The following is a 121,896-nucleotide window of genomic DNA, read 5'->3' as shown; positions in this document are numbered from 1 at the left end:
AAGTTCCTCAATCAGGGCACCGAGGAGGTTTGTAGTGCTGCCAGCTGCCAAGGTACCAGCTGACCCCAAAGTCTGAGTGTGAGCTCTGTGAGAAGCCTTCTAAGGACATATGCCATCAGTAAAGAGCCTGCAGCTTTGGGACAGTGTCTCTCCATCTGCTACGGATTGCCAGAGGCTGCCAGCTGAGGATGGCACATTAAAACGTGTTGCAGGGGCGCGTGCAGTGTTCAGGATGAGCGGTATCCGGTGGTCACACTGAGGATATGGCACAGTGCACCTGTCTCCTCAGAAGCATCCTGAGCTAATGCAAGGCCTGTGATACTTTCTCCGCAAGTGACGGCAAAATCCTGACACTGTCAGGTCGATCTCGCAGGAGAATCACGAGCCCACCTTTCCCCATGTGCCTCCGGGCACAGAGTCGGGGACCCACCTGCAGCGGCGACGGTGCCGGTGAATGGCGCACGTCGGCCCGGCTGGGCCGTCTCCGAAGCCCAGAGTAGCGGAGAGGCACTCGCGTATCTTGCTGTGGTTGCGGAGGGGCCCGCCACAGCACCAGGAGAAACCCTCGCTGCCCACGGGAGGTTGCGCCCAGGGGCCGGGCACGGCCGCGGGCCCGATGACCCCGGGCAGGCTCTCGGGAGCTCCACGGGGCCAGCGGCAGCCCCCGGTGCCCGCCGGCACCTCCCGGCTGCGGGGCGCGGCGCGGGGGCGGGCCGGGGCGGGGACCGCGGGCGGGCCGGGCCGGGCCGGCGCGGCGCGGCTCCCGTGCGCACGTCCAGACCCCCGCCGCCAGCGGCAAGGTACGAGAGCGCGGGTGGTGGTGCGGGGCGTGGGGCCGGGACACGCGCGGGGCAGGGCCGGCTCGGGCACCTGCCGCAGCCCGGGGCCTGCGGAGCCCGGCGGTGCCGGGGAGCGGCGGGGGAAGCCCGCTCTGCCCGCCTTGCGCCGGGGGTGCCGCAGCTCCCTCCTGCCCCACCCCGCTTTGTGCGGGGCCGGGGCCGCCGCCCGCAGCCGCGGGGGCACCGACGGCCGGGGGATGGCTTGGCCGCCCGGTGACGCGGGCCTCGGGCATCCCCCGGTGCGTGCGGCGGGAGCGGGGCGTTCCCGCCGGCTGCGGTCGGGGCGGCCGGTGCTGGTCGCGCCCTCGGCGGGCAAGATTCTCTCGCTCGCCGGCAGCGCCAGGGCTGTTCCTGCGGGGAGCTGCCGGCGGGGTTTTCTGCGCGGGGTGTGGCGGACCGGCAGCCGGCTTGCGGCGGGAGCCCTCCGACCCGGGGCAGCCCTCCGACCCGGGGGTCGGCAGGCAGCGGTGCGCGGAGCAACAGGGCTTCTTGTCGACCCGAGCCGTCCTGCTGCCTGGTGGGGAAGGCTGCGCCTCCTGCCAGCCCTGCTGGCCGGCGGCACGGTTTGGCATCTGTATACCTTTGCTTATTATTTATAGTGAAGCCCCACCTATGGCTGTGTGTGACGGGTTAAATTTGGCCTTTTTTTCCTGGAGTCGTGGGGAAATCGGATGCTTGATGTCAGGGTAGATCACTTCTTGCACAGAGCATGATGACAGCCACATAAATGACTCTCTGGCACCACGATCTCCGGGTGCCACTTCCCTCTGAAGGGGGATCTGGCACCTTGAAGGGGGTTTATTTTCAGGCAGCACAAGACTGCTTCTTCCGTGGGTCTGGCTTTGATGCCGCGGCTCTGTCAAGGGCCAAGAAAGGCTGTTGCAAAGGGATGTGTAATAGACAGCACTTTGCAGACCAATGGCCCGGTGAGGCCAGATATGTGCAATGTCTGAACACATTGTTCAGTTTGCAGGGAGTGGTGCCCTCCTTGTCGTGCGCTGGAGCATCCTGTCTGTTCCTGATTCCCACGCCACCCTGCCCCAGCCCTTTTCATTTATACTTTCTAAGAAGACACTGTGCTGCAGTCCTTGTAAACGGTGTTTGCTTGGACAGGCTTAGCCTCTTCTGGCCCCTTGGGTGCTCAAGGGAACTGATTTCTGCAGAGGATTCAGGGAACATTTGGGAGAAGGTTGGCTGATGGTTGCTTTTAAGCTTCCCCAGTGCAGGCTCCCCAGTGGATTAACAAAGGAGCAGCCTGTGTAGCCCTGCTGTTCCCTTTGTTCTTCCTCTGGCCGTGCCCTCTTTGGAGAGCTCTGATCTCTCCTGGTTTGATCAGCAATAGGGAGTGACTGATGGAGACACCAGGGAGTTCATGTTTTGGTTGTGAGCATTTCAGGAAACTCTACAGCTTGGGGAGGCAGGATAAGGGAGACCTGGTTGCTTCTTAGAGACAAGGAAAAAAGAGGTGTTTTCGTCTGTGCTGCTGTTGTTCAGTGAATTATCATTATGACATCTATTATTACATCTTCGATGAGAAGTATTTAAAATTCAATCTGTTACTCTGTAGCAACAAATCAAAGCCCATTATCTCAGCAGAGCTGCCATAGACCTAGGAAATGTGAGACCCAGGTACTGGTGTTGTTTGGACAAAGAGCCAGACAATTCTGCTGCCTGCACCCCAACTAAGCCCTAAGCTCCTCCTGGTCCCTCTCCCTCTAGGGAAAGCACCTAAGCGTGAGCGTGCCTGTTTTGCAAGTCCAGGGTGAGGGAGTCCACTGTCCCCTGTGTGGCAGCTGCGCCTGCCTGCCTGACCCGCAGCACTGGTCTCCTTCATCCCATTGATCCAACTGGCTGCTGGCTGTGCCTGTGCAGCAGGTGGATTTCCTGCTAGCAGGTCAGGGTATCTCCAGATGTTGTATGTTTCTCATTCTCCTTTTCTGCCTGGCTAATTTCTGCCTGTCTTTCAAGTATGCTGGTTTGTCCCCTCTGAGCAAATTTCTTGCCCTGAAAATGCCACTAATGGATAATATTTTCACATTTCTGTGTCTGCTACATTTGTTAGTATCTGGATAATGACAGGATTTTCAGTTGCCTGAGTCTGTGGCAGGTTTCTATGAGTCTCTTTCTAGGTGGGTTTGCACCGGGTAGGCTGCTGTCTCTGGAACAGGTTCATGATGCCTCTGCAAGGGCAGTTTTCTCTTGCCTGTGGGCTGTCTGGACTTCCGGATGCCTAAATATGGTGTGAGCTGTGTTTTGGGATGAATAGCTGAGTACAGAGCAGGTTCCTGTGCTGTGAACTTCAGGTGCCAGGTGCACACCATTACAGAGGCTTAGGGAGAGAACAGAAGGCTTTGGCATATCCCAGAAAAAAGGTGATGGTTTGAGAGATGGTTGTCTTGGGGCAGGCTAAGCTATATTTTATGCATGACCTTGCAGGCTCCTCATAAATTGTGGTCACTTTGCTGCCTCTGGCTTTTTTGCATTCCTTGATCCACAGTGGCTGCATAGCATGAAGTCTTCATGTCACCTTGCTAGGACACAATTTCCCTGGCAGGGATTTTGATGGGAAAACTGTTGGGGAGTGGGCTGTGACAGGGTATGACAGAGACTCTGTGAAGAAACAGTGTGGAGGGAAATTGTCCCAGGTAATTTCCTCACCATCCACTCTTGGCTGGTTCAAGGGGGCTCAGCAGGTCCTTAACAGCCACACCCTGTTCTCCACTCATGTAGGAAAGTTTCTTTGGAGTGTTTGCTTCAACAAAAAAGCCCCACAAAACCCCAGCACCTTATCTGAATATTCCTGACTTCCAGTTATAAACACCAGCAATCTTACAAGTTGGCCAGTGGGCTGTCTGGGTGGCTGCTGGACCTTGCTACCAAAGTGCTGCTCAGAGCCAAGGGCATCCCTGGTGAGGCTGGACAGCAGCTGTGCTTTGAAACAGCTGTGTCCGGTGCTCTTGATTCACAGCAGGAGCACAGGCGGTCTGGTCTCTTGCTCCCGTGGCAAGAAGGCACCAAAGCAATGGTGTGGTGAGGTGTTTCACATGTAGTCATTACGTGGCTTCCCGTAAGTGCATGTTAAGCTGCTCTGGCTGCGGAGCTGACTGAGGCAAGCAGCCTGCAGCACACTGCAATTATGCTGACGCGCCTCCTGCCTCTCCTCAGGAGAAACAGGAAAGACCTTTACATCTTCCAGGAGCTGTATTGGCTGAGAGATTATGATACTCACAGGGTTATACTGGCTTGTAAGTAGAAGCTAGACTGGCCTAGTGTTTCCAGGGATTTCCCCTCTGTGGTATTACAGGCTTGCCAGCAATTCCCCATTTTGAAAATACACCCTGCAGGGCTCTATTTGTGTAATGCTGGTGCTTACTATTTCTAAAGCACTTTGAAATTCACAAATAGGACTTTCTGACCATCAGTCAAGCAAAACCCTTTCTAAAGCTTGGACACATGCCACTGCCAAGGGTAGGACCAATGATAGCGTACAGCTCCAAGCCCTATTCTCTCTTCCCTTGTTGACCTCTTCCCTGCTCTGCTTCACACAGTTTCAAATTTTCCAGAGCAGTGCCCAAAGTTTGGCTCCTCTCTCCCTCTTTCTTCTGAGCATTCTTCAGGGCTTTGGTTTATTGAAGAGTTTCCTTCCAGTCTTGTGAATCGCTTGCTCTTTATCTCTGTGCCAAGAAACATGGACCTACCTGCAGAGGGAAGGTTGCAACTGATGACTCTGCACTGCCTCTCTGCCTCTGTGAGACAAAATCACCTAGTAAAATGATAAGGAAGACAAAGCATAAGAAAATCCCAGCAGCTGTGGTATTTTTATCACTGAGATGAAGACAAAGTTCATGAAAGCTGATAAGATAACTTCCAGGAAACCAGCAGAGGCCAAACTCCATCTTTTTCTTCCTCCTGCAGTTCTGGAAGCTGTGCTTAAAGAGGAGAGGAGGCAATGCTGGGGGAGAGCTCCTCCCAGAAAAAGGTGACTGGGCAAGGCTGTCCATGTCAGGGTTGCATTAATGAAGGAAACATGAGCCTCATGGCTTGAGCTTGTACATAAAGTTGAGCAGGGGCACTCAGAAAAAAAGGTGCAGGGAGGGGCCAAGGCAAATACTGGGCTTACTACCAAGAGCCGAAATTAATCAGTTGTTGCTCTACAAATACCATGATTTAAACTTGCTTTGCAGAGTGCATGTGAAGAGGGCTGAAATCCTCCTTGAGAGAGTCTGAAATTTCTGGATTCCATCCTAGGTTTTCTGGGAATCAATGATAGGGTGCATGAGAAGTGCTTGGTGGGCAGGTGTGTTTTCCTCAGATGTGTCTCCCTCTGTGGACTGGGATATGGACTGATAGAGCAGGCGAACGAGAGCATGCACAGGTCTGGGAGCAGCGGATCTCTCCTGATACTGTCTGTTCTACTCCACCCTCGCCTTGTTTAGCCAGGAAGTGTTAGCATGTAGGGTGTTTTCCAATCTGCCAAAAGGACCCCTGAAGGGCTGCCCCTGAATGCCCCCAGTGTCATTGTCACACCATTGATCTGTGCTGAATCCTGCAGGACCACAGCTACCCTGTCAGGTATCTATGCAGTTTTGCTTTCTGGGCTGCAGCAAATTTGACAAATCTGCCAGTGCTGTTCACCAGCCACCTTTCACACGGTTACATTGAGGTTATTTCAAATCGGTTATTTAAACCAGTGTGTCGCAGTGTTTTCCCTAAGCAAGAATACACAAAAAAATATAAACCATATTGCCTTAGAAAAGCATAGCTACCATTTTGCCTGAATTGCTGGCACAGTTGCAGTGCTTGTTTCTAGGAAGCCTAACACTGACGTTTTAAGGAACACCGCCTGTAACGTGAATGATGCCAGGGAGGACCAATCTTCCTTGTGATCCTTGGTTTCTTCTATTCTATCTGCTCTTTAAAAGGAGCCTGTGCTGGCAAGAAAATTGCAGGGTAATAGGCACAGAGAATCCAGACAGCTCTTTAATTGCAAGAGACAAGTAGAAGTCATAGACTGTCTTGCTAACATCTACTTAAATTTAATTAGTTCACATTATTTTTCTCTGCCATTTTCTCTAATTTAATTTGAATACCAAAATGCACACATAGAGGAACAAAAACAAAATCAGAATAGCATTGCTCCAAGTTCCTGCTCTTGTAATGTTCATCTTCTTCTACATACAGAGGCTCTTTTCCTTGCAGTCAGGGAGGAGCAGAGTCTGTCTTCTGGCCCCTCCTGTGGGTGGCTGTGGTCATGGCTGTTTCGCTTTGAATTTGCAAAAGGTCTTTATGTCAGTGACTGATGCTTGAGTCTTAATTGAAAAGATTGATTTTGCTAACGATAGCCCGGCATCTGACATCTTCCATAGAAATCAATTGGAATTCAGTGTCTCACAGTTTTAAAAATCATGGCATTTATTTAAAGGGTTAATAGGGATTGAAGGGTTTGACTTTACATGCCCTTGCATTTATTTGGGGCTCATGCCCTTGCCGTACATTAATCTCCTGTGCAGTGGTTCTGGATGTGATGCACCCTGCCAGGCAGCACAAGTCTTGGAACAGAAAAACCCAACCCCTCTATGAGATTTTATAGATAAAAGCTCAAGTAGAAAGTTAATGCTTTTGTCTTTCTTGGTCTCCTGGTTGTATTTTGGTAAATTCTTGGTTTCTGTGGAATTGAAAAGATCAAAATTTGCTTCTATCTTTATAGATAATGGATTCTTCAGTTGGGCCGACAAACCACAATGAGAGCCAGTAGCTGGAAGCAGAAGTTATTACTTGGCAAAATAATAAGGCAGTTGTGTTTTTAGCAACAAAGAGGTGGAATCGTGGGAAGAGCTTCCCAGGATGATGCATTACTAGAAACTTGAACAGGATGATCACCTGAATAAAGTCACTCAGTGCAGACAGCAGTGTTCTCTGGAAGTAGGTGACATCTCTCAGTCTGCCATTAGCCAAACAGCAGCTACCGGGCCTCCTGCAGGAATTTCTTTTCTCCACCTTGTCACCGCTAGAGCATCTCATCTCACAGAAGAAACCACACATGTCTCTCTCCAAGCTCTCAGCATGTTCTTGGGCTTTGCCCTTACGGTCCTATGATAGTATTCTTGTTCCCTAACACAACAGCTAGCTTTCTCTCCTCACTTAACGTTTTATGGTTGCTGGAGGGATGACAAATTGAAGGCAGAAGTCCTCTGAGCCAGTTTGAACACTGACTGTAAATGGAGAAGGACTTAATTTGCTGTGTCACCTTGAGATTTGAAGAGGGAGGGGAGGTGATCTCATGGAGGCAGAGCACTGTGTAGGACCAATCAATATCTGCTTTTGTGATTGGTGTGTAATGACCGAGTTTGTATTTCCCCAGACAGGAGCTTAGCAGGATGGTTTTCTTGCCTTCAGTACCTCCATCCCTGGAGATTTTCAGAATTCACATGAACAAGGCCATGAAAAACCTGGCTTGACTTAAAGGCTGATCCTATTTTGTTTGGAATTTTGTGCTGTGGACCATCAGAGGTCCCTCCCAGCCTAAATTTGCCTGTGATTTGGTTGGGATGTTAGAAGCAAAAACTTAGTAATGATATTAGGAGTAGAAGTTTCCATAAGTTAAAGCAAGGAAACCCACAGCTAAAATCCACCTAGAAAGTCTGCCTTGGTCCTTGTGTTCCATGTTTCTTTCCCAGTATTCATGATCCATGTTGAACTTGGATGAGTGGTTAAGAATTCCTAATTTTCTCTGCAGCACATATATCTGCTTTATAGGCTGATCCACTGAATTAACAAAAATTATCAAAGGATAACCTTGAGAATATTGTGGTCATCCTTGAGATTTCAAAAAGCCCTATTTCACTAGAGCTCATCTTGGTCTTAGCTTGGGGAATATCTTTGTTTCAAGACCTTTGATTTGGTGTCCAATTGTCTGTGGGCTGTTACTAGAACAGGGCTTCTTAAGCCTGACTGAGAGAACGCATTTAATGTGTAAAGAGAGAACTGAAGTGACAATTTCTCTACCTTCTTTTTCTTTCAATTTTGAGAAACCAGTCATTATTTTATGTATGGTTTTGTATATTTCAGAAGAGTTTTAGAGTATCTTGCCTATACTTCCTTCACTGACATGACTTGCAACATGAACTTCTCTGTGACTTCATGACAGCTTATCTTTTATATATAAAAGAAAATAGCAGCATTTGTACTCTAATTTCTACCTGTCTTGCAGTCAAGCTTAGTTGTGTGAGCTTGGAAGACTAAAGGCACAGACACTACACATGGCACTAGAAGTGTTTCACACACCTTTTGTTGTTGTGGGGTTCTGCTTCCAGTGGTGCCACTGGCCACTGCCAGTACAGGCAGATGTGGAGCACAGTGGTTTTAGTCTATTAGTCTGGAAATCTGCAAGTGTCTTCAACTCCTGCAGAAAAGCAAGACTTTCCCAGGAAATCCAGATTGTTTATTTTGAGCTGTTTCTAAACTAACCCCTTCTTTACTTTCATATCTATTTGTGTCATTAGCTGCTGTCCTTCCTATACCTGGAGTTCCCTGACATGACAGTGTCATGCAGGGCAGTGGTAGCACTCACCTGCAGTCCTTGAGCTGGCTCAGGGAGCCCTCTGTGGGACTGTTCCCACTTTCTGTCAACTCTGGCTAAGCTAGGAGCACAGTGTGGACACTCTGCTGTCTCTGACCAGTCTTCAGAAGTTTCCTGGAGCCTGAAGGCTCTCTGCCACTGGAAAACCCTAGATACAAATGAATGCGTATAAGATATCCACAGAAAACTGCACAGCTGCATGTTAAGATAGCTGCAGTTAGGCCCAGTGTGTCCTACTCAATGCTTTACTTCTCACTCTTCTTCACACGGAAAATCTTTGTTTTTGCTGCCTAAGGCATGAAAATAGCATCCCAAGCTTCCTGGCCTGCATTATGTCAGGAAATCAGAATTCTGCTTTAATTCACAGCCAGATTTTAAAGGCTATGCTACTTTTTTTTTTTTATAAATTATTTTTTATTTTATTTTAATTTTTTTTTCTTCCTTTCTACTGCACTGATTTAAAAAAAAGCAAAACTGTCTGGCTACATCTGTAGTGCAACTTGGTCTTCAATGCCTCATGCAAAACTAGCTTTCTGCAGCTCCTTGAGGAGCTGGTAGTGCAGAAGGGAATGCAGAGAAGGACAAGTGTTTAGCTTGGAAGAGGTATGTCTGAAAAGGGATATGACGTATGGCTTTTCACATATGGTGGGATGATGGGATGGAGAGTTCAGACAGGGAGTGATTGTTCCTCTGTTTATCATTGCCCAGGAACTACAGGATACAGATAAACAGTGGAACATACTGACACAGGATGTTGGGGAAGTGGTTCAAGAAAAGCCATTAGATGAATCTGCAGGCGGAAAATCAATTAGGGCTGGCTAAACAGACGGATAAGCCTTTGGCTCAAAAAGTCAGTGAGGCACAGATGCCCAGAGCTGACTCAAAGACGTAGAAGAGATCAGTTTGTTGGTGTGAATATCAGCTATGCTGGAGAAATAAGCTGTCATAGAAGGCAGCAGTGGTAGAAGGAGAGAGAGCCTGTAGCAGGGAGGTCTGCTGGGATGTGGAGGCACTTCCAGGGGTGCTCCCTGGCTGGAAAGTTTGAAGAGGAGGCTGATGTGGTGGGACAAAGCTGGAAGATGATCAAAACTCATATCAAAACTCATACTGAGGAGATACATGAAGAGGCTGGCAGGAATGAAGTATACAGTAATTAAACTACTGCTGTGTGGGAGGAGAGGCTGAACTTCATTGCTGGGACGAGTGAAGGTGGAGAGGTGTGAAGAATGAGACTGGTCACAGAGGAGAGCAGTGGTGGTGAATCAAATGATCAGAGATTGAACACCTAAAAGCAGTATAAGAGCGTAGTACTTGGAGGAAAGGAAGTAAAGAAGATAGTCTATATGAAGACAGGTAAGGCTGAAGGCCAGAGAAGGACATCTATGCACAGTGACTTACCTCTCTACTAACTGTAACATCTACAGTTCAAGAAAAGTAGATTTGCAGAGTGAAAGAGGTCATACCAGGACTTTTTATATCCACAGGCATTCTGGATGTTTTAGTTTGACTCAGCTGGTTCCATTAGCAGATGGAGCATACTGGGTCCTGATCCTGGAATGATTTTAATTTCAGCTGGAGGGAATCCTGTCTGCATGTTCCAAGATGTCTTTGCAATGCAAACTAGAGTGTAGTGAATGGTGGCCATAAAGAGATTGGCTCCAAACCCATGCTCCAAGTCTGAACCAAACAATACTTTTGTACTTGCACAGATGGAATCGTTTCAGAGTGATGACAGTGGTTTCCAGAAGCTGTATGTTTGCCAAGCCCAGCAGGTGAATGAATTGGCACAGAATCTCATTTCCCTGGCAGGGAAAGCATGGGTAGTCTTCCCACTTAGTCAGCATCAATCAAAGCCAGACTAAAAACCAAAAAGCAAAACTCAATCTACTACTGCTGCTCTAAATGATAAATTTTAAAATTTATGGTGTAGAGGGTACCATACTCACAATGGGGTGACATCAAACTGGAAACCTGTCCTTAGTGGGCTTCCACAGGGCTCCATCCTTGGCCCTGTGCTCTTAAATATCTTTGTTAACAGCTTGGGTGCAGGACTGAAAGGGCTACTAAGCAAGTTTGCCAATGACGCTAAATTGGCAGGAACTGTCGACTCCCTTGAGGACAGAGAGGCCCTGTGGAGAAACTCTGATAAAATAGAGGACTAGGCAACCACCAACAGTATGGAGTTTAACAAGGGGAAGTGCTGGATTCTGCAGCTGGGATGGGGCAAACCTGGATGAGTGTACAGACTGGGGAACAAGAGAATGGAAAGCAGCTCCATGGAATGGGACCTGGGGGTCTTGGTTGATGGCAAGTTCAATGAGTCAGCAGTGCCCTGGCAGCTAGGAGGGCCACCCATACCCTGGGGTGCAGCCAGGCAAGGAAAGGGATTGTCCTGCTCTGCTCTGCACTGGGGTGGCCTCACCTCGAATGCTGGGGCCAGTTCTGGTGACACAGTGGAAAAAAGACATTGAGCTGTTAGAGAGCGTTCAAAGGAGGCCAATGAAGATGGTGAAGGGCCTTGAGGGGAAGCCGTATAAAGAGCAGATGAAGTCACTTGGTCTGTTCAGCCTAGAGGAAGCTGAGGGGAGACATCACTGCAGTTACAACTTCTTTGTGAGGGGAGGAGGAGGGTCAGACACTGGCATCTAGACTCCTGTGACCGGTGACAGGACTTGAGGAAAGAGCCTGAAATTGATTTAGGGAAGGTTTAGGTTGGATATCAGGAAAAAGTTCTTTACCCTGAGGGTGGCTGGGCGCTGGAAGATGCTCTGCAGGGAAGTGGTCACAGCACCAGGTCTGACAGAGTTCAAGAAGTGTTTGGATAATACTCTCACATGGAGTGACTCTTGGGGATATCCTTTGCAGGGACGGGAATTATATTTTGATGATCTGGATGGGTCCCTTCCAACTCAGCATATTCTATGATTCTGTGATGTGGTGGAAGAAAGCATTGACTGTTGTGCCTGTGACACCTGCCTTTGCCATACTCTCTTGCTGGTTCATACTTCAAATAAGTGGCACCTGCTGTTAAAGAGCTCAAAAGTGTCTTAGGAATTTTCTGGAGAACAGGGAGATGTCAATTCTGATTTAATCAGCCACTCAAAGAGAAAAGCCTCAACTGGAATCATAATTCCACAGGCACTTCATGGGTGTGGGAGTTTCCCACACTTCTCTTTTGTGTGGGCCTCTCACTATTTTTTGCATGCAGATAATGCTGTAAAGGGAGGTAGAAGAACTCTGCAGCTATTGGTTTCAGAGAATATATCTGATGCTGCCTGCTGCCTTTCAAGGAACAAGGTCCTTTGTCATTGCTGTCATTGCCCCCAGAAAGATGAGGACCATTTCCCTCTAATTATGGCTCATGAGGGAAACTCTCAGCTGGTTCTTCTCTGGTCTATGGTAGTAGGTATCTGTGTCCTTTGCTGCCAAATCTATTTGCTAACAGAAGGATACAACTTCTGGGAGGGCAGTTAGAGAGCCAGACTCGCTTTGGCACTGACAATGTAATAAGGAGACCAAGAAGGCAAGCTGCGGCTCGAGAGAAGTAGGTCAGACATTAGAGAAAATGGCATCCTCAGGAGGGCAGCGGGACCAGGCAGGTGGAGGCCATCATCCTTACGGATTTTGAAGGCTCCACATCTGTCCTGATTTAGAGCTATGGGTAGATTGACTGTGAGGCTTAACTGGAGACCACAGAGATGGGGTCTCTTATGCTGTGCCCTTACATATGTGGTTGTGTGGTTGTGCTTTCCTTCCCAGACAAGCAGGAGCCTGGTTAGTGTCCCCCACTCCTAGCTCTTTAGCAGTTTTCATTTCCCCAGGCAGTTTCAGAGATGAGATACAGTCTTGGTGTCACTGGCCGGGATCTCATCACATTCAAGCCTGTGTACAGAGCTTCAGTCTTGGGGAAGTACAGTGAAATGACATCACATTAGATATAAGGGCTGTATATTGAGACATTCAAGTGATCTGTGTAACCTCCAAACCTTGACAGAACTCAGGAGAAACATCTGCACTTGGTGTGTGTTTCCATTGCCTCGCCATCCTGCTGGGCACTTCATGTTTTCTCATCTATCTGTGTTCTGGTGGTAGCCGCAGCTGCTCAGGTAGGCAGAAGAGATCTGAGAAGAAATCTGGCTAGCTCAGTGGATCCCACTTGGACTCCGGTGGGTAAGCAACCAAGATATTGGGATTCCTGGTAGGTGAACAGTCTTGAACCCTTGAACCAATGTTGCTGAAGGAAAGCCTTTGCTGCAAGGAAAGCCTTCTGTACAGCAGCCTTTAGAGGAGATACCCACTCTGCCAGATGTCTGCAGGCATGGTTAGACCTCACAATAAGACAGGGACCTAGTGTCCTTGTCTTCCCAAAGAACATGGCAGGTTACCGAGACCCAGCTGCATCATTTTGCTGGCAAGCTGAACCTTGGTTTCTGAAACTCAGAAGCCAGTTTGGCCTTGAATTGCAGGAAATTCCCTTCTGTGAAACAGGAGAGTGAAAGTATGGTAATCTAATTTCAGGAGAAGCTGCTGAGCTTGCAGAGTGTCTGATGATGCGTTTTTCAAGGCTGCCTTTCTGACAAGAAACATAGCAATGTCCATGAAAGTTCCTGATTTCCTTTTTAATCTGAGTTTTTGCAGGTGGTGGGAGGGGGGTAGAAGAGGCTTCCAGTTTTTATTGCTCTTTGAACCAGGATTGTTTTATTTGCTTTTCTTTTGTAATAAAGCAGGATCTTGCCAGCATATAAAAGGTCTCTAAGGTGGAATTTGCCCTCTTGTTGAATTCAGGAGCACATTAGTACTCACAAGGAAGTTGATAAGCAATAATATTTTCTTTGCTGCCCAGGTAACCAGCAAAGTGAAAGAGGGTATTGTGTCTGGAGAATGCTGCAAGTCAGCTTTATCTTTCTGTACACAGGCTATCTTGGAAAGCTAAAGGTGAATCAGAGGAAGGTGGGGCTTACCCTCCAAAGAGGCATCCTCTGCTTCGGTAATACTGCCTCCTGCCCTTCCTGAGAGCTCTGATAAACCTGATGAAACTGAGCTGAGGTCTGGGGTTATTTTGAGGTTTGGGTTTTGCTACTCTCCATGCTCCCGTGATCTGCTATGGTATCCTGTAAAGGCTGAAGACTGACAACATTAATGTCCTCAACTCACCATGTTTCTGTCAGAGCCAGCAGAGTGTGGCACCATATGAGGCAGAAAAGGGTGTGGTGGAAGGGAGAGGTTGAACTGCCAAAAAAAGGTTTTACTGATGAGTGTGTGGAATCATCCCTGGAGAATTCCCCTGGTGCCTCCTGGGATGCACAAACTGACTTTCCACTGAGCACAAGTGTCTTCCCACGCACTGAAGGGTGGTCTGTGTGCTTCAGCTTGAATTTCTAGCTGACGTTGGCTTAAAAATAAAGAAGAAACTTCTCCCATGACCAGGAGTGATTCATGATGTTTTACTCCCTGTGCCTGAGTGAGTGGTGTGAGCTTTCAAGAAGCAGAGCTCCAGGTGCTGTTGGCAGTGGAGTAAGAGTGATGGTGCCTCAGGCTCCCTTGCTCCATGGTGAACCACTCCAGTAGCTTATAGGAAGAATGATGCTTGTCAGGCCACTGCAGGGAAGTCCAGTGTCTGGCAACAGACCCTCCATGGGCATTTGCCACCTCCTGGGCTTTCTAAGCAAGCTGGAGGCTCCAGGCTGTTTTATGCCTATAACCAGGGTAAAACCAGCCCACCATGAAATTTAAAAAAGATAAAAGTCAACCTCTGCACCTGATGTGCAGCCCCTCCCTGCAGTGAAAGGAGCAGCTCTTGTGAAGGCTGTGAGCGTCCTGGTGGGCAGCAAGTTTGACCAGAGTCATCTGAGTTACTCTGCAGGGCAACTGCAGCCTGAGCTTCTCCATAAGGCTCCAGAGAGGCACATTTCCCGAGGAGGTCAATGGGATCTCCATCCTCGACAGTCTTTCAAACAGCGGGACAGTCTAAGTGGCCTGACCTGCCTTGCTGTGGGCTGAGGACAGGACAGACTCAGGATCTCCAGGAGTGCCTTCTGGCATATTTTCATGTGGTTCTGTGTGCTTTTCTGTTGTAATTTCTCTTTGCTTCTCTCACTTGTCTCAGGGAGGGTCAAGTACATATTTGGTGTCAAGATTGGAAGTGACCACAGCAATAAAATAAAGAACAGGTGACAATTCAGGCAGTACTTCATGATGTGCACTTCAAAATGTTCTGGGGGGGGTTCTACCCAAAATATAGTCTTGAATTCCTCACCAGATCAGGTGACAGGAGAGTTTGAGCCTCTTCAGAGCTGTCTGAGGCTGTGTTCTCTGCCAGTTTTTCTTTTTGCTCTCTTCGCTGCTCCCATTGTTGCTGACTGTGCTGGGATGAGTTAAAAATAACCTGGCTGAGCTATTTTTAAGAGGCACATGTGCTCTGTTGTCCATCTCCCTGCTTTGCTAGGATGGCAGAAGAGCACAGAAGAGAAGTACTGGGCAGTGAGGATGTGGCAACAACATGGACAGGTGTCATCATGAGGGCATTATTATGCTGGATGCCATTTGGCATTGCTACCTGCCTTGGGGAGTGCATTGTGGTTTAAACTTGTGACTGATCACAAGTGCAGCTGGAAGACTCACCAAGGAAGGCCACAGGATTTTTGCTGTCTCAGCCTTGTCTTGTCAAGAGTGGTCTTGTTTCACTCACTCCTGGCAGCCCTTGCCTGCCCTGGACATATGTGCTTAAAATTATTTTGAGGTTCACAACACTTGGTGTATCTTCTAAAGTTAAAAAAAAAAAAAAAAAAAAAAAAATTATGATGTGCATTTTGCCAAGCTTGGGGCCTTGGCATGAATCTGGCCCCAGATGGGCAGCCTTGAGTTCCATCATTAGGAAGATGCTCTGAGACAAACCATGTGGTACCGACTGGTGATGTTTGTGGGGTGCATGGCTGCAGTGGGCTTCTGGAGCCTTTCTCTTGAGTGTAGGCTGGGTCTCTGTGCAATGTTTGCCTTCCTTGGCCTAAGCCAATAACTGGGGGACGCAAAAGTACTGAAATATCCTTCTGCTTATGGTCTGAGCAGAAGATGCCTGTGTCAGTGGAGTAGCCACTGTCTCACCTCTCCTGAGGCTCTGTCCGTGTGGTATCCTCTGTAAGCTTGGACCTACTGCCAGCGTGGGGGAAGGCCTGACATGTCTCCTTGCAAGGACTCACATGAGACCTTATGTCCTGCCCTGGCCACTGTGCACCAAAAATAATGGGCAAGAGGGGCTGCAGTGAGAACTCAAGAGAAAGCTATTGACCTTCCTGTTTTGTGGATGAGGAAATCAACTCATTATTTTAGTTCTGAGTGACTCCTTCACCTTCCTACTTCATGGCCTCTCTGCTTATGCAATGTTTACTCTACAGGCAGAGCTGTTTGTTTTCTACAACCAGCTTACCAGGGCACCATGTTTAAGTATCTGTGGCATCCCGGAGAGCTGCAAATATTTTGGAGTGTTATTTAGAGCTGGGTTTTCTTATGAAAGACAACATCACTAGAATATGTTGTTCTTTGAGATCTTGCTTGCTGCTGTAATTTTGTCCCGCACCACTTCTGCGGACCCTGTCCATCTGCAGTGGTGGCATGCTCTTCCTCAGGCAGTAGCCTGCATGACGTGTGGTGACAGCAGTTCCCAAAACTCCGGGTGGGCTGCCCAGGAGAAGGGACCTTTGTGCTTCTGCAGAGGAGCAATGCTCAGACCTTCACTGGTGATGGACATGGACAAAGCGCCTCTTTCCATCACCTCTCCTGCTTCTGAAAATACGGCATCTGGCTGATGCTTGGTTTGGTGCAGGCTCTTTGCCCGTACTTCATTATGAGGCTGGTTTATAGGTGCAGGAGAAGGATGTGGTGTGTATGCCGTGTGTCCGGTGAAGCCACCGTGTCCCTCTTGGGAAGGGCCGGCTGCAGGCTCTGAGCTGCTTTTGGGAAGAGACACGTGTCTGTTTCTGAAAACCGACTGAAACCTTAGTCTGAGCTCCGTTAATCCGAGCCCCGGAACGGTGGGTGTGGATTCTTAGGGAACAAAAGACAAAGAAAGGCAATTGATAAAATCGAGGCCCATCGCAGGATGGCTGGTTTAAAAGGCTGGTTCCCAGCTGGCTGTTTTAAAAGCTTCCAGCTTTAGTTGCAGATAGGGTTGTTTTTCCAAGGATATGCCTCTGAGCAGCTGTAAAAAGGTCCTGCTGCCCGATAGAAAGGCGTGCTGAAAGGTTTTTATTTGCTACTGTGGATTGATTGGAGTACAGATGCTCTGGAAGACGTGCTGCATTATTCATGTGGTAGATACCGTTGCTAAAAGCTAATGTACAGCCCGGAGGCTGTGAGGAGTGGTAGGGTCTTTTGTGTGGTTTCGTTGATTCACGAGAGAGCCTGGACTGCTCTTAAGCTTTTTTTTCTGAATACTGAGATTGATAAAGCAAATCGAGGAAGGTGAGATCACTTAGGTAATGGCTCTCCACCTCCTTTCTTGTTTACAAAAACTATTCGGAGCTTTTTTTTTTTTTTTTTTTTTTTTTTTTTTTTTTTTTTTTCCCTCAATGCATTATTCATACAAAACTGCTTGCTAGGCTGGCCCTGTTTGCAAGACTTCATCAGTAACTCAGTTTTCTTGTGGCACCAGCTTAATGGCTACCCTATCCCGGCTCAAGTGTCTGCAGTAAGCGTCCCACTTTGGATTCTCCATTAGTGCATATTCAATAGTCTTACCCACTGCTGCACACGGATGCTGGGGCACCCAGCAGCAGCAGCAGCAGGGTCATGGTACACAGGTCCTGTATTTCTGCACACTGGCTGCGGCGGGAAAACCTCATGCAGGGTTCAACATGCAGTGCTGTGATACACGGGCCCTGTTTTTTGTGAAGAGGTGAAACTGCAGCATGTGGGGGCAAAACTACAGTGTATGTGCTTGTGACTGGACTGACTGAGATCCTGTTCTGGAGACTGAATACACAGAAGCCAGCCTGGGAACATGTCTTTTTCTGTAGCTCTCTCTGCTGACCGTTAGCAGCTGGCAGTCAAGTGACATGGTCAAGACCATGATCTGGTGGTTAGCTTCTCCATCTGGGGACTCTGAACTGATAAATCTCACCTCCAAGGCAATGTTTGCTTCTCGAGGATTTTGCTTCTCAGACCACAGTTGTGGAAGAGACATGGATGTATGTCTCCACCTGCCCTGCATTAGGTGCAACCAAGTCATGAACCAAGAGGTGAAAGCCACTGTATCAGTTGTTTATTTCTCTTGTAACAATAAACCTGTAGCCTCTGAGCTTGTAGTACTGTTTGAGATGACACGTGCAGATGGTATTTAAACCTCTGGGTTGCTGTATAATTATATGGTCTGGTTGACTTTGGTTCCAAAGGAATTTATTACTGGTAATTTCCCCTTGATAGTGTTGTGGCACAGAAGTGGAATTTGGATGGCAAGGTGCATCTAGGGATGTGTCATCTACAGTATCGCAGATATGCCTAGGAGAGTGTCCGTGGCTTTGAGGGGAACCCAGCTTAAGCTGAGAGGCTCACAAACAATTTGGTGTGATAAGTTTGTGTAAAGCAAGTCCAGAAATGAAATGGTCTGTTCTTATTTGGCAACTGAGCCAGCAGGCTGGTGTCTGGTGGTGAAATTCTGGGGTCTCTGATTTTGTCTTGAAGCAGCAACTCAACACATACTGTGATAAAACAGGAAACTGTTTCTCATATGTGTGTCTTACAAATTGTAGATAACACTGACATTCCTCTGTTTGCCTTCAGGGCTACCTTTTTTAAGGGTGTACTTGTATTCCATCATTGAAGATGGAAGCCACGTGTGGGTGGCTTTTTGTAAAAAAAAAAAAAAAAGCAAAAAAAAGCAAAAAAAAGAAAAAAAAAAGATAAAAAGAGCAAACTGAAAAATGTAACCCTGAGAGCATTAAATTAAATTAAAAATGGGTGGGAGCCAGCAAACTAGTCTGCAACATGAATCTGGCAAATGGACACACTATGGCAAATGGATTGCCTAGTGTACCCCAGCACACGGCACAGCTTCTGTGTGCCTATGGCCATGCTCTGACTTGTGCCGCTGAGTGCAGGGAAGTGCCTGGCAAAGGACAACTGTCAGACGTGCTAGAATTAAGAGGTGTATGACTGATTACTTGCAAAGGTAATGCATAAATGTCCTGAAGAGTGTTTTCAGGGAGTAATTCCCCCTGAATTTTCTGGGCAGGAAAAGACAATTTCTATTTTGAAATTGAAGAGGTATGGATAGAATAAAAAGAAGAATAGTTAGTGTCATCTGCTGAGCTGTAAGGTGTGGGCTGTAGTTGCTCTATGGATTTTTAGAGTTGTTCTAGACCTGTTGCTTTTCATGTACTGTAAAACACAGGCACCTTTGCTTATCCTGTTACTACCACTGGGCTTTCCAGACCTGTTTATCTGGGAATACATTTTCAGCAGAAGCTAAAGCCTGTAATTATATTAATACAATCACACCAGTATTGCTGGTACTCCTTGGCATGGAGAAACTAATTCAAAAGAGGTACTTCTCCTGGTGGAAAAGGAGAAGATGCTTTCATCCCCATCTTGCCTTTAGAGAACCATGGCTGCACCAGGGACGTTTGTTGGTGTGCAGAGCAAAACCCAGTGTAGGCAGAAGTGTGAGACTGCCTGTCCTGCAGAGAGCTGTGAGGTTGCACAGGCCTGACTTTCCGCAGTAGGAGCAGCAAGACTTTGTGCAGCCTGAGAAGGCAGGCTGTGACAGGAGGTATTCTCTGTCTCACTGATTCTGAATCTGGGCTCCTGTGTGTTGCTATAGATGTCCAGTCACAGGTGAGACAGGAGGTCTTCTCTGGCTGCAGATGAGACTTTCTTGAGTGATCTGCTAATGATACAGATGCTTGCTGTGCTGGACATGGAGCTTTCCAACCTTGTGTGTTGGAAAAACCTGCTCCCAGAGCCCCAGGAGAACAAAAGCCTGGCGATCCTGATGAACTTGCACCCCTGGTAGGCTGTGAACAACAAGCACTTTAATGTCCTGCATGCAGCCCAGTCTGGGGATCATGGTGGTTGCTTAGCCAGTGAGTTGCTGCTTAAGGGATACTCTGTTATCACCTCAGCAGTGCAGTCCAGTCACAGCTTCCAACCACACTGGATTCTCCTAGGGACAAATGCAGAGCTCTCCCCAAGCCTGGCTAAATTCCCCTGTAACAGCAAGAAAGGATGAGTGGTACTTCAGACTACAGTGTGGCAGGTGATATTGGACTGTGCTCATGGAAGAAGTGTGGGGACCCCAGTCAGCGTGAGCTGCAGCACACATGAAGAGCTGTCTGAAATTAACTCAGAGCGAGTAACAAGTTTTCTTTGAGGACTCTCCAGAGGAGGGAGGAGATTGCTGAACTCAAGACGTGTGGGAGCTTGAGCCTCTTTATAAGGAGGACATCAGAACAAGAAAAAGTGGAACACATGGAAGGAATAATGAGATAAAAAAGGCAGCATGAGCATGGCGAAACCAATTGTGTCAACACTCTGATTTCATCTTCCAGAGAGTGGTAAGCTCAGTGGATGTGGGATCATTTATCTTGACTTTAGAAAAATGTTATCCCACATAATTAAGATAAGGGAATATGCACTATGTACGTCTGTCTGTTGTCAGATATATGTAAATCTGTTGAGAGAATTATAAAGGAGAGCTTACATGACAGTTTGGTATCAGAATGTGAGGATTTATGGAGAAGAATTTTGCAGGGTTCTTCCTGACATCCGATGCTTTTTGTATTTTTATTAGCAATTAGGAAAAAAGAATAAACAATAAACAGGAGGAGCAGGAAGCTTGCAGAATGAGAGGACTCTGGTTTGAAACTGCTTTGATGAGCTGAAATAATGGCATGGGAAAATTGAGATGTGGTTCAGCAGAGAGGTTCGGGTCTTCAAATAGTGCAGTACCATCAGACCCAGTGCAGTTCTGCAGAAAAGCATCCCAGGGCTGAATTTAATTCCAACACAACCTAGTGACATGCTGTAGAAACAAAATAATATATATGAACTGGAGGATATCCTTTTACAGGAAGCCTTGGATGATTCTGTCCATCCATGTTAGTAGAATAGATGGATTCTGCCAGTTTTAGGTGCAGCTGCTCCGGTAAAATGCAGATGAACCAAAGAGAGTGGAAGCAAGGAGGACAAATTCGTCCATATTCAGAAAACATAGTTAACAGAAGGAGAACAAGGTAAAAACCAGGCAACACCGGGAAGCTGTGTGTAAGCTGTAGAGGAAAGCTTGCTGCAGTAATAGGGGTCAAGTCTTTTGCCTGTGATCTGGCTAAATAGAATAAGAAGCAAGGGACATTGCTTGCACCAAAGTAGATCAAATTTTGACACCAGAGAAGAGCTACATAATTGTAAAGGCATCTGTCTGCTGGGTTAAGTTTAGCAGGATGATGATAGTCTTTCCATTAGTTAAGAATTTTGGAAAAAAAGGTCCTTAGGGGAGAATGTAGAAAAATTAATTAGAAGGACAGGAGAAAGTAAGGACTCACAAGACCTGTGATGATCTGCTTTTGTTCCACGAATTTATGCTTCCTGGAGGACATGTAGCTGTGTAAGTAGGGTGGTAAAAGTCTATTTTGAACTTAAGCCTGCAGCACTCAAATGTAAGTGTTTCCCATTTTTCACAAAGCACTTACCCATTTGAGGACCTTCTTGCTAGCCTCATGCTGTGGTGAGGAACTGTCATAGTACTGGAATCCAAATATACCATGTCATAGTGATTTGGGGTTTTGTTAATGCAGTTTGGTTTGTGAAGCCTGGCAAGGGTTTACAAAAGCTGGGCTGACTTTCTCACTTTTATCTGCGTATCTACCACGTTCCACTTTTTATACTTTGATGTCATTCTCCTTTTCCCAGCCTCCCCAGAAAACCTTCTCATCTGCCTGTTCCTTATCTAGTTGCTCTTGAATGAGAGAGTTTACACTGAGGTCCAGCTATTTTTGTTGCTTTACGTCACTTCTTTGAGCTGCTGTTTGTTTTCCTTCCCCTTACCATGGCCCATATGACGAGTCCCTCACAGGCAGTGTTGTGTAACAGGGATATCTCCCATCTTCTTCACACTGAAAGTTCTGGTCTGCTTTCACGGTACCTGGTCAGGATCTTCACCCAAGACATCAGTGCAGATTTCACAGGGTCACAGCATGGCTGAGGGGGGAGGCACCTCTGGAGTTCACCTGCCATCTCAGAGCAGGTTCAGGGTGTTGTCTAGTTGGGTTTTGAGTGTCTCTAAGACTCCACAGCCTCTCTCAGCAATGCGTGTCTGAGACAGGCAGAGTGTGTGACCACCATCAGAGTCTAAAAGTTCATTTTTACATTTAACTCTCAAGCTCAGGCTGAACTGCCTGTGGTTCCCCAGATCCTCTGTCTTGCCCTTTTGAAGGTAAGGGTGACACATTCTTCCAGTCCTCAGGGACGATACCCCATTGCCATGAGCTTTCAAACAAAAACCAGAAATGACCTTGCAACAACAAGGGCCAGCTTCCTCAGCTCCTGTGGGTCCATTCCGTCAGACCCTTGTTCATATCCAATCTGTTTAAATGTTCGCTGACCTGATCTTCCTCCAACAAGAGTCAGTCTTCCTTGCTTTGGGTTTTCTGGATCCCTCAGGGCTCCAGGGTGCCTGAAGGCTGAACTTAGCAGTAAAGACTGAGGTGAAGAAGGCATTCAGTGCCTCAGTCTCAGTGTCCCTCCTGCTTTTCCTAGTGCTCCTTTGCAACGAACTTCCTCATTTGTGCTTGGAACTACTTTGAGACACAACAGAGTTACAGAGTTACGCATCAGGGCAAAGTAAAACCTTCACATTTCTTTAGGAAAGGAGCTGAAAAGCTGGAGATCTGTTGTGATACCTGCATATTCCTAGTGCACCAGTGAGCAGCCTCCTCAGTACCAGAAGACGGGAAGGTGGTCCATGGTGTTCCATTGCCAGGTGTTGGAACAGATAATTTGTTAAATGCTTGTCTCCAGGAGCAGTTCTTAGCAATATTTTCTCCATAGGGACAGCAGTGTATTTCATACAGCCTTACCCAAAAGCTTTCACAACCCAAGAAAAGAAATGCTTAAAATGAGAAGGGACAGCATGACCCTTTCAGCACAAAATTTGGATGGCTGTATTGAGGGCTTGGCCTTGATTTGTTGATGTACATTCTCATGGAAAGTTCTAACAAGTTGTCACCGAGCAGGAGGGGATGGGAGAGAGGAGCATTTGCCTTTATGATAAAGACTTCCCTCAGAGGGAAGCAAGAGATGCTAGTAGGTTGAGGTGAGTGTTGTGTCAGACCAACGAAGCAAAAGGATGTCTTGTCAAAGCCTCCACCCACTCTTCTACCAGCCTGGCAGTGCAGTAATTCCCTCGGTGTTTTGAGGGGTGTCCTCTAGTATCTTAGCAGGCTGCAAACCAGGGACTGCCTCCCCACCTGCCTGGTGGCGCATAGGACTTGGTATTTTGGAGTACACTCACGTAATTAGTAACTCTGTGATTGAGAGAGTCACAAGCCCAATGCCACTGTCTTCCTTCTGGCTGCTAGCGAGTCCTATCAGGAAACAAGAGACAGTACTCCCTGCTCCTGAAAGTACTCCCTGCTCTGCTGGTTCTCCAGGTCATGCATGGAGAGTGTGGGTAGAACTCCGTGAGGACAGGTCAACCCAGGGAAGGTGGTGCAGGGCATCAGGAGAGAGAGGGAGTCTTCTGGGAGTTTGCAAGGTGCACCTGGAGAAAGCTACAGCCATACTGGTATAATACTGAGAATGGCGTTTCTCTTAGCCACAGAATTAACTTGTATGTGTGATAAAGTTGTCCCTTACTGCTGCTTCAGATGGAAGGGAAAAGAGGAGAATGGGATCAAGATGAGGTCTGGTTAAATCACCTGGGACTGATATTGGTGTGGGGGTGAACAAATGATGACTGGACTGTTCTTCCAGTGGGCTGACTGCTCACGACTGAGCCTGGTCCTGTTTGCATGAGTCTGTCCTGTCTTCCAAAATCGTTTTGGGATGAGCGCATGCTACTTGGAGAAAACTACACCTTACTACAATAATTTATTTAGCAAGAGTGATGTGTTTCCCACTCTGCTGTTTCTAATGAAGCCCTTTTCATTTCCATGATAGCTGGTGGCAAATGAGGATGCATGGGATGGGAAATTGCACTGATTGCTTTTACTAAAGAGTGACACCTGCAGACTAGCACAACAAACAGACACCTTTCTCACTGCTCGCTTGCTTTGTGATCACTGTGCTCCTATCATGGTGGCAGCCAGCAGCCCTTTCTCTGCATAAGACAAGTAGAAAGGGTGAGGAATGCATTTGGAAAGGTGTGAGGTTGAAGGTTTTAAAGCTGTCTGGAAGCAAGAAGTATTTCTGCACACTGTTTTTTCAATGCCTGTTTCTTTGAATGCTCTTGCATTTCAAAGAATGCCCACAGGGGCAGGGTTGCAGTACCAGGTCCTGGGGAGAGAGATCATTGCCCTGTGAAAGAAGCATTAATAGGATTATGCAGAGTAATTACAATTATGTGATGTATTGTGTTTGCCAAAGCTGTCCCAATCCAGGTGTGTGGACCTGGGACTTAGCTGTCTTAGTTGATTAGTTAGCTGCTAAAAGCAGCTGTGTCCCAGTGAAGGTGCTTGTATGTGAGTCTTGCTAGTGTGTCCCATGCAGGTGATAGATGTCTTCTGCAGGACGTGTAAGACACATTAACCTTGCTAGTGTGAGGTATGTACTGCACTGCACTGCGTCCCTGATCAGAGCTGTGCCCTGATGCTGGCTAGGTAAGAGCAGAAACTTTGGGAGCAGCCTGCTTAGCAGACGTTCCTCTGCCAAGATTCATCAGGAAGCAAGATGCAGCAAGAATCACACCTCTCTGATCAGTAAGGGGGACAATAGTCTGCTTAAAGCAGAGAGACACTGAAACCAGGACCCTGTGACTGTGTGAAGAAAGCAGAAGCCTGGTTTGGGAGCAAGTAGCACGTCTTCCTGCTTCAACATAAATCTGTTGCGGGAAAAGAAGAGTGAGGACAGGGAAGTACATTTTACGAAGCTCCCTGGTACAGTTTGCTCTGTATGGAGCCATGTGATGTAATTTACAGTGCATGTAGCTGGCTCTCAGGCAGAAAACAAGCAGTATTTCATAATATATTAATTGCCTTATTTAAAATGATGTGTTTAACTGTTTCCTTTTCACAAATCCTGGATTGGAAAGGAAATAGGAATGGACATGTATCTCCTATTTCCAATGCATAGCTTGGTTTTCAGTGTGAGGCAGCACTGAAGCTGCTTCGTATACATCTTTTTCTTGTCGTCTGGATGTAAACATTGTCTGATTGTCATTGGCAGAGACAAGATAGCTGAAAGGACTTTTTGAGTCTCCCAGAGTGCCTCTTACCTTTTGGCATCAAGTTACCCTACTCATTTTTGGACGGGGAGGAATGGATTTTGAGAGGATAAGTGGTGTGGAAGAAAAGTGGAGGGGAGGAGAGAGATATCAGCAGAACAGAAGGATAAGATGGATGAAATGATGGATGATTTCAAGAAAGAAGGAGAGAAGGGGCCAGAGAAGATAATGGATCTAAGCAGATTCTGGGAATGACAGTGATTCTTATTTCTGTTTCAATTTATTACTTGGAGCTGAGTGCAGGTAAAGATTTTATTTCATGGACTGGTGGTTAAGAACTGAGAAGACAATGTGTGTCTTCCATGAGTTTTCTAGCTGTATATCCTTGCGCCACTTTCCATCTGCTTTTTTTGCCTGAGGTTGGAAGTTTGAATCTCTTGTGTCTTCTCCTTGGATACTTGCAAACTCTTTCTTTCAAAAGACTTGCAAGACTGCCCCTATGAGTTTTTTAGCCATAGAAACATCACTTGTAAATGATTAGGCTGAAAGGGAAGAAGCACTACCAATGCAATGCAAGTTTAGCATTCCAAAGGAGAAGGTAAAAAGGGAAATGAAGTTTTAATGGCATTTGAGATTGAAATGCTCATTGTAACTTTCAAAATCCCCCTTATTAGCATTTGCATTCCTTCTTTTCTCCCCTTTTTATCTCTTTTGATCCTGCATACAAGAGAAGGAATGAAGGCAGAGTGTATTTTTTCCTCTATTGGTCGCTCTCCTTTTCAAATTACTTCTACTTTTCAAGGGATTGAGACCCCTGAAAAGTCTTTCAGAACTTTAAATTCTCTTGATTCCCTGGCAGTAAAGACACAGGAGAAAGAGAGTCCAACTTGTCAGGCTAGATCATGTGAACATCTGAAGATGTTTTCAGATGGCAGAGTTTGGAAACATGCCTATGAACAGTTTAAAACAATACTTAAAAGATTTTTTTGTAAATAACTGTCATGTTATGTTCTTTCCCCTGGAGTGCACTGGGACTAGGTCTCCAGAGGTTTGGCTGGATTTCAGCCTGCATCTCCCGATGCCAGGGCAGCTTTCATGCAGGTGTACACCGGCCACGTGGAGAACAGATCTCCAGGAGAAGGGAGACTTCTTGCACAAAGCTGGAGGAGCGTGAAGCACACACAACCATTATTGATTCATTGGCACATGTTTCTACTATGCTCAGAGGTGTGCAGCTCAAGAGAACAGAAAACAATTATTTGGCATGGGGCGCGTACCATACACATGATGGATCTCTGCAGTGGAACCGTTGTGCACTATGTACTGGAAGGCTCTGAGCCCAGGTGTTCTGAAGAGTGTGAGCATATTATTGTGGGTTTGGATGGGGAAAGGGTACAAGTTTATCTCGTCAGGAGATGTTGTGCTCTTGAAGAGCTCTGTCTGTTCTTTGATTGCTGCAATAGTATTTCACAGATTTCACAGAATATTCTGAGTTGCAAGGCACCCACAGGGGTCATCAAATCCAACTCTTCAGTGAATGGCCCATATGATCCAGAGATCAAGAGCAGAGAGAGGCAGTTTGTCCCTCTGTTGCTTACTTGAAGGCAGACAGAGCTGGAGAGATTTGTGTTACAAATTCACAAACTGTTATTTAGACTAAAAATACTGCATTGTCTTGAGTGCTGCTTCTGTAAACCACACAGCCTTTATGTGCTCTGCTTCCATTTCAAGACAGTCTTGTGAGAGACTCAAAAGACTCAACTAATGTGATGCTCTACAGGCAGTAATCTTGTGGTTGCACAGGCTTAGTTTGTACGAAACTTGTAAAAAAGGCTTTGAATGTCTTACAGGTGATGGAGTAGAACCTGTAAGTTTGACCTGATTGAGTAGGACCAGTTTGTGTCACTGGGGTCAGCGGTGGACCTCCACCCTTCACAGCCTTAAATCAGTGAAACAGTGACAAGTGTTGGCACGGGGGACAGAAGGGGTCAAAGACTTGTGCCTTGATGGATGCATGTTGGGTGGATACATGCTGGGTGCTGCCAGGACCCTGCTGTGGAAGGGCTGCGGAGAGGGTGTAGTTCTTGTCTGGAGCCAGGTCCCACTGGAGATGGGTGCTGGGATGGGCCATAGGCAGCTCCAGTCACGGAGAACAGCTCTCTGCCATCAAGACAGTGATTTCCAGCCTGGTTAGCTTGAAAACCTTTTTGGTGCCAGAGAGCTCAGACACCTTCCTGAAGGAGCTCTATGTGGCCTTGCCAAGAGCAGAAATTTCTTGAGCCTGCTGGACTTGTTCATCTCCTGTGGGTTCTCTAGGTGGTGTTTTGTACCACTTTGAATGCTTTTACATATCCATTTCCTTCCTTTACCATGATGTCATGCGGTCTTTGCTTTTGAAAGTGCCACCCCTTTTATCACCATTATCTTCAGGTCTGTATCTGGATGTGTGTTCTTGGCCCTCTACAAGTCCTTTTTGCAGTCTCACCGAGTTGCCGAGATTAACCTCAAGGAAATAGGGCCTACTTGTTTTTACAATGCAATGGAGAAGGTTTCAGCTCAAACTCTGCATCCAACAGACTGAAGTGAAACTTTTGGCTTTCTTCTACCATTATATTGGCTTTCATCTACCATTATACCACTCTTAATAGTAACCCTAAAGAGCTACTCTGGACAGTTAATGGTTGGAATCATGGCCATTGCTAAACAGCTTTAATTGCAATTTAGCTCTTGGTTCCAGAATGAAGCAGATTGTTCTCAAGTAGCTATTGAGTAGCCAAAATTTCAATTTTTCTCAAGTAACCAAAAATTCAATTTTTAATATCCAGGCACAAAGCAGCATTCATCTGCTGAATGCTTCTTTGTCCCTGGATGTTAACAATTGAAATTTTGGCATTAAGTACTGCAACTGAAAATTGCTTAAAATGGAGATACGAGGTGCACTTCTGAGTGGCTTAGTGCAGCCAGGATGAGTGGGTGTATAGCCCTGCCACACTCCGGACATAGCAGACTTACTGCACATGAAATTAAAATTATTATCTGATTTCTCTTCCATCTCTGTGAGGTCTGTTTTCTGTCCAAATCAGGAGCAGCTGTAGCCCTGCTGTCATTGCTAGGCTTTTATTGAATCTGCCTGGGAAATGCCAGGAGAGATTTATGCCATTCTCTCTCCCACTCCTATGACTGATAAAAGTTTTGCTGCTGCCTAGTTGGAAACTTCTTTGATGCAGTTATAACCCATGCCTTTTGACTCTCTTGTCTTCCCTAGACTTTGAAAGCAGATGATTTATATCCTCCTTGTACCAACTTTTTCTGTGTTTGAAGCCTACTGTCATGGCTTCCCTCCTTCATCGCCACCCAAAGTTTTTAAGATTTCTTAGCAGATCTCACACCTCTGATCACTGGTCCATCCAGCTCTGCTCTGAATTCTCCTCTAACTCTCTGGCACATCCTCAAGAGCAGTGCCCAGAGCTGAGGTCTAGTGTTCATGTTGCTGGTGATGGCAGCACAAGCTCAACATAAATCCCAGTGCAGGCTAGTGGAGCGGAGCACAAGCACATACAGCATCCTCTTGTCTGCACACCTGTGGCATGCCATTTGTCTCCTGGAAATACAGACAACTCATGCTCTGACTTGGCAGTTCAGCGCAAAGCCAGTCTACCTCATTTCTTGCTTGTATTTTCAGAATAGGGAATATGCCTGGAAGGAAAGAAAATACTTGGACAACATCCAAGTTGGTAAATGGGGTTGTTCAGCCTTTCCCCTTGTATAAAGTCAGTGAGAAATTGTCACCAACAGAAGGTCGTTGTTGAATTGGGATAGGTGGCAGCAGACACTCTTGGGTCTGAAAGAGTCATGATGCTGAGCTCTTGGGGTTCATTTGGTAGGTTGGGGCCCAGTACCTGACAGTCCTGCTCTGTGCACCTGCGAAGTAGAAAATGAGTAACTTCCTGGCAATCAGCAGCAGGATGTATGGAAGTCCTGGCTCCCAAGTCTTCTGATGCCATCATAGCTGGAGATGTGCATGTCTATTCACAGGGGAGTGAGGCAAGCTCTGCTTCCTAGCTGCATCTTTCCTGGGTCGACATGGTCACACTGCCTGGCTGTACTTCCCCAGGTGAGCAAAGTGAGAGATCTCATTGCTGCCAAAACACTCCAATTCCCCTCCTTCCAGATGTGATGTGACCCTGATCATTATGTTCTTTATAACCCACATCAGATACTTTTTATAATCTGATTCTGCTCAAGTGCCTTGTCCTGGTTTTAGTATTGGTTTTGCGATTGGTTGTTGTTGTCTTTTGCTTGTTTGTTTACTTGTGTTTTCATAATTCCTAGCCTCCCCTGACATTGTTTTCTGCTCAGAGTAAGAGAAATCAGCTTGTGGATGGTGCTGAAGGTGCCAGACCACAAGCAGTCCAGGACTGTATGCTGGAGAGGTCACCTCCTAGCAGTGAGTGGAGCCACACCCAAGAACTGGTATTTGTAGGAGATAAGGTGCCCATCAATCTTCTTTCAGGCCTTTCCCAGGATGTAAGGAAAATAATTTCCTGGTCTGCTCCCTGCCAGGGATATAAAAAACACTTAGGATATCAAAGATGAGAAATGATAGAATGAAGTGTTGACAAAGATTTGAGTTTTTACACTGTTGGGGCTGACTCTACTGCTGGGAGTCTTTCACAAAATACTGTGGTGCCAGAGTAGAGGGTAGTTTCAGTTTGATCTGGATTAAGCTGCCATATATCTGGGTTTCCTCAAACATATTTCACTTTTTCCATGTGGTAATTTTGTCCAGGACCAAGATAAATTCATCCAGAATTCACAAATGTCATGCATGTTTGTAGTGGTTTGACCCAGGCCGGATGCCAGGAACCCACAAAAACTGCTGCTCGCTCAGTCCTCTCTGCAGCTGGATGGGAAAGAGAATTTAATGAAAGGTTCCCAAATTGTGATTAAGGAACTGGGAGTGGTCATTCATCAAATAGCATTGGGGCAAAACAGGCTCAACTTAGAGATACAAAATGAATTTCTTACTAACAAAATCAGAGAAGGATAATAAGAAGTGTAATAAACCTTTAAGAATACCTTCCCCACACCTCCCTCCTTCCAGCTCTACCTCCTACCCCAGCAGTGCAAGGAGACAGGGAATGGGGATTATGGTCAGCTCATCACATGAGCATGCTCCCACTGCTCAAGGAAAGGTGTCCCTCTCCTGCTGCACCATGGGGTCCTCCCACAGGATACAGTTCTCCATGAGCTTCTCTAACATTGCTCCATCTCATGGGCACCAGTCCCCCTCAGACTGCTGCAGGGGGGGTCACTCTTCCACGGGGTCTGGTTCTCCAGGCCCCAGCCTGGGAGCAGGGCCCTTCTCTCCATGGGTCTCCCACGGGGCCACAGCCTCCTCCAGGCGCCCACCTGCTCCAGCACGGGGCTCCTCCATGGGCTGTGGGTGGATCTCTGCATCCCCCATGGATCCCCATGGGCTGCAGGGGCACAGCTGCTGCACCATGGTCTGCACCACGGGCTACAGGGGAATCTCAGCTCCGGAGCCTGCCCCTCCTTCTCCATTGACCTTGATGTTTGCAGACCTGTTCTCCCATGTTCTCCCTCTGCTCTTCTCTGGTTGCAGTTACAACTGCACAATCCCTTTTGGGTTTGAATTCTTCTTAAGTATGTTATCACAGAGGAGTTACCATCATTTCTAATTGACCTAGTGTCAGCACATCCATCTTTGGAGCCACCAGGGATTGGCCCTGATGGGCATGGAAGAAGCTTCCAGCAGCTCCTCACAGAAGCCACTCCTCTAGCCCCTTGCTACCGGGCCATACAAAACCAATACAACAGTGCAGGCAAATCTAATCCTAGGGTGAGTGGGATGCAGTAGGAAAACTGGGAAGATGCTGGCCTGTGGTGAAGCACATGTTCAGTCAGTTGTACAGGCATGTGCCTGTTTGTTTGGCTCGACATTTCCTCAGGAGTAGTAAATATGCCATAGCATGGCTCTCCTAAGAATGCATTGAAGTGCTGCAGACATTCCTAAGCTTCACAATCCTTCTAGGAGCTCACTCCTTTGACAAGGGCTATGACATTTGCAGCCATGTTTTGCAGGTGAGTCATGAAAAGCTAACTTTTCATAAGCAGCCATGTAAAAGAGTAAGAGCTAAAGCAGAGCCAAGTTCCTTCAGTGCTACTGCACTGTATTTCTAAAGACAAGTGGTGGAACCAGAGCCTGTCTTTAGCTCCCTGTTCTCTAGAGGTCACACAATCATTTTGATGGTCATGTTTGGTAGGCACCAAAGAGCTGAGTAGGCTGTGCTTGAGGGTTTCAAAATACCTCAGTGGTTTTCTAGGCACTCTTTCAGGTGCCAGAAAGAAAATTCCCACCTGTTCTGAGCACTGGGCTGAGATTTTGCTATGGCTTTGCATTTTGATCCCGTAATTTCAGACCCAACTCCTGAGCTCTGACTGAAAAGAAAAGAAAAAGAAAAAAGATAACCAAGCAACAGATTCTTTGTTGATTCCTTCCTGCTCTTCCGTCCATGGCCTCTTGCTGACGGCACTTGCTGCATCAAGCTTTCATGAAGTTTCCTCTGCTCTGTAGTTGAGACTCTCCTCACAATCAGACCTGCCTCTCAAAGTAGTCCATGTTACATCATTATTTCAGAGTCAAGACCCAGGAATGCATACTGTGAGAGGCTACAGAAATAATTTTAAACTGTGTTTAATGCAACTCCTATAGTTGCATTATCCTGTTTACAGAGAGAGAGGAGTTACCTGCTTTCTTTATGCCAGCAGTGAGGAATTCCAAAGCAAATGGATATATTGTACTCTATTTTGCATGAAGTACTACATATTTTTTCATGAAATAGTGTTTCCAGTGCTAGTGATGCCTTAAGCTTTAGCTTTCGTATTTGCAGATTCTGTACTGCCTAGGGATGTAGTTTCTGAGCCTCATATTAAGTGCCAGTAAGCTCTCTTCACAGAGCAGGTACACAAAAGAAATCCTTTTTCTGCTGAGGACCAGGGACAACTTTCAGCCCAAGAGCTTAAACAAGGATGAGTTGAAGAGAGAAAACAGGAAGGATAAGACGTCACAACCCAAAGCTGTAATTGGGCAATTAAACTCCAATATGCAAATGAACCAAAACTTATAAAAATATAAGGTCTTGTAACAGGTCAGCCATTTTGTGACCATTCTTGATCCACCCTGGGTGCAGCCTTGGTCTGGCTCTTGTCCTGCCCAAGGTGGATCCTGGAGGCACTTTTGATAAATATCTGCTTTGTTCTCTAGCTCTGTCCATTCTCTGTTTCAGGTCAGCCTTCTTAGGCATCACTAGGGTTGCCCATCTTAACAGGCAGAAGCTGTCTGGAAACACTGTCCAGCCTGAAAAGGCTGGTATCCAACCTGGTAAGCAGAGATCTGAGAAGAGCTTTGTATCGTTCTCCAGGAACTCCTGTCAGCTTCAGGAAAAGATGTACTTAATGCTCTTTACTGGGAGAGGTGGTACTGAAAACCACAAGGTCCCAGGATTTGGTCCCTGAGAGCTGAGCGAGACAGTCTTTACATCAGCTGTATGGTTAGAAATACATGAATGGTAGTATAAGCTGCACTATCTCCCTCCATTGCAGTTCCCCCCTCCCCCATGGGGAGGCTGGAAATACTGGGAATTAAGTGAAGATGATGAGGAGGGAAGGCAGGAAGCTGATTCCTGGATTGCAAAGGCTGTGCTGGCCTTCCTTCTTTCTCCAGGATGCAAAAGACTCTGTGCTACCGTGGCAGAGGGTCAGTGATCCCTTCATCAGTCACTTTTATCCTTTTGTCAGTTCAGGACCAGTCTATGTGGTAGCATCAGAGGCCTGAGCAGCACGTGAGGGAGGTCTTCTGCCTCTTTGACCAGAGAGAGGACTCAGACCTCAGTTCCAGCAGCCTCTCAAAATATCCTGTCCATGTGTGCTGCCCAATGTGCTTGGGTGATCTGCATGCCTCTGCTGTGGGCACCCTGGCATCTTGCTGTCTCACAAGCAGTGAGGTGAGCTGGAGATCCCTCAGGTCTGGCTTCAGGCCTTACCCAGTGCTGCACACACAGGATTTTCAGGTCCTTGAGCTCTGCCCATATGGGCTCACACAGCTCAAATACGGCTATGCAAGGAGAGACCCTCTACACGGGGCCAGCCCTCCAGTGCAGGGAGAAAGCTAATGCTGGTAGTCCAAAAAACATTCAGGGAAAGCATATTGTTAAGGGACTGTGCAAAACATTTAATTTTCAGACATTATAAAATGCACAAATATGCCTTTTAATGATTTGGAGATGATAGTGCCAGTTCTTGCAATGTAAAAGCAATCCTGTCTTACTGACAAAATATTGGTATATTTTTCATCACTCTCTTCCCCGCCCCCCCCATTCCTTATACCAGTTGCTCTTTGCACTTTTTTGAAAATGGCTTCCTCTCCAAACAGCAGTTTTTATGAATGAGGAAGAAATGTGTTGTCATTACTTCCTGTCAGAGGAACAGGTGAGAAAGCTGGGCCCGCAAGGCACACTTCAGGTTTATTGGGTTGAAAGTCTGCCTGGATGGGTGTGCATCTTGGTATGTTGGCAGCGGCATTTTTAGGGCAGTACAAGATACACATGGCTGTGATCTAGAGGCCCTAAAATCACAGGATCACAAAACAGTTGAGGTTGGAAGTGATCCCTTGAGATCATCTAGTCCAATCCTTTTCAAAGCAGAGTCAACTAGAAAAGTTGCTCAGGACCATAGCTCCAAGGATGGAGACTCTATAATGTTTTGGGTAACCTGTGCCAGTGTTGGACAACCCTCATAGAGAAAGTGTTTCATTGCAAATAAATGGAGTTTTCTGAGTTTCGGTTTGTACCCATTGCTTCTTGTCCAGTTGCCTGGCATTGGTGAGGGAGTCTAACTCTGTGTTCTCTACTACCTCTTCTGAGGTATTGGTATGCATTGATAAGATCCCTCTGAGCTTTTCTGCGTGAAGAGTCCTGGCTTTCTCAATAATTTTTCCTGTGTGCTTGGTGACTCCTTTCTCCAGAAGAGGCTTGAAACTTCAGACCACATACTCTCTCCCAACTCAAGGGCAGTGTAGCTAGAATTCTATAATTTCCTTCATTTTTGTTTGGCACAGGTAGTTCTCACTATTTAAAAGAGCCTTTGCACCTAATGTATTCTCCAGAAGAGATTTATTCAGCTAAAAATATGGACAAATCAGAGTTAACATAGGTAAAACATGCTAAGGTAAAAGAGCAACAAAGACGACTCTGAAGGCAACTGGTGATCTGCCAGGACTCTTACAGGCATGTATATTTGTCCAAGGTGGGGCTGGCTCTGAGCTGTGTCAGTAGAATTGGGAGGAGGCAGGAAGTAGGATAGAACTTGTGTCCTAGTACTAGTCACAGCCCAAATCTTCTAGTGAGACCCCACCTGGAACAATGCACACAGTTTTGGTGCCCCCACCAAAATGATGACATGGAACTGCTGGAGCAAGTCCAGAGGAGGCCACGAAATTGATAAGAGGACTGAAGCACCGCCCCTACGAAGACAGGCTGAGAAAGTTGGGGCTGCTCAGCCTGGAGAAGGCTGTGGGGAAACCTCACAGCAGCCTTCCAGTATCTGAAGGGTTCTACAGGGAAGGTGGAGAATGACTCTTCATCAGAAGTGTAGTAGTAGGACAAGGACTAATGCATACAAACTGAAAGAGGGGACACTTAGATTAGATATTAGGAAAAAAATCTTTACTGTGAGGGGGGGTGAGATATTGGAACAGGATTCCCCATCCCTGACAGTATTTGAGGCTGGTTTGGACAAGGCCTTGAGCAACCTGGTCTAGTGGGAAGTGTCCCTGTGCATGTCAGGAGAGTAAGAATGAGATGGTCTTCAAGGTCCCTTACACCCCAAACCGTTCTATGACTCTCTGACTCTATGATTTTATGAAATCAGTTACATCAGTTCCATTAAGCCTCACTGCTCTCTGTGAGAAGGGATTATTGTGTTTAGCACACTTTACGTGTCATTTAAACACCATTTAAAATGCTGTCTGTCAGAGGGCTGTAGTGCAGTTATAAACCAGACATGCAGAACGTAATTGTCTGTGGAAAAAAACATCAACAGGTGACTGTAACTATTCCTATGATCTGCCAGGCTACTTTTTTTCCGTTCATATGAGCAAAATTTAGAATAAGTTTTGGTCCTAAACCACTTGAGGGCTAAACAAAGCATGCATCCAGACTGGCTTGTTCTCGTGCTTTCCTTACCCAAGATGTTGTTTTTTTCATGCTTTCTGAACTCTGTCATGTCAGAAATCATCTCCTCTTAAACTTCTTGCCATATGGCCCTGCCCCAGCGATAGGAACTGGTGGCACACCCACAGCCCAGCTGGCTGGTGATGCTGAGAGCTGCCATTTCTTCTCCGAACTCTTCTCTCTCCATCAGAGATCTGTAACAAGGTTATGGCAAAGGGCTGAACACCAGAGAAAACTGTGTCTATGGCTTGCTGGCTGAGGCTTGGTGTGAGCAGCCCAAGTGCGGAGGGTGAGCCTGTGGTGGGGAGAGGGGAGTGGGGTTCTGCAAGCTTTGCCAGGATGGCCTGTCCTTATGCCTTGGGATGTTGTGTTTCTCTCCTTGCAGATGTCGTGGCACCCACAGTACCGCAGCTCCAAGTTCCGCCACGTGTATGGCAAAGCCGCCAGCAAGGACAAGTGCTATGACTGCGTGCCCATCACCCGCAACGTCCACGACAACCACTTCTGCGCCGTGAACCCCAGCTTCATCGCGGTGGTGACCGAGTGCGCGGGCGGCGGCGCCTTCCTCGTCATTCCCATCAAGCAGGTGAGCTCCCCAACGCGGGCTGGCTTTTGAGAGAACATCAAGAGGCTGGAGGAGGAACAGGCTTTCTAGAGAGATACATCACAGAGGATATTCAGTTAATTTCATGGCCCAAATTGCAAAATGATGGAAGAGGCCCCAGTTGCCCTAGCAGGCGACTCCTGGCATGCGTATTTATATGTCTTGCATTGCTGCTTGCAGATTTTTAACACCTTGCTTAATTTTACAACTCATTTGCCTTTCTTGTATAATCAGCGTAATGTGCTGTTCAGGTGTTTGTCTCCTGAGAGAAGCTGCAAATTAAAAAGTATTTAGTGGAAACAGAGGGCAAAACTAGAAAGATGCTTTAGCAACATGGATTCAGCTGTGACCAAAGGAGAATATGGTATGTTTTGTTCTACCGTCTCCTTTGTGAAAGAATGGAGACACAGTTGTGAGGCAATGAAGCTCTTAAACTTCAAGCATTGATGCTGTGAAGTCTTCCCTTTCAGAAACAAATTCCATGCATATGAGTTTTGATGACTTGGATCTGATGAGAGGAAGAAGGTGGCCATCTGATGTTTATTGCTTCAGTAAAATTAGGCATGCACTGATGTAGATTAACTTCAGTATGAGATTATGATCTCTCTGGAATCTGGACAGAACAGATGAAAGGCAAAAGTTCAGCCTTTAATTAAAAGTTAATTGATGGTGTTATTGCAATGCCACTTTTTCAATATATATTTGCTAAGGATGAAAGTGAACTGGTTGTGCTTGAAGAACCTAGCACTGTTTCCGGCCCTTCTGGACTTTGTTAATTCATTCCTTCAATGCTGGTGTTGTTTAGAGATTGTCCTTCTAAAATTAAACCACTACCCTGTTTTTCTGACTGAGTCACTTCTGCCCCCGCAATGATGGTCTGTTGAGGCTCAACAACTTTTCTTTATCACAAAACTGCATCTGTGGGCAGACAGCTGTTGGCTGTGGGGTGTGGTGGCAAAAGTGGCTGAAGGTGCTTGCACTGCTTACTATTAATTTTTCTGTCTTCTCACCTCTTCTCAGTTTGGCTTGTCTTTGTAGTGATTTTTCCTTCTTACACCTGCTTAGATTCTCCACCCAGTTCTGAAATACTGCATGCAGAAATCAAAGGCATGGTAGAACTAAAAAGATAACAGAAAACCATAATTAAAGTTTGTCAGTGAAAATGTGAAAGTACTTTCATGTGAGGAAAGACTTTGCAGTTCGGGACTCAATCAGTCTGGGGAAAAAAAAAGGCAAATGAGCAACATGTATAAAGCTGTGAGAAGAAGTTGTTTAAGGAGCAGCTCTTCTTGATTTGTTTGGTGAAGGGGATTCTGGAGACCAGGGAGGAGACTCTTAGCAGCAGATGTCAATGCTGCCGCAGGTCAGATGTGGGGCTCACTGTTCTGGATGCTGATGAATCTGGAAGAATTAATGGCTTCAAAATTGAGCTATGGAGAGGAGTTGGTCCCTTGAGCGTTAACCTTTGGTTGTGGATCAGAGAAATTAGGTGCTTCACACAGCTGTTCTCTGAATACGTATTGGACCCATGCTGGGGGTGAAACAGCCTCAGCCATCCAAAGAAAGGGATTCCCGGAGTCAGGATCTTTGATACCAGCTACTTAGTTTTGTTTGATACACTTCCAAAATGGTACTATCCGGTGCAAAGCAGACACTTTTGACTTGTGCTTCTGATGGTGTGGTTTTTTTGTGACTGCCATCTCCCCCTGTGGAGGTGAGCCATGGCAGACCGTGTACTGGACACTTGGCTTGTGCCCTCGTCTGCCAGGGCATCAAAGGCAGCCTGTTCTGGAGACGTGCCTGGGACAGTAGTGCCCTCTTACAATGGACAGCTGACTGTGGTTACTTTTGACTGGATTCACATGAAGAAAGCATGGAGAAGAGCCCAAGAGCCCAAGAGCCAGCATGTCACACATTTGGTCAAAGCAAGAGATAATAGCCAGGATAGGGAGAGTGCACTTGCTGAAGAGGATGAGCAACCTGTTTCAGGGAGCTGTTCTTGTCCTTTTTTTAGTTCATTCTGCATGTGTTGCTACTAGAGGGGCTGTCTGTTTAAGGAATGAAGCCTCAGCTTTGCTCTGTTTAACTGCGTCTCCTTGCTTGTTTGTTGTACTCCTCTCCAGCTGAGTCAGGCACCAAGCTCTCTCATCTCTCCTTGAGTAAATACCACTTCTTTCCTTCTGAACCACTCTTCTTCTCCGGGAGCCTGGGGGTGAGGTAGGGCTGGGGACAGTGGAGGTTATGTAGAGGATGAGTTTTTTGCCCTAGATACCATCCTTTCAGCAGGCCTTTGCATTCAACCTTATAAGAATGAATAAGGTGAATATTTGCCATCACTTTGGAAATGGTCTGTTGCAGGGTGTGTCAGTGACGTCATGATGAATATGTGCCACTGAAACCAGACGGGTGGAATGACAGCACATCTGAACAGAGAGGGAAGGGGCTGTAGCCACAGGGGCTGTCTGGTGCCCAGAACAGGCAGGCTGACTGTAAATCTTGCAAGTTTGAGGAGACATGAACTCAGTGACTGTAACTGAGAGATCAACTACTTTCCCACAGTGTGGCCTGGGTGTGGATGTGCACAGCATGCCAAGGAAAGATCTTGAGTGGGAGGGAAATTTGGTGGCCCCCCTTTGAGAGATGAAGTCCTGCCTTTTTCCTTCTCAGATGACCAGTCTTGGTTGAGACTGCGTCTGTATCTTCCTCTGTAGCAAAAGGAAAGTGAGAACAAGGTCCCAAGGGACAGGAGATTATTTGTGCCCAGGTCTGCAATCTCCAGGCTTTCAGTGTGTCAGCACCAGGTGCGAAAGGGAGCGCATCTGTGGCTGTGCAAAACCTCCTAGACAAAAACTCCCCTCCCTTCTCTCTGGGAACATGGACAGTAAAATAAAACTGATGATGACCCCTCTGGCCTTATGTAACTGACTCATACGTGAGTGCTGTGCTGGTGCCCTTTAGGTGCAGAGGTGGGGCTGACCTACCTCACAGTAATCTGCAAATCTGCACAAATCTGCTGGGAGAGTTTTGATAGATGTTCCACTACAAGTGATTTTTGTCAGTGAGCTCCATGCTTTTGGAAATGCTAGAATTTTAGAAAGGGAGTGGTTGAAAATCTGCTCATTTTCAAGGTCTGCAGGCAACTGTGAAAGTCAGTTGTGGAAGTCATGGAATGACAAAACATCTAGTTACTGAATGGGGTTTTGATCTGTAGAATGAAATTTCCTCCAGCAGTGAAGTTCTTCACTTCTGCATACAGATGGGCATCTGAGACCAGCAGCTCTGGCTTTATGTCCTATATGTTTGTTGGTTCTTGGGGGTTCATGTGTAGTGAATCCTGCTTTGTCCCAGGCCTTGCAATGGGACTGGTGGCCGGGAGAGCAAGGACTCCTTTGCCGAAGCCTGTTGGGGAAGTTGGAGCGGGGTAAGAGAGCTTTGAGGGATGGGTCAGGCAAACTGGGCTTAAGACAGCCTGGGAGTTTCCCAAAAGGGAGTGGGGAGAAGACAGGCAACTAGCTCTGGGAGGGGACAGAATTCCCTTAGGGATCAAGGGATCCCTGTGGATCCAGCTGTCCACACCTTTTAGCTGTCATCTTGAAGCCAAGCCTGAAGCCTACAAAAGGACACTGTGGGTGGAAGAGTGCTTCTTATTAAAGGCCTTTTTTCTCTCTTCTGCCTTCCCAATCTCTTTGCATTGTCGCTGTTATAAAAGGGAATTATTTTACACTGTAGTTTTGAAAAACAGTATTTTACATTTCAAAGCCCTTTGTATGTTCCATTTAAAGCAGGTTAGTCCCAGTTTATACAACAAACTTTCCAGTGAAGCCAGACTAGTTACACACTGGTGTTCTGTTCTGTATTCAAAATTGCAAAAAACCCCCAAAATTTAAAAGCTGGGAAAATTATATCCTATCTGCAGCCTGGTTAGGGGCAGCAGCGATTCCTCTCAGCTCTGCTCTCCTAAGGCCCACCTCTGCAAAGGTGTAGGGAGCAGTACACCTACAGAAGAGCCTGCTTCCTGGGAGAGTGCACATTTGCAATCATTTTGGTAGGAAGCAGTAAGCTGGTAAGCATCACCATCTTGCCATCATGTCTCCCTTCTTACGTGACTGACTTTTGCTCTTGAACTGATGCCTGGGGTGGGTCAGGGGGCTCCCCATACTTCTCCTGCTTCTTACAGAGGGAAGCAAGTGTTGCTTCAATGTTAATAAAATCACCACCACCCCTTTTACCATTTAAATACTCAGACTTGACTCTCACAGCCGAGATCATGCCGGCAATGCGGGTTTATTCAATGCAACACAGCCCCCATGTGGCACAAGGCTCTCAATACACCTCAGGGCGCTTGCTTTTAGGGATTTCTACCAGTGCAGATGCCGTCTAAATTTAATTTAATTTAATTTAATTTAATTTTTTTTATATATATAGATATAATTTTTTTTTTTGAGAGAGAGAGAGAGTATAGAATGCTGATTGAATTTGGTGAATGGTTGGATTTGAACACCATCAGAAAGAAACAGATAGCTTGCTGGAAATAAAACTTTGTAATTTGTGCCACAAATAACTTCTTGCTAAACCCAAAACCTAAACTTTTTTTTTTTCTTTCCCTGCTGCTGCTTGTAGGAAATGTCTTTTTAAGGAGAGTTTGCTGTTGTTTGCTCCCCCATCAAAAGATCTTTTAAAAATGTCGAAGAGTCATCTCATTCATAGATGCTTCTTATCCAAGATACATTTTGGTGTCTGAACCTAATACTGTCTTCTAATACATGTGTATGCATGCACAGAAATTTTTTGACAGCAGCATGTACTTAGGAAGGCCTGGGCAGTCTTTCCGTTCTTTATGATGGTATCATCAAGATTTGACCTGCAGGGACAGCAAAAACCCATCCTTAACAGACAGAGCACCCAGGGCATTTGGAGGACAACAACCAGAAAGAAGTTTCTTTCTGGAGCTGACTTGAAAATGTTCTGTATTTCCATGGCTCACCTTAGGTTTGATTATATTTTTTTTCCAGACAGGCAAGCTTGACCCACATTATCCCAAAGTATGTGGGCACAAAGGAAATGTTCTGGACATCAAATGGAACCCATTCAATGACTTTGTAATAGCTTCGTGTTCAGAAGATGCCACAGTAAGTTTGCCACCTTGTACTCTGTGTTAGTACCTGGCTAATCGGTTTTTGGAGAATGAAGTTAAAAGAAACCAAAAGCTCATGGATAAGATGTGAAAGCATACATATACTTATTTAAGAAGTCAGGTAAGAGTAAGATTCCTTTCTTTCTTCTGCATTCAGACCTTGTGTGATGCCTTATAGATGGTATACCAAATCAGTGTCATGAGGAAGATCTATTTTGTGGGGGCTTGTGCCTTTTTTTGGTGTGTTTGTGTGATAAAAGTGAAATACGAGTTTAAAATAGAATTGTTGTTCAGGTTAAATCTCTTTCAAACCCTGCCTTGACTTTAGAATAAAAGCTTCAACACAACATAATCTGGACCAGCTCTTTCAGACTAATGCCCTGCAGAGCAAGTTTGAGCTTGTTCCTGCAGTCAGTTGCTCTGTAAAGTTGTGCTGGATCAGTTGCGGTGGGGAATATATGCATCATATTTTATACAGTTCTGCAGTGTGTGCTTGGGCTGAAGTTAGTATGGTTAAGATGCAGACATACAGCTTTTTTCATAAAGCAATTGAAAGATTCAAGTCATGTTTGTAAGGGACAATTTAGCTAATTTAGCTACCTACTGGAAGGTCACTTTCAGAATGTCTTGTAATAAGTGTGATGCTGACATCTTTGATAGTGGGGGTATCTAACTAACTACCATGCTTTTTTCCAGAGATCCCATATGAGATCCCACAGAGTTTATTCTCACTCTGCCATACAGGATCAGGGAGGTTTCTCCTGTCATTTTCTCTAGCCCTTGCTTGGTTCACATGCTCTGCCATCTTAGTTCTGCCAAAAAGTCACTCTCGATTATGAGCTTTTTGGATTTTTTCCTGTTGAGTGACTTGTCTTTGCTTGTTTGGATATTTGGATACTCTTTTTTCTCTTTCTCTCTTTTTTTTTTTTTTCTTTTTTTTTTTCTTTTTAGGGCTTCTTTCAGTTTCTGAAGTGGTGGTAAAGATTTTATTTTGTCTTCCAATCTATGCTGTCTCAGGAATTACGACATTGCATAGCTTACTGCCTTGGTCACTGTTTTGAGCCTCATATGAGAAATGAGCACAATCTTCAAAACATCCCACTGCAGTTACACTTGAAGGGGAGGTTGGGTGGTTTCCTTCACCACCTCTCTAGGCAGCCTGTTCCTGTTCTTCACTCCTCACATGGGGATTATTTTCCTTCCAGTGTGGTATCCTACCCTGAATTTCAAGACAGAGCCTGGCTCTATTTTCTCAGTAGTCCTGTAAGTACTGAAGGCTTTTATCAATTTATGCAGAAGCTGTCTCTTCTTCAGTCTGAGCAAGCCCGTCTCCCCCAGCTTCTACTCACAGCATCCTGGTAGCCTCCGCTGGACTCACAAGTTTATCAGCATCTTTCTTGCACTAGGAGGGTACAGAACTGGATGCACTATCCCCAGCTTTCCTTTCCAGTTTTCTCTAGAAACATCACACTGGATCATTCCTCAGACTAAAGAATGGAAACACAGTGCATGTCACTGATCTCAGTATCAAAAGTTGTTCCAAGAAGTCTATCTGTTTGTGACTCTACTCTTTTTACTACTCTCTCATCCTCATCCTAGCACCAAGTATCTTAGGGGTCCTCTGCATTGTGAGGTGGTGTAGAGATATCTCCTCCCTGCCTGCTAAGTAGCAAGGGCTGTGTTACTTGCTGTGATTATCTTTCCTTCTACCTGGTAACTAGACCTTGGAGGTCATTCCATCCAAGCCCTACTCAAAGAACTGGGTTGCTCCAAGCCTTGTTTGGAGGAGCTGGGAAGATCTCTATGGCTACAGATCCGGTGGCCTCCTTAGATCCTTCCAGGTGTTGAGTATCCTTCCAGGGAAAATGGGATGGCACTGATCTCCAGGCTTTCCCATATTGCCATATACATCCATTGCCTTTGTGGCTCTCCTTGTGTACTTTCAAAGATTTTAGCTCCATCTTCTCTGTGCCTTCATGCTATGTAGTTGAAAGAGACTTAACAAAATGTTTTCTTTCCAGCTCTCCTCAGATTCTCTGTGCTACTGCCTCCTTCTCATCTCATGGCTGCTGCTGGGACTCATTCTATGGGGTCAGCATCTTACTTAACCTGGCCTGTTCTGTTGAGCTCAGATTGGACATACTCTTGAGATATCTTCACAGGGGTATTTCCTCTGTTCTAAGACAAGATTGAGAAAGGTTTTTTGGGGGGTTACAGAGGTGTTCACCACTTCCAGGTGTCCTGGGCTGGACATGAGAGGAAAAGCCTTCCTGCCAGTCTGTTGTTAAAAGACTGGTGCTCTCTTCCATTTCTGATCATTAGTAAGCCACTGTGAAAGTAAGACTGGTGTGCAAGGATGCATCTAATTGCTTATTGAGTTGGGTCTCCCTTTGAGGAAGGCTGCAAGCTTCTGAGTAGATGATGGAAATTTCACTTCTCCCACATTTCTCAGAGGTTTCTTGACCATTAACGAGCCTTTCTGGAGCTTGTTTTGGTGGTACCACTGTTACCAAAAATCTGTAAAAATAAAAACTCCTTAACACTAATGTAGCATTAAGAAGCAGACATTCTTTATTCAGCTGGATGCATGAGGGGATATCTCCTCTGAAATATCATGCATGCTGACTACAAAAGAAACTCCTGTTTATATACTGTATTTTATGTACATAGTCACTGATTTTTCCCTGAATAAACATACATATGTATAATAATTTCTCTCAAATCAGTAACATATTTTCTCTTCTTTTTACACATGTGCTCTTCTGTCTTGGGGGATCTTTTTGGTCGTCCCTGGTGTTTGGTGACTCCCAAAGTCATACTTGACTGCCCAATCAAGTGGTAAAAGCTAGCACAACTGGGCTGGTTGCTTTCCAGTTCTTCTTCTTACAGAATGGGCATTGTGCAGTTCCACAGGCCAGTGGTTTTAGAAGAATAGGCACTGTGTTAGCCCACCAGGTGCAGACAATTTTTCATCTGGCAGCACTACAACCATCTTTTGTGGCACAATGCTGAGGCTATGTAGAATGGTACTTTTAGGCAAGATGGGAAGGATTGTATGTTCTCTGTGGACACTGAGTTCCACTTTCTGCTGTGTCAGGCAGGGGTAGGACTGAGGCCAATGTCAATGCCTAGGGGCCAAGAGTTTGAGCTTATCCTCTTACCTCTTCTGTTCTTCTTGGCAAATCATGAGGCATAAAGAATTCTGCTTGTTGAGGATCTGCTCCCCTCTGGTTAGAGGGGAAACTCTGTGCCTTTTACTTCATTTTATCAGGCTTTCTTCAAGATGTAGCAGGGTAGACAGCTTGTTCGTGCTTGGATTGTCCGTGCTTGCCCTGCAGACCTGAGTCCAAGACCTGCTGATTCTGCACACTGGAAAACTGGCAATTTCGGCCATTTAATGCAGCCTGAGATTCCAGCCAGATGCTTTTCCCTGCTTTTATCACCAGCCATTTCATGGCATGAGGAGTGGATGGTTCATTCTAGACAGTTCTTGTCAGCAGGAACAAAACCTATTTTTCCCCCTTCTAGTCTCTCAGCCCCATTCCTTTCGTGACAGCTGTTGAAACTGTGAAGAATCAGTCAGTCAGATTGTAAAGTGTAATGCTTTCTCTAACTGCTGTAGAAGTTAATGTGGATACTGCTAGACTCTACAGCCCTTATGTTTTTGGTGGGCTTGATTCCTTATTGGGATAAACACTGCTGAGAAGAGTGCTTATGATGTTTTCCAGGAGGTCCCAGAATTTGGGTTTGCTTCTTATTTGTCTTAGAAATGAGTGATCCTCATCAACCAAACAGTAGGAGACTTGGGCAGCTGTGGATGATTTCCACAAGCTGTGTTCTAAAGAGCATTTCACTTTTGCTTCAGGCTAAGAACTAGAAAAAATATGACACAAGCATAGTAATTTTCATTGAGCCAAAGGATTAATCATCTGTTAGCATCCTAAATACATGTGTTTCCAGGGTTAGTGTGAGAAAGACTCCTTTTATGCCCACATAGGTTCAGCCCCTCTTGCTGGTTTCCTCTATTGTTCTCTTCCACCATGGGAGGACAGAGCATTTTTGTCTTCATGCAGCACCCTTTGAGAAGGACCCAGAGCCATAGGTGAGCCTGTTACAAGACAGCATGCTCCCAGTGCTGAGTGGCTTCAGTGCAGTGCTGCGCAGCGTCTCTGCTCAGGGTACCTGCTTTGAGGCCACCTGTGTGGTGTTCTGTGAACTTTAGCAAATGGCTGTGTCATTTGCAAAGCATTCAGCACCAGTGCAGCTTTCTGTGACACACACTGCTATAGCTGTTGCCTGACCAGAGGAGTTCTCAGTTCTTCTGCCAGGTTACACTGAATGGATCTTCAGGACCAGGATGAAGAGGGCCAGTTGAGCAAGAGAGGATTTGAGTTTGGCTCAATCACTGCTATAATATCATAGAATCATAGAATTGTAATATCTTTTGGGACTCAGATTTTCTGGCTCCTGCTCCAAGTTTGTTAAGAGGCAAGGTCTGCAAGATCCATGATTTACTTCTTTCCCCTGGGAACAACTTTTCCTAATTGTACTGACAGATCTAAGGGTTCGATTGCCAATTTTAAAGAAACCCTGGTAGGACTGCTGTCTAAAGATAGAACATAAGAAGGAGTTTTCAGGTCCACAGAAAAATAAAGATACAAATGACAAGGACAGGCATTCAAAAAAGGCAGATGCATTCCTATTCACTACAAAGGGAATAGTAATTCCAAGGTAGTTGATAGCTGTTGGTAAATTCCAAATTAGCTCCTTCTCAGGAATCTGATGAAGACCTGTCCTGTACCATTCAGGTTAAAATCTGGGACATCCCCAATCAGTTGCTAAAAAGAAACATTACCACTCCGAAGAAGGAACTACTTGGGCATGCTCGAAGAGTTGGTCTGATTGAATGGCATCCCACAGCTGCTAACATCCTCTTCAGCTCTGGCTATGACTACAAGGTGGGTCTGCGCTCCTAGGACACCCTGTTTGGCTGAGTGTTTTGAAATTTGTTTTAATTTCAAGCTGTAAGATGGTACTAAAGAGACAGGAAGCTTTCTTCAGCGGGAAATTCCATGGTGACTGAAAGGCAAAAGGATATTGCTATAAGTTCAAAAGGACTGTCTAATTTTCCAGTCTTCTGATGAACTTCAGTCTACTCCTCACTTGTCATTTACTGAATTGGATACAGCGTGCAATGCCATCCACTTTTCTTTGTGCTAGTGCATCTATCTGCACTGATGTTGTCTATTTTTATGTATAAAATGTGGTTGAAAAGGAAATTAAAATATTGGACATTCTTAGCTGACACTGATACCTATACATGTAGAGAAAAGATGAAGAAGTAAATAGAGTACACAAAGTCCCTGGTGTGTGAGGCAGCAAAGGGCTGATTTGTTTTTTTATTATTTTTGCTCCAGATAATGATCTGGAACCTAGATGTCAAGGACGCTGTTCTTTCAAGGCCAGTGAAGATTCTTGACACTCACAAAGATGTGGTCCTCTCCATGTCATTCAACATAGATGGCAGTCTCCTTGCCACTGCTTGCAGGGACAGAAAGATACGTGTGATAGACCCTCGTGCTGGAACAGTCCTACAGGTAGGTTGGGTTCAGAGGTTTATGGTCCATCTGATCTGACCTCTTGGAGTGTTTCCTCTCCTGGGTAGCTTCATTGCCATAAAGAGACGATGCATCTGTGCCCTGCATTGCCCAAGGCAGTATATGATGCTGTTCATTTCTACTTTCCATGGAACACTTGCTCTCATTGTTGAAAACAGGGATTTTGTATCTTGATACCCTGTTCCTTGCTCCTTGAAACCTTACTTGGATTGTATTATTTTCATAGGTACCTCCTGCAGCCCTCTGGGGGATATCACGGGAGGGAATGTAGAGATCAGATAAACAGGTGGATGCAAGTGTACTTACGTCCCAATGGTCGAGGTTGTTCTTGTTGCCTGGATTTTGTTGGCTAGGTGAAGCTGGCTGCATTTTGTAGCTATTTGGACGGGTTTGTGTACGCAGAAAGTCGTGCCTGCAACTACCAGAGACTGTTGCCTTTCAAATAAGAGAAACAGTATTTAGGGAGGTGAGACTGGCTCAGCTGGTCAGAACAGGGTGCTGTTAACACCAGGATTGTGGGTTTAATCCCTGTATGGGCTATTTGCTTAAGAGCTGAACTTGATGATCTTTGTGTGTCCCTTTCAACTCAGAATATTCTGTGATATATGGTTGAGCTTTTGGGAATGATCCTGAAGAGTTTAGGCCACTTTTTTCAGATGCTTGTGAAATCCTGCTCACAGTATTTCAGCTGGGCTGAGCAGATATTTCAGATGTGAATGAATGAGAATTGTCATGTAACATGAAATGTAGCTCTGCAACAGCTGTTGTCTTACTCATGCAATGTCCTTTCTCTTCTACAGGAAGGAAGCTACAAGTCTCACAGAGTCAATAAAGTCTTATTCCTTGGAAACATGAAAAAGCTGTTTTCTACTGGAACATCTTGCTGGAATAATAGGCAAATTGCATTATGGGATCAAGTAAGTTGGACCAAAAATCTTAACCATACCAGCTTCAGTTCCTCTCTTTTGCTGTCACTTTTAACTTTCCACCTGCCACATACGTGAGAATTGATTTATAACAGCAATTCACAAGTGATCTGTCAGATTCCTGAAAGGTGATAGGTCTTACTACTGTGAGACCTGAGTTTCTGGAGAAGTTTTCAACATAGAAGCCTAAGAGAACAAAGTGAATGCTATGCCCATGTCCTGGATTTCGCTGGGATAGAATTACTTTTCTTCTTGGTAGCTGGCACAAGGTTGTGTTTCAGATTTAGTATTGAAAGCACACAGACATTTGAGGTGTTGCTAAGTAGTGCTAACCCTAAGTCAAAGACTTTTCAGTGTCTCATGCTCTGCCAGTGTGCAGGTGCACGAGAAACCGGGAGGGAGGATATCCAGAACAGCTGATCTTAACTGGCCAAAGGGATATTCTATACCATAGAATGTCATACTCAACTGGGGGGAGTTGGCCAGGGGCCGTGGATTGCTACTCAGGGCCTGGTTGGGCATTGGTCAGCGAGTGGTGAGTGGTTGTGTTGTCCATCACTTATTTTTCTTGAGTTTTATTTCCCTCTCTCTTCTTTTCATTACAGATGTTATTGCTCTATATATTGCTCTATATTTTGCCTTTTTCTTTTTCCTTTTTTTTTTTTTTTTTTCTTTCCCCAGTTGCTGAACAGTTCTTATCTTATCTTATCTTTTTCTGATTCTCTTCCCCATCCCACCAAGGGGAAGTGAGCAAATGGCTGCGTGGTACTTAGTTGTTGAGTGAGGTTAAACCACAACTGCCCACTACAAGAAGAAATTGTTCAAAGGACCTCTGTGTAGTTACTGTAGCTCTGACTTAACGTGACTCTTACTGGTCTTACTGGCAAACTGGTCCTGGTGCTGGAAAGAGAAGTGAACTCTAGACACAGCCTATTCAGATGAAGCCCTCAATGAAGAAAAATGTGTCTAGTGTTTTTGATTTCTGATGATTCCTGACAGTAGAGTACTGAGGTAGTGGTTAATTGATCATTTCCAAAACATGATCTCCTGTCAGGATGGCTGTTAGCATTATGAAACCCTGCTCCCACCTACCCTTTCATAGGCAGTGAGATGTTTTTACTTTGTCAACATCTAAGTATGTCCCTCTGCATCAACCACCATGCAGCACAATCTTTTGTCTCTCTGTAGTGCTGTCACGTTTTGTTACCAGACAAAACTGGTAGACCAGGCCTATGATTTGCTATGTTTTGGCTGTGTTTGCACATGGCTTCTTTGCACATGTGATAGGCAAAGCACTATGCTGCTGTCTGAAGGCTTTCCACAATGCTAAGCAGTGTTGTGACACTTCAAGCGTGTCATGTCAGGGTTTTACATGCTTGGTTTAAGAACACAGTGGGAAGACCTGTGAAGGTAGGTATGTAAAGCCTCCTTAGGAATAAGGGTTGGCACAGGGCCTGCCCAGCAGGCCTCTTTCTCAGGTCCACACTGATCCTTGTATCTAAACAGAAGCTCTGGCTTGCTGCAGCCTGAAGCTGGTCAGTTCTGCAGGAGAAAATGTGTGAGATTTTTTTCTCTGTGTGAGAAAATCTGTGCTAAATAAATGTTTCTGTGAGAATCTCCACATGAACAGCCATAGGACACCACACTCTGCTCAAAATCACTCCCTTCAGCAGTGCAGGGATAGCTTTGTACGAGACATGCCAGCTTTGCATATGGAGTGTTGTGCTGTGTCCTCCTACATGGCAAACCTGCAAAAGGCCAGTGGGAGATTCTGTTCTTGCAACAGGCACCTCCCCACTGTGCAGTGCTGAGACTGCTTGGCTGATGCAGACTGCTTTTGTGGGTGATGCATTATTGTGAAAATATTGCCTTGACTAGAGGTTTTGAGAGAACTTGAGTAAAATTCAGTGTGAATTTTACACCAGCGATGCAGGTGTACCCTGAAGGCCCCTTCATCTCCTGGGGTCTGGCCCTTGTGTAGCCAGGCAATGTTTCTTACTGTGTCTACCCTGAAATGCCATCAGATGCCTGAGGTGCCATAGTGGTAGGAATTGATGTCCTGCTCTCAGTCAAGGCTTGGGAGAGAGCACCCATTTCCCACCCACAGGGCTGTGCAGCAGTCTGTGCATGGCCCCCTGCTCAGGGCTGTGGGTCATTACAGAGCTGTGCTCCCATGCCATTGCCAGGTGGGTTCAGGTGAGGTATCCTGAACTTGAGGTGACTGACAGATGATTGCAGCTGACTGTTTTTCCTGTGTTCTGCCCAGAATGACCTTTCTGTGCCTTTACTGGAGGAGGATCTGGATGGCTCCTCAGGACTACTGTTTCCCATCTATGACTCTGACACACACATGCTTTATGTGGTGGGAAAGGTAAGTGCTTTCCACACGAGCAAGTGCAGGCCTGTTTGATTCTGCTGTCAGCCTGTGTTGTGGCAGACTGAGGTCAAAGATGCTCCTGATGCATGTTAACCTAAGGATATGAGCAGATGGGGTGAGGCCAGATGGTGCTTCATCATCAGGCCACATTTAACACGTTTACAGATGTACCATGCTTACTGTGGAGAGTTACACAGCTGGGTCCTAACCTTCCCATATAGGAATTTGAGGGTAAACATTTGGTTCGCTGTTGATCCTGCATGGCTTCTTGGGGCCTGGAATTCTTCCCAGACTGTCATGGTGAAGAGCAGAGTCTGGCTGATGTTGATTTTCTTTGCCTTTAGGGTGATGGAAACATACGGTACTATGAGATAAGCCCTGAGAAACCATACCTGAACTACCTGATGGAATATCGTTCTCACTCACCACAGAAGGGAATTGGTGAGTGGCAGAATGTCTAATGTTACAAGAGGATTATGGCTTCTTTATTTCAGAGGCTGCCAGAGCCTAGGACTATGCAAAATACCATTTAGAAAAGAGAATGGGTCAGGCTCCTCCACACAGGTTTACAGGTGCTTACAGTCAGCTTGGCCCAGCTCACCCAAATATGACAGGTAGTATAATGGGGTCAGAGCCTGGACAGGGATCTTCTGACCAGCAGAGCATGGCCAGGCAGTTTTACCAGTCACTGCTGCATCTCCTCTCACATACCTGGTGAAGGTGGAAAGGAGAACAGTCTGGATTTAAAGGTGGAGAATGCTGCTTGCCATTTGTCAATCTGCTTCAAGATTTTTGTCATTGAAATTCCCACCCTGTGATTTCTCTGGTAACAGATGCTTCACAGTTTAATGCCTTCAGTCTTTATTGCTTGTCTACCTTCTTTTTTATTGACATTTCCTATTTAGAACTTGATCTACTATGATTAGATCACCTCTCCTCCCTTGGAGACCCTTGCTTATTAACATGTGTATTACCTGCTGTTTAACTAATTCGAGTCACAGAATGTAGCTTTCAGCCCTCAGACCTTATTGGTACCCCTTTCTTGAACCTTCTCCAGTCTGCTCTAGGAGTCATACTCCTCTACAAGTTTCTAGCATCATTAACACACCTCCATACTATCTGTGGACACTCTTGGTCTTAGAGGACAGATATTGATACAGATATTTGGCAGCACTGAATTTTGTGCCTGCAGGTTGCTTTAAAAAAAAAAGAAAAAAAAAAAAAAAGAAGGTAATATATTATTTAAAATGTAATTGTAAGGATCTCCTCATTATTCAGTTGTTATAATCCTTCCAATACAACATCCTTATTTCTCATTGTCATAGTCTCTTTAAAAATCATTTCAGGGAAAGGAACTGTACAAGTGTTTTTAAAAGGCCTAAGTGAATCACGTCTACTTCTCTAACCTGCTTTGTTCAGCTAATCAAGCATACTGCTAAGGTTATTGTACAGAACTTCCTTTTCCGTATTACCAAAACAAAATACTGTGTGAAGGAATAGAGTTTAGATTCACTTTTAGATGAACACATAATGTAAGGAGCAACATGCCTTCATGTAGAATCTATTGCATAATAAATTCACTGGGTATTAGTAGAAAACTAAGCTTGGGTGCCATGAAGCAAGGTCCACAAACATAGGGAATCTCTTTTGGTAAGGAAATTTATGTGGATATAACTTCAGACTGTACAAGGTAATGGGAGAGAAACCCACTGAGTTTATCAGGTACTTGGAGACCTTGTGTGGCTTAGGCAGTCCCTAAAACACAAATGGACACACCCTTCTCATTCTTATTTCTGTTTTGGGACAGCAATGGGGGAGGCTACTTTCCTGTGAGGTATTCCAGCCATATGTAGCTATTCCGGTGTTTAGTGCAAGAGAAGGGAATACAGGTGTCTTTGTCACTGATAAGTAACAGCTGTGTTAATTACTGAATACAGCCGCGCCCCTGATGAGTCACAGCTATATCCAATAAAGATAAGTGTGATAAAAGAGGTGAGTTGGCTGGTCAGGGAGGATCTTGAGGAAGAAGAATGATCCTGATGAAGGCAATTCTGAAGAATGATCCAGAAGGACTGGGTGAAACAGGAGAGAGAATTGCTGCTGTGAGATCAGTGTAGGTATGCAGTTAGAGCCTGTCGCTGGAACCTGCAGTCATAGTCTTGAATTGTTAAAAATCGATATGATCACAGACAGAGACTCTTTAACTGGTTAAAGTTAGAAAGTGGTATGTTTATTCATCTGCGGGCAGCACGGGTGTCATCTCCAAAAGGCGTGGCCGCCCCCGAACAGGGTTCTTTGCTCTCTATTTATTTTACAAGGTCTTACATACAATACATTTGCATAACCCCAGCACCTCCCATCCCCACTCTCTATTCAAATGAGGCTATCAGTCCTTCACATGTGCACAGTGGGGTCAGTGGTTTCAAAGGATGAAGTCAGGAGGGTCTTCATCAGGTCTCCATATGCTTCTGGCACGATCCAAGGTCCCCCACTTCGTGATTGATTGATATAAAATCCAGGTGCTGGCGATTGTTCTACTGGTTTCAATCAGTTCTTATCACAGTTCACTTACTCCACTTCCTTCTATAAACAAGCTCATAATGGCAAACAATACAACAATTAGCTCTAGCTTAAGCATCTAATAATCATTAACATATCTTTTGTTTATCTAACTTACATCCTGATCATTATGAATTGCTTCTAACCCTTAGCTAAAATCTTAACTCTTTAAAATCATGATTCATTCCCCACTCCTTCTTCAAGGTTAGTAAATTCTTCTACTAATATATTGATTATTTTTCATCTATCCAAGCTCTGTGGTAGGCATTTCTTAAAACCGTACCATATACTCTTAATACTGAAGTTAAACCTGCTGCTAGCTGCAGCATTCTCCAATTCCAAACAAGTGTTATACCAGCTAAGATGAGCAAAGCAATAATTGGATGAACCAGGATATTGAGTAAGCCAGTCATCATTGGTGACCACCCAAAAAGCACATCCCAGCCACGATGAGATGGGCCGCCTTCTAATCTTTTAAATACTCTCTGTATAGTCTCTGTGTCATGCTGTATTGTAATCAGGGTTCCTTTTCAATCATCTTTTATTTCTTTAAGAATTTCCTTTAATTCGTTATGTTTCAATAATTGTACAACCAAGGTTAAGTTCATCCCTATAGGCATAGGCAATATTTCTTACACAGTAATCAAGTTTGCCTTTATGTATTAGTATGATACGACAGGTGCTGGATAGGAAAAGTCACATCCTTAAATTTTGACAAAGTTACAAATGCACAAGTTAAATTGAGTTTCTTTCACAGTGGTCTCATCCAGCATTATAGTGGGGCATGCTGTCCTGAGGCAGACACAACTTTGTGTCCTGTATACACAAGCAGGGTTGTCTGGTTAATGGGATGCATTTCAAAGTTACAGATGCTTTGCTCTGTATCCAAACAAATACCTTTATCATCACCTACATATAAACCCCAACAGTTTCCTCATTTAGCAGGGTTCTAAGTTAATAGTCTGCCAACTTCCTTCAACTTTCCATGCCCACGTTCTGTGTTCAGAAGGATATAGAATGGTCCCCACATGATTTAACTTTAAGGTGACAATTGGATGTATCAAGCTCACTGATGCATTGTATATAGTTAAAACAAAAGGAGTTACCATACTTGTCATGGGATTATAAGTAAAATTAACTAAACTGCACCAGGATTGGAGTGCTTTTTCTAGTTCTCAGGCATTATCCCAAACAACTTTATGAATTTCAGCAGGGAATATGCCTTCTCCCCCCTCCTTAATGACTGAGGCAGCCACTGATTGCATCCATTACTGTGCTGTGTATACCCAAGAGCCAAAGAAATGTTCTTACTAGCTGTACCTAAGGTATTAATTATCAACTGATGATCCTGCTCTTCTATGTTTTCCCAGTCTGATAAAATTTTGGACAACTTCCACTGGTTGGTACCTAATGCCAATAAGGAAGATTGTAAAGGTGGTTGGAATTTAACTGTATCACTGCCAATTACTGTCAATTTGTTCATTAATACTTGTGAATCCATCGTGTTTAAAACCCCTAGTTCTGTTCCAAATAACCCAATAAGGTCTCTCTTCTGTCTGGGCATATAAGGCATACACTTATGGAGCCAGGTGGTCCAATCCATGAAAGAAGGTCCTTAAAAATGGACCACACTTGGGTCAAATGATGGAGGCATTCACTTCCATTGCCATCTCTACCTGTTTTAATGACCATTTTGAATTAACTAGCAATTTTTTAATTCCTATCTTCTTAACAGCATGTGGCCCAATTTTAGTAATTATGGGAGCTATGGGTTCTAAAATGGTTGGAGTAACCATGGTTTCTCTTAGTGTTGGCATTGGTTGAGTTATCTTAACCTCATCTTTTTGGAGATCAGAACAAATTTGAGTTAATATCATAGTCAATCTTAAAATCCTTAATTGCACAACCTTCTATTTGAGCCTAAACTCAGAACAGTTGATTAAGCATTTGTCACAGCATTCAGGACCAATTCGAATAGGTTTCATGGGTTCTTGATGAAATTAATGAAATCCATCCTGGACAAACACATATTCACATCCCCAAATGTTTCTTCCTTCCCACATAGTTGCATTTGTAACTTTTAGAATCTGAATCAGAGACTTACAGGAGTGGAAGTCATAAGATTTCCCTTGGCACTTATATATACCAGTCACATTCTAATGCAGTGGTGCTGCATTAGCTGTGGCTATAGTGATAATCATAAATGCCACAACTCTCCAGGCTATACCTACTTGATTATCCATTACAATTACAAGCCTTCCTATTCTTTGGAGAGTTCTTAAACTATACTTATTATTTCATCCACACTCTATTTTCTGAGAATGTTTTAATTTCGGTTCGTTGTCACCTGGTATAACTTTCCAAAGTCCCTCAGGAGCCTTCTTCACTCGGGAGTGATGAATCCAGGGGCTTTGTTCCTTGATTTTGGTTGCAGTAAAGGTAGTGAGGAGCACTTGGAATGGTCCCTCCCACTGTGGTTCCAGAGTCTTTTCTGCAAAAGACTTAACATACACATAATCCCCAGGCTGTACATCATGTAGTGGTCCATCTAATTCTCTGCTTTGAGCCCCAGCCACATGTTCCTCAATTTCTCCAAGTTGTTTATTTAGGGCCATCATATATCTTGTGTAGGGTTTCTTCCCCTACTTGAGTGGGTGTTGTCCCTTCTTGAAGTCCATATGGCCTTCCATACAATATTTCGAAGGGACTTAATTTTTGTTTTACTCTTGGGTTGGTCTGAATTCGTAATAATGCTAATGGAAGAGTCAGAGGCCAAGGTAACTATGCTTCTTGTCCCAGTCTTATAATTTGCTGTTTAATCAAATGATTAATTTTCTTTACTTGTCCACTTGACTGAGGGTGGTATGGAGTATGAACTTCCCAGTCTATGCCTAAATGGCAGCTAATATGATGGACAATTTTTAAAATAAAATGTAGCCCCCTATCTGAAGGCGTTATGGTTGGGACTCCAAAGCGTGGTATTATTCCTTGTAACAATGCTTTGGTTACCTCTCGAGCTTTGGCAGTTCTGGCAGGGAAAGCTTCTGGCCACCCTGAAAAGGTATCTGTTAACACCAATAGGTATCGGTATCCTCCTTCCCTGGGTAGTTCTGAAAAATCAATTTGCTATTGCTGCCCAGATCTGACGTGTCTCTCTCTCCCTCGGAGCCCATGCTCCGTTTTTGCCTCGGCTAGCTTGAGAAAGAATCCACACCGGAAGGAATTTTCCCTTCAGGGTCCCAAAAGATCCCAGAGGCTGCAAACCTTTTCCTTTAGAGAGAGCAGGTGTCCGTTGATGGCAAAAGGAAAGAGTCTGCCCTTGGTCCAGGGGGAATCACGGCTTTATTTAGTGGTCCTGCCCCTGCAGGGTCAGGAGCCCACTCCAGTTCCCATCCCTGTCCCGGTCCCAAGTGCTTAACTTTCTCGACGTGGTCCCAGGGCTTTTACCCAGGGGGTATGGGGCTAGAGGCAGGGACAAGCCACTACCTAACCAGGGATAAGGTGGGAGTGGAACAGAGTTGGATTACATTCCAGTGCGGGAGGATGGGAGGGGAGGAGGAGCAGGGACAAACCTTGTGATATATGGTGGTACAGAAGAAACCATTACAAACCCAATATAAAAATTAAATACAATATAAACCCAAATAATGCACTGCAACACAGATCCATATCCTTTCCCAATATGCCAAAGCTTTGGTTTAGGGATATTTTTGGGATTAGTTTGGAGGCAAAGGCTACACTGGCATGTCACCTGAATTACTGTACTTTGCAAGTTTATGGCTATGATTCTGTCTTTCAAATAATTGTACAAAGCGTCTATTCCCCAATGAGTTTTCTCATGTTCCTCTTTCACTAATGACCATAAGCATGTAAGAGGGGATCACAAGCCTTCCTTTCCCTTCATTTGTAATAGCCTGGCTGGCTCACCAGAATGAATCTTTAAAAACCAATATAATAGAGAGACAGAGACTCTCTAACTAACTAAAGTTAGAAAGTTATTAATACATCAGTGGGTGGCATGGGAGTCATCTCCAAAAGGCATGACTGCTCTGTACAAGGTTCTTTGCCCTCTATTTATTTCCCAAAGTCTTACATACAATACATATGCATAACCCCAGCACCTCCCATCCCCACTCTATTCAAATGAGGCTATTTGTCCTTCACATGTGCACAGTTCTTCTCTTAAATGGGGTCAGTGGTCTCGAATTGGGTCAGTGGTCTCAGAGGATGAAGTCAGGAGAGTCTTCATCAGGTCTCCATGTGCTTCTGGCACGATCCAAGGTCCCCCACTTCGTGATTGATTGATATAAAATCCAGGTGCTGGCAATTGTTCTACTGGTTTCAATCTGTTCTTATCACAGTTCACTTACTCCACTTCCTTCTATAAACAAGCTGATAATGGCAAACAATACAACAATTAGCTCTAGCTTAAGCATCTAATAATCATTAACATGTCTTTTGTTTATCTAACTTACATCCTGATCATTATGAATTGCTTCTAACTCTTAGCTAAAATCTTAACTCTTTAAAATCATGATTCAGTCTAGCTAGGTAAAAGCCTGCATTCAGAGTCTGCATCCTAATGTATGCAGTCATAGTTCAGCAGGAAATAACCAGCAGTCAGAGGCTGCAGAGGAAACCTACAGTAGGAGCTTGATGCAGCCAGAGTCAGTGAACAGTTGGACTCAGGGTGGCTAAGCTGTAAAGAGGAATAAACCATTTCATGCTGTAGTCCCATTTCATGCTGCCTTAAATAAGAAGTCTGTGCCTTGGCTCATTTCTGCCGTCTAACAAGAGGGCTGCTGCAACAGTTTAGGTGTCCTGAAATCCCTTCCTAGTGATTCTGATACTCAATCCTGTGGCATCATCTCCCAGTTCTGTTCTGTTTGGGTTATTTTATTTGGAGCCCGTTAGAATGAATGAGGAACAAGAGGCTTTGCATGAAAACCACACAACCTGTATGTAACAACATAATCTGACAGAAAAAAAAAAAAAAATTATCATATATTTATTATTTGTCATTTGTGCCACTGAGCCAGTTTGGATGCGGATATCAAACTGTGCTGATGCAATGACTACTTTCATTGTTTGATGGCCCTTTTCACATGGCTTATGACATTAACTTTCCTAAGGAGATTTATACTCCATTTATTTCATGATCTTCCCCCAGGAACGATGCCAAAGAGAGGTCTTGATGTGGCAGCTTGTGAAATTTTCCGTTTCTACAAGCTGATTCCAACTAAAAGCCTTATTGAGCCCATCTCCATGATTGTGCCCCGACGGGTAAGTCAACCTCTGGTCATATTCATATCCAAGGCAAATATCAGTGGAAAAAATGAGGGCACTGCCTCCTCTCTGTGACTCTTAAAAGCAGGAGAATAAGTAGAACAAGAGATTTTCTCTCTGCTGGCATGTGGGATATAGCTGGGCAGTTTCTGGGGCAGGCCTGCCAACAGACTCTATCTGGGTAACTCAAGAGTTTCTCAGGAGTTAGGTCTGTTCAATGTCTGACTTTCCAGGACTTGCTTCCAGGTCTGCTAGCTGTCTGTAAACTTCTTCAATAGAATCTGTTTGACATGATGATAAAAGAGGGAGAGGGGTTGGAGCTGATGTTGGGTGGCATAAAAATCTCCTTGTGGAAGGAAGAAGAACCACCCTGGTAGAACAGGAACTATGAATTCACTGGTCTCTACCCCTTAGGCAGAGTTGTGTTACAGACAGTTGCAGGGCATGACCCGTTGCACTGAGGGTGATATAGGATAAAGTCTCGGAGCTGGTGTCATTAGAGAAAGAAACGGGTCTTGAATCTGTAGCCAGCCAAGGTAACCCCCATGTCACTGTGTGAGCACAGGTACACGGGAAGTGTCAGTAATGTGCTCTCTACTTCCAGAAAGTAAAATATGAAAAGAAGATATGAGTTCCTTGAATTCAGAGACACAGGAGAACTAATGCTCATTGCAACTCCCAGGTGTGTTCCTCCAGCTTTAGCTCCTTGGAAGTTTCTGTCAGCTGATGATCAGCTGGTGCTTTGTGACTTGTCCATCCTTTGTATCCACGTATTCATCCTTAAGGAACATGATTTCATGGGAGTTGAGTTAGTCTATGTCAACCTCCTGCAGTCTGAAGACCTTATTGGCATGATTTAAATTGTTGTTCTGAGTTGAGGTGAGGAGCAGAGAGGTTCAGAGCAGGTGAAAAAACTTTAGGTCCGAGCTGGTGAGTGCACACTCCCTGTGCTTAAGGGGAACAGATTAATTTCTCCACTACAATCCAGTATGATCTCTTTAAGCCAAAATCTCACTGACATAGTTACTCTGGACTTTTGTTTGCTTCCAGTCGGAATCATACCAGGAAGATATCTACCCCTTGACTGCAGCAGCCCAGCCGGCACTGACAGCACAAGAATGGCTCAACGGAATTAACAAAGGTCAGCACATGGAGAGCTCCCCAGCCCTTCAGCTCCCCAGGGCTTGGGTAAGCTGCTGCCAGCTCTCTGGCCTATTACCTGGCAGAGAAAGAGGAAAGAAGGAAAAGGAGAGACACAGTAAATATGGCTGGAAGCTAAAATAACTTGGTGGCTGTAAATTCTGGAAGCTGCTCTCGTCAGGTTCCTCTGTGTTTATCTCTGAATGGATTGCTTACAACGGATTTCTGGGTATGGTTTGTGACTGTTCACTTGTCTCCTCTCTCCCTAGGGCCTCTCTTGGTATCGTTAAGACCAGGCTCTGAAGCTGTGAACTCCCTACCACAGTTTCTTGAGCCAGAGCCACTCTTGAAAGCTACTGACTTGAGCCAGCAACAGGGAGGGGGAGGAAGGATGTCACTGGAGGATAAGCAGAAGCCAAGAGAGACTGAAGATGGCAGAAAAAGGCTGAAAGTGGAAGAGAAACTGCCAAAAAATGAGCAAATGTGCCTCTCCAATGGCTTTGGCATATTTGAGTGCCCACCACCAAAAACTGAAAATGAGGTATGAATGCCTGGGGTGAATTGTTGGGGCCACAGGGGAAGCCCAAAGCCAGATGACAAAAGGATGCCATTAACATGGTGGCAATTCAGGGAGGGTTTATTTTGCAGACCGGTGTCAGTACAAGCTCTTTGTTTTTTGTGGTGCCCAAAGCTCTGCCTGCCCTGAGTGCCACATGGGTAGCAGGAATATGGCCCAGCAGCATCCCAGCTGAGGGGGGTCTGGAAAGGAGGGGACTGTCAGCATTCTCACTTCCTAGGCATTCCTGTGGCAAAGACCTGCCTGGTGGCTGGCTGAGGACAAGGAGGCCCTTGTGACTTCCAGGTTCTGGAGAAGAGAAGGGGGTTTAACCCAGGATTACCCTTTGATGAGAACTGCAGTCAGCAAGCCTGCTGAGGCAGCAGAGATTTCTGTGAAAGGAGTGGGTGTAGCCCTGGTGCATCCATGTAGTCTTAGCTGTCTGACTGTATTGTGGACCCTGAGACAAGAAAGAGGCTGCCTCTGCAGCTCACTGCTGAGGGAAAACTTGTTAGCTCAGTGCTATTGAGGTTAGCTGCTGGCCTAGGAAAGCAGCCTCACCTAGGAAAGGCTCTAGAAAAGATCCTGGCAGTCTTCAGTCATGGAAAAGCACCTCTCTGTATCAATATCAAAGCTGGCACAGTGGTGATTTGGTGATACATCTCTGTAGTGATTTGTCAGCCTCCTACTGTTGGCAGCTCAGGGACATTTTCAACTACATGCAGTGTGTTTGCTTTTAGGAACCCTGAACTAATTTTTTACCCATACCTGTACTGAGGTGCCCTTTCATCTCTGCAAGAATTTAGCATGTGCACCTTGATAGGGCAGGAATTTCCACTTCTGAATTTCCCTGTAGTGTGAAAAAGGATATTTTCCCACATATTTCTGAGCTGGCACCGCAAGGTTACAGAAGCAGCCTTTGCAGAGCTGGCTACACTGCTGCATGCATAGTGAAAGACTATGCTAGCCCCAGCTGGAAGAAGAGAAAGGACTTGCCCAAGGTCAGAGAAGAAGATATGGCAGAACCAGGATTTTAGACTCCAAACACTTGCCGTGAAACACATGCAGTCATAGTCCAATCAGTGGACAACAGGAGCACTACTGATGTTGTCTGCTGGATGAAGGCCTCCTCCTTTGGTGTTTCTCTCAGTAGTGATGTGACAGCTCTGGAGGCATTGTCAGGCTAAGCCTATGTTTTCTTAGAGTAAAGTAAATAAGATGTATGTTTTCTTACAGCTTTTACAGATGTACTATCGGCAACAGGAAGAAATCCGTCGACTACGTGAGTTGGTAATCCAGAGAGATGTCCAAATTAAACAGCTGGAGCTGGAGCTCAGAAACCTCTGCACGGACACAGGCAATTACTGAGGTTGCTGGCCTTTGTACCCCTGGACACAGGGGGAGACTCCAGTTCCTGCAGATTGCTCCTCCTTGGGTTTTTACTGGGGGTAAAAAATTGATATTTCAGGCAGCATGGACTTCCCTGGCTTGTGGTGGTCACATTTCCCTAATCATCACCAGACAGTTTTTGATGGATTTGCTGTGCTTCTTCAGGCTCCCCTTGCTTGCCTGCTCACCAATGTCAGAAGCTTGTGTGTTAATGCTAGTGAGAGACTTTGGAAAATCTTGCTCTTCTGGTCCCAGAGAAGCTACATGTTAAGCTCTAGGAACAACCTGTTTTGCTGCCCCTCCACGTGACAGGAGAACGGGCGACTGAAGGCAGCTGCCAGCTTCAAAAGAAGAAAACTCACCTTGGGGCGCAGCAATGTGGCTCCTGTGGCTGCCATCCCCTTGCCCAGGGAGTCCACTCTGCTGAGCTTCAGAGGCAGCTCTAGCTCCACAGTGACCCTTCTGCCCCCCGTCACCTCACAGCTTGGCCCTGCCTCCAGGTGGTTCAGGAAAGCCGTGGCTGCCCTGACCTGGCGCTGGGGATAGTCCCGCTCTGAGTGGGAGGCTGCACTGGGGGTGCCAAGGGCCAGCATTTTGTGATAGGAAAAGGGGAGTCAGTGTTGGAGACACTGCTTTAAAAAGGTGATGATGTGGGCTAGTTCCCATCAGGGAAGCTGAAGAGTCTCTGTGTCCTGTGAGTCAGTGGCCTTCTTTCCCTCCTTCTGCCAAAGACCAGCTGCAGTCAACTGGGGGTCATCAGAGGTACAAGGACAATATTTAAAGCTGTACAGTGTTGACAATGAGGGAGTTTGCCAAGAGGGATTAAAGGGATGACGGGGCAGTTGGATCCCCAGCCCACTGCAGGCATTTCAGCAATGGTGCTAGAAGAGTTGTGTCAACCGCAGTAAGATCACAGGGCGTGGCCAGTCATCAACAGCCCTCCAGGATTGCCGGAGTATTTCTTGTTCCTCAATGCCTGCAGCTGTTGCTTCCTTAGCTCCCAGGTGCCAGCACCTTGTCCCATTCCTGCAGCCATCTATAGCTGCAGGTTCCCTCTTGCCAGCCATGCTGTCCAGCCCCCTGCATTCTCCCAGGCTACTCAGCCATTCTCAGCCCTGTGGTCACACTGATCTGTGCCCTTCAGCACCAGCTCTCTAGCTCAATGCTGGACCTTTTGGAGATGTCTTAAATCCAAGCAGAGCAAGCAAACACTGTTTAACCTGTAACTGTGCACCTCTGTTGTGGCACGTAGAAATCACGGAATCAACTAGCTCCAGGGGATATGTCTAGGGCACATCCTTGTCACCAGATGTGTTTTATTGGCTGCATTTTGTTTTTTTTTTTTGCTTATTTTTTTCATACAAAATAAATTATTTAAATTATTTCCAAAGTAAAGTGATTTTTCCAGGGGATTTTCACATCCTCTTGAGGACTGTTTCTTTGTTATTCTATGATTGACTAGCATAGAGAGTGGTTGGCCAGTATGGCCAGTATTTTATCCTAGGGTTGTCTGGATTTCAGCATTTATGGAAAAGAAGGTGCTTTCATTAGGCTTTGCTGAGACTATTTAATCAAAACTTCTTTTTTAGACAGTATGCCTGTAAAAGCGTGGACTGTGAAATGTATTTAAATTTGGAGCTTAACTGCAACCACTAATCTTTCACATGGAAAAAACCTTGAGGAAATGGAGTTTTGCATTCATGATCTGTGCCTAAATAGTCTTGAGTGATCCTTTTAACAGTTTCTAAAACTCCTAAAAGCTTTGTAAAAAACTGTTGAACATGGGGATAAAAACCAAATCTGTGCAATGAAAAGCAAATGTAACTGAATAAAAAATATATTTAGAGTTTTACTTTTTAATACATGCAAAAATTGTGGTTTTATTATTGTATTGTTGAAGTGACTGAATCTTAAGCTGAATCAAGGTCTGAAGGGAGTGTCACCTACTGTCTCTTTCGCTTGCGTCAAGCTGTGGCCTTACTTTAGTAGGTGGGTTGTACACGGTGTTATGCAGATGGCTCTGTCTTTTTATATCTTTCCCAGTTGTCCTTGATGCTATCAAGGGGCTGCTGTTTCACACTGTTCTGAATTGCTGTGTGTGTTGCCTTGAGTAAACGCAATCCTGCTGGAGATGCATTCTGTGTGATAAGATATTTCCTGCTGTCTTGCTGTCCTGGCTCTTCTCTTAGGGTAGTACACTCTGACCAGGCTCTTTTAGAGAGCCCTTCCACATGAGGAGTGTTTCATGTGTTATTACCAAAGTTATGTATTTGTAGATGGGATTTTGATTTAGCAGACTGAAGTAGCATGGACAATACAAGCCCAATATAGCAGCTGCAACCTCCAACTAGATCACAGTACAAATGAAATTCCCATTATGCTTACTGTCATGATGCTGGATATCTCCAGTCATGGGGAAAAAATGTGTGGGCTGAAGCCAGCTCAAATCTGTAGCTCTCTTTAAAGCTCTTTTTGTTGTTTTTGTTTTGCTCTGATTCCCATGGGCATGCTAGCTGTGGTGAAAATCCGAACAACCATTGCCTGCGCTCATGTCCTTGGAGCTCTCCTTCATGGTAGCGGTCCATTTGTTGGTCCATTACAGCTTTGGTCATGGAAATGTCCATGGCTGCATTCGAGATGTAATTTTAAATGTTTTTTGTAGAATATTTTAGGCCAGTGGTGGAAATTGCCAGAGGAAGACTCTGCTGGGAACTTTGTGCCCCTGCTATGTCATCAGGACACTGTGACCTCCTGGCCTCCTGATCTTGTAAGGAACCTTGTGCTTGTGAGAGTGTCTGGGCAGGCACTGTGTCCCTCCTCAGGGGCCGATATAGTCTCACTACTCTGAGCAAAGCCTAGAAAAAGGAGCAGGAGGCAGATTAGTGTGGGAAGCAGGGGAAGAGCCTGCAGGGCCTTTGCAACTCTGGTGTTATGGCTTCTTAACCTCAAAGAGAGAGTAAAACACAGCCCTGCAGTGTTAGATTGCCTGCTGGATTTTGAGCCACACTTCACATCTTCACCCTCTACTCCAGGCCAGCTGCCAGCTACAGAATAAAACCTAGACAATAGTTGTCATTTTCATTTTATTTCTCATCTTGGAAGGCTGTACCCTTGGTGTGCTCAAGGAGCTGCGAGCAGAGGAGAACATGGAAATGATGCCCCCTCATTTGCCCTGCAGTGGGAAGTAGCAGAGCACCCTTGTTGATCTTGGACTGGGCAGCATCCATCCCTAGCACAGGGTGGCTGTGAGCTGCAGGGGGGCACTGAAGTGAAGTTGCAGTATCAGGAATTGCCTCTTAGATATGCTGCAGCACCATTTCAGAGCAGGATCTCTGAGTTTGTGCTGGAGGCACTGCAGTCTGTCTACAGCTTGTCTGTGCTGGGTAGCCTAAGACTGGACTTGGCACTCCTCACATGGCCTCATCAGCACTGAAGGTAGAGGAAGGACAAATTGCCCTGAGCCGCTCTTAATGAACTTCTAAATACAGCTGAGGATAGTGTTGGTCATTTTTGCAGGAAGCCAGTGTTGCTGGCTCAAACTCAGCTTACTGTCCAGCAGGACCTCAGAACTTCTCTGCAAAACTGCCTGTCAGCTTCACAAGTCCCCAACATGTGCCAGTGCATGGAGCTACTCCTCAGCTGCAGGACGGTGCAATTGCCCTTGCTGTGCTTTATCACATTTCTCCCTGCCCAGCTCTGCATTTCTCCTGTTGAGGTTCCCCCAAAGTGCAGCATAACTGGCTGTTGCACCTTTCACTCTTTCCACTTTTGTATGCTCTCTAAACTTGAGTCTGCACTGTCCCATCCTGCAAGTCACAAGTTCAACAGCTTTAGATTTGTTTTGCAAACAGTTTTTGGTTTTCTGCTCAGAAATCCAGGCTGACTACTCCTGAACACCTTCTGATTCTTCATGCTTTTGAAAATGTTCTCCAGGAGGGTTTTCTCCAATATCTTCCAAAGGATTTAATGAGGCTGTAGTTCATTCATCTTCTTCCTTACATGGTTAGAAAACAGGGCTGAGAGCCGGCCATTTGAAACTTTTCCCACTCACCTCCACCTTTCAAAGAATACTGAGAGTGACCTTGCCATGCCACTGGCCTTCACCTGCCTCAGCACACTTGGGTCAAACCCATCTGGCTCCAAAAACCTGTGTACATACAGGGGGTTGAAGTATACCTCAGCCTGGTTCTCCCTATTTTGACCGTCCCTAATCTGGTATACAGCAGGTATCTACTTACCTACCTCAACAATATCTGTTTTTCTCTGCCAGCTTTCCCACTCTTTAGAACCTGGTAATGTTCTTCAGATTGTCACCATGGCTGCTGTGCTCATGGGGATCAGAACTCTGCTATGAACAGCAGCCATGCATCCAGTTTCTGCTGGGTCCTCTTTGGGCACAGTGGAGAAAACCACTTGGGTATCCGTGCTCTTCAGCAGCACCCCTCAAGTGCTAGTTACACTTGATAATTCTCAGGTCACCCCTGGTGGTGTCTTTAGTACAAACGTGAAAAGGGACCACTGTGTAGTAGAAAGCTAGATAAGCCTTGGTAGCCTCTGCACAACATTCTCAACGAAAGCCCCAAACAAGCAGCAAACCTCCCTAAGTGATAAATCTGATCAGCAGATATAGGGCTTCTGACCCCTTTAGTGGGCAGCAGTGTCCTCAATCACTTGTCACTTCTTTCCAGTTATTTTAAGTGGTTCACATGCAGCTAGGAAACCCCCTTGTGTTGGTCCTGACAAGGATGGGACTGAGACTACATGGTTAGAGCTACCATACTTAAAATTCTGCACCTTTGAGATACTGGCAACTGCTGCTTCTGTCAGCAAAGTAATCTCTCCTGAGTAAGATCTTTGTGCAGAATTAGAGGAAAAGAAAAGTTTAATTTTCTGTGTCACAACATGGCAAATATTATGCCCAGTTCTCTCCAAATCCTTGTCTGTGAAAAAATGATGAACAGTAATCTGTTTAAGGAAGTTCTTAAAATGAATGCATACATAAATGAAGATTGTTTCCTCTTCTGATTTTCTCTCCTCTTGTTTTTGCATGTTGTATCTTCAGTAGAAATTTGCACATCCAATAACTCTGGTCCAACCATAAACACCCCTAAGGATTCTCAGAGGAAGAGGCTTAATAGCGGAAAGAATTATCTAGGTTTTTTTTTTTTTTTTTTTTGGTCTTTCCCAGTGCTTAGCCATGAGATATGGATAGCATATGTGAGGGGAATTAGAAGTGGATAGAAGCAGCATAATTTAATTTCCTTTAACAGTAGAGAGCTTGGGCCTTCATCTGCTTTGACTGTTGCCTTGTATTCTACCCTCTGTATTAGAGTGAGTGACTGATGATAAAGCTCTTCTGCTTTGTGCTGGATTTGATGCTTTATGTTTTCACCATGTTGACTCACGTGAGTATATTTGATCACATCTTGAAAGGTCTATAGGAAAATACCATCAAAACCTTACCTCAGCTTCAGGTCTATGTGTTTTTAACATGCCAAAGTTAAATCTTTGCACTGATTCTATATCTCTGCAGGACTTGATGTGAACAAATTTGAGCAAGGAGTAAAAAATTCTGGTGAGTAAACCTGAGGGGTAGTCTGTAGGGTAGAATCACCTAAAAGTAAAGGTAATATGTTTTGAATCAAAATTACCTTACTTCCTACTGACAGTCTTTACAGAACACATCAGCTTCTTTGACTTAATGCAATCTAGAAAGCTTAATTTCTAGATCAGTTACAGTGTATCTGATTGTGATGCAAAATGTTTAGGTACTTTTTTTTTTGCCAGGGCCTGGAACTATGGATTCTTCAATTTTCACAAAGATATTCCTACAGAATTTTTTCAAGTTGGTTTAACAGAGCCTTTTACAAAAAGTATGTTTAATATGTCCATTATGATTTGTGAGGCAGCTTCTTTGGGAAGATTTAAAGGAAATTCTGCGCAACTACTGTTTTCATGAACGAGGGGGCAAGATGCTTTGTCCTAGCTGGAAAAGTGGTAGATGTAGCAGCCTTTACAGCAAGGTGCAAAATAAGGAACTAATTTTGCTTTCTGTTGCTGCTGAAAGTAAGTAGATTCAAGGGAGGTAAATGTGTTCCTAAGGCTCAGACACTGTAATTTGAAATGTGTCACATATTTTTCTACACCCATAAATTTTGTCTGCTCATAAACCCACCAATTGCTTTTGCTGGTGGTAAAAATCCTATTCAAGTCAAATACATGTTTAGGGAAGGGAAGCACACTGAAAAAGTCAGGGGCAGATGAGAATGCTTGCCTTTTTTCTGAGAGGAGTGGTGAAAAAAGGATACAGTTGGCATATCAGAGAATAATATGAGTTGAAAGGGACCCACAAGGATCTCTGAGTCCAGCTCTCAAGACCTTGTTTTTATAGCCACAGAAGTGAATCATAGCAGTTCATACTCAGGTTCCTATGGTGCTTTTGTCCCTGACCCTTAAGCCTAGGAGGTTGTAACAATTCTTTAGGAAGCTTTGCAAGCCTCTGGAAGTGAAAAGAAAAGGCTTGAAAAAGAATTTTTGTATCATCGTAAAGACACAATGAAAATCAGATGCAGACAGTGGAAGCATCAATCATACAGAAAGAACAAACCTTAGTTTTAGTTCAAATGATCACTAGAAGGGAGCAAATCACCATATTCATCGTCCATGAAAGCATGATTTATCTTACAGTGATGGCACAAGCATCTGAGATCCTTTCATGAAAACATGGAAAGAACATACAAATAAACACCTGGCTTGAAACATGTGCTTCTCTCTGCATTGGAAGGCAAATGTAGCAGACTTGTCTGGCTATTCATTTGAATTCAATACCAGAAAGGAGCAGGTCAGTATACCAAATATTAAGCCCTTTCACCTACTTGAAGATGACCATGTTGCTATAGATGTTTCTCTCACAGGACCATTTTAGCTGCAGGCTCCTTTGTTTGTGTGGAGAGGAATTTTTATTACTTATCACAACAGCGAGTATTGGGTTACTAATTTTGGGAGTTTGTGGCTCTCCAAACAATATTTTTTAGACATCAGAGAAGAAAGGCTACCACCCAGTTCCCTGGTAAAGTTCACTGTGTGTTTTTTGTGCAGTCAATTATTAAACCAATTGAGCACTGAAGAAAAGGAAATTAAGCGCATCAGTCTCTTCTGCCTGTCTCACTGGAGTATGCCCAGGCTCTGGACAAGTTTTCTCATCCAGTGGGACCACTCAAAGTTCACAGAGCACTGAATAAAATTTCCTGATGGTTAAGACAGATTGATATTACACCCCTAGAGCTAGATTTGGGAGTTACAGCTTTCACTCTCCCCATCTCCCTGGGAACCTCCACAGAGTCTCACTCCTTTCAGGGGGACTCTTGTTTCAAAGACAGAGTGCTTTTAGCAACTTCAGTTCAAGGATATTTTGGTCAAGAGTAACAGTTGCCATGGTTCGAATACAGGCCCCTATGCTTTCCCAGACTCTCTTTGCCGGACAAGGCAAGGGTCATGCAAGTCTGTGAAGCAAGGCTTGTAGTATGAACCTCCTTTAACGTGTTCTTCCAGAGAGTTTGGTAACCTTTGTTCACAAGATTGACTCTTTACCTGCTATTTGTCTCCTGCTGCAGGTATCAGAGTGTTTCATTTTTTCCTACTGGTACTTTGCTCTACTGGGCTGCTTTTTGCACAAAACGCCTTGTGAGAGAACAAAAGTTAGTTTTAGGTTCTTATGCCTCTTCACAAATTTGCTTCCTAATGCTTTGTTCAAGGTGGGGATGACAACTGGTGTCTTTGATGGCACCTTTTTGTTCTGTGAATCTGGGGCCTTGAGGTTTTTTTGTCTTATTTCCACTATCCATTGCCTCTTCTTTCAATGGGTGGTTACTTTTTATAAATTTAGTGTGTAGCTGATCTTTGGTTATGCAATTGATGCTCTGGTCCAAAAGCACAAGATCTTGAATTAAACACTTGTTTAAAAGAAATTCCTCCATCCAGATCAGTGATTTTTTTAAAACCCTGAGAGTTTGGGAATCAATGCATTTGAGAGAATTTATGTTTCACTATCAAAATGGTGACAGATCCTTACTTACATCTGTTGCAGCTATCAGTGCCTTCAGCTGAAATTGAATGCAAAGCCCCACAATCCAATACATCATTGATTTCTACATCTCCCTTTCTTTATGTGCTTGACTTCTTTGTGTATAGACTTTAGGGCTTTTTGTGTTATTGTAAGGTTGTTCAATTAGGGAAGAAAACCCACACCTTCAGTAAACGTTAACCAGAATTCCGTTCTGCAGAGATTTCTCTGCTCTAAATGTAGCATTATCTCTGTCCAGGAGAGGGAACTATTGTTTCACATATGTTAAGTCCAAGCAACTAGTTCAGAGCATATTCTAATAAGAAGATGAAGAGATGAAAATAGTCTTCTCTAGCAACAATAAACAATGAGGTGTAAAAATTTATTTAACAAAAAAACCAAAATATCAGAGCATAAAAATACCATCTATCTTTGCTTTTAGAGTATTCTTACAAAGGTGATTTATATAAAAATGAGCAGGTATAATTGAATAGGATAGGAGCACCTGAGATCACGCTCATTTTCTGACATGTGAAATAAATTATATTAATTGAGTTATTCTGGTAATGTATTTGGGTTTAATTTGATTTTATGTTAAGTGCATGAGCATTTCTGGGGAACAATAAATACCCTATTAAAAATGGATCTCTTAATTTGCAGCTTTCTGCTATAAGCCATTGCCAGAAATCAGAAAGGAGAAGTGTTTTCCTTCCCTTCCTCCTTTCCTTCCCATTCTTTATTTCCTTAAGAATTTACTTAAATGAACACTCTGATGCTTCAAACTTAGATGTTGCAAATGCCTCAATTTCTTTAAGAATCGCTTATTGAGAGTAATTATATAGTTTTAGTTGTATTATTCAGTTTTTGTAAGTATGTGCTGAGATAATTTCACAGCTGGTGACCTTGCAGCTAATGTTTGTCTTTGGAGAAGGGGCTTCTTTCTTACATCTCCTCAGCAGTGATGGCATGTTTCAGTGTTAGCTATACAGTTTTTACCCTATATGCTCAATATTAAATAAAGCATTTGTATCTCCACTTATTGTACATGTTCCTGTTATCATGCAAAAAATCATGCAAATGAGCGTCAAGTAACAGGTGAAGGCATAGCACGAAGTCACTGAACTATTATCAACTTATTTGGACCCAAGGCTGGGTGTATAATTTAGGACTGAGAACACGAGAGAATTGTACCTTAACTGTTGTCAGGACAATGTGTGGACAATGTGTAGGTGTGGTCTCCCTAGTACTAGTACCTAGCACACGTAAGCAAGTCTGCAGAACTGTCAGCACTGTGGCTAGCTATCATCTGTGGTTAGGTTTGAATAGAAACTGCAAGGGCTACCATAAGCTGCCAATTAATTGTTTGTCAGTCAAACCACAGCAGTATTCTCACTGCTACTACTAAACAACAAAGGAATGTATGCAGACTGATAAAATCAGCCCTATGGCTTTGTCTTAGTCCTGCTGATGTTTTGCCTAACGCTGGCATCTATTTTTATATGACTTTCTCTGCTCTCTTACATAGCCATCACTGGTTCTTCTTGCTGACAAAGGGCAAAATCGATGAAACATATTTATGTACAGCTATCTGGGAGATGACACCGTAGAATGACTTGTGATTACCACCAATAGGCTAAATATATTTCTTAAAGGAATCCACATAAAATCAGCAGGATAGAGTTTCATACGTTGTGTGTCAACACTTTACAGTAGTGCTAAACCAGATTTTAGTCTAAATCTGGAAGGAAATATATTTTTCCAATTACAATGGGTTTGTTCCCACTCTTTCTGCATTTCCTAAGTGATGGAATCTATTTTGCATAGTTCTGTGTTTAGTTCATCTCCTTCTTCATCAGTCCTTGTATCCTTCCACTGATTTTTAAATTTTCATTAGGAATAGTGACACTGTGGCAAGACAACTATGGTAGTTTGCCCTATAAACCATAAAACCCCCCACATTAAAATTTCAGCTCTTGAATCTTAATGATTGAAAATGATATTCCAAATTGTAAGAACACAGCTTAATTTGCAGTTAAGGTCACAAGACATTTCAACGACAATTTAGAGTAGCTCAGCTTTTGTCAATATACGAAGTAGATAGGACTCCAGATGATACCCTGGGGCTATATAATAATCTTTCTCCACATATTACTTGTTTTGCATTTACAGCTGTATTTTGCCACCATGTGAAATGCTTTATAAGTTTTCTGTACAAAAGGGTTTTGCCATACTAGCATACAAATGTATTCAAGCAGATATGATCTGGAACTCACTGGGGAAGTGTGTTTGACTCCGGTATTTCTTCCTTTTTAGCTGTGTTTTGATTCCAGTTATGTATAGAGCAGAGCTGAAAGGACTAAAGAGGTCATCAGGCCATGCCTCTGCCTGAGGCAGGATTGTGTGCACCCACACCATTCCGGTAAGCATTTGTGTGGCCAGTTAAAGTCTCCAGTGATGGAGATGTGTGTCATCTTCAGGTAATCTGTGCCAATTCTTTTCCATCTTTACCCTCAACAGAATTTGCACTAATGTCTTGCCTGGATTTTCATTTCTGTATGTTAAGGTTGTTACTTTTTGTCCTACTTTGTGGAACTGTAGAGTACATTATTAATTTTTATTCTGCAATAGCACTTTGCCTTGCTGGACACTAAGTCCCGCAGTGAAATTAGCCTCAGTTCATTCTTCCTCATTGGATCATTCATTCTTGCTCATTGGATCCATCTCAGTGATCCTCTGGGTTATTTTAAGCGGTTCTGTTCAAATCTTGTGATGCAACGCTGTACACAAGCTCCCAGAGAACAAGGGTGCATTCAAAGGTTATCTTGGCTGTAGCCATGCTTCTGAATGCCTGTATGATTTTTTTTTTTTAATCTATAGATATGAGTGGAATCATGCTCAATATATTCACCGGCCTCCCTTTCTGTAGAGCTGCTATGTTCTTTTCACCTCATATTTTTCAGATTATGTTTTCTGAGTAGTATTTCATGCACGTCTGTAAAAGTATTTTATGAACACCTTGAAATAAAAATGTGCCTGAGGAGGAATGGGAGGTCAAACTTCAAAATTTTGCCATTAAGAGCTAGCAGGTGAATTCTTTTTTCTGGCGGTTACAGTGCTATGTTGAATTACATCAACTGGAAATTCAGCTGTCTTAATTACTGAAATCAATGAACAGTTGTTCAGCTATTTTTGTTCAACCATTCATGAAGCTGGATGAGTGCCTATCTGGCTCAAACTTTGCTTTTATACTCCTCCTGTGTTGCTTATAAAATGACTAGATGCCTTGATATCTTGTTCCCTGGAAGAGAGTATAAGAATGATCTGAGGACAGAGCACCATAGGATGGATTCTCTTCCACATAATGAAGCTTCTTTCTTAATTTTTCAGTATTGGCAGAAAGTCTTGTATTTCCCTGCTACACATAGGTTTCCTGAAATGCATGTAGCTGCATATAACGAAAAGATTAAGTAAATGCTACAAATACCAAAAAATGTTGGAGAAAAATCATAAAGTGCTGACAGAAAGTGAAGGTAGGAAGGAGCAGGATGGAAGTAAGACTTCCCTTTCAGTTCTAAAATACTGACACCTGAAGGACACTATTACAGAAAGGCTGTGGTAAATTCTTCGACCTGTGACATCCTTGAGTTATGAAAGAGTGCTTATTGGACAAAATTTTGGCCAAATGTGAGTCACCATGTCCCTTGTAAAAATATCTGGGTGAGGTTTTTCTGGATTGGGTAATGTGGAAGATCAGAACAGACAATTTAAAAGTCCCTTCAGCCTTAAAATAATTGAGTGAGCAAAAGAGTGAGAATAATGTTAACAATACCAAGGACAAGTAAAGTGGAAGGGAAGCTAAAAAGGAACATAGAAGATGAGGGAAATTCAATACTAAGAGGCAATATGACTTCTAAAGAGGGGAGAATGAATAACAAAGCAGAAGTTTGGCTTCATCTGCTGGAGTCAGATGGAAGACTGATGCAGATTTCAAAGGTCTGTGGATTAGGCTCTTAAAGCATCTGTAGCTCATATGTAAAAATAATACACCAATACATGTATGGACACACAGACATGCTTTAGTATTTGGAGTGTTTGTTTTGTTATAAATAATTTTGAATGTTTATTAGGGAGAACCTGAAAATGAAATTGTGTTCACCCATGAGAGAAAGACAACTACTATGACTAACATAGTGTCAAGTGTCAAGAATGGTTGGCTATTTTCTGTACATGTGTCTCGTACATGTGTCTTTCTTAAAGATTAAATTAAGTAGCATCTACTAAAAAAATAAACACTATGTCATCATGTTTCAGAAATTAGATAGATCTTAGATTTGGGACAGAGAAATCAGGAAATGTGTACTCCATCACAAAGAGAACTTGCATGCTTTCTGGGAAGGGTGTATGAATCATTTCACTTGCGTACTTCCTGTTAAGAGGCAGAACCATCCTTTCTAATGCATAGAACAGAATATTTCAACTGAGCTGTCAGAAGAAAGCACAAATATCTCTTCCTAAAACAAGGAAAACAGACAGGTTTCATAGAGCTTGATTTTACTTCTGACCTTTAAATTGGGGATGTGGAGAAAAATAAGGGAAGGGAATGATTTTGGTGGCAATTTGGTGGCAATAGAGGGGCAATAGCTCCTCTATTAAACATGTTCAGTGTTCTGGGTCAAAAGAAGCATCCATCAATATAGCAAAGTACTCAGTGGAGCAGCTGTGGTGGTCCAGTGTAGGCAGGTTACAAGCCATTGCTACGTATTAGCCATCTGTGAACAGTTGGAAATGCCTGGCATTATCTGCCAGGGGCAGCAATTTGCAGGGTCTATGGTACATTATGATGGATTAGCTCTGCATCTGAAGGTGTCACGACCTGTTTCTCTGCATCTTCTCTGGGATAACATTGCAAAGCAAAGGCTTTTATTGTTGCAGTTACAGGGTAAGAAATCTAATTTGTAATGATGCTGTAGGGCAGAAGGGAATAAAAGCTTAAATAGCCACTGTGCCTGTGAACAAAGCATGCACTTCAATTCAGCACTTGGCTGCCTTCATGGTTACCTACTCGAGGGAATTCCTTATTCAGGAATTATTTACATACTTTCATGGATGTTGGAGCTGAGCCATTAACACCAGTCTGGGACTTGTTTGCCAGGATGCTTCTTCGAGGTCTGGTGATCTGCCCTCTCACTCCTACCCCTCCATCTCCAACTCCTCTGGCTGACCTTCGCCCCTCCTGTCAGCCTTAGGCTACTCTGATAGTCACTGGCAGCCCAGCTGCAGCTCTTGCCTCAGGGAAGGCACTGAGTCTGTGGTACTCCTCTATGTGACACTGGCTTCGACACTTGCCTGGAGTATGAGGCCTCCATAGTCTTCACTTGTCATGAGAACCTTTCTGAACAATCTCTCTGTCCCTCTTATAAATGCAGCTTACCTCATCTCATCTCATTGCATCTTGTGCAATGGACAACTAATCTATACAAATACAGGCATACAGACATATTTTACTCTCATGATATTCACATACTCATGCACTACCACACACCTCTGCTGATATGTTTATAGGTGCTTGGTAGTAGACTTCTTTCAGTGTGCAGCTGATCATATTTACATTGTTTCTGAAGCAGGCACCAACAGGAAGTTTTGTACTTTCATTTGTTAATTTGTTTGGGTGTTCCCCCCACCCCCCCCACCCGAAACAGCCTGGAAGCTATGTATTTTAATTAACTTTTTTAAAAGCAGAATGGCATCTGATTGTGTGAATCCCAAATACCCTTTACTTCTAACCACTGCTCTGATCACTGTCCAGACCTGTTTCCCTAGAGCTTAAAGGGAAAATAAAATACCATATTTGTTGGGCTAACTACTTACACTGTTGCTGGCTGATGGCTGATCTCCCATCTCAAGGAAATAGCTACAGCTGACCCTTTGATTTAAAGTCTTTCAAGAAACCTTAATTATGTTTAAGGAGGAACAAAGCAGTCTAAAATATCAAGCAGGAGGTTCCGACACTTCCTTTTTTTGGCCAGGTGAGTGAGGGCTTTTTAGAGAAATGCAGGATATTTGTAAGAAAGAGGTGAATACTTTCTTAATCTCAGAAACTCCTACATCATTTGGTAGGTTTGTCTTTGTCCCAACAAGCAGAGAAAATGTGATTTATACTTTCTGGGATCAGATCCCTCTATAACTCCTTTAACTGGAATGTGAATCCTGAACCTGAACAGCAGCTAGTGTGCATTACCTTCCACAAGGGCAAAATAAATTCTTGTCTGGATTAAGTCGTAGCACCTATACTCTCTCATGTTGATACAGCATCAGTAATGGCATGTCTTCAGCCCTCACTGATTTCTTCTGTAGTGATGGATATCTAGTTCTGTGCAAGAATGATAGCAGTAGCAACAAGACAAGAGTCATTTTGATGAGGACAGGGCTGACGTGAGGACCTTCTGTCCAGATGATTCTGTAATATTCCATACAGCATTCTTTCCTCTGTAAGACAAAATCAACAGTCTTAAACTGCAGACTCCTTGCAATAAGAAGATAGATGTTATATGGATATTTTCTTTGAAATGTGAAGCATTATCTACTCTTGCAACAATATTTATCCATTCCTATTCACTTACTAACCTTACAGTACTCTTTCACAAGCCCATTGAGAGACTGACCATCAAGAAAAAACAGGAAATGCAGTATAGATACCAAAACATTTATTTGTTACTCCTTACTGCTTCACAAGTAAATTGTAAGGTTGGGATGGGTGGTAAAGTGGGATATATAAGATATCCCAGTCTAATTATGCAGGGGCTGGGAGATGAGTGTTGTGCTGGTGACCTGAAGGGATGAGTTACAGAGAAAGTGCAAGTACACAGGATATAGGAGAAGACATGCAGTGACAAGAGGCAGATCTGGCTATTACCTGCCTTACTGCACACTGTCCTGTGGAAACATACTGTTAGTGTAAGCTGGTGGTAAATAGCCACGGACAGATGGACTTGGTGAATAGCTGGGGAAAGGCAACTTTTCTCTGGCCTTTTCTTCATTCTCAAAGGGTTTGTGCTTGTAGCTGGATTGTTTGACAAACTTTTGGCATTCCCTCTACCACAGTTTTGATTACATAAGGTGAAGAAAAGTGTGATTAAAAGATGCACATCAACTAGATTTAAATTTCAGTGAAAGTGCATGTACAGAGCACTGAAGGGAATGTCAGCTCTCCTTGCTTTAAGCCAAGAAACCTTTTGTTGCTAACCTTTTGGTGAGAAATAAGAGAAGAAAACACATCATTGTTGTTATATATAGGTTGTAATTACTTTTTTGTCTTGTATACAGAACAGCCGCTCAGAGGAAACAATGGACACTTTTGCTGACAGCTCCTACTGGGCCAGCAGAGCAACATTTTTTCTGAAGTTCACTAAGAAAAATGCAGAAGAGGTTACCTGTCTAGCTATTAACTTAAGTCTTACCACACAAGATAATGGTGGATTGTATATTAACTCTTGAAGAGGTGCCTCATGTCACAACCATCAATGCAAGCTTGGAAACTGCAAGTATAAGGCAGATAAAATAATGAAAGAAAAAAGAAGGGATGATCTTAAGTGGGAAAAAATATGCTAAAAGTGTTCCTTTGGAAAGCACAGAATTCCTAACAGGTCTACAGACAAAGTGTCAAGGGACAAGGCAGAAGAGGGTACAGTTGGCTCCTGGTTTTGCTATGAAGGAGCACTGGCACGGGGACTGAATGTCAACATTCACATTGCAGCCAGGGCAGAAGTGAGTGGACTCAGGGAGGGCCTGTGAGCATTCTTTCCTTGACATCTCTAAAATAGACAGCACCTAAACAAGCCTGGGCTTATTTAGGAGTGGTAGTGGTGCTAGTACTTTTCAAAGTGCCGCGGAGACGATGACACCGTGGACATGAAAAGGAAAACACAAGCTGTGTGCCAGCATAGAAAATAGTGCTTGTGACTGTAAACAGGTGGATGAGGTATATGGTAACTGTCAGGCTCAGAACATTTAAAAAGGCACAGGGGCATTTAATTTATCAGTTAGAAAAATGTTAATCTTCCACCTGTGGGGAGAGACCTTACATGCCTCTCCTGCATGTTTTATTCTCAAGAATTGGCAGACTGCTGAGGAGAAATGACAATGAATAAACAGGTAGGATCATGCCATATCACTGCTCTCTACTCTGCTGTCCCAGTAGATGTGTGCTTTTGGGCCAGCATCTGGTATGGGGTCTCATCCTGTTTAGCTGGAGGGACTTGGTGTGCATATATTTGGATCCAGACCAGACACACCAACTATGCAGTCAGTGGAGGAGCAGCCTCCTTCTAAGGAAGGCAGATTTTGTCTTGGGCAGGAAAAGTTGGTTTTTCAAAATGGTGAAATCTGTACTTGGTGTGAGGACGCCGAACATTTTGTCACAGTGATCTTAAGGGATTCATCAAAAGGGTCACTTAGCGAGATCCTTCTTGGCCTTAATCTGTCTGGAGTTTTAAAACTGGAGAAATTTTCTTTCCAAAGGAAGTTATTGAAGACAAAGACAGTGTTGGTGCTCAGCTGGCACAGTAAGGCCCTGTAGGTACTTCAGGTTTGCAAAACCATGTGAAAAGATATGTGTAGCACTAATTGGCTTTTGTTATTTTCTTAGAACCCCTTCTGAGGCATTCATTCCTGTGGCCTCATTTCAGCTGCATGGCAGGTATTCATCATTAGTGCTTCTTTGCCTGCTGTATAAGATTTTTTCTCAGCATTTTGAAAAGGCCTAATTTATTGTCGTGGGGATGTCTTTGGAGAAGCTGTGGCAATTCTTGCAAGAGCTGTGTAAGATACAGTGACCCTCGGCCGTCAGCAGCAGCTGCAGAGGTAGGAGAATAGCCAGTGTGTTTTGCACCTGCTTGCCCAGGGTCAGGGACAGGTAGATTAGAGCAAATTGAAACAAAGTGACAAAGATCCCGGCCTGAACGCAGCAGATCTCATACACAAGTAGATCAGGGTTTTGGTTTCTGGGTTGTATTTGCTATTAAGTCCTTTTCATATCCTTCTGAAGATCAAAAAATGGCAGCTACATTTTTCTTTTCCTTTCTCCACAAAGGATGGTCCGATACATCTTCTTCCTTCCAGCTACAGACTTTCAGGGACAAACATTTTATAAAATCATTTTATAAGACTTCTATTGCAAAAAAAACCCCAAACAAACAAACAAAAAAAACCCCCCAAAAAACAAAACAAAACAAACCCAAAAAAGAAAAACTTCACGTAAACTTGAAAGACTTCAGTATTTCAGCCATGCCGATGAGTTTATCAGTGCATAATTTTGTCACTTGATAACACCATAAAACTGTAAAAGGATACACATACCCCACAAGCTAGTATGTAAGTGGCAGAGACACAGATAATTTTCTTCGCTGCAAAGGCTATAAAAATGGGCACGGGGAGTTAGACCAAAGGTCTGTCTAAGGCAGGATTCCTTTTTCAGTTATAATCAAAACCAGGTGTGTAGAGGAAATTAGGACTAGGGAAAACTTATGTGAATTTTCCCCCTGGGTCCAATTATTTTCAGCTTGGAAACTCCCTTGTTTAGAACTGGGATCAGTGTATTCTTCCAGCTTGCTTAATATTCCACAACCAGGCACAGGAGAGTAGTGGATGATAAGCTAGTGGAAAAGCTTTAAGCATGTCCTACTGTGAGAACAATACTTTAAGAAATCATTGAAACAGATACCACAATGATGATGGAGTTTAGAAAGCCCAGCCATGTATATAATTCTGTAGTCAACATGCTTTGCAATGGAAGGTGTGATTACTGGGTAAAACAGAACATATTTTGCAATGGCTAAAATGGCCAAGAATGTGATTTCTAAGCATCTTTCTCTGTAGCTCAATGACTGTCAAAAAGGCTTATGTTCACTTTCTTATGTACCAGCCACTCCCTGTACTTCTAATCATAATCAAGAACCCCTCCAGCAAGTTCAAATAAACAAAGCAACTGGTAAAGTGGTATCTGCATGTGAGTGCCTGGGGAGAGGGATGTTATAAATGCTGACAATCGATGGGCTCAATATATTGTTTGAGAAAGTTGTAGCTAGTTGCTTCATTCATCATAATGACAGCAATACTGACAGCCCTCTGCGGTGCTTCAGCTGTGAAATGATGGATCAGCAATGAGGGCTGGCTGGCAGGAGGCACTTCAAACATCCAGGGCTTTCAAAGTCTGCTTTCTCTGTAATGCTTTATTCGTGCTGCATAATGGACAAGCACAGGCAATGTGCTGAATTATAGCCTTGAGCCTTGAGATCCAGTCCAGGGATAATTTTCCTAAATCCTTCACAATTCTCTCCTTTTCAGATGCATGCAATAGCAAAGCCTGTGGCAGAAGTAGGGAAGGTGAGACCTTTTCAGGGTCTGGCCACTCAGAGCTGTTTGAAATCAGTAGAGAGATGCAGAGCAGTTACATAGGACAGTGGGAGAGGCCAGACTTATCTGTGATTTGCATTTGGAATAGAATTGGCCTGGATGTAGATGCTGATAACCAGAGATTATTTAAAGCTCTAAATCAGTCTTATGAGCTGTATGCAGAGTGGCAAATTTATGGTGACATAAATCTAATGGCTGGTGTAGCTCAAAGAGTAAGTGAAGTTACAGTGCCATGACAACAGCAGATGTATTCAGAAAGGATGTGAAATAGAATTTAAAATCTAGTAAAGATAGGTTGAATAAAAGTAGTATGTGCAGGACATGAGTGAAATGCTCACTGACAGCACCATCATACTTGGCTTTTTCTTCTTTATTGCTGTAAAGCTGATAGGAGACTTGTTAAGGCAGAGCAGTAGCAGCATCTAAAGCTGTATTTTAGTTAAAGGTCACTGTCAGTGCTTTCCTTATAAAACTTGTTCCTCCAGATAATATAGTACTACAGTAAAAGCATTCACTCTGGCCTGAAAGGTGCTATATGACAGTTTGGTCCAGGAGCACAAACAGAGCAGTGAAACAGACCAACTGGAAGTCTGCTGAAGTCAAGGGCAAGGCTTTTGTTTGCTTTCTGATCAGACTCTGTGTAAACTGAGTGTCTGTGAGATGAATTTGCAATGCTGAATATCTAGTGTCAGCAGAGCATGAACAGTGAAAGCGCATGCTTCCCTACAGGGACCATTGTCTGAGCACACTAGCTTTATAAGATGCATACTAAACTAGTACATTGCCACACCATAACACAGATCTTGGTCAGTTAATAATTTCACCTTCCTCTTCCCTTAAAACACATACCTATGGTGTGAGCAGGGGCCATTTTTGCAGAGATGGCACAGGTCAGACCATTGTTTGGATCCATCACTCCTTACACTGGGAAGGGGGCCAAAATATTTAAATTAGGACTAAAGTATTGTTTATTTGCCCTGAAGTCAGTCCAAAGAGAAAGACAATTTCAATTGTGAGCTGTGATATGGAAGTGTATGGTTACAAATTTATTATTTCTGTACAGTGGCTTAAGTGAAGTAGGGGTACAGAGGAACTGCTAGTAAGGCTCTAAACAGGCATTGTCCTGCTGAGTGCCTTCCCAGAACCTGGCCCACCATGGTTTCTTATAAGGGAGTCCAGCTGGAACAAGTCCAGGTACTCTGTGGAGGAAGATTTCTTCAAGATTTCTGTGGCTTGAGTGGCTTGAATTGTGGCTCAGCATGTGGATGGCAGAAGAGATATTTACAACTTCATAAGTGTGAAAGATCTTCCAGCTGAAAGGGAGATTACTGTGGTATAAGACATGGAAAATGGGGATTCTTCAGCCAGTAGAGTCTTCCTCATGAAGTACAACCAGGGCAGTAAAAACACTGTTTTTCAACCTCTTTTAGTTTTCAGAACCCTAAAGTATAGGGAGATTGAAGATGCAGACAACAGTATACTGAATCGAAGACAATAAATATAGTCTTGTTTCTCTTAATTAACTTTTTTCCAGGTGTGCTTATTCTGCAGGCCTTTATAGATGTGCAGCCCACACTGAGAAAATAAGCTCCTTGAAATGGGTATTCTAAAACAAATTATTTTTTTCTCATGGGTCATAATTTCTGATTTACTCTGAAGTTTAATCAGACTGAAGTAAATGTCAGAATTTAAACTGGACATGACCCAGCAAGGTGTACTTGCAACCCAAAATGCCAGCCACATCCTAGGCTGCAACAAAAAAGGACAGCCAGGAGATCAAGGGCGGATTCTCCCACTCTGCTCTGTCCTTGTGAGATCCCACTTGAAGTGCTGTGTCCAGCTCTGGGGCTCTCAGCACAAGAAAGATGTGGATCTGTTCTAGTGGGTCTCAAGAAGGGAGACAAAAATGATAAGAGGGATGGAACACCTCTCCTGTGTGGACAGGCTGAAAGAGTTGGGTTTGTTCAGCTTGGAAAAGAGAAGGTCTCTCTTCTCTCTTTCTGGGGAAGAGAGAAGAGAGACCTTATTATGGCCTTTCAGTAAACTTAAAGTGGGCTCATAGCAAAGATAGATGATTTATTAAAGAAATATGGGTATTGATCTAGTATCGATACCCAACTGTGACGGACAAAAACTCTCTAACAGTTTAAAGTTAGAAAGTGTATGTTTATTACGGCCGGGCAGCACGGCGGGATATTTCCCTAATTCGCACTGCGAATTTCACAGGTAATTACAAAGCCTTTTATTTACAAAAGTGTTGAATATCCAAAATACAAATGCATATTCATACCTCTGTCACCTCTCATTCCTCGCTTCATATGCTAATTGACAAAAAGGCTATTAAGCATGCGTACTTTTTTTCTTAAAATGAGTCGGGGGTCTATTTTGGGGAGGGGTCACCTAAAATGAGGAAGTAAGATGAGTCTTCCTCATCCTGACCTTTCTACCTTTTCAATGCATTCGTGACAAATGATTCCTTGGTAGAACTTACAGTTTCCTGTGTTCAATGGGTCCTTTAAGCAGGAAATCTGCAGCTATCTTATGTCCTATTTACCACATTTTGTTTTTCATTACAAGGACAACTACATAAACATAAACCTGACAAGAAATGAGTTACAAGATCCGGGGTAGCTTATCTGAGATCCGGCTTCTGTTAACTGCGAACAAAGATTACCTATCTACTTCAGCTAATTCAGCAACTTATTATATTAACTTTCCTAAAAATCCTTAGTTCCTCAAAATTAACGTCTCATAGAGATAGACATTTTAGCAGAGCCTGTAGTGGTAGGACAAGGAGTAATGTTTTAAACTAAAAGAGGATGGATCCAGACTAGATTTAAGGAAGAAATTTTTTATGATGAGGGTGGTGAAACATTGACACACGTTGCCTGGAGAAGAAGTAAATAGTCAATGCTGCACCCTGGGAAGTGTTTAAGATGGGGGTCTGAACACTCTGGTGTAGTTGAAAATGTCCCTCCTTATTGCAGGGATTTTGTAGATGACTTTTAAAGGTCCCTTCCTGTTGGGGAGGAAGAAGCCAAAAAACCCTATAAATATGATTGCCTCTATTCTGAGAATGAGAAACCTGTAAGTGAGATAGAATTGAAAGTAAGTTTTGATGTTTGAGATGTATTAGATACTGGATCTCTGGGAAAACAGTTATGTGACCATCTGAAAGTTACCTGCAGCCAGACCCAGAGGTCAAATGGAATGTTCTGTCTCACCCCTCAATGTATGGTTCATCCCACACCTGTACCCCTCCCCTGAAGTATCAGGTATCTGTAACCCCATTGGCCCAAGGCTTGTTCCAGCCCACCTTGAAGACCCCTGATAAGGGGTCCCAAGGGGGCTGGACGGTCTCTTTGCTCTCTTTTCGCTCGCACCCTTCCCCGAGGACTTTCCTCTCTTGGAATTTCCTCTCCCTACTTCTCCCTTCCCCCACTTTCCTAGGCCTTGCCACGAGCTGCAGCCTAGCGGCTCAGAGCAAGGCCCCCACATCCCTTACAATAAACCTCATCTTCTAAAACCTAACTTCAGAGATCTCTCGTCTACATTCATCTACACCGTCCTGGAGTCCTCAGCAGCAGGAGGAAGCTATTTCTACACCTTCCAACTCAAACCATTCTGTAATTCTGTGATCAGGTCTCTCCCAAAGAACTGAGGCATGCAAAGAGTTCTCTCGCTGTGAAAATCTTCTGCATCATCTTTGGTTTGGAGTCTAGTTTTGCTATTTTATGAGAGCAAGAATTTAGATGTGAGTGGTCCTGAGCAGTGTGGTGTGTAGCCTGTCCTGGCGTTTTTACAGAAGAGCTGTTCCACGACCTCTTGTGTGGTTCGTGCTGCTGGGCTAGGGACCTTGAAAATATACTTCCCTCTAGCCACCCACCTCTGGCTCTCGCTAGCTCAGTTATTCAGGGGTTTTAGGGAAATATATTTCAGAGAGACAGAATAGAGATTTCAAAAGAGTGGCTCTCACCCCAGCTCCAGTCCAAGCTTTATTCTCGATGTGATGTTCCAGGAGGCCGAGGAGAGAGAGAGAGAACCAGGAAGAAACAGGGGTATATGTTTTGGGCCAAGGAAAGATATTAGCCCTGAGCCAATAGGGTCAGGAGTAGGTATGATAGGGAAAAAGGGTTGAACTACATAGCACAGGTTTCAGGGGGACTCTGAGGGGAAAAACCATTCCTCAGAGGAACACAACATCTCCCCCTTTTTTGTTTAAGATCATTAGAAGAAGAACATTAGGTTACACAGAATGTGGGTTTTCCCACCAATTACAATTGGTGGGGGAGCCAACCTGCTTTAGGTTTGCCAACCCTATGTGGTTGACTTCTGAGGTAGAAGGTATGAGACTACTGATAGCCTTGAAAATCAAACAGCGTAGGATCCCGAACGCTATTGTTACAAGGAAAAGAATAACAAGAAATAACAAAATTGTTTTAACTATAGAAGTCCACCACTCTGTAAGTCCCCAGCCTTTGCACAGTTCTTTGATCCAGTCCTCAGATTCTTGCTTCACTTGTCCAATCAAGCTGTTCATGCTTCGAAGGGCAGCATGGATGTTTGGAGCCTTCGAGGTCAGGTTTAGGCAACACAGTCCTTCAAATTCCTGGCATTCATGTCCATGAAGTAACAAGAGATAATCTATAGCAGCACAGTTCTGGAGAGTGGCCTGTCTGGTAATTTCCTCATCTTCTAGGAGAGAGCTGATGGCGGTGGACGTTAAATTTGCCTGTTTGACTACCCAGCACTCTAGATGGCCCAATTCACCTGGAGCTTTGGCTGCTGCGACCCATGGAAGGAACAAGGACACAGCGACTCTTTTTGACTTGGCCCAATGAAAAATTTCTGAATCACAATTTGGATCCAACTGGTCAGCACTTCTCTTTTGAATTTTGTTTGCCGATTTGTTTTTATGAGTCCATTCACCAATTAAAGTTTGGTTGGGTGTCAATACGGACAACCGCCCTATGGTACATGGCCCTCCTAAAAGCCGAGACAGAATTCCTGCCCATAATGGAATTCCTACCAGACAGGTGGACATAGGATTCTCTGTTGATGCAGTGGACAAACATATGTTTTCCTGCGGAAGTGTCTGTGCCAGGGTCACCCAGACATTTTGACATGGCTGAGGGATGATCCATGCAGTTGCCAGACTGTTCAGCAACAACAAGATGACAACCTGTATGGGGTTCATCACAGGGTTGAATGTGAGGTAGGCTTTCTCTAAAAAGAAAAACAAACATTTTTAAAACATGTTAAAAGTTTCTGTTTCTGCCGGAAGGAGTCCACATCTAGGAAGATTCTTTTTCTTCCATCCGGCGGCGTCTTCTTTTGGATGCAACAGCTACTTGCCCCTTATCCCCTTCTGCTGGGGGTGGATTTTAAGGGACAAAAGGTTTCACCCACTTCTGGGGAATCCACCGAGGGCCTGAGGGAGTGGCCACGCACGCATAGCCACGACCCCAGGTCACGAGCTCATAGGGACCTTTGGTTTCCCAAGTTTCTGGATCCCTAATCATGACTGATGGACGCTGGGACAATTTGAACTGATTGCCGCTGTTAAAATGGCGTACCATTGGTGGACTCATGTTTTCAAATGAACAGTTCAGAAAATTGATGGTAAACATGGCTTTGCCGAGTTTCTCATGTGGAGACATCCACACAGTTGTACTACTCTGTCTAGCCAGGACCTGTTTGAGCGTCTGATGTGCTCGCTCAACCACAGCTTGACCTGTGGGGGAGTGAGGGATGCCAGTTTTATGTTCCACTCCCCACTGCTGGACAAACTCCAGGAACCCCTTGGACGTGTACGCTGGGCCGTTATCAGTTTTGATTTCTTTTGGAATCCCCAACACTGAAAAAGCTTGCACTAGGTGTTTCTTGGCACGTTCAGTCTTTTCTCCTGCATGGGCAGAGGCATGCACTGTGCCTGAATGTGTGTCAATGCTTACATGAACATATTTGAGGTGTCCAAAACTAGGAATGTGTGTGATGTCTGTCTGCCACACCTCACAACTGCCAAGGCCCCGGGGGTTAACTCCCATACCCATCAATGGCATCTCTTGGACCTGGCAGTTGGGACAGGTGGCCACAATGGCTCGAGCCTGGCTCCGTGTTAGCCGGAACTGACGGATCAGGCCTGGCACATTCTGATGGTATTGGTGGTGACTCAGCTTTGCCTGTTGGAAGATATCAGGGAGACGTGCTTTTTCAACAGGTGCAGCAAGGGAATCTGCCTGACGATTCCCCTCTGCAATTTCACCTGGCAAATCAGTGTGTGATCTTACATGCATCACATAGAATGGATGTTCTCGATGAGAAATTAAATAAATTAGCTTTGAAAGCAATCTGAAGAAATGTTCATTGTCAATTTCTTTGAGCACAGCCTGCTCCGCTCCGGACACTACCCCGGCCACGTAAGCAGAGTCTGTTACCAAATTAATTGGTTCTGAGAACTTCTCAAAGGCTCTTACCACTGCAGCTAGTTCAGCCACTTGGGGGATCCCTCCACAAACTCCACATCAGCTTCCCAACGCTGAGTCTGAGGATTTCTCCAAGTCATCACCGACTTGTGGGAAGCCCCAGATGCGTCCGTGAACACCGTGAGAGCCTTGAGTGGTCTCCGACTCCTCTTCTCACGAGGAATGAGGTGGAATTCCTCATTGAGCAACTTGTGAGACGGGGCATGGACTGATATTTGTCCCCTGTAGCTGTCCAGAGATAACTGGAGACTGGCATTGCTCTGGAGCAAATGCTCAAACATCTCTTTGGTCAGTCTCTTGGGAGAGTTCCTTCCCTCCTTAGAAAGTTTGACTGGAAGGTGAATACATGTAAAGTCACAACAGCCAGCTCACACAATCTCACCCTTGCCTTCCAAATCAGTTGAGCTATCAACTCTTGTGGCTCAGTGATGGTCTTGGATCTTTGTGAGAGAGGAAGACCCAGTCTATGATCAAGAGTGAATCTCTCTGCCCTTCGATCCATTGAAAAATCAAACCATGCAAATGTGGCAGTTTTCCCAGAACAATGAATTGGAAAGGAATGTTTGGCTCACATCGATGAGCCTGCCTCTCTGATAAGGCCTTCTGTACCTTTTCGATTGCTGTCTTTGCCTGTGGGGTCAGTTCCCTGGGAGAAACCAGCTCCCTCTCCCCCTTCAATAAATTGAAGAGAGGGTCTAAATCTTCGTTTGTGAGGCCTAGCCAAGGTCTTACCCAATGCAAAGACTCACACAAGGAGTGGAGATCTGCTAGGGTTTTGGGATTACACTCAATTTCCAATTTCTGCAGAACAATGGTCCTTGCAGCTATTTGTAGACCCAGGTACTTCCAAGGTGGCATCCTTTGAACTTTATCTTTCTGCAATTGAAATCCAGCAGAGGTTAAAACCTTAACCACTAGGTCAAGTGTGTGTTGGAGTATAGAGTCATTGGGGGCACACACAAGTAGATCATCTATGTAGTGAAGGATGATGGCACCCTTTCTCTTGGCACGTACTGATGACAGTAATGAGGCTACGTACTGTTGGCATATGAAAGGACTAGATTTCAGACCTTGGGGAAGTACTTTCCAGTGATATCTCTTCATTGGGGCTTCTCGATTAATGGTAGGAACCGAGAATGCAAACTGTGGGGCATCTTCTGGGTGTAGAGGAATTTGGAAGAGACAATCTTTGATATCTAAAACAGCCAATTGCCAATCTCGAGGGAGCATTGTTGGAGAAGGCATCCCTGGTTGGAGTGGTCCCATGTCCTCTATAATTTTGTTTATTTCTCGGAGGTCATGAAGCAACCTCCACCTGTCCTTTCCTGGTTTCTTTATTACAAAGACTGGGAAATTCCAAGGGCTTGTTGTCTCTTCTAGGTGACCTTGAGCCACCTGCTCCTCCACAAGCTCTTCAAGCGCCGTGAGCTTCTCTTTACTCAATGGCCACTGTGCTACCCATCTTGGGTTATTGTCCGACCACTTTAGTTTGTGGGTAGGGTGCTCCACAGTGGCGATTTCCAAAAATCCTGGGGTGTCTTAGGAATGACCAATTGGACTCCCCACTGTGACATGGTGTCTCTCCCCCGTAAGGGAGCCTTATAATCAGCAACAAATGGACGGACATTTGCCAATTTCCCGTCAGGTCCCTCAATTTGCACTATGTTTTTTGAGATTTTTGCCATTGTGATTCCTCCTATGCCCTGAAGTTTGCCTGCCACAGGTTGCAACTCCCAATGTGATGGCCACATGCTCTCAGGTATAACAGTAACGTCCGCGCCAGAGTCGAGCACCCCCTCCACGTGGAGGCAGTCTGACCCACGGGCTAAGTTACACGCCAGAGAAGGTTTGTTCTCCCCCACCACCTCTGCCCAGTAGACTTCTGGTGATTTTCCATCCGCTAGGACCTCAGCCGGAATAGGAATGGCCTGGGCAAGAACTTGCCCCTCTGTCAGGTAGAATGGTGGGTGCATGCAATGTGCCAACAGCATGAGGCCTGTTATCTTTCCCTTAATGGTCATGGGAGCTACCTCCACCTCCAATGGTGTGTGTGCTGTGTCCCCAGTAACAAAATACTCGCTGTTTGGTTCCATGTGGTTAACCTTCATGTCCTGTGAAATGTTTTGCAGGTCCACTGTAATTACTGTCCAATCAGTAGATCTGAAATGAAAACCTTTGGTAGTCACCAGCCTATATCGGCCTCGCGGCTGCCATACCTTGTTAGTTGAACATTTGACATTTTTATTTCTCTGTACCTCCACACCCTGCAACTTGCCCTCCCCCTTTTTTGTTAAGAGAGAGACATTTGCCCGGGTATGGCCTTGTAAATTTCTTTCTTGGCGCGTCAAGGAGATAAAATCTGGGCCACGCTGTGAATTCAGGTTTTTTGATTTTTTGACTTGCGTTTCTGGTTTTCTGGGCAGGCCTTGGCGAAGTGTCCTGGCCTTTTGCAGCGGTGGCAGATGATGTGCTGCAGCTGGTCTGATGACATCGGTTGTGTCCTTGTTCCTGGTGCTGCAGCTGCCACAGGCTTTGGGTGTGTCAGTCCTGGATTCCTTTCAGGTGCACTGAAAAGTTCTGCTCTCCTGGTACAGGCTTCTATCATCTGTGCGAGACTAGGCGATGGGTCAAGGGGAAGGCTAAGAATGATTCTACGACAGGTCTCGTTAGCATTCCTCTGCGCCATCTCCTTAATCAATTCTGCCTGTACCACTGGGCCTTGCACTTGTCTTTCCACTTGACTTCTCAGACGGTCCACAAACTGCAAGAAATTCTCTGAAGGAAACTGTTTAATGTTAACATAACTGGTCTTTATCTCAGGTGATGGAATCTGATAAAAAGTCTTTTCTGCAGCATTACAGATTTTATCTAAAACTGACTTGGATAACAACCGAATTTGCTCATTCACACTAGATAAATCACCTTCACCACACAGATGATCATGTGTGATGTCATTGTCATCGCTGTCCTGAGCATCAGGAGTTTGCTGAATTTCCTGCAATACTGTTTTCAAAGCTTTTTGCCATAATCCTTCCCATAGGTCATACTCTGAGGGAGTTAATAGGCATCTGAATAAATCTTTAATGTCACTGGGTACCATCTCATTTGAATTGAAGGTAGCTTTCATCATGCCCTTAAATATTTCACTGGATCTCCCAAATTGTTTCTGCATTTTACACGGCTCTTTTTTATCTTGGTACGAAAAAGGCAAATACTCTCTACGCACGTGTCTTTTACCTACATATACTACAGGGGCCACAGATGGAACGCCCTGCTGATCGTTATTCTGAGTTGCTAAAAATCCTGCTGCTTCTCTATTGCCGAGGCAGCCAGGGGGTGTTGTCCCACCCCCTCCCTGGGATCCAGCAACAGGCAGCTCTTCCCTCCTCCCCTGGGGTCCAGCAACAGGCAGTTCCTCCCTCCTCCCCTGGGGCCCCAGGCTAAGCTGCCCCTTAGCCCTTGTAACAGGGGGGCCACCCCCCCCACTCCGCTGCTGCGGGCTGCATTATCCATCTCCCCATCCGCGCTGGGAGTAGTGGTTGTAAGGCATCCTCCCCGCTCCCCCTTCGCGCGGCTGCTGGGAGGGAAAGGGAGGCACTGGGAGAAGGGTGAGGTGGGGGATTGGGTGTGAGATATGGGGTCGGGACGGAAATTGGGGGGAAGAAGGGATAGTGGGAAGGAGGAATGCAATGCCGTCTGCCATCAGGGCTGACCGCATGGTGCGAACCCCCGAGGGTCTCATCCACGTGGCCAGAGCTCCGAGAGGAAAAAATTGCATCTTGCTGAGGGAAAACAGGTGGGAGAGGAGGGTGTAAGGACGATGGGTGGGTTTGAGGAGCATAATCCAATATGCAATCAGGGAATCCCTGCTTCTCGGGACCAGGGTATTGCTGAGAGGTTTTGCATGGCTGTCTGCTGTTTTCTGCTTCTAACAGCTTCTTGCGTACTTGTAAGAATATTGGAATAAATGAAGAAATTTTGTTTTCCCCGTTTTCAACTTTTAAACTTATTAATTTTCCCACATCATCCCAAAATGAAACAGAATTTATATCTTGTAGAGTACTGTCTGGAATCTCAGCTGACAGCCAGGAAATAAATTTGATTAAGAGCTTATTTGGAAATTTTAGATCTGTTGTAATGTTTTTAAGTTGTTTAAAAGCACTCTTTTGATTTCTCGATAAACGTATGCCCATGTTTCTGATGTTTTAAAAGCAAACTGTTTGAAAAATCTAACCCCTGACGTAAAAAACCTAAAGGCGCCGCTGCGTCCCGCTCTCTCCCGGGGTATCAGAGGCAAGGCGGGCTGCCCGCGGCTCGGGGCGGCTCTCTCTGGCCGCTTCTCCCGACTGCGGGGACACGGGCAGGGGGCTGTCCCGGTGCCGGCTTCTGTCCCGGGACCCTCCCGTAGCTAGCCCACCCCAAAAACGCGCGGTTCTCCCCGGTACACAGAACTCAGCCGTTCCGCAGAGAAAAAAAAATCTCAAACCGCGTTGCGCAACACACTCCGGCGCAGGGTCCTAGTGCCCTCTCACTATTAAACTATAGGGATCTTCTAGCGAACCCCGCAGCACGTGTTGCAAGGTCAGGGTTTTCTGTCTAAGGTCGATTCACTTTTGTAGTAAAAGCGAACTCCCGACCTTGTCCTGCCACCCCGAGCTGCTCGAAAACAGCCGATAGGGGCCAGGTAGTTGTGCCTCCCAAAGAGATTATTAACCCCTTAAATAGGGAGTCCCTCTTCATGCGTGGGCTTATTAATATTTCATAACAAACCGACGTTGGGGGCCAACTGAAAATATACTTCCCTCTAGCCACCCCCCAGCTCTCGCTAGCTCAGTTATTCAGGGGTTTTAGGGAAATATATTTCAGAGAGACAGAATAGAGATTTCAAAAGAGTGGCTCTCACCCCCAGCTTCCGTCCAAGCTTTATTCTCGATGTGATGTTCCAGGAGGCCGAGGAGAGAGAGAGAGAACCAGGAAGAAACAGGGGTATATCTAGTTTTGGGCCAAGGAAAGATATTGGCCCTGAGCCAATAGGGTCAGGAGTAGGTATGATAGGGAAAAAGAGTTGAACTACATAGCACAGGTTTCAGGGGGACTCTGAGGGGAAAAACCATTCCTCAGAGGAACACAACAGGACCTCAGCCAGAAGTCTGCTACTGGAGAAGGGCTTCTCATTTCATGGCCTGATTTTAAGTCATTACTTCATCTGAAATAAGTAAAAAAAACTAGTGGCTGGCTCTACTCACTGAAAGTCCGTAAGCTGAACTGACATGGAGTTCAAATAGTGATTTGCTTGTCAGGAGAGGTCAGTAGTGCCCAAGGGTGGGGCATGTTTGTAATGTGGCACCATGTGAAGCTTTTTCATGCTTTAACATGGGTGAAGACTAGTTCTGTTTGTGGTTTTATCATTTGTTTGTTAGTCATATTTGTCAGTGAGTTAGGCACCAGGGCTGTATTTTCATTGATCTGTATTGTTGTTGTTGTTGTTGTTGTTTTTTAATTTGATTTATGAGATATAAAGACGTAAAAAGTTCACTGTGAGAGATTATGATTTAGGACAGTCAGGTTTCCACTTGAAAAGTTCTGTGAAATTAGTTATTTGATCTACAACCCCATTTTCAACTTTGTGTTCTGTTATTTTCAGAGCTGCTCATAATTTGTGTATTCTAAAACAACTGATCCATTTTGTGGCACTAGATTTGTGTATTTCTGCTACCTCTTTGTTTTTATAAAGAACATTTAATGTTATTTTGATCTTGCGTTTTAATTTCTAGAGGATATGCATTTATCCAAATGTTACTTAAATACGGGGTTTGCTTACTGATTCATCATTCTAACAGGAACGGGAAAGAACAGTTGCAAAATTAATCCAGTTTATCACTTGTCTAATCTGCTCACCCAACAACCTGGTGAAGCCCTATGACATTTTCTTAAATGTGTTTTTGTTTTAAGTATGTTCAGGATTGCTCCAATGTATAGAACTGCTGAGAGGGGGACAAATTGTCCCACTAGGAAATTGTAATACCAAGCTTCACATTCCAGATACGCTGCTACACATTATTCTGTTGGCATTATGCAGACCTTCTTGCTGGGATCACAGTCCTACTGTCAACTCAACAGAAATATGATAAGAAATTGATTGAAGAGAGGGATCTGACACAGGGCTGTGGATCTGCACACCTTCCACTAATCACTCTGGAGCTGGAATATGTCCTTTTCATCTCTATGTGAAATTTGTGAACCAATGAGAGACAAAGCATACTTTGTATTATTTTTGTATATTAAAAAGTACTGGTCTGGCACTACCTAAGAACTTGTGTATTTTTATGTTTGGTTTCAATAAAATCAAAAGTTCAAACATAATTTAAAGAATAGTTTCTTGTTTTTTTTTTTTTTTTTCCTCCTTTAAATTAAGATTTTAAAGTGTATGAAGGTTTGCAATGCAATTTACAGAGACTTGAGCAGTATTATTTTTTGTAGAGTTAAAGTAACTGGTCTCATAGCCATTCAGTTATTTTTTTCTACTATGTCCTTATGACACAGTAAACAGCAGAGCATACATCAAAAACGTGCTTATCATTGGTATAGCTACTTATATCTTACCTTCTATTCATCATCTATGAAGTCATATAAGTTGTAAATGTGACAGGAGTATATGATAATGCCAATTTTTTTTGTGTTGGAAGTGTCAGAGTTTCAGGAATAAAGAATTCAGAGAAATGAAAGAAATCAGAAGCATGGGGACTTGAACTTAAATCCATGTAAGTTTGTAAGTGTGCTTTTATCTTTAATCAGAGACCCACTAAACACTCCTAACTTCTTGGAGTCATTGAAGTATAAGAATAGTGAGCATCTGGGAAGAGTGCCTATCATAGACCATGAATTCTTCCTCATAACAATGCCTTAAGGCACTGGTTTTAACACTACAATACATGGATGCAGGCTCTTTGACAGAATCCTTAAAAGAGAAATCCCTTGCAGAGATGAACTTTGGTGTCAGAAACCTGATGTGTACGGCATGGGTGGGCCTGATGCCTGAATTTTAGCTTTCATATTTTTCAGATTCTGTACTCCATTACTTTGTAACTCTGAACTTCGTATATAGTGTTAGCAACATCTCAGAGTTTCCTCAGACAAAACAATCCTTTTCCAGCCTGAGAACCAAGGACACCATTGCAGCTTCAGGCCCAAAAAGTATCAACAACAGCGAATTGAGGAGAGCAGTCTGGGAGAATGGGACTTCATAACCTGAAGCTGTAATTGGACAATTAACCCCAATGTGTAAATGGACCAAAACTTATAAAAGCATGAAAACTCATGACCATCTTGGGTGGAGCCATGGCCAGGCTCTTATACTGCCCAAGGTTGTATCCTTTGAAGGCCTTTTAATAAACACCTACTTTATTCCTTTAACACTGTCTAGTCTCAGTTCCAAGCAGCCTCTCAAGGCATCAGGCCCAGCTGTCTGGGAGCAGGATGGAGGAGATGTACCACGTGAGACGCATGAGCAGCACCACCGGACAGCAGAGGGTGAAAGCAGATGTGGGCCAGCTCTGCACATCTTGCAGATTCTTTCCCACGCACTGTATTAATATTGTATTAGGCTGTGGGGTCAGCAGGACTCACAATACAGTGCTGGGTATTCACAAACTCCCACTTCCTCGGGAAACAATGAGGGTTTTACTGCAGGGGTTGAAGCCCCAGAAGAACTTTTGGTGAAACCGTATCACCTTTAGGGAATACCAGTGATAGGACATTTCTTCCATGATGTCCTGTGGAGATTCCTATCACACTTAGTGGAGGAGTGAGAGATGGTTGCCAACATTCTTGTTCACACCACATCTTTGAGGACATCTTAGATAACCTCAGCATTCTAGTAAGTGGCACACATGGCTTTTGGAAACATGCAACTCATGAGGAATGTTTTAGATTATATGCCTGTGCTTTTGCCATTACATCATTTGCAAAACCCACATAAAAGTTACTTGGTTTATACACACATATAGTTTACATATTACAACACATAAGGAATAGTAGAACCAGATAGTAAGTTTGTGACCAAATGACGTTTCTCTGATGAATACTTTTTCATGCTAATGCAGGGAAGGAGAAAAGACTAGGAGATGCTGCCTCTCAAGAGCAGTGCAGTAAAACTGAAAATATGAAATACAGAGAATGTATTTATATCCCTCATCTATCTCATGCAGAGGTATCTGACGTGAAAAATTCAGACAGAGTCCTCCGTTTGGGATTTTTTCTAAGCTTGGCCCATGTCCCAGTCAAAGACATGCATAGTTGAATTGGAAAATCTGAAAATACAATTTAAAATAATGCATTTTAGTGCATTTCTGTGTTTGTAAGAAGATTTTGAGTAGTTGTTATTCAGCAGGGGACCAAAATCCCTCTTCAAAACAGTGTGCTCCACAGAATGAAACTGTTATCCAGCGGTCAGTTGTCCTCTATGCTTTACTTTTGGGATTATTTTCAGTTACTGTAGGCTCAAGCCCCTGGAATGTGAAAATTGTAATTAAAAGAGTGATTTTTTATGAGGAATGATGGACAGTAAGTTGTACATCACAAAATGTCTGCACAAGGCAACCACATCTAAGCATGGCTACCAAAAATATAATTCAAATTTTCTTTCCATTAAATAGGTCAAACCATGAACTGAGACTCAAGAGGGCTTGCTAAATTTTCAGTAGTTTTGGGCTCAGTTTACTACATGTCTAGGCCAGTTCCATCTCCATGAGTTTGGATTACAAACATCATTGATAGCATTGTATGGCTTCAGCCCAGTGCTGCTTGAAGAGGAGGAATGGAGCAGCAATAAGAAACTGAGTGCTGCAGTGCCCTCTGTCAGAGTGTTATATTATGCATATGTCTCCATTTCTGCCTTTCAGAAAGGCTCCTTTTGGCACAAAATCTTGCCATGTGGACTTAGCTTGGCTTATGACTGCAAGGAGCAGGGTTTCATTTATAACTTTCCCTAAAAGAACTGATGTAGTTTCAACTCCTTTAAATCAGAGGCTTCTGCAGCTGCATATTTCAGGGATGCAGAAGGCTGGTTGTGTTCTCAGTATTTCTTTTGATGTTAGGCAGCCCAGGATAAGATAAAATTGTGAACGCTCCTTAGGTTATAACTTGAATTTACAATCTTGACAGCTCTGTTCAGGCTCAGTGCCAAAAAGCTCTTGGTACATTTAAACAATGATAGGACGAAGTGATATTGTCTCCTAAGGGACAACAGGAAACAACTTGCCCTTTCAGAAATGTTACATTGATGTGTTTTCCTAGGAACATCAAGTCTAAGTATGGTAATCTCCTGGTAAAGCATCTCCAGGGATCTCAGTTGAAAGAAAGGTATGATATAATAAAACCGCTGGATGGAATGAAAATAAGGAAAAAGAATGAAAATGGGAAAGCAGTTTCCCATCAGATAAACTGTAAATTTGCAGAGTAATTTCTCTGTAGGAAAAGGGATTCTTTGTTCATTATAGAGGAGTTTGAAGGGATACTTCCATAGTAATTGTTGTATAATTTAAGTGCATGATGGACTCTCAGCATAATCTAGAACTTGTCATTGTCAGATAATTAATGCATTTGTCATTCTTTATTTTTACAGCAGTCATTTCTGTTTCATCTTGGGCAAAATGAATATCAAATCCAATCTTGTAGGTCATGCCTCTGCTTCAACAGTGAAAGGCTAAATAAGGAAAATGTTGGCTACATAAGGCAGTTTTTATGAAAAGAGGCATAGATAAAGACCAAGGTGCTCAATGCTGTCTTTTCCTCACTCTTTGCTGGTGTACTCCCCAGAGACAGAATTTAAGGAGAGTGAGAACAACCAGCAAGTGGAGGAAGGTTGAGTCAGGAGTCAAGGTTCAGTCTTTCTTGCACAGACTCAACACATATAAGGCTGTGGAACTCCAAAGGCTTCACCTAAGGATGCTGAGAGAGCTGGCCAATGGTTATGTAAGGTCACCTTCAAGCATTTTTGAAAGGCTATGGAGAGCCTGGGGAGAATCCCAGCAACTGAAGAAAGGCAAATATCAGACCTGTCTTCAAAAAAGGAGAGGAAAGATGATCTGGGGAACCTCAGGGCAGTGTAGTCTCACTTTGCTTCCTGAGACCGAACCATGCATTCGGTTGGAGCACATCCCTTGCTGCATGAAAGAGAAGGTGATTTGGGCCACCAGTGCCATTGACCAGGGGTGAATCAGGTATGAGACTGTTGGTTACCTTGTGTGATAAAGTGTATGTGGACAAGGGAAGAACATGGAATATAACTTTGGCAAGGTTTCCAACAGGATCCCACAAGGTCCTTGACACCATGCTAGAGATTAAAGTCTAGGTGGGTAAACAGCTGCTTGACTGGTCAAGATGAGAGGTTGTCAAAATCTGCCTGGAGGCTCATGCTCCATGGAGTCTTTCAGCATCCCAGAGAAGGGCTGTAACCTTTTCTGGTTACTGTTTCCAGTGGTGAGCAAGGGAAGTCAAAAGAGCACTCTGTCCGGTCCGTAGGTGACACCAAGGCTGTGGGTCTGGGGTTAGTTCACCTGAAGCCTCAGGGCACCCAGCAGCACCTCAGTGCTGATGGAGAGGGATCAATGAGATGGGGACAAGCTCCTTATAGCAGTTCTTGGCTGCATGCAAGAAACTACTTTTTCTTTCCAAAGGTAACAGCCAAGCCCTGGAGGAGCTGCCCTGCGTGCCCTGTGGTCTCCGCTCTTGGAGATGGCAAACCTAGAGCTGAGCTACTGCTCTGTGTAGGTGATGAGTAAGGGGTCCTCTGGGGCCCCCATTTCCCACCAGCGCTCTGGGAAGTGCTCTATGGCTTTATGAAGCAGAGAACTATAGAGCATTGTTTTTTAAAGTGCACTTGAAGGTTTCACATCAGCACAGCTCTGATTATGCACCAGATGGAATTTTTGGTTTTTGCTGTACTAAAACATTTTATCATTTCAGGAAGTAAATGGGATGAGTCAAATCCATGACCAAAATGCTGTGACTTTGCAGTAATGAAGACAAGGGCAACCTGCTGTCTGTGGTCTGCATCTCAGGTGACATGGTCTTAGCTTAAACTCATTTACATCTTTGTAATGCCACTGTAAGACTGCTACTATCCTCATTGCTCAGTACTTTCAATCTATTTTGAGGGAGTGGAAATCAATACATAAAACTGGTGTCTCATGTTTTTTTCTCTGGCAACCGTGAAATTTTAGCAGTTTCTAGGAAAAATACCCTGTTGGCTTTTTTTTTTTTTTTTTTCCTTGCTTGCTTGCTTGCCCAAAACTGAAAGATGTATGGGTGAATAAACTTTCAAATGTCTTTCTGAAATTAGCCACTCCTCTCCTTTGAGACATTTTGCTGAAGATAAAAGGACTATCACCATGATTTCTGAGTAATTTCCATGGCTATACATTTTCATTCATATTTTAGTTTTGAACTACCAGTCTTGCTACATGTCTTATTATTCAACCTTATCTACACAGAGATTTTTCATAGTGCAAAGTCTATTTGTTTTGGTATACCCAGGAGATTTGACAGTGGTTGCTATTATACTAAAAGAAGCAAACAGAGGCCACCCGATTGATTTGCTGTGGCAACAGAGATTAATCTGATATTGATAGGCCTCACTGAGGGCTCATGCTTCACCCAGCAGGCTTCAGAAGGCTGCTTGTTATTTCATTTTTTGGCTTAGAGTAATGTGATAAATGACCTCTTGTCTTGCTTTGTGGCTGTCTTTGCTCCATTTATTTGTTGTCATCATGCTCCCATGAATATTTCATCATTATTTCTACAAAACATTGCCCACCAGGTTACATGAACATTAGTGTTTGAGAGAACAGAAATTGTCAGTACTAAGCTTTTGAAGAGGTTTGCCATTTATTCGTAGAAGAAGGGTGGAGAGGGTCATAAGAAGATCACTGACTTAATGAAGAGGTAAAGGAGGAGGTAGTGAAAGAAAATGGAGAGCACTGATCATTCTGCAAGATGTTGTAGGCAATATAATATGTGCATGCATACCATTTTTTCCTTGCTTACTGTAATTGTGACACTGTATTGCATTTATAAAACACTTAAGAAAGACACTGCAGATTCATTGACTTCATTGCCCATGACAAAAAGAAAAAGATTATGGAAAGTAATAAGCAGCAGGCATTGTGCATACAGCTTATTCAAGGCAGATGGAAGAACTGTGCATTGTGTGGCAGAGCAGTTCTGGAGAAAATAAAATACTGCAACAATAAAGATGTTGATGGGATCATGACTGTGTTAGTCTAGGAAGGCTGTCAGCACATACTTTTTATGTTGTAGTGACTGACTGCAGAGTTTGGCCCCTAACAATTCCCAGATTTCCTAGCATTCATACACCTTAGTCATATACATGACTAAGAGAAAATGTCTGGTAAGCTCAGTTCTATGCTTTGCAAAATATTAATTTTCTCTGTATGTCAGGAACTGTGGAAATTCATATATTCTGTGGTTATAAACTGGTCAGCTCACGGAGAGAAATTCTCATATAGAGTGGGACAAAAAGAGCTGCGGTTTTTTATAAGAAGTAGGGAAAAGGAAGAATTTGAACTTTATTTAGACAATAGAGTTGAGAGGCAGATGCAGGTCAGTGTAGTGCTTTCAAACAATTGCTGGTTTTGAAATAGGTATATCACTTTTGGTGTTGCAAGGGTGAAAAAATCATTCCTCAACAAAAGAACTTTTAGTTCTGCTTAACTGTAGGATTTTTTTAATGTGCTCAGTTGGAATGAGCCACAATTCTTCCCAAACCTGCTGTCAACATCCCATTGCTTATTCCTAACTCACCAGCTGGATTCTCCACACACATCTACTGGATTAGCAACATCCCTGGTGCCTAGACCTCAATCTCCCACTGTCTCTCTGAAATATGTGGAGTATGCATCTAGTCATTTTGCAAAGTATCTGTGGGGACACCTCCATAACCATTGCTGTAAAAAGGTATATACAGGCTTTCAAACTGACGGGTCAATAAAGAAGTCAAACTATGCACACTGTTGTGTCTTGATAAAGAGAACACAAAATTATTAGGCCAACTCAAGCAGAAGGTGAGCTCATAGGATAGCTAGTGCTGCTCATAGGATACCTAGTGCCACTCACAGAAAAGCTTTGCACCCTAATGCTCTGTCAGTTCTTTCAAATATCAGTCAGAGCACAGTATGTGGCACCTGATATTTTAGATTGGGCTAACTGGGGTTTAAGACAAAGATCCTGAATGCAGTTTGCAGCTTGCCTGTGGCTGAGAGATTAAGGCTTTTCCTGTAGATTTTCTCTACATGTTGACAGGAAATACTTGTCCCCACTTCACACTGTGGTGCAGTTGACTCCAACTGAAGGCTGATGGCATTGAACATGTAAACAGCTCTTTATCCTTCTGTGGCAATTTGCAATCAAGATCGAATATATAAGGAAGAATAAACCTCAGCAAAGTGGAGTGGAAATACATGGATGTGCTAAAATAATTGTGGGGAGGATGGAGCACCTCTGAATGGAATGGATAAAATAGCTGTGCAGGTGGAAGATACTGAATAACATATTAAAAAATGAAAAAAGAAGAAAAAAAGTATTAAAAAAATTAAATGTAAAAAGGGTGGGATAACTCCTGAACTGGTACAAAATGGAACATCATTTGAATGCAACAGACTCATCAAAAGCATGCTCTTACAAAACAGGTGACTGTTTCACAAAATGTCTCTGTTCTGTATCCTTCATGATTACTGAATAATTTCTCACAGTGAGTCCACAAGAATAGAAGAAAACCATTTTTGGTTCCTGTTCTCACAGCATTGTCTTCCACCAATGATATAGTAGCAAAATACACTCCTGATGCACTTTTTATGTTCTCCAGTTTTCCCAGTTTGGAGACATTGCCAGCGTTTTTCTCTTCAGCTGTGATAAACAGAGTGCTTTACTGATGCTGTGGAAGCCCCCTGTATTTATTTCTGTCTTCTGTCCAGCACCTTATTCGTTCTCTCTTGAAGACACAAGCAGAGTATTACTGAAAAAGTTTAGCTAATTTACTTCTTTATTTCTTTTCCATTGAAGAAGCATTAGTTCACTAGCAGCATATCAATAGAAAGCAGAGCCTGAAGCTTCAGAGAAATGCAGCAAAGCACCAGGGGTCTATATCTTCTGCTGGGGAAAGAGCTGAAATTTCTTACCACATCCCTAACAGATCCATTTATGGATATGGTAGAGATAATAATAAAAGAGCAGATTCATATATCCATTCTTTAAGCTCAAACCTATGACTAGGAAGTAATTTTGATTTATTGCAGAACAGTGGAAACCAGTTTCTTCAAACAGTAAACCGGACCCTCAAAGGGGTTAGGTCAGTGCATCTGTCTTGGTTTGAAAGACAGGTATCTGCTAGGGAGGGGCAGGGACCTCTCTAGGAATGGGGAACTCCAATCCCTTCCCTCCAAGTTATTATAATTTAGAAGATTAAAGGGGCTTTTTGGTCAGAGCTATGGGGAAAGGAATAACAGTTCTTTACTAGTATGTATAACAAGACAAACAAACAACAAAAACTACAGCATTAATAATAACCTGGAACCTCGAGGGGCTTTGTTTCACAAAGCCCGGGGCACTCTGATCTCTTGGGACTCTGAGAGCACCAAGCTGGAAACTCTGGGGCTGGTGGCTGGAATGGCAGGATGTCCCTGGCTGGCAGGGGGAATGTCCCAGCAGGCAGGGGGGTGTCCTGGCAAAGTGAGCAGTGCTGAAGAAGCCATGACAGCTGGACGGGGCTGGCCCAGCTCCAGCAGGGCAGGAGAAGGAGCTCATAATTCCTAGGCACCCAAGCAGATGATGGTAATCCCCACGGACTGTTGACCGTGGACTTCTCCCGCAGCAAAGAGCAGCCTGAACGTCCTCTCCGATGCCCAGGGCAAGGAAGAACCCTCAGCTCCTCCAGCCCTATCGTTTCTCCCTCTCCCAAACTTTGTGTGATCTCCCCCTCGCCATGTCTTTTGTGTGGGTCAAGCACCATCTAAGCAGTAGCACTTTGTTTCCTAATAACTCACGGGGAAAAATTCTTTAAGACAAAAAGGAACAAACCTAACCCCCAACAACATCCCACTGAAAGTTTAAGTGTATGTTTCAGATAGACTTTTAGACATTATTAATAGCTGGTAGTGTTAAATGGAGCATTACAGAGCATGTCATGTCACTGCTTCATCACTTCTGTTAGAACTCACATTTCAAAACCCAAACGATTGCTGAGTCACATGTTGTCCAATTAGTCTCTTGAATTACTGTCATTTTTATATTTCACATTTCTTGGAAATCTATCTGTGTTAACCTATCTCTGACTAGTTGTAGATCTAGGGTTAAAATTGTGCTGGTTTTTAGTTGACTTATAAAATACTCAAGTTCAAATGGGTAGATCAATGTATATACATTTTATAATTTTATATGAGTCATTCTGAAAATCACTGGTGGGTGAAGCTGTAGCATGTTGTTTCTCTAGCATCTTTGGGATTTTTGAAGAACATGTTAAAGGCTACGTGAGACTACTCCTTACCTGCACATTCTGGAGCAGCATAGCTTAAAGTATTGTGGAAATCCTCTTTATCATAGTTTTTTTTAGACCAGCTAATCTAGGAATGCTGCAAGCTGTTAAGAAGTTGTTGGTGGTGTTCTCCTCCCTCTCCAATCTTCCAGTCTGGAGACTACAGGTGTGTAGCTGAAAGAGAAGACAAACAAGACTTACTAGAAATAAGAGGAAATGGTGCAAATGCTCTCACTGCTCATGTTTCCCCTTTGTATCTCAAAGGGAATCTGGATATATGGGATGTTCCATAGTATTGAATACTATATATTTGAAATTGAACAGAAAAATAGTTTCATTTTGAAAGATAACTAACAAATGAAAGCTTGTGAGTTCATAAACAGGTAAGTTCTTAGAAAAGTTAGACTTTTTTTGGTTGTTACATTGATGATCTTTGGCAGCTTCTCTCTAGGAATTTCTGAAGTGTAGGAAGGGAGTTAAATTTAACTGGACGGGGTTAAAAGGCCTTTCCTTAGTGGCAAATTATTTCATCACATTGTATGTTAGAAGTTTGTTTCTTAGCGTCCCTCTGAAATCTACAATATTGAGCAAGATATTGGTCTAAATATGCCTGAGGCCAAACATTGGATAACACCTTCTATAAAACTGTACTTTTGTTAAGTTGTCCTGAGACTGCAAGATGAGCATTTTCTCTTTTTAACTGTTTTTCATTTGTGGATAAAATAATCACTTTAGAAACGCACTTGCACACAAAATTACATGCATTTTTCTTGTGGCTGTTCTTTACACTGCTGTTATGAAGGAAGAGGACCACATGACCTTGGTGGGGAGCCGTAACACTGAAAATGTTGTTCTTAGACGGAGGCATTGTACTTCTCAAATCATCATAAAAATACACCACAATAGCATGGTCAAGAGTGCTTGCATGTTTGATATTTTTGTAAGGCTAATGCTGATACTCGTTCAACAATATTGTTATCTATTTTTCTCTGTAAAAGAAAAAAAAAGAAAAAAAGCCAGATGTACAGGTTACAAATGTTATAGCACCAAGATTCAAAAGAAAAATGTGATTGAAGCATGTTGAGACTAACATGGCTTTTCTTGTTTCTCAGGTTCCCAGCAGAGTTAAACATCCTGAGTGGCAGATGTTGGTTTGAGCTTTGGCTGTAAATTAGCCACTATTCAAGAAGCATCTGAAGAGCGTCCCTTGCCTCTGAACTGAAATGTGTTTTAGAGTTGTAAGCTCATTTTTTTACTCTGCTTTTTACCAACCCTTTAGTTTTGGGACCTGTCTTTCATAGATGTGTGCTCTTGAGCTTTGAATTGACAGGAGTTGTTGTAGTGCATTATTTGGGCTTATATTGTATTTCATTTTATATTGGGTTTTGCAGTGGTTTCTTCTGTTTCCCCGTTCCCATGGAAAATGTATCACGTGGTTTGTCCCTGCTCGGCCGCGCCCATCCTCCCACACTGGAATGTAACCCAGCTCTGTTCCACTCCCACCTTGTCCCCGATTGGGCAGTGGCTTGTCCCTGCCTCTAGCCCCTTCCCCCCCTGGGTAAAAGCCATGGGACCATTTGGAGACCTCACTAGCACTTGTGACTGGGACAGGGACGGGAACTGGACTGGGTTCCTGACCCTGCAGAGGCAGGAGCAGAGACTGAATAAAGCCATGATTCCACCGAGACCAGGGGCAGACTCTTTCCTTTTGCCATTGACAGGACATGCTCTCTCTGAAGGAAAAGGTTGTGATATTTCTTTAGAGAGATCCAGATGACTGCCGATGGCAAAAGGAAAGAGCCTGCTCTTTGTCCGGGGGTGGGGGTGGAAATTATTGCTTTATTTGGTCCAGAGCTATTTTAGCTCCTTTCCCGTCCTTGCTGGTGCCAGATTGAGTCAGGCTCTGCCCATTCCCCGGGGGGCAGTGCCCAGAGGCAGGGACAAGCCACTGCCCAGTCAGGGACAAGGTGGGAGTGGAACAGAGCTGGGTTACATTCCAGTGCGGGGGATGGGCACGGCCGAGCAGGGACAAACCTCGTGATACAGTTTCCAGGGAACAGGGGAAACATTACAAATCCAATACAACATAATACAAACCCAATTAATGCATTACAACATTTTCCCCTTTCTTATTAAATTGAGAAGGAGGAAGGGTCAGTCCGTGGGAGATGTTGAGAGTTCGGACCTTGAGTACCTTTGAAGTTAAAGAAGGAAAAAAAAAAAAAAAAAAGACATCTAGTGCAGGTAAACTGTTCAGAAAAATACTGTTAAGGGAAGATGATAATTAGAAGAAGAGGGTTCGGCGCTTTCTCCTCATCCAGGCAGCAGTGGCCGCTTGTGGGCCCTCTGCAGGTGGCTTTGTGGTTTTTGGGATGAAAGGTTTCACCCACTTGGCTGGCACCCACTTGGGACCTGAGGGAGTGGACACGCAGGCGTACCCACGACCCCAGGTGATCAGATCATGAGGACCCTCTGTTTCCCTGGTTGCTGGATCCTTTACCATTACCGGAGGCTTTGCTTTCAGCTGCAGTTGGCAGTTCTCTCTGAAATGGCGCACAATTGGTGGGTTACGATTTTCAAACGTGCAATTAAAGAAGTTCAGAGTGAACAAGGCTTTGGACAACTGGATTTGGGGTGTTTCTAATTTTAGAGACTGATGTTGTTGGCTGAGGACCCTTTTGAGATTTTGGTGGGTCCTTTCCACGATGGCCTGACCTGTCGGGGAGTAGGGGATGCCTGTTTTGTGCTCTACTCCCCATTGCTGCAGGAAGCTTCTGAACTCCTTGGATATGTACATGGGTCCATTATCAGTTTTTATTGATTTGGGGATGCCCAGGAAGGAGAAAGCCTGTATTAGGTGTTTCATGGCATCACTAGACTTCTCCCCTGAGTGGACAGAGGCATAGACAGCTCCAGAAAAGGTGTCTACAGATACATGGACATACCTTTGCCTACCAAAGGACATGATGTGTGTCACGTCTGTCTGCCATACCTCACAGCTGTTCCATCCCCTGGGGTTTGCTCCTGCACTCAGGGCTGGGAGTGCGTGTTGCTGGCACGAGGGACACAATTGCCCGAGCCTGCTCCCAAGTTAGGTGGAACTGGTGGACGAGGCCTGGTGCATTCTGGTGAAAAAGCTGATGGCTGATTTTGGCTTGTCCAAAGATGTCTGGGAGTGGGGCCATCTCCACAGGCACAGCAAGAGCATCAGCCCTTCTGTTGCCCTTGGCTATGAATCCTGGTAAATCGGTGTGTGATCTGATGTGCATCACATAAAATTGTTGCTCTCGGTGGGAGATCAGATTTACTAGTTTTGAGAGCAAGTTGAAAAGTGCAGAATTGGAGACCTCACTCAGTACAGCTTGTTCAGCTCCGGATACTACACCTGCTACATAGGCCGAATCTGTGACCAAATTGAATGGTTCAGGAAGCTTTTCAAAAGCTCTAACAACTGCAGCCAACTCAGCTACCTGAGGCGATCCTTCCACCTCGACAATATCTTTTTCCCACTGCTGAGTTTGAGGATCTTTCCATGTTATTACTGATTTATAAGATGTTCCAGATGCATCTGTAAAAACAGTTAAAGCCTTTAAGGGCCCCCTGCTCTGAACAATTTTTAATGACAATTTGAACTGAATTTGTTCTCTAAATAATTTGTGAGCAGGCCAATGAATTGAAATTTGACCTGTGTAGCTATCCAGAGCAAACTGCAAAGCTTCGTTTTCATGAATCAGGTGCTCCAACATTGCTTTTGTGATTTGGCCCAAGCTTATCTCAATTGGGATGTGAATACACTCAAAATCACATCCTGCCAACTCCCTGATCCGGGTCCTGGCTTTCCGGATCAATTCTGCTACCAGTTCCTGTGGTCATTCTTTTGGACCAGTGTGACTCTATGATTAAGAGGAGATCCCTACAGTCTTTGTCCTTTTTTGATTTTTCCACTCTCTCCCACTGAAAAATCATCCCGTGTAAGTGTGGCAATTTGCCTAAAATGATGAATTTGAATGGCAAGTCTGATTTGCACCTGTTGGCCTGTCTGGTGGCCATACAGTCCTGTACCTTTTCTAGGGCTGCTTGTGCCTCTTGGGTGAGGGTCCTCGGAGAACTTAGCTCCTCTCCCCCTTTTAAAAGATTAAAGAGGGGGTCTAGGTCTTCAGTGGTCAGACCTAGCCAAGGTCTTACCCAATTTAAGGACCCACACAACTGCTGGACATCTGCTAAGGTCCTGATGTTATTTTTGACAACCAATTTTTGAGGCACAATGGTCTGCTTACCAATCTCCAGACCCAGGTACATCCAGGGCGGCATCCTTCGAATCTTTTCCTCCTGAAGCTCGAACCCTGCAGCAACCAAAGAATCGATTGTCAGGTCAAGCACGTGGGACAGTAAGTCATCATTGGGGGCACACACGAGCACATCATCCATGTAGTGCAGGATCATGGCTTCTCCTACAGCTGCACGCACTGGGGACAGCAGGGAAGAGAGGTACCACTGACAAATGGATGGCGAGTTTTTCATCCCTTGGGGAAGAAATTTCCAGTGGTATCTTTTCCTTGGGGCTTCTTGGTTGAGGGTAGGGACCAAGAAGGTGAAACATGGGGCATCGTCAGGGTGCAGAGGGATCTGGAAAAAACAATCTTTGATACCAATAATTGCCAAATTCCAATTTTGGGGGAGCACCACTGGGGATGGCATCCCTGGCTGGAGAGAACCCATGTCCTCAATGACATTATTAATTTGACGGAGATCGTGGAGGAGCCGCCACTTGCCTTTGCCTTTTTTGTAACAAAGACTGGGGAATTCCACAGAGATGTGGTTTCCACAATGTGGCCTTTAGATAGCTGTTCATCCACTAGCTCCTGGAGCGCCTTCAGTTTTTCTTTACTGAGCAGCCACTGCTCTACCCAGACTGGTGAATCAGTTTTCCAGTTGAGTTTCTGGGTAGGGCACTCTTCAGTGGCCACAGCCCGAAAAACCAGGGGGACATCTGGAATGCCAATTGTGACCCCCCACTGGGCCATCAGGTCTCTCCCCCACAAGGGCTCTGAATAATCTAAAACAAATGGATGCAGTGTAACTAATTGTCCATTTGGCCCCTTAATTTGCACAACACTTTTAGATTGTTTTGCCTATTTCATTCCCCCTATACCTTCTACGTGCCCGGCCACATTTTGCAGTTCCCAATGTGAGGGCCACATCCTTTCTGGTACAATCGTTATATTCATGCCTGTGTCCAAAACTCCTTTGAGGTGTACTACTTCTCCACTGTGACAGACCTCACACCCTATTATGAGTTTGTCCCTCCCAATAACTCGTGTGGGGCAAACCTCAAGGTGTTTGTTCCTTGTGCTGTTTTTTCCAGGGAACGGGTCAGGTGCTGGAATTGCCTGAGCTATTATCTGCCCCTTTGGCAGAAACAAAGGTGGACAGACACAGCACAGCCAGAGAACTAGTTGTTTAGGGTTTGATGAGATGAGACCAGGAAGGATCTCGATCTCTTTCAGTGTGTACTTGGTGTCCCCAAGGATGACACACTTACTGCCAACATGTAGCCAGGAGCCTAGTGCTTGTAGATCCAATGAACCTAAATGCCAGTCTGTGTCACTTAGGTGCAAGGATTCTGTCAGTTGCAACCTAAAAGGCTTTTGGAGACATTCTGTGGTTTGATAGGGTCTGCTCATGATCTGAAAGGGTCATATCTGCTGACTTCTGCTGAAAGGCAGAACTGGTTATAGCAGGATTATTTAATTTAACATTTGCATTTTCTAGTTTTTTATCCCCCCTCCTCACTTCCCCCATTTATGTCGGCATGCTGGGCAAGTCAGCACTCAGATTTTAGTTTTTTGAAAAATTCCCTTTGAACTCTTGAGACCTCCCGCCCCCATTGTTCCGAAAGTCCAGAAATTGCTTCTTTAAAGGGCATTGAGATGCCCAATGTCCAGCCTGATCACACAGGAGACATGTCATTCTTCTCTTGGATGGTGGCCGTGGCACAGGTGCAGGAGGCACGGTGTCTGCAGCAGCAGCTCTTTGCGGTGGTCTGAATACATCTCTGGAACTGTGATTAAGGTGTGCACTCATAAAAGGAACTTTCTGGGTACAAACATGCAGCATGTCATCTACTGTTGGAGCCGGTTCCATGGGCAGGCTGAGGATGGCTGCCTTGCACTGTTCATTTGCATCAGCCAGAGCCATCTCCTCCAGGACCTGTTCCTGGGCTCCCTCATTCTTAACCTGTAACCCGATAGCTCGGGTTAATCGCTCAACAAATGTTACTAAAGGTTCTGATGGAAGCTGCTTTATTTTACTGAAAGGCTGGAAAGGCCCATCGGGCTGGATTGAAAAGAATGCTTTGAAAGCAGTCTCTTTAATGCGTTCTAAAACAGCTAAAGGAATTTCTTGAGCCTGCTCGAGGGCTGAGACCCATTCACCATCACCACATAGATGTTCTAATTGAATTGGCAAATTATTATCATCAACAGCTATTTCAGGATTTTGCCAAAGATCTGGAAGTAAATCTCTTAATCTTTTTGTCCCTGTAGAGTCCCAAAGCCTAAACTGTGTGGATGAAAGGAGGAAAGAATAAAGCTGCCAGAGGTCAAAGGGAACAATAGGATTCCCTGCTAAATTTGCTTTTAAAAGGCTGTGAAAGTATTCACTTTTGCATCCAAATTTGGCCTGAGCTTTGCATAAATCCTGAATCGCTTGTTGGGGGAAGGGGTCCCAATTACAGTGGACAACACCCCCTCTTTTTGACCATCGGTATGTGACAGGGGTGACAGAAAAGTCGGGATCGCTTCCTGCTTCCGGGTTCCCGGCTCCCCTCCCATCCCCAGGGTGTGGGAACTGGGACTGTGGTGGGGGAAACCGTGGGAAGCAGGGGCAGGGAGGGGCTGGAGGCTTGAGTCACACGGGGAGGAGTCGGAGGGCGGAGGTTTGAGGGTAGGGGGCAGAGTCAGAGGAGAGGGCAGTGCCAGGGGTGGTGCTGAAGGGAAGGAGGGGTCTGGGGGGAGGAAGGGATTGCAAAAGGGATTGATGGAAGGAGGGACAGACAAAGAGAGAGGCTCCTCGTGGCTCGAGAGCACATGGCTCTGGCCGTTTTGGACAAAGGAGTCCCCTCCATCTTGTGATCCCCCACCAGAACGAAGACTAGCTCGGGATTCACTAAGATGGAGGTTTTGTGCGCTCGAACTGCCTGCAAAAGTAAACTGAACCTGGGGTTTGCAAACTGGGGAAGAAGGGAGTTTTGGGGAAAGTTTAGGGGTTTTCTCGAGGAATATCCTATGTTGGGGAAGGGATTTTGGGGTCAGGATAGGGAGAAACTGAGGAAACTGGGGAAAATCCACAAGGAACTGGCTTTTTTTTCCCTTTTCATTTTGTTTTTGCATTGCAAATAAAATCTGCAACCTCCAAAGAGCAAAATCTGCTTTTTCCTTACCATTAGGGGAGCTTGATAGAGATAATTTTTTTGCAACAGCTTCCCAAAATTCTGGGGAGCTTATTTGCTCTAATGATACATCTGGAAATTGAGAAAATAACCACTGAAGGAAATTTTTAATTGCTTCTTGGAAAAATGGGTTTTCCCATCATCTGAGGCACTTAAAATTTGATAATAGACTCTTTTTTGAGGCACAGACAGCCTAGCACCCATTTTTAGCTGAGATTTTAAGTTTCTGTGTCCCCTTTAACTGTGACTGGGAAATCCAAAGTTAAAAAACCCTCACTGGAGAGAGAAAAAAAAAAGGAGCCAAAAGGGGAAACAGTTTCCTTTTCCACATCCCCCACAGGCTGCCGAAAGGAACGTGCTATTAAAGCACCCCGAAGGCTTACTCTGAAAGCAAAAACCTTCCCCGAAAGGAAAAAACCCTTTTCCCTGAGGATCACTGCCTCTGAATTAGATTTTCCCTTAGATATCCCGAAGTGGTACTCACCAAAAATCCAGCATTCAGACAAATCTTTCCTTTCTTTCCCAATCACTCCTTTTGCCTGAGACTGACCCTTTTTGGTGCAAAAAGAGCTTCCAGTCTCGGTTCCCAGGGTCATCTTTCCACGAACATGTGGTCACTCTCTCTGGGAGCAGCCTGCTGTTCGTGGGGCTTCTTTGCAGCACTCCGAAGGGTTTTTTGAGTGCAAAGGAGGAAACTACAGCCCTGGCCTGTGGAATCCTGTGTTTCAGAGACTCCACAGTGAACACCAAGCCTGACAGGTCTGTGTCTGTGTGTGGGTAGGCTTCGTTTCGTGACCCGTGTACCTGCGTGAGATTCCTCAGCCACGTGCTCTCCGAGTGGTTCTTCCAGGTTTCTGGGAGCCCCTTGTGTCTTCGAGCCACACGTTTAGGCACCAGATGTGGTATTTCTTTAGTGAGACCCAGACGACCGCTGATGGCAAAAGGAAAGAGCCTGCTCTTTGTCCGGAAGGAAATTATCGCTTTATTTGGTCCAGAGCTAGTTTAGCTCTTTTCCTGTCCTTGCCAGTGCCAGAGAGAGTCATGCTGGCCGGTCCCAGGGCTTTTTCCCAGGGGGCAGGGCCCAGAGGAAGGGACAAGCCACTGCCCAGTCAGGGACAAGGTGGGACTGGAACAGAGCTGGGTTACATTCCAGTGTGGGAGGATGGGCATTGCTGAGCAGGGACAAACCTTGTGATACAGCTTCCAAGGGGAACAGGGGAAACATTACAAATCCAATACAACACAATATAAACCAAATTAATGCATTACAACAAAGGTTTTTAGCCTCTGGGATCTTTTGGGACTCTGAAGGGAAAATTCCTTCCGGCACGGATTCTTCCTCAAGATAGCCGAGGCAAAAACGGAGCATGGGCTCTGAGGGAGAGAGAGAGCCATGTCAGGAGTGAGATAATTTTACGAATTAGAGGACATGTTTATGGTTGGGTCCCTTTCATGGTTGGGCCAATTTGCTGGTCTTTGGGATGGCTTTGTTTTCCCTGAACTTAGTGTTTGAGTCCTGTCTGTCTCCTGGGCAGTCCATATGAACCTCAACATGCAATCCTGTAACTCCTTCTTAGAGCTTTGTTAATGGACTCATTTATAGAAAAGCCAACACACAAACCCAGGCCTCAAAGGCTTATAACACAGCAGTCAGAGTGTCCTGTCTGAAAAAGCACATAAGCACAGTAGAAAGGAAAGGGGAGATTTATGCAGCTTGATTGATCTCTTCTCTGAATTGCAGCACTATTGAATGTCTTTCGTTACAGAGGTGTTTTGCAGAAAACTAACTAAGACAAGACTTCAAGATGGTTTCTCTGCATGCCTATTTGTCTATTTATTTTGGGGAGATAATTACACTGGCAGTAAAGTGAGCAGTTGGAGAGGGATTGGAAAGATAAGGTCAGTGAAGAGGGGAATTTGTTTATATGATTGTAAATCCTGAGGGAAGGCTACTAAAATGGAGGGATAATTAATAATAATAACAACAGCAACAACAATCTACTGGCAATTCTTGCGTACAATTTCAGTAAAGTTCTGCATCCTCATGGATTTCAGCTAATTCTTTTGACCTATGAAACTTGTCCCTGAACCCCCTCTTTAGCATGAGTCTGCAGGGTGCTTTGGGTAGTGCCTGGGGCATTAAGTGTTCTTGTTTCTCCCAGTATAAATGTTCACTAGCCATTTGCAAAGCCTACTCAAGGTGATGGAAAAATATCTATCCACTGATGTGGGGGGCTCTTGACCCAGTTTTCACTGCATAAATTACTGATTTCATCCTAGAGCTTGGCAAAGACACTCTGTATTTTCCATGGACAGCATACATACTGCTTATTTCTTCTGAATATTTTTGTGCTTTAAATGGGTAAGTGGTAGGGATAAAGAGGAAGGAAATGAAAAAGAGGAAGCTCAGAATTCCTGCCAGCCAATACAGGATGGGCACCTTTCCAGAGCAGTACATTACCTGAAAAAGCCATTGTCTCCACTGGTTCTGAAGAAACAGAGGGATTCAGGATCCAGAAAATAAAATCGTTATAGCTCCATAATTGCATCTTTCACAACTTTGGTAGCATACTGAGTCTTGTGGGGTTGGCATCAAGCCCAGCAGCAGATGTCTTGCACTGCATTGACATATAGTGTGATGAAACCCAGGACAGCAGCATAATTTTGCAGCAGGCATGTGAAATAATTTTTTTTTGCAGTCACTTTATACAATTGTGCTGGCTTGAAGGCAAAACCAGCGAGAGACTCCAAGTCAGAAAAAACAATTTAATAGGAGAGGAAAAAAAAGTAAAATAAAATAAAACACATGCAATGGTACAAAAGATCACTGACAGAGTCAGAATACAACCTGAAACCGTGGTGGTGGCAGTCCAGATGAAGTGGTCTTGTTGAAGCAGTGTTCTTGCAGAAAGGTCTGGTAGCTCTTGTCCTCTGGGAGTCCAGTGGGTAAGGCTGCCTGTGCTGTCCCAAGGCCCCGATTATATCCAGGTGGGAATGCTTGGCTCCTCCCCCTGGGCGGAGCATCTCACAATGGACTGATATCATTTTATCAGTTTTGCAATGGGTCCTTGATTGCCTATTAAACAGAGATAGCTCCTGGGGAGAGTTATCTATGAGTCATGCAGGACGGTATTGATGGGCCATTAACAGAAGATAGTCTGGAGGGAGGGGGCACGGGAAACAGTGGTGCACAACAACATTTCATGTAGATGGTGATAGAATACATACTTTGGGCACATTTTACATTGTAACCTAGGACATAATCCACCCCTTATTCTATGACCATCTACATTATACCTAAATTAATACATTCTTACAGCTAGATAGATAAATATACACATATACAGAATGAAACCCTACACTCAGTTCTCACTTAAAATTAGGTCTCCCTGTGGTACACAACGGGTTTCCCCATCTTTCTGCATTACCCACCAAGTGGAACCAGGTCCTTGAGCAAAAACAATCCCACGGATGGGTCTGCCTTTGCTTGATGTGGGATTAATCCAAACAGTTTTTCCTAAGATGCCTTTCATGTGTACCACAGGGACTTTATCTCCATCCACTGTGTGCAAGGGTTCAGACTGGGCAGGACCAGCTCGATTGATTGACCCTCGAGTGTTGACCATCCAGGTGGCCTTTGCTAAGTTCAGTTCCCAATTTTTGAAAGTCCCCCCACCGAGCGCCTTCAGGGTAGTCTTAAGTAACCCATTGCACCGTTCAACTTTCCCGGCAGCTGGTGCATGATAAGGGATGTGATATATCCATTCAATGCCATGTTCTCTAGCCCAGGTGTTTATAAGGCCGTTCTTGAAATGGGTCCCATTGTCTGACTCGATTCTCTCAGGAGTGCCATGTCTCCACAAGACCTGCTTTTCAAGGCCTAAGATAGTATTCCGAGCAGTAGCATGAGGTACAGGGTAGGTCTCTAACCATCCAGTGGTGGCTTCCACCATAGTTAGCACATAGCGCTTGCCTTGGCGGGTTTGGGGAAGGGTGATGTAGTCAATCTGCCAGGCCTCCCCATACCTGTACTTCAACCATCGTCCACCGTACCACAGAGGCTTTACCCGCTTGGCCTGTTTGATTGCAGCGCAGGTCTCACAGTTGTGGATGACCTGTGAGATGTTGTCCATAGTAAGGTCCACCCCTCGGTCACGGGCCCATCGGTATGTTGCATCTCTCCCCTGATGACCAGACGCATCATGGGCCCAACGGGCTAAGAATACTTCTCCCTTGTGTTGCCAGTCTAGATCCACCTGTGATACTTTCACCTTGGCGGCTTTGTCCACCTGCTCGTTGTTGTGATGCTCTTCATTAGCCTGACTCTTGGACACATGTGCGTCCACGTGTCGAACCTTAACGGTCAGCTTCTCTACTCGGGCGGCGATGCCTTGCCAAATCTCAGCAGCCCAGATGGGTTTCCCTCTGCGCTGCCAATTGGCCTTTTTCCAGCGGTTCAGCCATCCCCACAGAGCATTAGCTACCATCCACGAGTCGGTGTAGAGATAGAGTCTTGGCCACTTCTCTCGTTCGGCAATATCTAAAGCTAGCTGGATGGCTTTAAGTTCTGCAATTTGACTTGATCCACCTTGTCCTTCAGTAGCTTGTGCAACTCGTCGTGTGGGGCTCCATACTGCAGCCTTCCATTTCCGGTTAGCGCCTACAATTCGACAGGAACCGTCAGTGAAAAGGGCATATTGTCTTTCAGTCTCCGGTAGCTCGTTATACGGTGGGGCTTCCTCGGCACGTGTCACTTGTTCTTCCTCTTCTTCAAAAGATAGTCCAAAAGTCTCACCTTCAGGCCAGTTAGTTATAATTTCTAGAATCCCAGGGCGATTCGGGTTTCCAATACGGGCACGCTGTGTGATGAGGGCAATCCATTTGCTCCATGTGGTGTCAGTGGCATGATGCGTGGAAGGAACCTTTCCCTTGAACATCCATCCCAGCACTGGTAGTCGAGGTGCCAAAAGCAGCTGCGTTTCAGTGCCAATTACTTCTGAGGCAGCTTGAAGTCCTTCATAGGCGGCTAAGATTTCCTTCTCTGTGGGAGTGTAGTTGGCTTCAGATCCTCTGTAGCTTCGGCTCCAGAATCCCAGTGGTCGGCCCCGAGTCTCCCCAGGCACCTTCTGCCAAAGACTCCAAGACAGGCCATTGTTCCCGGCTGCTGAGTAGAGCACATTCTTCACATCTGGTCCCGTCCTCACTGGGCCAAGGGCTACCGCATGAGCGATCTCCTGCTTGATCTGGGCAAAGGCTTGCTGCTGTTCAGGGCCCCAGTGGAAATCGTTCTTCTTGCGGGTGACCAGGTAGAGAGGGCTCACAATCTGGCTGTACTCAGGAATGTGCATCCTCCAGAAACCTATGGCGCCTAGGAAAGCTTGTGTCTCCTTCTTGCTGGTCGGTGGGGACATGGCGATGATCTTATTGATGACCTCAGTGGGAATCTGCCGCCGTCCATCTTGCCACTTTACTCCCAGGAACTGGATTTCTTGGGCCGGTCCCTTCACTTTACTTCGCTTAATGGCAAAACCAGCTTTCAGCAGAATCTGGATGATCTTTTCTCCTTTCTCAAAGACTTCCCCTGCTGTGTTCCCCCATACAATGATGTCATCAATGTACTGTAAATGTTCAGGAGCCTCACCTTTTTCCAGTGCAGTCTGGATCAGTCCATGGCAGATGGTGGGGCTGTGTTTCCACCCCTGGGGCAGTCGGTTCCAGGTGTACTGTATGCCCTTCCAGGTGAAAGCAAACTGGGCCCTGCACTCTGCTGCCAAAGGAATGGAGAAGAAGGCATTGGCAATATCAATGGTCGCATACCACTTTGCTGCCTTGGACTCTAGCTCGTACTGAAGCTCCAACATGTCTGGCACAGCAGCACTTAGTGGTGGGGTGACTTCATTCAGAGCACGGTAATCCACAGTCAGTCTCCATTCTCCACTGGACTTACGCACTGGCCATATAGGGCTGTTGAAAGGTGAACGAGCCTTGCTGACCACCCCTTGGCTCTCCAGTTTCCGAATCATCTCATGGATAGGAGTCACAGAGTCTCTGTCGGTGCGGTATTGCCGTCGGTGTACTGTTGTTGTGGCGATTGGTACCTGTTGTTCTTCAACTCTTAGTAGTCCCACAGCACAGGAGTCATCTGAGAGACCAGGCAAGGTACTCAGTTGTCTGATGTCTTCTGTCTCTACAGCAGCTATCCCAAAAGCCCAGCGATATCCTTTTGGATCTTTGAAGTATCCATTTCTGAGGTAGTCTATGCCAAGGATGCATGGGGCCTCTGGGCCAGTCACGATGGGGTGTTTTTGCCATCCATTCCCGGTTAAACTCACTTCGGCCTCCAATACAGTCAGCTGCTGGGACCCTCCTGTCACTCCAGAAATAGAAATGGATTCTGTTCCTACATACCTTGATGGCATCAGGGTACATTGGGCACCAGTGTCAACCAAAGCCGTATATTTTTGTGGGTCAGATGTGCCAGGCCATCGGATCCACACAGTCCAATAGATCCGATTGTCCCTTTCCTCTACCTGGCTAGAGGCAGGGCCCCCCTATTCCTGGTCATGGTACACGTTGCTTTCTTCCTGTAAATATGTTCCTGAGGTCCCTTCAAGTGGATCAGTCATATCATTCTTCTTATACTGTCTGGGGTTCTGTGCCTTTGAGACTGGAGCAATGTTGGCTCTAGATGAGCTCTTCGTGGTAGGTGTCTCTCTCTTCAGTTCACGTACCCGGGCTGCTAAGGAGGAGGTGGGTTTTCCATCCCAATTCCTCATGTCTTCTCCATGTTCCCGAAGAAAAGACCAGAGGTTACCCCGTGGAGTGTATGCTCTCTCCCTGGCTGGTGGGTACCTGCTCCTAATGGCAGAGACTCTTGTTGGTTCTGGCGAGATGTGGTAAATTTCTTCCTTAAGTTCCTTTTTTAGTTTCTGATGGCCCTCTTCAATCAAGCTCCGGACTTGCTCAGCCAGCCTTGTTTCCACGGATGAGACATGGGTACGAAATGGGGCGGTGACAGTATCCTCGTAAATTCTTAGTTTATTGACCAAGACGCCCACCTTGTCCTCACCTTCCCTCCATTGCAGCGTTGCCAGGTAACGGGAGTACATCTCTGGTCCAAGCCGTGCAAATCTCAACCACATCTGCGATGTGCACTGGACATCATCTGGGCTTTTAGGAAATCTCTCGTCTTCTGAGAAAATGATCTCCAGCACAGCCAATTCCCTCAGGCATCGGGTACCTTGTTCCATTGTGCTCCATTTTCCTTGGTGCACCTGGAGGTCTTCTTTACAAAGGTATCTGTCCCTCACACTTGTTAGCAGTCGCCGCCAGAGGCTGAGAGTTTGTTGGGTTCTCCCGATCCCCTGGTCAATGACCACATCCCGAGACAGCGATCCCAGTTGCCTGGCCTCACTTCCATCCAGAATGGTGTCATTGGCTGCAGCGTCCCAGATGCGGAGCAGCCAGGTTAGGATGGACTCGTTTGTCTGGCGGGTGAATTCCCTCCGCAGGTCACGCAGTTCACCCAGGGATAGAGAGCGGGTGATGATCTCTGGCTCTGTCTCTTCTGCTGGGTGCGAAGGTCCTGCCACATCCTCATCAGTCATTATGCGGACTGATTTGCTCTTTGATTTCTTCTTCTGAACAGGGGCAACTGCCACTGGTTTAGCTTGTTCTGCTTCGGTGACAGTTTGTGTGGAGATGCTGATGGCACTTTTGGTTTCTTTCTCCTCTGTGACAGCTTGTGTAGACACTGACACTGTTGCTTTGTTTTTGGTTCCTTTCTCCTCTGCGATGGTCTGAGTAGATGCAGAAACTGTTGCTTTGTTTTTGGTTCCTTTCTCTTCTGTGATGGTCTGAGTAGATGCAGAAACTGTTGCCTTGTTTTTGGTTCTTTTCTCTTCTGTGACAGTCTGCATAGATGCGGTTCCTGTTTCCTCTACGACAGTTTGTGTAGACACGGATGCCGTTGTTTTGCATTTGTTTCTTTTTCCCTCCTCCTCAAGGAGACGCTGCACCACCCCATGTAGTGTTTGATTTCTAAACATGGTGCAGGCCGTGCAGAGAAGGCAAAGCAGAACTAACAACAATATTATGCTGTCCTTGGCACCTAGAGAGAACTCAATACTTTTGAAAACTGCTGTGCCATACCTAAAAGACTGGAAAAAATCATTCTTTACCCCTCCCCACAGGGGCTGGGTGCGATTATTGAGAGCCCAGATGTAGCATTCTGGACCAGGACAAGAACACAAAATAGAGTATATATTCCGAATGATGCTCATTGCCTCAGAGGTTATCATACAATAAACATAATAGACCAATACAGCAATTCTGGTACCATACCCTGGTCTACACATGAGCATTAAGACCGGCAAATACTGCCCCATGTGTGGGAAAATGTAGAGAGCTAGGTATAAGATATATGAAAGCATGTTGAGCATCATAGCGGACAGCTGTTTCTTTTTTCCTCACTACAAAATTGTAATTCTGACTTTTCTCAGTACCTCCTGCCCCACGTTGGGCGCCAAAATATATGTGCTGGCTTGAAGGCAAAACCAGCGAGAGACTCCAAGTCAGAAAAAACAATTTAATAGGAGAGGAAAAAAAAAGTAAAATAAAATAAAACACATGCAATGGTACAAAAGATCACTGACAGAGTCAGAATACAACCTGAAACCGTGGTGGTGGCAGTCCAGATGAAGTGGTCTTGTTGAAGCAGTGTTCTTGCAGAAAGGTCTGGTAGCTCTTGTCCTCTGGGAGTCCAGTGGGTAAGGCTGCCTGTGCTGTCCCAAGGCCCCGATTATATCCAGGTGGGAATGCTTGGCTCCTCCCCCTGGGCGGAGCATCTCACAATGGACTGATATCATTTTATCAGTTTTGCAATGGGTCCTTGATTGCCTATTAAACAGAGATAGCTCCTGGGGAGAGTTATCTATGAGTCATGCAGGACGGTATTGATGGGCCATTAACAGAAGATAGTCTGGAGGGAGGGGGCACGGGAAACAGTGGTGCACAACAACATTTCATGTAGATGGTGATAGAATACATACTTTGGGCACATTTTACATTGTAACCTAGGACAACAATCCTGAGGGCTACATTTTGGAAGAAGGAACAGGGCTGCTTTGATACCTGTGAGCCCAAATGACTTTAGATGAAGATAAGGGCTGGGTTGTAGCATTCTTTTGTTGTGCCCAACACTCACAGAGAAGATCTTGGATGGAGTGCAGGCTGATAATCTGATAAAGAGGCAGCACAGTTGTTTCAAATAACTCCTCTCTGATTTTTTTTTTTTTTTTTTGATTGGAAATTTTTTGGTGATGATTATTAAGGTCCATGTCTTCACAAGTATGCCTACTGATATATTTTATTGGCAGACCTTGGGAGTCCTGTGTATCAGAATATTCCTGTGTACAGACATCAGGGCTATTGCACAGTGGTAACTCAGTGTGTTCACTGTGTTAGTAGGCATGCCATTTAGTAGCTTATGCAAAGCCTGAATAATCAGTTCTCTCCTGTCATGAGCAGTTCTCCCATGGACTGCAGTATTCTGCTCCTACAGGTACTTCATTTGCCAGGAAGGAGGAACAGGTTTGCCTTGACATGTTGCAGACTCACCAGGAAGGCAAGTCAGAATTCATATTCCTTTGCATTAGAAAACTTGTCTCATGGCTGAGAAACAGGATATCATGGCCATAGTCACAAACCTGCGTTAACTGGTGCTGTCTCAGAAAACACAGTTTTGCCCTTGGCTCCTTTTTCCTTCTCTCTTCTCTCATACCAGTGAAAGCAATTGTATGGTTGCTCGGTGTATCTCCCTAGAGAAGTGAAGCAGATTAAACACTTCCTTGCTTTTGCCTCTTAGCTTTCTATTTGACTTGCTTCACTCTGAGGTTCAAAGATCAGAGATTCACAGAATTGCACAATGGGTAATGTTGGACAGTGGAAGGTGTTTAGTCCAACCTGTCTGCTCAAGCAGGGTCCCATAAAGCATGTGTACTCAGGATTGTGTCCAGGCAGCTTTTGACTATCTCCAGGGAAGGAGACTCCACAAGATCTCTAAACAGCCTGTTTCAATACTCAGTCACCTTCATGTAAAGTTCTTCCTCATGCTCAGGTGGAACATCCTGTATTTCAGTTTGTTCGTTCTATCATGAGGTTGTGGTGGGCTGATATGCTACCAAGCCAAGCAGTCAGGTAAACAGCAGATGCAAAGCTGTTTATGCTGTTGAGAAGTGGCAATGCCCACTTAATATCATGGTGAAATTCTGCCTGATGTTCAGTCTTCTGTGCTCTCACAAATTGCATTACCTGTAACTGATAGCTTTTTTGATACAGGGATGGTGATATTTTCACCTTTTTCTGTAAATTTTCAGTGTAATTTTTAGATGCTGAGGGTGGAGACTGTCTCCTCTTAGCTATTTGTACACCAACCTGCAAAACACATCCCCAGTCTAGGCTAGACTTTTTCATGACTATTGCTCCTATAATGCAAAGACTAGAAGCCAATAAAAAGTGGAGGAACGGAAGTACAGGAAGAGGGCTGTAATAACACACAGCACATCTCTCTGCACTTGAGCGGGGTTGGGCCCAGAAGGTCCGTGAAAAGATCATTCTCAAAAGTACATTTTTGTTTCGGGGACCTGTTTTCTCACTATGCAGTCAGGAAGAAGAGGTAATGTCCTTCGTGTCCAAAGAAAATGTCAGGAAGTCTTTCTAGGAAGTACCCAAAGAGAAGTATCATGATAGAACACTTCACAAATTAAATTCATTCAAGAGCGCAGCCGCTGGTGTGCTAACAGCTTGCACGTGTATTGCAGAAACAGGCCATCATTAAATGGCTGTTTATTTCCAGTATAAGGCAGCAGTTCCTAAAATCTTATGTGTGCCGTGGGCAAGACTCAGAACTCCTGCTTTTCTAGGGACGGGGCCATTGCATTCTTTGATACAGTCTATAAGCAAGCTTCTCATCCTAAACCATTTTATTTCCCAATGTGAAAATACATCGAATATCACATCAGGTCTCATAAATGTCCATAAGGTAGTGAAAATAGCAAGAAAGGTGAAGAAGAGAGGAGCCCTTGGTAACCCTTTATTTATTTAATGTGATCTTTCAGTAGGAGAAAGCAAGACTTATCTGTACTGCTATTCGAACATAAGTAATAATGTTAATGACATAGTTAGTACCTGAGAATAATTGAGACCTCAAGGGAAAGAATGATAGAGGGATATGAGGTAGATAAATACAGCATGAAAAAAAAAAATCTTAAATAAGATTGACAAGGAGTAACATTTAATAATTTTTATGGGAAAAGTAAGAAATTACTTTTATACCATTTTAAAAGGGAAAAACCAATCTGGTTTACACAGCTCAATCTCCTCAAGCAAGAATTTTACCTGCTAAAAGGGGGATTTGAACTGGTGATTGTTGTGGCTTCCAGCAAAAGTTTTATTTTGAAAAACCTAAATTAATGTTCCTTCTTGGTTGTTAATTTGATTTTACTGCAACTGAGCTGGCAAAATGTACATGTTCCTCTGCTGTGCTCTCCACAAAACTGCTGCGTTATCTGCCAGACAGAGAATTGTAAAAGCTGCTGGTGTATAATGGATGCTGAACTGGAGTCACGTAGGTCTCCCTGCACTTAAGAGTCAAGTCCTGCACAAGTGGGCCCATAGGAATCTCATTAAGTTTAACAAGGCCAAGTGCAAGGTGCTGCACCTGGGTCAGGACAACCCCCAGCATCAGCACAGGCTGGGGCTGCACAGATGGGGAGCAGCCCTGTGAGAAGGACGTGGGGATACATTGAGTGAGAGGCTGGACATGACCCAGCCATGAGCACTCCCATCCCAGAGAGCCAAACGTGTCCTGGGCTGCATCCAGAGCAGCGTGGGCAGCAGGGGAGGGAGGGGAGTCTGCCCCTCTGCTCTGCTCTGCTCTGCTCCGGTGAGAGAGACCCCACCTGGAACCCTGCCTGCAGCTCTGGGTGCCAGCACAGGAAGGACATGGAACTGCTGGAGTGAGTCCAGAGGAGGGACACCAAGATGATTAGGGGGATTAGGAGCACATCTCCTACAAGGAAAGGCTAAAAGAATTGCTTGTTGGCTCCTGAAGCAGCTGGTTTCCACCAGGATGGGTGAGATGAAACTGCTGATGGTAAATATGGAATAGGGCAGACAGTTGTATGGTGTTGCTGGAGGAGACACTTCCATCCACCTCTGGGCTCAGAGAGCAGTCTTTTGACTTGAGGCTTGTTTGTTTTCGACTGTCACAAATTATTATTGATCTTTAACATAGAGGCAATGTGCCTTCAGTGGACTAGTCACACCTAAATACTTTTGTTTATAAGGAACAAATACAGTGGTTTGGTCATTATCTTCTTCGTCTCCAAATATTCACTGAATTCACATCTTCCCCTTGGCTATGCTGGCAGGTAAGCCTCAGGCTGTGCATGGTATTCTTCAGCCAGGGTGCTTAGAGAAGCCAGCTCCATTTCAGTCTCCTTTATCATGTGTTGTCCATTGAGCTGGTGACATCAGCACAAAGAAAGAAGCATTCTTAGGGCTGGTAAATAAAAGTAAAAGAAAAAATATACATCCAGACATGTACACGACTCAATAGGAGTGAGTCCTTTCTTTCTCTGTTGCTTGATTCGTTTTGTAGAGATGCATGTCAGTAGGACTACAGGGAATTGCTTCAGAGGGGAGAGGCTGGAAAGATGGAAGAAAACACTTGAGAGACCTGTAAGTCACACAACTTCCTCACAGTGACAGCTGGTGAAGACATCACTAGAGAGTCCAATGAACCTGAAAGCAGAGTCCCTTTGGTCTGAGCTGAAGATGCCAACCCTGCAGATGGGATTGGATTGGAGCTTTTCGTGGGCTGGAAAAAAGGGACTATGTGAAGGCAAGTTACTTGAGTGATTGTTGGGGTGTTCATGTGGTGCTGAACTGTAACACAAAACTGTCCAAGGGAAGCTGACTTCAACAGATAATCTCATACAGGCACACCCAGCATGGAGATGCACGAATCTGGAAAGGTATTTCATGTTCTGCTGCACAGGGTAAGACACAGCCCCAAATAACAAGCTGCACATTACCATAAAATCTCTTAAAGGAATTGCATCTCAGGAAGAAAAATCCCACCCTCTTCATCTCAGAAACTTATAATTCTTTCTGAGCAAGTACTGGTAAAGAAAACTCTCTGCTAGGAGGGGCTGTTGAGTTACCGTGTGCAGCCAGGGCTCCCTCCCTCTCTGGTCCCTGCTTCTGCAAGGGGTTGGAAGTATATGGCCAGTTATTTCCCAGTGAGATCT

The 121,896-nt window shown here is 44.6% G+C and overlaps 1 protein-coding gene across 1 annotated transcript; it reads left to right on the top strand.

Annotated features, from left to right (window-relative positions):
- The first annotated feature begins 756 nt into the window (after positions 1-756).
- Positions 757-62,496, top strand: CORO2A (coronin 2A). Its single transcript, XM_040089952.2, has 12 exons — positions 757-800; positions 35,426-35,626; positions 40,657-40,773; positions 45,587-45,736; positions 46,196-46,375; positions 47,197-47,313; positions 49,589-49,693; positions 50,044-50,140; positions 57,429-57,541; positions 58,595-58,685; positions 58,954-59,225; positions 60,477-62,496. Exons 2-12 carry the CDS (start codon positions 35,426-35,428, stop codon positions 60,606-60,608), a joined length of 1,575 nt encoding a protein of 524 aa, XP_039945886.1. The 5' UTR covers positions 757-800; the 3' UTR covers positions 60,609-62,496.
- The last annotated feature ends 59,400 nt before the right edge of the window (positions 62,497-121,896 follow it).

This window comes from Hirundo rustica, chromosome Z (genome assembly GCF_015227805.2).
Source record: "Hirundo rustica isolate bHirRus1 chromosome Z, bHirRus1.pri.v3, whole genome shotgun sequence".
Classification (NCBI taxonomy): domain Eukaryota; kingdom Metazoa; phylum Chordata; class Aves; order Passeriformes; family Hirundinidae; genus Hirundo; species Hirundo rustica.
This window is presented reverse-complemented; position numbering and strand designations above follow the sequence as displayed.

Bases quoted from the DNA above. Each gene is read 5' to 3' on its own strand.
- CORO2A (XM_040089952.2), top strand. From the start codon at position 35,426: ATGTCGTGGCACCCACAGTACCGCAGCTCCAAGTTCCGCCACGTGTAT. The intron at 40,774-45,586 runs GTAAGTTTGCCA...TGTACCATTCAG, and splicing joins CGTGTTCAGAAGATGCCACA to GTTAAAATCTGGGACATCCC. The intron at 58,686-58,953 runs GTCAGCACATGG...CTCTCTCCCTAG, and splicing joins GCTCAACGGAATTAACAAAG to GGCCTCTCTTGGTATCGTTA.